This window comes from Phyllobates terribilis, unplaced genomic scaffold (assembly GCF_046119375.1).
Source record: "Phyllobates terribilis strain yellow unplaced genomic scaffold, ASM4611937v1 Scaffold_10__3_contigs__length_209671492, whole genome shotgun sequence".
In the NCBI taxonomy this organism is placed as follows: domain Eukaryota; kingdom Metazoa; phylum Chordata; class Amphibia; order Anura; family Dendrobatidae; genus Phyllobates; species Phyllobates terribilis.
The window spans coordinates 196,979,974-197,124,152 of record NW_027362770.1 but is presented as its reverse complement, the minus strand read 5'-3'; the positions used below and the strand labels follow the sequence as shown (position 1 = coordinate 197,124,152).

General features: G+C 47.3%; 1 protein-coding gene and 1 long non-coding RNA gene across 3 annotated transcripts; one reads left to right on the top strand and one right to left on the bottom strand.

Moving 5' to 3' along the window:
• Nucleotides 1-74,141: 74,141 nt before the first annotated feature.
• LOC141164096 (uncharacterized) lies at nt 74,142-141,142 on the top strand. The gene is made up of 4 exons (XM_073649250.1): nt 74,142-74,204; nt 74,423-74,563; nt 75,440-75,514; nt 135,354-141,142. The coding sequence occupies exons 1-4, from the start codon at nt 74,142-74,144 to the stop codon at nt 137,385-137,387; spliced, it is 2,313 nt and encodes a 770-aa protein (XP_073505351.1). The 3' UTR covers nt 137,388-141,142.
• On the bottom strand, nt 76,661-133,205 carry LOC141164865 (uncharacterized). Of its 2 annotated transcripts, XR_012250953.1 has the most exons (4): nt 133,088-133,199; nt 129,215-129,366; nt 81,037-81,148; nt 76,661-78,203 (listed from the first exon to the last, which is right to left on the bottom strand). It is a non-coding gene; the product is annotated as an uncharacterized lncRNA (long non-coding RNA). The 2 variants fall into 2 exon arrangements; XR_012250952.1 differs by lacking the exon at nt 129,215-129,366 and having other exon boundaries at nt 133,088-133,205.
• Nucleotides 141,143-144,179: the final 3,037 nt, after the last annotated feature.

Here is a 144,179-nt window from a genome sequence, read left to right as displayed (position 1 = left end):
GTTAAAAGACATATGTATACCTGCATGGTTTGCTAGCAAATTATGTACACCATTAGAAAAAAGTATCAAAAAATGTACATTAGATCATTCCAAAAAATTGAGACCATTGGGAATGCGAGAGTTAAGTTTAAGAATCCAGGAGGCTTCTCTGGCTAGGAGAAGCTTGCCTCTATCTCCTCCATGCATTTGTCTTTGCACCTTATGTATACCAATAACCTTAAGTGAGGAAAGAGAACCACAGTGAAAATCAGCAAAATGTTTTCTGAGACCTGACATGGAGGACTCCCTGCATTAGGATTCGGAGTCACTCCAGCAACATTCTCAGCGATGCGTCTTTTGAGCATGCGGCTAGTGCAACCCACATAAAAAATTTTGCAAGATGTGCACAATGCTTGATAAATGACATATGTACTAGAACAATTAATAAAATGCTTGATATTATAGATTTTGCCTGCACTGTCAGTAAATGTCTGGGTCTTAAACATAAATTTGCAAATGTTACACTTGGTGCCTCCACCTTTATAGGATCCATTAATATGAAGCCATGTGTCGGACCTTGGGCTTTTGGTGGACAAAAAACTTGGAGATAATAAATTTCCAATATTGGGGGATTTTTTAGCAACAAAATTAATGCCTTCCTTAAGGATGCTCTGAAGTGCTTTGTCCTGATGTAATATACAAACATATTTCCGAATTAAATCTGTAATAGTCTGATAGTCTGTACTATAAGCTGTGGAGAAAGTAACTTGTTGTTTATTTCTCTTACAAACCGTATTATTCTCCAGTAGAGATGTTTGTGTTTTGTGAAAGGCTAAATTATGGGCTCTGCAAATATGTGTATTTTAATAACCTCTATGTTTTAATCTGCGCTTCAATATGTCACATTCATGAAAATAGCTCTCATGGAGTATCGAGGGGCAAACTTGCCGAAAGGCACCTTCAGGTGAATATTTCGGGAAGATAACCAGACTTTATATCCAGGTTGGTAAGTAGACGGAGAACTCCTCTTCTTGTTTGCCTGAGATTTCACTTCATCGGGGACTCTGCCATAAAGAGGAACGCCCAAATCTGCTTCCAGATCTGGAAGAACTTGCCATATGATGAATCAGCTGCTGGTACTCTGGCAGAAGCAATCATAGGAGAGGGAACTTGAGGATGCTGGGAGTATACAATGAAAAGTGGAGATATTCCGAAATACTCCGGACGTGATTGTTGATGGAAAATTCTGCCCAGGGAAGCAGTTGCACCCAATCATCCTGACAGGTAGAGATAAAATGGAGCATGTAGTTCAAGAACCTGATTGACCTGTACCACTTGCCCATTGCTCTGAGGATGATGCATGGAGGAGAAATCCAGATGGATATTCAGCAGCTTAAAGAGAGCTCTCCAAAATTTTGACGTGAACTATACCCCATGATCAGAGACAATGTGGAGAGGAAGACCATGGAGATGAAACACATGCTTAAAAGAACTGTGTGGCAAGCTTGGGAGCGGAGGACAGACAGATCAGTCTGATGAAGTGAGCCATCTTGGAAAAATGATTCACCACAACCCAGATGGTGTTGTAATCCTCAGAGAGGGGCAGGTCCGTGATGGAATCCATAGCTATGTGTTGCCAGGGGATGGAAGCAACCGGCAGAGGCTGAAGAAGACCAGCAGGAATGTTCCTGGGAGACTTGTTTCTGGTGCACAGTGAACAGGTGGTTACAAAGTCCCGGACATCCTTGGCTAGTGAGGGCCACCAGAAGTGGCAAGCAATCATTCAGCAGACTTACGTATGCCCACATGACCAGCCAGCTTGGATTCGTGTCCTCAGGACAAGTTTCTGCTCCTCCTAGCAGTAGGAACAAAGGTCTTACCTAGCAGAATTTCTTTTGAAAGTACAGGAGCTGCTTTAACAATCCTCGCTGGGTTAATGATGTGCTGTGATTGCTCCTCGGAACCAGTCACATCAAAGGAATGAGACAAGGCATCCGGTTTAACATTCCTCTTCACTGGAAGGAAGTGCAACTCAAAGTCGAAACGAGCGAAGAAAAGTGACCACCTGGCCTGAGGAGGAATTAACCATTGGGTGGACTTCAGAAAGGTTAAATTCTTATTGTCTATGTATATTATTACCGGAGCGCTGGCGCCTTCCAGTAGATGTCACCATTCTTCAAGTGCCATCAATAGCCAGTGGTTCACGATCCCCAATAGTGTAGTTTTGCTCTGCAGGTGAAAACAGCTTAGAGAAAAAACCACAAGTGGCTGACTTCCCCGAGGAGGTCCTTTGCAGAAGGACTGCTCCAGCACCGATTGAGGAGGCATCCACTTCCAAGAGATCAGGGTGACGCAGCACCAGAGCTGTCAAGAAGGCCTCTTTCAAGTGCTGGAAAGACGACACGGCCGGCTCAGACCAGAACCTGGCATTAGCCCCATTCTTGGTTAAAGAGGACATGGGTGCCATGAGAGACGAGAAATGTGGAATAAATTGCCTGTAAAATTTGGAGAAACTCATAAACCGCTGGATGGCACCCAAGCCTTGAGGACGAGGCCAGGAAAGAACAGCAAAAACCTTATCAGGATCCATTTCGAGACACTGGCTGTAATCAATGTAGCTAAGCTGAGAAATGATAAGAAGGATTTTTCGAAGACACATTTGGACAACTTGGCAAACAAATTGTTCTCCAGTAGACGCTGCAGAACCTGGCGTACATGTCTTCTATGGATAGAAAGGTCAGGGGAGAATATTAGGATGTCATCCAAGTACACGACCATGGAAACATAGAGGAGGTCACAGAAGATGCCATTAATAAATTCCTGAAAAACAGCGGGCACATTGTGTAGTACCCCAGAGTTGGGTATTCCTAGAAAACTCAGTATAGGTTAAAATATTAATGTTATCATGAGCACTTATTATGCTAGTTGTAATAGAAATAATTAACATCCTCACCAAGGCAGGTTCCCAAGAGAACAGTTGGTGGATGGAGTTTTGCATATAAAAAGTAAGACACAATATAGTGTAGTAGTTATTGAATGAAGTGGGTTGTTGGAGGAAGAGCAAGAGAGAAGAGAGGGAGAGAATCCAAAATGGCAGTTTAAAAAGAGTTCAGTGAGCACCACAACAGCCACAGTCAAGCATATGAGGGGAACATCTCCCCTGTTCCTATCAGGCTGCAATGGAGCGGCTAACTCGAGGGAAAGCGTAAGGGAGCAAAAACGTCCGCCAATTGAGGTGAGTGATCGCCTGATTCTACAGCACTCACACGTCTATTGCAGCTGCAAGTGGGCCCAGAACGGAGGAGCAACATTCGGCTAGTCGGTGGTTACTCCTAGAAGACTATGGATATAATGCATTGCCCTTCATGCTATATGAAAGTTCGTGAGGTTGGGACAAGGTGGCCACACATGGATAGAGACCCTGAAAGGGTGGAATGGAAACTCTATAGCGTCAGTATTGGATACCAGACATTAGACACCTGGAGGGACTTATTGATATTGCTCCTCATTTGTTGCCCATCGCTCTGCCTCCGCAGCCAAACGCTGTCTGTAATGTGGAACTGTTTACCATCAGCACGTGTTTGCCTGTACTTTACCATCTTCAGCTGTAAACCCCTCTTGGACTGTGAATGAGTAAAAGCTTACCATCTGTTTTACCGTTACCAATGTCTCCTGGCTTCAATCTCTCTCCCTCCGACCTCTTCATAAACCACTGTCTTCCTCTGCACCAAAACACCTTGGGGAACGTCGAACACATCGCACACCACTTAGAGTGGACAGAAGAATGACGTTTAGCCCCTACAGCCTTGTGTCCCTATATCTGTGACCTCCGCAGCACCAGATGTTGGGCACGGCCACCACCAACCTTGTGACCAAGGACCACAGAGAGGATCCGACCCATGCCCGGCGTACTGGAGTGCCTCTACCCTGTGCACCGATGCCTGCCACGATTGCACAGACCAAAGGGCATGATGAGATACTCGTAATGACCGCCATAGGTATTAAAGGCAGTCTTTCATTCATCACCCTTGTGGATCAGGATCAAGTTATAAGTAGAGATGAGCGTTGTTCTACTCGAACTGTTCGCCAATCTCAAATTCGAGCTGTTTTGGGCGGTGTTCGAGCCGTTCGGCGAACACGAACAATTTGAGAAAAATTCGGCTGTTCGAGGTTATGTTCGATAACTGTTCGTGCACCAAAATCATAACTGGATTTTTTCTCAGTAATGATGAAAATTAATGTTAATACGCAGTTTGAGTGTACAGCGGGGTGGGGGGAGGGGCAGGGGATGGATCTCTGCAGGAACAATGAAGATCTCCATTTTTTTTTCTCTTTCCCGCATTTACAGTGGGGAGGTGCAATCTGTCAGCCTATCAGCAGCGCACACACGGAGCGAAGTGCTTTTTTTCATACAAGCAAGGGCATGTGTCATTGGCAGTGTATGTCACATGTCCTTGCCCTATAAGACCAAGCCATTTTCCCCGTCGCCACCATTTTCTCACTGCTGCAGCTGCGTGTTAGACGGCACCGCTGTTGCTGTGTGCGCTATACCTTGTTAATTTCAAGCCAATTTTCGCACAAATATACAGATAGCTTGGGAGTAGGGAATAGTTGTGATTGCAGTCCTTTTAAGGACTAGGTTACAGCATTTCCTACGACTTTTATCAGGCAGGTCTGTGCTCTTAAATAGATAGATTGTGGGAGTAAAGACTAATTGTAATTGCAGTCCTTTTCAGGACTAGGTTACATCAATTCCTATCAGTTTTTGCCAGGCAGGTCTGTGCCAGTGCTGTGCAAGTTTTTTTCACAGCATTTGGCTGAATCTAGCAAAGCTAATCCTTTTTGGCCTATTGCAGAGTGTGTTAGTCAGTGGAGTAGCCTATCTGTGTTGCAAGATATACCACCTGTGTATAGAATACCAATTTTTTTACTGCACCTAGTGAAGTAAAATCTTTTGGGCATAGCATCATTCTATTAGTCCATCTATACTGACCTCCATCAGGTTGCAAATTAAAACTAATTTTTATCTGCATCTACAGTACCTTTGAAAAAATATTTGGGCTTCTAGCAGTGTGTGGGACTTGTTCTATTAGTCCATCTATACTGACCTCCATCAGGTTGCAAACTGAATATATTTTTTTCTGCATCTACCTCTGAAAAAATATTGGGCTTCTAGCTGTGTGTGGGTCTTGTTCTATTAATCCATCTATACTGACCTCCATCAGGTTGCAAATTAAAACTAATTTTTATCTGCATCTACAGTACCTCTGAAAAAATATTTGGGCTTCTAGCAGTGTGTGGGACTTGTTCTATTAGTCCATCTATACTGACCTCCATCAGGTTGCAAATTAAAACTAATTTTTATCTGCATCTACAGTACCTCTGAAAAAAATATTTGGGCTTCTAGCAGTGTGTGGGACTTGTTCTATTAGTCCATCTATACTGACCTCCATCAGGTTGCAAACTGAATATATTTTTTTCTGCATCTACCTCTGAAAAAATATTGGGCTTCTAGCTGTGTGTGGGTCTTGTTCTATTAATCCATCTATACTGACCTCCATCAGGTTGCAAACTGAATATATTTTTTTCTGCATCTACCTCTGAAAAAATATTTGGCCTTCTAGTAGTGTGTCGGACTTTCTCTATTAGTCCATCTATACTGACCTCCATCAGGTTGCAAATTAAAACTAATTTTTATCTGCATCTACAGTACCTCTGAAAAAATATTTGGGCTTCTAGCAGTGTGTGGGACTTGTTCTATTAGTCCATCTATACTGACCTCCATCAGGTTGCAAACTGAATATATTTTTTTCTGCATCTACCTCTGAAAAAATATTGGGCTTCTAGCTGTGTGTGGGTCTTGTTCTATTAATCCATCTATACTGACCTCCATCAGGTTGCAAACTGAATATATTTTTTTCTGCATCTACCTCTGAAAAAATATTTGGCCTTCTAGTAGTGTGTCGGACTTTCTCTATTAGTCCATCTATACTGACCTCCATCAGGTTGCAAATTAAAACTAATTTTTATCTGCATCTACAGTACCTCTGAAAAAATATTTGGGCTTCTAGCAGTGTGTGGGACTTGTTCTATTAGTCCATCTATACTGACCTCCATCAGGTTGCAAATTAAAACTAATTTTTATCTGCATCTACAGTACCTCTGAAAAAATATTTGGGCTTCTAGCTGTGTGTGGGTCTTGTTCTATTAATCCATCTATACTGACCTCCAGCAGGTTGCAAACTGAATATATTTTTTTCTGCATCTACCTCTGAAAAAATATTTGGCCTTCTAGTAGTGTGTCGGACTTTCTCTATTACTCCATCTATACTGACCTCCATCAGGTTGCAAATTAAAACTAATTTTTATCTGCATCTACAGTACCTCTGAAAAAATATTTGGGCTTCTAGCAGTGTGTGGGACTTGTTCTATTAGTCAATCTATACTGACCTCCATCAGGTTGCAAACTGAATATATTTTTTTCTGCATCTACCTCTGAAAAAATATTGGGCTTCTAGCTGTGTGTGGGTCTTGTTCTATTAATCCATCTATACTGACCTCCATCAGGTTGCAAACTGAATATATTTTTTTCTGCATCTACCTCTGAAAAAATATTTGGCCTTCTAGTAGTGTGTCGGACTTTCTCTATTAGTCCATCTATACTGACCTCCATCAGGTTGCAAATAAAAAATAATTTTTATCTGCATCTACCTCTGAAAAAATATTTGGGCTTCTAGCTGTGTGTGGGACTTGTTCTATTAGTCCATCTATACTGACCTCCATCAGGTTGCAAATTAAAAATAATTTTTTTCTGCATCTAGCTCTGAAAAAATATTTGGGCTTCTGGCAGTGTGTGGGACTTGGTCTATTAGTCCATCTATACTGACCTCCATCAGGTTGCAAATTAAAAATAATTTTTTTCTTCATTTAGCTCTGAAAAAATATTTGGGCTTCTAGCAGTGTGTGGGACTTGTTCTATTAGTCCTTCTATACTGACGTCCAGCAGGTTGCAAATTGAATATAATTTTTTTCTGCATCTAGCTCTGAAAAAATATTTGGGCTTCTAGCGGTGTGTGGGACTTGGTCTATTAGTCCATCTATACTGACCTCCATCAGGTTGCAAATTAAAAATAATTTTTTTCTGCATCTAACCCAGCCAATAGTTTTGGCCTAATACCACAGTTTGGCCACTCAGCTCTGCTCGGTTACCATCCATTGTTTTTTTGTGCAAACAACTCCAGAGTTGTGAATTAGTTAACCACCAAAATGAGTGGAAAAAGGCCTGCTGCTGATGGAAAGGGGAATAGGCGTGTTGGGAAGGGGAAAAAAGGTTGTGTCCGTGGGGTAGGTGCAGAAGAAAGACCATCTTCCAGCCAAACTAAAATGTCTACTTCTTTTAGCGGACAATGTGATAAGATCCCTTTCTTACGGCCACGCCAATCGCTACAAATTCCAGATGAGGCACAAAAACAGCAGGTGCTTCAACGGATATCAAGTGCTCCTTTAAGTGGGCTCTCCTCCACATCAACTTCAACATCACAAATACTCCAGTCCTCAAAGGTGTCACCCAAATCGCACTTGCTTCCTCACAGCTCCCAAATCTCCAGCTGCCCGTCTGAGTATGAGGTAGAACAGATGGTTGAGTCTGCAGAGCTGTTTACTCATACTATAGCCTGGGAATCAGAGGTCGACTCCAGCGCTTCTGTGAATCCAGACGAGGAAATGATCTGCACTGATGCCCAGAATCTTTATGAGTCGGATCCAGGACCAGACGCAGAAGGTTCTGACCATAATGTAGACCCTCATTCCCAAACTGTAACTCCTGTTGGTGGAGACAATGAGGAAGACGATGATAAGACTCAAATACCTGATTGGAGCGACAACTTTAGTTTTTTGTCAGGGCAGGAACAGGTTGGCTCTGAGGACGACGGGTGTGATAACGCACAGGGTGATGATGATGAGGTCGGAGATCCCACTTACTGTCAACCCACAGTCAGCCAAGAGATGAGGTCAGCAGAGGAGGTGGAGGAAGATGCTAGTGACGACGAGGTCAGGTTGCGCTTTCCTGGACAGAGACGAAGTACTGGAAGCACGTCAACAACTGCATCCTCAAACACAACTCTGCCTCTCACCACAAGTCGTGGTGGCTCTTCAGGTCGCATGGGTGCTAAGCCTTGCATAGCCTGGGCATTTTTTCAGATCGATAAAGATGACCCAACTCGTGTTATCTGTAACATTTGTCAGCAAAAGCTAAGTAGAGGCCAAAAAATACATAGTTTGAGTACTTCATGCATGAACCGGCACATGGACATGAAGCATAAGTTGCAGTGGGAAGCTCAGTGTGCTACAATGCGGCCTAGCCGGCCGGGCCAACCACCGTCTGCCATATCTTGTGCATCCGCGGCCTCTTCATCCTCTGTGACTGGGGGGACAGCAGTCACACCTGTTTTGGGGCGCAGACCTGCCACCTCTTTACCCGCAACAGCCAGCGTGATTGGCAGGTCATCATTTTCTTTGGAGGTGGTAACACCAGCTGGTGTTGAGCGCTGTCCGACATCGATAGCACCACCTTTGGATGAAGGCAACCTAACATGTCCGCCTGCATCTTCCTCACAGACCGGCAGTTTGCCGGGGACACCCTTATCAACCCCGTCTAAGCACAATAGCCAGCCCTCGGTCCCTCAGATGTGGACAAGTAAAAGACCATTTCCTCCTAGCCATGAGAAAGCTAAGAGGTTGAATTTCACCATCTGCAAGCTCTTGGCTACAGAAATGCTGCCTTTCCGCCTGGTGGACACAGAGGATTTTCGAGACCTTATGTCCGTCGCAGTGCCCCAGTACCAGATGCCCAGTCGGCACTACTTCTCAAAGAAAGGTGTGCCTGCGCTCCACCAGCATGTCGCACACAACATCACCGCTTCTTTGAGAAACTCTGTGTGTGACAGGGTGCATTTCACCACAGACACTTGGACGAGTAGGCATGGACAGGGGCGTTACATGTCGCTGACTGGGCACTGGGTAACTATGGTGACAGCAGGACAAGGGGCTGCTGTCCAAGTCTTGCCGTCCCCACGAGTTGTGCGTCAATCCTCTTTATGTCAAAGTTCCTCCACTGCTTCTGCCTCCTCAACCTCCTCTCGGTCTTCCACCTGCACCCAAAGCCTGTCTGGTCATGCCACAAGCTTTCTAACTGCGCAGAAGGGATCCTGCACACCTCCTTACTATGCTGGCAGTAGGGCTCAACGTCATCAGGCGGTTTTTACATTGAAATGTCTGGGAAATGTGAGTCACACAGCTGAGGAGTTGTGGTCAGCTCTGGAGAACCAATTTCATGAATGGTTGTCTCCACTGGACCTGAAACCAGGGAAGGCCGTGTGCGACAATGCTGCAAACCTGGGTGCGGCCCTTCGCCGGGGTAATGTCACACACGTGCCTTGTATGGCTCACGTGTTGAACCTGGTTGTCCAGCAATTTTTAGCCCACTATCCCAGACTAGATGGCCTTCTGCAGAGGGCACGGTCGCTGTGTGCTCACTTCCGCCGTTCGCATCCCGCAGCTCAGCGACTTACATCTCTACAGAAGTCGTTGGGCCTGCCACTTCACCGGCTAAAATGCGATGTGCCTACCCGGTGGAATTCAACTCTGCACATGTTGCAGCGACTGTGGCAGCACCGACAAGCCCTGGTGCAATACGTTCTGACGTATAGCCTGGGCCAACGAGATTCAGAGGTGGGGCAAATCACGCTGGAGGAGTGGTCTCAGATCAGGGACCTATGCACCCTTCTGCACAGTTTTGAAATGGCGACGAAGATGTTTAGTGCTGACGATGCCATTATCAGCATGACTATTCCGGTGATTTACATGCTGGAGCACATGTTAAACAGAATTCGGAGTCAGGTGGTGGCACAAGAGGAGGTGGAGGAAGTAGAGGAGGAGGAGTTGTATGCGGAAGGGCTAACATCTGCAAGGTCCAGACGGTCGGCAGCACCAAGGCGGCAGGCATGTGAGGGTGGGGGAGATGGTTTTACCAGGGCGCATGGTAGCAGCCAAACTAGTGAGGAAGGTGCAGGAGCCCAGGAAGAAGTGGAGGACGAACTGATGGAAGACTCATCAGATGAGGGAGACCTTGATCACATTTCTGTTGTGCGAGGTTGGGGGGAGAGGACAGAGGAAGGAAGCATGATTGTTACCTCGCCACCAACACAACAGGGACTTGGTGCTCCTGGATGCGCAACACACATGAGTGCCTTCTTGCTGCACTACCTGCAACATGACCCTCGAATTGTGAGAATTAGAAATAATCCTGACTACTGGGTTGCCACACTGTTAGATCCCCGGTACAAAAGTAAATTTGCAGAAATTATTCCTGCCATAGAAAGGGATGCACGCATGCAGGAGTATCAGCAGAGACTGTTGCAGAATCTTACATGTGCTTTTCCACAAAATACCAGTGGTGCACGTAGTGAATCTCACAGTTCCAACTTGCCAACCGTGGGACCGTCAAGTGTTCAGCACTCAAACCGTAACAGAACCACAGTATCTGCTGGTAACATCAATTTTGCGGAATCATTTCACCACTTTTTTAGCCCATCCTTTGCAAGGCCACAGGAGACAAGAAGTCTGACACATAGTCAACGCCTAGAGACGATGGTACAGGAGTATCTCCAAGTAAACATTGAAGCCACGACTGTGTCACTGGACCCTTGCTCTTTTTGGGCTTCCAATCTGGATAAATGGCCGGAGCTAGCCACTTACGCCTTGGAGATCTTGTCATGCCCCGCAGCCAGCGTTCTGTCTGAACGTGTGTTCAGCGCTGCTGGTGGTGTGCTGACAGATAAGCGCACGCGGCTCTCCACTGATAATGTAGACAGACTCACGTTCATAAAGATGAACAAATCATGGATCCGAAACGACTTTTCTACCCCTGTGTCATCCTGGGGAGAGTAAAAGCTTGATGATTGGTTAAAATCACCCTACCAACCGTTTTAAGCTTTCAAATTACTAATCATGTTTATCTGTATCTTGGCTGGAAAATAATTTGGGCTTTGTAGCAGTGTGCAGCACTGATTCTATTAGGCCATCTATAATAAGCTCCACCAGATTTAAAATTACTAATCATGTTTATCTGTATCTTGGCTGGAAAATAATTTGGGCTTTGTAGCAGTGTGCAGCACTGATCCTATTAGGCCATCTATACTAAAGCTTCACCAGATTTAAAATTAATAATAATTTTTATCTGCATCTAGCCCGGAAAATAATTTTGGGGCTCCGAGATGCGCAAGACACATAAGTGCCTTCTTGCTGCACTACCTGCAGCATGACCCTCATATTGTCAGAATTCGAAGTAATCATGACTAGTGTTGAGCCACCCCCGTAGTGTTCGAGTTCGGTTCGGTTCGTCGAACACCCGTGTGTTCGCCGAACTGTTCGTCGAACTGTTCGTCGAACACCTTCGAACACCGTTAAAACCAATGGCAGGCAAACAAAAACACATAGAAACACATAGAAAACACCTTCAAAGGTGTCCAAAAGCTGACAAACTGCTCAGAAGACACAACTAACACATGGAAAAGTGACAAGTACATATAGTCATGCGAAAAGAAAAGAGGTGGAGGAGTAAAAGGAAGGGGAGACACAGATATAGGCATGTCATGCCCTTCTAAAATCCAAAAAGTGAGAAGCCGACACGTTCAGTCCGCTCCTGCCCGTGCCACCTCCGTGTCGCCGGGTTTGTGCCAGAGCCGCGGTGAACCCTGACGGCCAGCCCCCCTCTCCCAATACTGGTGCCTGTCCGCTGGTGGGTCGAGAGAGCCCCCCTGTGGTGGAGGCAGCTCTAAGCTTTTTAATTTAAATTGTCCCTCTAATTTGAATGAATACACTTTAAATCCATTTACAAGGATCTATTGGAGGGCAAGTCTCATGCCAGCAGCCGCGTAATTCCAGCTCCAGTAGCGTCCACTAAAGCTGCTGCAGTTAAAAAGCTTTTATAAGGATCGAGCTCGGCTGTCCACCGCAAGGCATCCTAGTGCCAGTCCCAGCCCCTATGCCTTGGGGTGCCTCCTGATGCTCTTCACTAAGTATCCCGTGGTCCCGAAGCATTTCCTTTGAAAAAATTAAGTGTCCAAACTACAGGTGGTGTAGCTTGCTTAACAGCCGGGATAATCCGCTGACTAGCAGACACTGCTACTAGGCACAAAGTATTTCCTGGGCTAGATGCAGTTAAAAATTTGTAAGTAGATACTCTCGTTGGATGCTGAGAAAGCATTCCATAGAGTCTCCTGGCACGCCATATATGATTCTCTTAAAAAGCTTGGGGTAGGGGTCTAGGGGACCCTTTTATAGCCAAAATCACGGCCCTGTATCACAATACGTCACCTAGGCTGAAGATAAATGGAACTGTAGCACCGAGGGCTCGGTTGCTACAGACGTATTGCACCTCATCCAGAGGTGTGATATCTCACTCTCAGATAAGGATGGAGTGTGGATCAGGACCCGACACCTGCATGCATTACACCACATTGCCGTGGGGCAGGGCGACCAATATGCCCCTGAGATGGGCACGACAGTCCCTGTCCCTGGCTGGAGTGGGGGGAGGGAACACTGAGGAAGGGGAACCCTGCAGTGCAGGAGCAGGGAGGAAGCAGTTCCTGGGTGCATTGAGAAGGGAGTATAAAAGGTGGGCACCATCTTAGTTCAGTGCAGAGAAGTCTGAGCAGAAGTGGCAGGGAGCAGGGGCTCTGCATGAGCTCTGCTCCGGAGGCGGGCCTAGTAACAGAGGCCCAGGCCTGGAAGAGGGAGAAGGAAGGAAGAGGAGCGGAGAAGGCTCCAGGAACGAGGAATGAAGGGATCCCAGGGGTGCGGACGGGCGAGTCGCCACCGCACGCCCGAATCCACCTGCGTGGAGGGGTCAGGCCAAAGGGGGAGACCGGTCCCCGAACTAGTGGAGGCAGGAAACGACCCTCAGCTAGAAACCGGAGGCTCTGACATTTTATGTGGCGCAGCCCCTTGCTCCACCCGCTAGGAAGGCACCACATAGGGTCAGGGAAACTGGCGCCAAGTTTACCAAGAGGAGGCCCGAGGCAGCCGGACAGAAGTGTTGGTAAGAAAGGCCAGACAAAGGACACACAAAGGGGGTCCTGTGAAGCGCTCCAAAGTTATCTGGGAGTTGTCTGAGCCCCTCACCTGGTGAGCACAGTACGACGTGGGCAGCCGTTACCTGCAGACGTGGTCTGGATAATAAGAACTGTGAGTAAAGGCCCTGAACTGCATCACTGACTCCGTGTCGTTACTGCTGCTGCCCTGCACCATCACCCCCCTCCTCCGCATACACTGCCCTGAGGCTATACTCCTCCCGTGGGGAGTTATGCTACGCTCTGCTGCACCCACAACACCAGCCTCAGCGGTCTGCCCTGTAGCGGCGGTTCACTCTGACCGCAATCCACGGGTGGCGTAGTCGGACATTTAAACATCAAAACCACATAAATAGTTCCGCCACTGGTTTGACCGCCCTGAGCCACGGAACCGGATCGCCGCCACGAAGACTACAACCACCAGCATCCACCAAAAAGGGTCCGGCTCCGGGTGTCCCAAGGCCCAGGGGGTGCGTCAGAACATTTTCATCACCTTTCACAATCACCAATGGGACAAGGCAGGGATGTCCTCTGTCCCCTCTCTTATACATCCTAGTGACGGAGCACCTGCTCTCATCAATTCGCCATAACCCCAATATTAGGTGGATTGAGGTGGGAGGCACCGAGTACAAGTGCTCTCTATTTGCTGATGATGTCCTAGTATATATCACTCAATCACATATATCCATCCATGCTGTTATGGCTGAAATAGATCACTTTGTTACATGGTCAAATTTTAAAATCAATGCAGCGAAGTCTGAGGCCCTCGATGTCTCCCTCCCTAAATCCATATAGGATTCCATCCAGTCCAACTTTCCCTTTGCCTGGCCCTCACAGGGTATCAAATACTTAGGAATTCCTATTCATAGAGACCTCTCCCATCTATGTTATCTTAATTTTGGGCCCTTTATTGAACAACTCCATACAGACCACGGTTGGCAAGTTAGAACTGTAAGATTCACTACGTGAACCACTGGTGTTTTGTGGAAAAGCAATGTACACCGCGTTCCAAATTATTATGCAAAAAGTGTTTAGGAGTGATAAGGGAAGAATTTGTTTGTTTGTCAGTTAAACTCATTGATGGTGATGTGTGTCAGGGCTCTTTATATCACTGTAAGCAATTGCAGACACCTGTGCTAATTAGTTTGGCAGGTGTGTCCAATGAAAGGCAAGACTACTTAAGAAGGCTCTCTCACATTATTAAGCAGCCTACATTTTCTGCCAAAATGGGAAAGAAAAAGGATGTGTCGGCTGCTGAGAAGCAACAAATTGTGGAGTGTTTAGGTCAAGGCATGACTACAATCAACATTGTGCGATGATCAGGATGAAGTGTCTTGGCAATCAAGAAGTATGTAGCTGATTCACAGTACACACGTGTGCGTGCTGATAAGGGCAAATTGAGGACTCTTTCCTACAGGCAATTACGTCAGGTTAAAAGAGCAGCGGCAAAAAAGCCTTGTCATAGCAGCAGACAAGTTTTTGAAGCTGCTTGTGCCTCCAACGTCCCCCGAACAACAAGATGCAGGGTCCTTCAGAGGTTTGCAGCTGTGCATATGCCATCCTGTCGACCTCCTCTATCCACTTCACACAAGCAGAAACGGCTCCAGTGGGCCAAACATTACATGAAGACTGATTTCAAAACTGTTTTGTTCACGGATGAGTGCCGTGCAGCGCTTGATGGTCCAGATGGATGGAGTGGAGGATGGCTGGTTGATGGACACCCCACGCAAACACGGCTACAGCGCCAACAAGGAGGAGTTGGAGTAATGTTTTGGGCTGGAATCATGGGGAGAGAGATTGTCGGCCCCTTTAGGATCCCTGAAGGCGCTAAAGATGAACTCCATAATGTATGTGGATTTTCTCAAACAGCACTTCCTGCCATGGTTCAAGAAGAAGAACCGTGTATTTCACAGCAAGATCATTTTTCTGCATGATAATGCACCATCTCATGCTGCACATAAAACATCTGCATCTCTGGCTGATATGGGCATAAAAGGGGACAAACTTATGGTGTGACCCCCATGCTCCCCTGACCTCTACCCCATTCAGAACCTTTGGAGCATCATTAAAAGGAGTGTCTATGATGGCGGGAGGCAGTTCACATCTAAGCAACAGCTCTGGGAGGGTATTCTGTCCTCATGCAAAACAATTGAAGCAGAAACCATCCAAAACCTGACAAATTCAATGGACGAGAGAGTTCAGAAGCTCCTTTCGAACAAGGGGTCCTATGTGAAAATGTAACATCACCTAGAATAAAGTTTTGAGTTGAAAACTGTTTGATTTCAGTTTCTAACAACCTGCTAATGCTTATAATTTCAAAAATGACCATTTTTTTGGTCTTTATTAAAATGAAAAGGTTGATCGAAAAGTTTGGGGGATCTAAGAGTGTGGCAACCCAGTAGTCATGATTACTTCGAATTCTGACAATATGAGGGTCATGCTGCAGGTAGTGCAGCAAGAAGGCACTTATGTGTCTTGCGCATCTCGGAGCCCCAAAATTATTTTCCGGGCTAGATGCAGCTAAAAATTATTTTTAATTTTAAATCTGGTGAAGCTTATTATAGATGGCCTAATAGGATCAGTGCTGCACACTGCTACAAAGCCCAAATTATTTTCCAGTCAAGATACAGATAAACATGATTAGTAATTTGAAAGCTTAAAACGGTTGGTAGGGTGATTTTAACCAATCATCAAGCTTTTACTCTCCCCAGGATGACACAGGGGTAGAAAAGTCGTTTCGGATCCATGATTTGTTCATCTTTATGAACGTGAGTCTGTCTACATTATCAGTGGAGAGCCGCGTGCGCTTATCTGTCAGCACACCACCAGCAGCGCTGAACACACGTTCAGACAGAACGCTGGCTGCGGGGCATGACAAGATCTCCAAGGCGTAAGTGGCTAGCTCCGGCCATTTATCCAGATTGGAAGCCCAAAAAGAGCAAGGGTCCAGTGACACAGTCGTGGCTTCAATGTTTACTTGGAGATACTCCTGTACCATCGTCTCTAGGCGTTGACTATGTGTCAGACTTCTTGTCTCCTGTGGCCTTGCAAAGGATGGGCTAAAAAAGTGGTGAAATGATTCCGCAAAATTGATGTTACCAGCAGATACTGTGGTTCTGTTACGGTTTGAGTGCTGAACACTTGACGGTCCCACGGTTGGCAAGTTGGAACTGTGAGATTCACTACGTGCACCACTGGTATTTTGTGGAAAAGCACATGTAAGATTCTGCAACAGTCTCTGCTGATACTCCTGCATGCGTGCATCCCTTTCTATGGCAGGAATAATTTCTGCAAATTTACTTTTGTACCGGGGATCTAACAGTGTGGCAACCCAGTAGTCAGGATTATTTCTAATTCTCACAATTCGAGGGTCATGTTGCAGGTAGTGCAGCAAGAAGGCACTCATGTGTGTTGCGCATCCAGGAGCACCAAGTCCCTGTTGTGTTGGTGGCGAGGTAGCAATCATGCTTCCTTCCTCTGTCCTCTCCCCCCAACCTCGCACAACAGAAATGTGATCAAGGTCTCCCTCATCTGATGAGTCTTCCATCAGTTCGTCCTCCACTTCTTCCTGGGCTCCTGCACCTTCCTCACTAGTTTGGCTGCTACCATGCGCCCTGGTAAAATCATCTCCCCCACCGTCACATGCCTGCCGCCTTGGTGCTGCCGACCGTCTGGACCTTGCAGATGTTAGCCCTTCCGCATACAACTCCTCCTCCTCTACTTCCTCCACCTCCTCTTGTGCCACCACCTGACTCCGAATTATGTTTAACATGTGCTCCAGCATGTAAATCACCGGAATAGTCATGCTGATAATGGCATCGTCAGCACTAAACATCTTCGTCGCCATTTCAAAACTGTGCAGAAGGGTGCATAGGTCCCTGATCTGAGACCACTCCTCCAGCGTGATTTGCCCCACCTCTGAATCTCGTTGGCCCAGGCTATACGTCAGAACGTATTGCACCAGGGCTTGTCGGTGCTGCCACAGTCGCTGCAACATGTGCAGAGTTGAATTCCACCGGGTAGGCACATCGCATTTTAGCCGGTGAAGTGGCAGGCCCAACGACTTCTGTAGAGATGTAAGTCGCTGAGCTGTGGGATGCGAACGGCGGAAGTGAGCACACAGCGACCGTGCCCTCTGCAGAAGGCCATCTAGTCTGGGATAGTGGGCTAAAAATTGCTGGACAACCAGGTTCAACACGTGAGCCATACAAGGCACGTGTGTGACATTGCCCCGGCGAAGGGCCGCACCCAGGTTTGCAGCATTGTCGCACACGGCCTTCCCTGGTTTCAGGTCCAGTGGAGACAACCATTCATGAAATTGGTTCTCCAGAGCTGACCACAACTCCTCAGCTGTGTGACTCACATTTCCCAGACATTTCAATGTAAAAACCGCCTGATGACGTTGAGCCCTACTGCCAGCATAGTAAGGAGGTGTGCAGGATCCCTTCTGCGCAGTTAGAAAGCTTGTGGCATGACCAGACAGGCTTTGGGTGCAGGTGGAAGACCGAGAGGAGGTTGAGGAGGCAGAAGCAGTGGAGGAAAAATGACATAAAGAGGATTGACGCACAACTCGTGGGGACGGCAAGACTTGGACAGCAGCCCCTTGTCCTGCTGTCACCATAGTTACCCAGTGCCCAGTCAGCGACATGTAACGCCCCTGTCCATGCCTACTCGTCCAAGTGTCTGTGGTGAAATGCACCCTGTCACACACAGAGTTTCTCAAAGAAGCGGTGATGTTGTGTGCGACATGCTGGTGGAGCGCAGGCACACCTTTCTTTGAGAAGTAGTGCCGACTGGGCATCTGGTACTGGGGCACTGCGACGGACATAAGGTCTCGAAAATCCTCTGTGTCCACCAGGCGGAAAGGCAGCATTTCTGTAGCCAAGAGCTTGCAGATGGTGAAATTCAACCTCTTAGCTTTCTCATGGCTAGAAGGAAATGGTCTTTTACTTGTCCACATCTGAGGGTCCGAGGGCTGGCTATTGTGCTTAGACGGGGTTGATAAGGGTGTCCCCGGCAAACTGCCGGTCTGTGAGGAAGATGCAGGCGGACATGTTAGGTTGCCTTGATCCAAAGGTGGTGCTATCGATGTCGGACAGCGCTCAAGACCAGCTGGTGTTACCACCTCCAAAGAAAATGATGACCTGCCAATCACGCTGGCTGTTGCGGGTAAAGAGGTGGCAGGTCTGCGCCCCAAAACAGGTGTGACTGCTGTCCCCCCAGTCACAGAGGATGAAGAGGCCGCGGATGCACAAGATATGGCAGACGGTGGTTGGCCCGGCCGGCTAGACCGCATTGTAGCACACTGAGCTTCCCACTGCAACTTATGCTTCATGTCCATGTGCCGGTTCATGCATGAAGTACTCAAACTATGTATTTTTTGGCCTCTACTTAGCTTTTGCTGACAAATGTTACAGATAACACGAGTTGGGTCATCTTTATCGATCTGAAAAAATGCCCAGGCTATGCAAGGCTTAGCACCCATGCGACCTGAAGAGCCACCACGACTTGTGGTGAGAGGCAGAGTTGTGTTTGAGGATGCAGTTGTTGACGTGCTTCCAGTACTACGTCTCTGTCCAGGAAGGCGCAACCTGACCTCGTCGTCACTAGCATCTTCCTCCACCTCCTCTGCTGACCTCATCTCTTGGCTGACTGTGGGTTGACAGTAAGTGGGATCTCCGACCTCATCATCATCACCCTGTGCGTTATCACACCCGTCGTCCTCAGAGCCAACCTGTTGCTGCCCTGACAAAAAACTAAAGTTGTCGCTCCAATCAGGTATTTGAGTCTTATCATCGTCTTCCTCATTGTCTCCACCAACAGGAGTTACAGTTTGGGAATGAGGGTCTACATTATGGTCAGAACCTTCTGCGTCTGGTCCTGGATCCGACTCATAAAGATTCTGGGCATCAGTGCAGATCATTTCCTCGTCTGGATTCACAGAAGCGCTGGAGTCGACCTCTGATTCCCAGGCTATAGTATGAGTAAACAGCTCTGCAGACTCAACCATCTGTTCTACCTCATACTCAGACGGGCAGCTGGAGATTTGGGAGCTGTGAGGAAGCAAGTGCGATTTGGGTGACACCTTTGAGGACTGGAGTATTTGTGATGTTGAAGTTGATGTGGAGGAGAGCCCACTTAAAGGAGCACTTGATATCCGTTGAAGCACCTGCTGTTTTTGTGCCTCATCTGGAATTTGTAGCGATTGGCGTGGCCGTAAGAAAGGGATCTTATCACATTGTCCGCTAAAAGAAGTAGACATTTTAGTTTGGCTGGAAGATGGTCTTTCTTCTGCACCTACCCCACGGACAAAACCTTTTTTCCCCTTCCCAACACGCCTATTCCCCTTTCCATCAGCAGCAGGCCTTTTTCCACTCATTTTGGTGGTTAACTAATTCACAACTCTGGAGTTGTTTGCACAAAAAAACAATGGATGGTAACCGAGCAGAGCTGAGTGGCCAAACTGTGGTATTAGGCCAAAACTATTGGCTGGGTTAGATGCAGAAAAAAATTATTTTTAATTTGCAACCTGATGGAGGTCAGTATAGATGGACTAATAGACCAAGTCCCACACACCGCTAGAAGCCCAAATATTTTTTCAGAGCTAGATGCAGAAAATTTTTTTATTCAATTTGCAACCTGATGGAGGTCAGTATAGATGGACTAATAGACCAAGTCCCACACACTGCTAGAAGCCCAAATATTTTTTCAGAGCTAGATGCAGAAAAAAATTATTTTTAATTTGCAACCTGTTGGAGGTCAGTATAGATGGACTAATAGAACAAGTCCCACACACTGCTAGAAGCCCAAATATTTTTTCAGAGCTAGATGCAGAAAAAAATTATATTCAGTTTGCAACCTGATGGAGGTCAGTATAGATGGACTAATAGACCAAGTCCCACACGCTGCTAGAAGCCCAAATATTTTTTCAGAGCTAAATGAAGAAAAAAATTATTTTTAATTTGCAACCTGATGGAGGTCAGTATAGATGGACTAATAGACCAAGTCCCACACACAGCTAGAAGCCCAAATATTTTTTCAGAGCTAGATGCAGAAAAAAATTATTTTTAATTTGCAACCTGTTGGAGGTCAGTATAGATGGACTAATAGACCAAGTCCCACACACTGCTAGAAGCCCAAATATTTTTTCAGAGCTAGATGCAGAAAAAAATTATATTCAGTTTGCAACCTGATGGAGGTCAGTATAGATGGACTAATAGAATGATGCTATGCCCAAAAGATTTTACTTCACTAGGTGCAGTAAAAAAATTGGTATTCTATACACAGGTGGTATATCTTGCAACACAGATAGGCTACTCCACTGACTAACACACTCTGCAATAGGCCAAAAAGGATTAGCTTTGCTAGATTCAGCCAAATGCTGTGAAAAAAACTTGCACAGCACTGGCACAGACCTGCCTGGCAAAAACTGATAGGAACTGATGTAACCTAGTCCTGAAAAGGACTCCAATTACAATTAGTCTTTACTCCCACAATCTATCTATTTAAGAGCACAGACCTGCCTGATAAAAGTCGTAGGAAATGCTGTAACCTAGTCCTTAAAAGGACTGCAATCACAACTATTCCCTACTCCCAAGCTATCTGTATATTTGTGCGAAAATTGGCTTGAAATTAACAAGGTATAGCGCACACAGCAACAGCGGTGCCGTCTAACACGCAGCTGCAGCAGTGAGAAAATGGTGGCGACGGGGAAAATGGCTTGGTCTTATAGGGCAAGGACATGTGACATACACTGCCAATGACACATGCCCTTGCTTGTGTGAAAAAAAGCACTTCGCTCCGTGTGTGCGCTGCTGATAGGCTGACAGATTGCACCTCCCCACTGTAAATGCGGGAAAGAGAAAAAAAAATGGAGATCTTCATTGTTCCTGCAGAGATCCATCCCCTGCCCCTCCCCCCGCCCCGCTGTACACTCAAACTGCGGATTAACATTAATTTTCATCATTACTGAGAAAAAATCCAGTTATGATTTTGGTGCACGAACAGTTATCGAACATAACCTCGAACAGCCGAATTTTTCTCAAATTGTTCGTGTTCGCCGACCGGCTCGAACACCGCCCAAAACAGCTCGAATTTGAGATTGGCGAACAGTTCGAGTAGAACAACGCTCATCTCTAATCATGACTACTGGGTTGCCACACTCTTAGATCCCCCAAACTTTTCGATCAACCTTTTCATTTTAATAAAGACCAAAAAAATGGTCATTTTTGAAATTATAAGCATTAGCAGGTTGTTAGAAACTGAAATCAAACAGTTTTCAACTCAAAACTTTATTCTAGGTGATGTTACATTTTCACATAGGACCCCTTGTTCGAAAGGAGCTTCTGAACTCTCTCGTCCATTGAATTTGTCAGGTTTTGGATGGTTTCTGCTTCAATTGTTTTGCATGAGGACAGAATACCCTCCCAGAGCTGTTGCTTAGATGTGAACTGCCTCCCGCCATCATAGACACTCCTTTTAATGATGCTCCAAAGGTTCTGAATGGGGTAGAGGTCAGGGGAGCATGGGGGTCACACCATAAGTTTGTCCCCTTTTATGCCCATATCAGCCAGAGATGCAGATGTTTTATGTGCAGCATGAGATGGGGCATTATCATGCATGAAATGATCTTGCTGCGGAATACACGGTTCTTCTTCTTGAACCATGGCAGGAAGTGCTGTTTGAGAAAATCCACATACATTATGGAGTTCATCTTTAGCGCCTTCAGGGATCCTAAAGGGGCCGACAATCTCTCTCCCCATGATTCCAGCCCAAAACATTACTCCAACTCCTCCTTGTTGGCGCTGTAGCCGTGTTTGCGTGGGGTGTCCATCAACCAGCCATCCTCCACTCCATCCATCTGGACCATCGAGCGCTGCACGGCACTCATCCGTGAACAAAACAGTTTTGAAATCAGTCTTCATGTAATGTTTGGCCCACTGGAGCCGTTTCTGCTTGTGTGAAGTGGATAGAGGAGGTCGACAGGATGGCGTATGCACAGCTGCAAACCTCTGAAGGACCCTGCATCTTGTTGTTCGGGGGACGTTGGAGGCACAAGCAGCTTCAAAAACTTGTCTGCTGCTATGACAAGGCTTTTTTGCCGCTGCTCTTTCAACCTGACGTAATTGCCTGTAGGAAAGAGTCCTCAATTTGCCCTTATCAGCACGCACACGTGTGTACTGTGAATCAGCTACATACTTCTTGATTGCCAAGACACTTCATCCTGATCATCGCACAATGTTGATTGTAGTCATGCCTTGACCTAAACACTCCACAATTTGTTGCTTCTCAGCAGCCGACACATCCTTTTTCTTTCCCATTTTGGCAGAAAATGTAGGCTGCTTAATAATGTGAGAGAGCCTTCTTAAGTAGTCTTGCCTTTCATTGGACACACCTGCCAAACTAATTAGCACAGGTGTCTGCAATTGCTTACAGTGATATAAAGAGCCCTGACACACATCACCATCAATGAGTTTAACTGACAAACAAACAAATTCTTCCCTTATCACTCCTAAACACTTTTTGCATAATAATTTGGAACGCGGTGTACATGTGCTTTTCCACAAAACACCAGCGGTTCACGTAGTGAATCTTACAGTTCTAACTTGCCAACCGTGGTCTGTATGGAGTTGTTCAATAAAGGGCCCAAAATTAAGATAACATAGATGGGAGAGGTCTCTATGAATAGGAATTCCTAAGTATTTGATACCCTGTGAGGGCCAGTCAAAGGGAAAGTTGGACTGGATGGAATCCTATATGGATTTAGGGAGGGAGACATCGAGGGCCTCAGACTTCGCTGCATTGATTTTAAAATTTGACCATGTAACAAAGTGATCTATTTCAGCCATAACAGCATGGATGGATATATGTGATTGAGTGATATATACTAGGACATCATCAGCAAATAGAGAGCACTTGTACTCGGTGCCTCCCACCTCAATCCACCTAATATTGGGGTTATGGCGAATTGATGAGAGCAGGTGCTCCGTCACTAGGATGTATAAGAGAGGGGACAGAGGACATCCCTGCCTTGTCCCATTGGTGATTGTGAAAGGTGATGAAAATGTTCTGACGCACCCCCTGGGCCTTGGGACACCCGGAGCCGGACCCTTTTTGGTGGATGCTGGTGGTTGTAGTCTTCGTGGCGGCGACCCAGTTCCGTGGCTCAGGGCGGTCAAACCAGTGGCGGAACTATTTATGTGGTTTTGATGTTTAAATGTCCGACTACGCCACCCGTGGATTGTGGTCAGAGTGAACCGCCGCTACAGGGCAGACCGCTAAGGCTGGTGTTGTGGGTGCAGCAGAGCGTAGCATAACTCCCCACGGGAGGAGTATAGCCTCAGGGCAGTGTATGCGGAGGATGGGGGTGATGGTGCAGGGCAGCAGCAGTAACGACACGGAGTCAGTGATGCAGTCCAGGGCCTTTACTCACAGTTCTTATTATCCAGACCACGTCTGCAGGTAACGGCTGCCCACGTCGTACTGTGCTCACCAGGTGAGGGGCTCAGACAACTCCCAGATAACTTTGGAGCACTTCACAGGACCCCCTTTGTGTGTCCTTTGTCTGGCCTTTCTTACCAACACTTCTGTCCAGCTGCCTCGGGCCTCCTCTTGGTAAACTTGGCGCCAGTTTCCCTGACCCTATGTGGTGCCTTCCTAGCGGGTGTAGCGAGGGGCTGCGCCACATAAAATGTCAGAGCCTCCGGTTTCTAGCTGAGGGTCGTTTCCTGCCTCCACTAGTTCGGGGACCGGTCTCCCCCTTTGGCCTGACCCCTCCACGCAGGTGGATTCGGGCGTGCGGTGGCGACTCGCCCGTCCGCACCCCTGGGATCCCTTCATTCCTCGTTCCTGGAGCCTTCTCCGCTCCTCTTCCTTCCTTCTCCCTCTTCCAGGCCTGGGCCTCTGTTACTAGGCCCGCCTCCGGAGCAGAGCTCATGCAGAGCCCCTGCTCCCTGCCACTTCTGCTCAGACTTCTCTGCACTGAACTAAGATGGTGCCCACCTTTTATACTCCCTTCTCAATGCACCCAGGAACTGCTTCCTCCCTGCTCCTGCACTACAGGGTTCCCCTTCCTCAGTGTTCCCTCCCCCCACTCCAGCCAGGGACAGGGACTGTCGTGCCCATCTCAGGGGCATATTGGTCGCCCTGCCCCACGGCAATGTGGTGTAATGCATGCAGGTGTCGGGTCCTGATCCACACTCCATCCTTACCTGAGAGTGAGATATCACACCTCTGGGTGAGGTGCAATACGTCTGTAGCAACCGAGCCCTCAGGGTGCTACAGTTCCATTTATCTTCAGCCTAGGTGACGTATTGCGATACAGGGCCGTGATTTTGGCTATAAAAGGGTCCCCTAGACCCCTACCCCAAGCTTTTTAAGAGAATCATATATGGCGTGCCAGGAGACTCTATGGAATGCTTTCTCAGCATCCAATGAGAGTATCTAATTACAAATTTTTAACTGCATCTAGCCCAGGAAATACTTTGTGCCTAGTAGCAGTGTCTGCTAGTCAGCGGATTATCCCGGCTGTTAAGCAAGCTACACCACCTGTAGTTTAGACACTTAATTTTTTCAAAGGAAATGCTTCGGGACCACGGGATACTCAGTGAAGAGCATCAGGAGGCACCCCAAGGCATAGGGGCTGGGACTGGCAGTAGGATGCCTTGCGGTGGACAGCCGAGCTCGATCCTTATAAAAGCTTTTTAACTGCAGCAGCTTTAGTGGACGCTACTGGAGCTGGAATTACGCGGCTGCTGGCATGAGACTTGCCCTCCAATAGATCCTTGTAAATGGATTTAAAGTGTATTCATTCAAATTAGAGAGACAATTTAAATTAAAAAGCTTAGAGCTGCCTCCACCACAGGGGGGCTCGCTCGACCCACCAGCGGACAGGCACCAGTATTGGGAGAGGGGGGCTGGCCATCAGGGTTCACCGCGGCTCTGGCACAAACCCGGCGACACGGAGGTGGCACGGGCAGGAGCGGACTGGCCGTGTCGGCTTCTCACTTTTTGGATTTTAGAAGGGCATGACATGCCTATATCTGTGTCTCCCCCTCCTTTTACTCCTCCACCTCTTTTATTTTCGCATGACTATATGTACTTGTCACTTTTCCATGTGTTAGTTGTGTCTTCTGAGCAGTTTGTCAGCTTTTGGACACCTTTGAAGGTGTTTTCTATGTGTTTCTATGTGTTTTTGTTTGCCTGCCATTGGTTTTAACGGTGTTCGAAGGTGTTCGACGAACAGTTCGACGAACAGTTTGGCGAACACACGGGTGTTCGACGAACCGAACCGAACTCGAACACTACGGGGGTGGCTCAACACTAGTTATAAGCCCCTCATAGATCCAATTTAATGAAAATCATTGCCCCACAGATTCTGTCAAATAGTCCTGAAATCAGGGGCAGGGGATACTTGTTCTTAATGGTGATGTTGTTAAGGCCCCGATAGTCAATACAGGGGAGTAGGGAACCCATGTATTGACCCCGTTTCGCGGCCGTCGTCCTTTTCTCCTCTCCCCCGCACACCCTCCGGGGTCTCAGTCTGATGCCGCACGCTGATATGTCCCGCATACAACAATAAAGGACGGACTTTTTTAGAAGACTTGGTGAGTGCTACCTCTGCTCTGTTTTTGTAAGTGTCTAATGGGTCTCCACTAGAGCCTGTGATGGTGAGGATAGGCACAGGTTCGATACACATAGCAGAGGTCAGGATCAAAGAGGTCAGACAGGACGGGTAAACAAGCCGAGTCGATAAAGGGAGACAGAATATGGAGGAATGCAAAAACAAGATGCTAGCAGGCTAGGAACCAACGTTCAGGTGAGGAATGGAAGGTGGAGTTGCCTGATATACCACCTGCTAGCAGGTGATAGGATGAGGAAGCAAATCTTTGCAAGACAGGGTGGATACAAATTCCTGCAGAGTTCGGCCGCGCCTCCTATGACTCACCAACCAGCACAAGGCAACTCAGAGTGATGGTAAGGTACTGAGCGGAGCAGAGCAAAACACACTGAGTAGAGTGGTGCTTAACAGGCGTGCGAGTGGCCAGCAAAACACCAGGATACAGCAATGGAATCTTTTAGCGGGTGATGTTTGGATTTCTTTGTTCTGCAACCGTGATAAAGATCTTATCCAATACTTCTTCATGGAGGGCGATTTTGTGGTATGCAACAACATCAATAGTTTAATGGAAGCTTTGAATATAAGTGTCAGGGTTCCACAGAGACAACACCAAGGGAGATCATGCAATATGTCACTGTTGCCGTCACGCTGTCAAATTTCATCAGGGATTCGCGAGCACATGATCCAGACTACTCACTACTTATGTATCGGCAAGCGACCAGTGAGCGTATGGCATCACACCTCCGGATTCCAACGCTTGGAATATGTGTATACGACCCGTACGGTTACTATCAGCTTCAATGATAGCCGAATTATTAATATTCGCTGCCACCACTGTCCAGTTTGAAATATAATATAGGCCTGGTCGGATGCCAGGGTTCTGGTAGTATATGGCTTCGGGGGAAAGAACGATTACAGAGCAAAAGAAACAGAGCTATTAAATTTTATATTTAATCCAAAAGGAAGGCAGCGTTTAGGAAAAATATACAAAGATTTTACAAATGGACATAAACAGTACAGAATAGACAGTTACATAAAATAAACAGGATTATAGAAGAACTTACTATAGAGTTCAGAGGAACGAATCAGTATAGCTGGAGGAGGGGCTCCCCGATTTGATTTGAGCGTTATCGAACGCGATCCGTTGCTTATAGTATCTATACCCCCCTGGCAAAGAATGCTCATCTCTCCTCCGTGGACTCTTTTATGCCTAAGGGAAGATCTGCCCACACGCCTCCCGTGCTGACATCACGGGGGCTGGACTCTAGCCTGCACATTTTATTTAAAATCTCTGTTTATTGGGATAACTTATCGCTGGTTGATCCTAGAAGCCCAAAAGTGATACCATATTTTCTATTATGATTTTACCACACATGGCGTGCTTGCAATCTGCTATTTTGTTACTTTTGCGCCACAGCCCCCCGGAGGGGCTTAAGGCTACAAAAAAATAAGCTTCTTGTTCCTTGGCTTACCCAGCCACTAAAAATATGGGTCCCATTATTAGCAGAGTTATGGAACTTCCAATATTCCATATTTTGTATCGGCTCCGGACATCCTGGAGTTTGTTTTAAACCCCTTTTCAGTCTAAATGAGCCATTTCCTCTTTCTTTCAATCTCTGTCCCTATGCAGGAATGTGTCAATCTATCCCAGGTCTGTGCTAAGAGGAGATGCATTCATATGCTAAGTAGGCTAGGCTAGTGAGCTTCTTGTACTGTTATTTGCATACAGTTGCCTGGATTGTCAGCTCTCCTCTTGGGACAAATGAAGGATAAGGGAGGGTTAGAGGGGTTTCAGGGACAGATAGAAATTGTTAATACTTTCTTGATACTTCTCTGACAATAAGTCATGATCCAGAACAATGGAGGCGCTTAATCGATTAGTCCAAAGTTGGTTATGCAGTTCACATGAAAGAAACTTATGACAACATGAAACAGCTGTTTAGGTGCCTGAACTGTGACCAACATTTGTTGCCCCTCTGTAGTGACTTAGAGATGGTTTTCCTCTTACTTGGTCTCCAGGATGGATACAGAAAGTACTGCTGCTTTCTGTGTGAGTGGGATAGTCATGCAAGAGAATATCACTACAATAAGAGACCGGCCTCTCTGACATTTACGTCAGCCAGGAAGGAAAAATGTCCGCCATCCAGCACTTGACCAACAGAAGATTTTGTTACCACCATTGCATATGAAGTTGGGCCCAATGAAGAACTTTGTAAAGGCAATGGATAAAAATGCAAAAGCATTCAAATATTTCATTGATAAATTTCCAATTTCCAAAGATAAAGGAAGGAGTCTTCATTGGACATCAGATTTGTAAGCTTCTTCAAGATGACAAGTTTCTCTGTTTGTTGTGGGGCAAGGAAAAGGCTGCATGGGCAGCATTCGCATTAGTGGTAACTAGTGTCGAGCGAGCACTAAAATGCTCGGGTGCTGGAAGCTCGGGCCGAGCTCACCGTGATACTCGGGTGCTCGACCCGAGCAACGAGCCCAATGTTAGTCTATGGGAGACCCGAACATTTTTGCGGCGGCTGTAGAAAGCCTAAAAAGTGCCCAAAACGATAGTGACAGTGCTCAAATGACATGGGGACAGCATGGGGATCGCCCCTGGAAGCATTTCTAACCCTCAGGTCACTGCTGTCAACAACGTGGTCAGAGGTATTAAGCCACTTTTACAGGCTCACAATAAAACGTTCAAAAACGAAAGTGAAACTGCTTTCCTGTGAAATATGTTAACCCCTTAACGACCATGGGTCTTTCTGTTTTTGTGTTTTCCTTTTTTGCTCCCCTTCTTCCCAGAGCCAGAACTTTTTTAATTTTCGTTCAATATGGCCATGTGAGGGCTTATTTTTTGCGGGACGAGTTGTACTTTTAAACACCATCACTGGTTTTACCATATCGTGTGCTGGAAAATGGGAAAAAAATTCCAAGTGCAGTGAAACTGCAAAAAAAATGCAATTCCACAGTTGTTTTTTGGGTCCTTTTCTTACCACGTTCACAGATTGCTAAAACTGACCTGCCATCATTATTTTCCAGGTCGTTACGAGTTCATAGACACCAAACATGTATAGGTTCTTTTTTATTTAAGTGGTGAAAAAAAAATCCAAAGCTTGCTAAAAAAAACAAAAAAAATGACGCCATTTTCCGAGACCCTTAGCTTCTACATTTTCCGGGATCTGGGGCCAGATGAGGGCTTATTTTTTGCGTGCCGGGCTGACGTTTTTATTGATACCATTTTCGGGTAGATCCGATGTTTTGATCGCCCGTTATTGCATTTATTGCAAAGTTGTAGCGACCAAAAAAACTTAATTCTGGCGTTTAAAATTTTTTTCTCGTTACGCCGTTTACTGATTGTATTAATTCTTCTTTTATATTGATAGATCGGGCGATTCTGAACGCGGCGATACCAAATATGTGTATGTGTTTTTTTTTATATATATATATTTTATTTTGAATGGGACGAAAGGGGGGTGACTTAAACTTTTATATGTTTTTTTTTTTTTTTTTTTTTTTTAAAAACTTTTTTTTACACTTTCTGCTTGCTTCTATAGTCTCCAGAGGAGACTAGAAGCAGCAGTTGTCTGATTGCTTCTACTGCATACAAGCGATGAGCAGATCGCTTGTATGCAGGAGAAATGCTCACTCGCTATGAGCGCTGACCACTAGGTGGCGCTCATAGCAATTGAGACATGACAACCACAGGCATCTGCTGCAGACCCTGAGTTGTCATGCCCACCCATTGGTGACCCGCGATCACGTGACGAGGTCACTGATGGGCGGGGCTTAGGACTCCCGGAAGCGCGAGTTAAATGCCACTGTCAGAGATTTAACATGTTAACAGCCGCGGGTGGATTGCGATTCCAATAATCAGCTGACATGTGCTCGCTTCAGTGCGGGCTCACCGCCGGAGCCCCCGCTGAACCGGCCTTCCCGACCTGGTGCGTACTATTACTTACCAGGTCGGACAGGGGTTAAGGAACATCCTTTCCAGGGTAAAGACTTGTGTATAAGGTAAAATAAATAACCAAAAACAAAAATACTCCTCCACACCTTGGGCTATGTTCACAAGTAGCATTTTTTATGCGTTTTTGCACTTTTGTATTGCTTTCACCCGTGACAAATGCATTCACCGGGAAATGTCATTTTAACATTTTACAACCTTATCTGGTCATGTGCTGTGTGACACATGCATACAGTGCTAAAAAGACATGGGAACAGCATGGGGAAGACCCCTGGAAGCAACTCTGACACCCAGGTCACTGCCTAAAAGTGTGCCCATCAGAAGTGATCCTTGCCGCATCAGAAGATGCAGACTTGCAACTATCCCCGTGCAAGTACTTGTCCCAGGGCAGTGTTCAATTGTACCTCCCCCATAACTTGCAATACAAGCGCAAGTATGCAGCCTGCCACCCACCCATCCCCAGGCTGCAATACCATAATGCTAGCTTGCTTGCACTTGAAATTGGGCCTTTTAGGCATGTGGAGGTGGAATCTGGCCACCACGTCATGGCTGCGTCGGGAGCCTGGTATTCATACTCAGTCCCCAGCTGCCCCGCGGCCGGGTGCCCACACACAGTCCCCAGCCGCGTGGGGATGGCCGGGTGTCCATAAACGGTCCCCAGTCGCCCCTATTTGTCCCGGTGCGCCTTATACACAAGCGCGCATACCAAAACATTGCCTGTGCCCTCCCCAGTGCATTTAGTGGGAAGGACAGCCTAACCACAAACACGTGGACAAGTGAATGTGGCCAGGAATGGTCCATCTCACTGACGCCTTCACACTGGGTTAATATTGTGGAAGCCGGGACACAGTTGGACACTGGGATGCAACACGTCCTCCAGACATAGAGGATTGCGGGTCCTGGGTCAATCAGGCTTCAACACAAAGATCAGAAGGTAGACAGCAGCAGTGGTCGGCCTCCTACACAACGAGTAAATTATTCATGATCATGAGGCCATCCACCTCCTTAGCTTTCTGTTCCTTGGAATGCAAGCGCATGTATGTAGTAGCAGCTAGGCCTGAGGTGGTCAGCGTTTTGGCGCATATCCTACCTCCTCCGAGGATTGCTGGATGTTTTCCTGCTACTATCCCCGTTCTATGACTCCCGTTAAAACAAAGCTTCAGGTGATGAATGATGGATGAGGTGGTGGCAAAGGAGAAAGAGCAGGAGGAACAGGGACCATTCACATCAATATCAGGCCAGCCAACCACACATGTCTTGTAGGATATGTTTCTGTACCAAAAGGAGCGGTTCAGCTACACAGTTATAAGGCATACAGTGAATGCAATGCCTACCAAAAATTTCGAGGCACTCCAATGCCCCTTGGAAGTGACATGGAGGTCAGAGGGCCTTAACTAAACCGTTTTTTCCATTTATAGCAACTGGGTCTCCTGTGCACTGTTGGCCTAAGCAGGGAATGGAAGGCTTTCCAAAAATTATTAGGCACTGCAATGCCCATTGAAACAGACGTGGATTACAGCGTATTAAAAACCTTCTACCCATTATTGGGGAGTGGGTCTCCCTTAGTGTTCGCCTATGCATTGAAAAGCAAAAGCTGACAAAAATTAGGAGGAAATGCAATGCCCGTTGCAAGAGTCGTGGAGGTTAGAGGTAATTAAAAACAACATGTCAATGCCCCTTGGAAGAGCTGTGGAGTTCAGAGTGGTTTAACAAGACGGTTTTAATGCCCCTTAGAAGAGACGTGGAGTTCAGAGTGGTTTAACAAGACAGTTTTATTGCCCCTTGGAAGAGATGCGGAGGTCACAGTAGCTTAACAAGATGGTTTTAATGCCCCTTGGAAGAGACGTGGAGTTCAGAGTGGTTTAACAAGACAGTTTTAATGCCCCTTGGAAGAGTGGTGGAGGTTACAGTGGAATAAAAAGACAATATCAATGCCCCGTGGAAGAGACGTGGAGGTCACAGTAGCTTAACAAGACGGTTTTAATGCCCCTTGGAAGAGTGGTGGAGGTCGCAGTGGAATAAAAAGACAATATCAATGCCCCTTGGAAGAGTGGTGGAGGTTACAGTGGAATAAAAAGACAATATCAACGCCCTGTGGAAGAGACGTGGAGGTCACAGTAGCTTAACAAGACGCTTTTAATGCCCCTTGGAAGAGTGGTGGAGGTCGCAGTGGAATAAAAAGACAATATTAACGACCCTTGGAAGAGACGTGGAGGTCACAGTAGCTTAACAAGACGATTTTAATGCCCCTTACAAGAGCCATGCAGTACAGCATATTAAAAACATTATTCCCATTATTGGGGAGTGGGTCTCCCATAGTCTTTGCCTATGCCTTCCAAGCAAAAGCTGGCAAAAATTAGGAAGGGGGAACTTGCAATGTCCCTTACAAGAGCCATGCAGTACAGCATATTAAAAACATTATTCCCATTATTGGGGAGTGGGTCTCCCATTGTCTTTGCCTATGCCTTCCAAGCAAAAGCTGCCAAAAATTAGGACAGAGGAACTTGCAATGCTGGCAACATGGACCACGGTCACCCTGGTGGTATAGTGGTCGTGGAGGCTGAGGATAAGGAGAAGAGCAAAAAACAGCGGAAATGAGGAAGAGTATACCCATGTGTGAGTGTGAAGCGATGCATGGGAATACACCTCCCGAAATAACACAGTGGATTTGACTTTATGTTACTCTGCTGTCATTTGGTGGTGATGAGAAGTCTGGCCCAATCCAGCCCTTGTTCATTTTGATAAGGGTCAGCTTGTCAGCATTGTCAGTTGACAGGCGAGTGCGCTTATCAATTATAATTCCCCCAGCGGCACTAAAAACAAGCTCCGATAAGACGCTAGCGGCAGGGCAGGCCAGGACCTCCAAGGCATACAGAGTGAGTTCATTCCAAGTGTCCAGCTTGGATACCCAATAATTAAAAGGCACAGAGGAATCACGGAGGACGCTGGTACTCCCTCACCATCTTTTGAAACTTTCCACTCCTTGTGAGAGTACCCTATGCCTCAGGGCCTGTAAGCTGGGCAGGTCTCAGAAAACTGTCCTAGAACATTGACAGTGTTCCTTTGCCTCTGCTGGATTGGAGTTGCGTCTCTCTCGCCTGTATGCCTTAGTTGGGCAGCGAACTGTGACCTCTGCCGCTACCGTGTTCAGATGGGAATTTTTTTAATAGTTCTGCAGCAAGGGCCTTCTGGTACTGCCCCATTTTTGTAGACCTCTCCAACTCAGGAATAAGAGAGTGAAAGTTCTCCTTGTAGAGGGGGTCTAAAAGTGTCATCAACCAGTAATGACTGTCACCCAACATTTTGACAATGCGAGGGTCACCGTTAAGGCAGCGTAACATAAAGTCAGCCATAGGTGCCAGACTGGTAATGGGCAAGACTTCCGTGTCCTCACCAAGATGACGACTGATAGTGTTGAGCGATCACTAAAATGCTCGGGTGCTCGAAGCTCGGGCCGAGCTTAACGTGATACTCGGGTGCTCGACCCGAGCAACGAGCCCAATGTTAGTCTATGAGAGACCCGAGCATTTTTGCGGCAGCACCCCCGGCAGTCTGTAGAAAGCCTAAAAAGTGCCCAAAACGATAGTGACAGTGCTCAAAAGACATGGGGGCAGCATGGGGATCGCCCCTGGAAGCATTTCTGACCCCCAGGTCACTGCTGTCAACAACGTGGTCAGAGGTATTAAGCCACTTTTACAGGCTCACAATAAAACGTTCAAAAACGAAACTGAAACGGTTTTCCTATGAAATATGTTAAGGAGTTTCCTTTCCAGGGTAAAAACTTGTGTATAAGGTAAAATAAATAACTAAAAACAAAAATACTCCTCCACACCTTGGGCTATGTTCACAAATAGCATTTTTCATGCGTTTTTGCACTTTTATATTGCTTTCAACCGTGACAAATGCGTTCACCGGGAAATGTCATTTTAACATTTTACAACCTTATCTGGCCATGTGCTGTGTGACACATGCATAGTGCTGAAAAGACAAGGGATCAGCATGGGGAAGACCCCTGGAAGCATCTCTGACCCCCAGGTCACTGTCTAAAAGTGTGCCCATCAGAAGTGATCCTTGCCACATCAGAAGATGCAGACTTGCAACTATCCCCGTGCAAGTCCTTGTCCCAGGGCAGTGTTCAATTGTACCTCCCCCATTCCTTGCAATGCAAGCGAAAATATGCAGCCAACCACCCACCCACCCGCAGGCTGCAATACCATACTGCTAGCTTTCACTTGAAATGGGGCCTTTTAGTTTGGAGGAGGCCGAAGCTGGCCACTACCTCATGGCCGCTTCAGCAGCGAGGTATCCATACTCTGTCCCCAGCCGCCCGGCGGCCGGGTGTCCACGCTCGGTCCCCAGCCGCCAGGTGGCGGCCAGGTGTCTATACTCGGTCCCCAGCTGCCCTGATTTCTCCTGTCACCTTCCCCCACACTTTTCTTAGCCTGGCCTGCTTTAGGGCAGCATTGGACGAGCCCACCAGAGAACCAGACTCCTCCGGTGGGCCCTGGCTTCTCCATCAGGGGAGTTGAGAGTGCATAGGTGAGGAGCATGATGATGATGATAGAAGTTAGCATCTGCTTTGTTTTCTTGGAATGCAAGCGCATGTATGTAGTAGCGGCTAGGCCTGAGGTGGTCCGCGTTTTGGCGCATATCCTACCTCCTCCGAGGATTGCTGGATGTTTTCCTGCTACTATCCCAGTTCTATGACTCCCGTTAAAACAAAGCTTCAGGTGATAAATGATGGATGAGGTGGTGGCAAAGGAGAAAGAGCAGGAGGAACAGGGACCATTCACATCAATATCAGGCCAGTCAACCAGATATGTCTTGTAGGATATGTTTCTGTAACAAAAGGAGCGGTTCGGCTACACAGTTATAGGGCATACAGTGAGTGTAATGCCTACCAAAAATTTTGAGCCACTCCAATGCCCGTTGGAAGTGACATGGAGGTCAGAGGGCGTTAACTAAACCTTTTTTTCGATTTATAGCAACTGGGTCTCCCGTGCACTGTTGGCCTAAGCAGTGAATGGAAGGCTTTCCAAAAATTATGAGGAACTGCAATGCCCCTTACAAGAGCCATGCAGTACAGCATATTACAAACATAAGTCCCATTATTGGGGAGTGGGTCTCCCATAGTATTTGCTTATGCTTTCCCAGCAAAAGCTGCCAAAAATTAGGATGGAGCAACTTGCAATGCCCCTTACAAGAGCCATGCAGTACAGCATATTACAAACATAAGTCCCATTATTGGGGAGTGGGTGTCCCATAGTATTTGCTTACGCCTTGCAAGCAAAAGCTGCCAAAAATTAGGACGGAGCAACTTGCAATGCCCCTTACAAGAGCCATGCAGTACAGCATATTACAAACATAAGTCCCATTATTGGGGAGTGGGTGTCCGATGGTATTTGCTTATGCTTTCCCAGCAAAAGCTGCCAAAAATTAGGACGGAGGAACTTGCAATGCTGGCACCCTGGTGGTATAGTGGTGGTGGAGGCTGAGGATAAGGAGAAGAAGATTAAACAGCCGAAACGAGGAAGCGTATACCCATGTGTGGGTGTGAAGCGGTGCATGTGAATACACCTCCCGAAATAACACAGTGGATTTGACTTTATGTTACTCTGCTGTCATTTGGTGGTGATGAGAAGTCTGGCCCAATCCAGCCCTTGTTCATTTTGATAAGGGTCAGCTTGTCAGCATTGTCAGTTGACAGGCGAGTGCGCTTATCAGTTATAATTCCCCCAGCGGCACTAAAAACACGCTCCGATAACACGCTAGCGGCAGGGCAGGCCAGGACCTCCAAGGCGTACAGAGCGAGTTCATTCCAAGTGTCCAGCTTGGATACCCAATAATTAAAAGGCACAGAGGAATCACGGAGGACGCTGGTACGATCGGCAAGGTACTCCCTCACCATCTTTTGAAACTTACCACTCCTTGTGAGAGTACCCCGCGCCTCAGGGCCTGTAAGCTGGGTGGGTGTCAGAAAACTGTCCCAGAACGTTGACAGTGTTCCCCTGCCTCTGCTGGATTGGAGTTGCATCCCTCTCGCCTGTACGCCTTGGTTGGGCAACGAACTGTGACCTCTGCCGCTAGCGTGTTCAGATGGGAATTTTTTTAAGAGTTCTGCAGCAAGGGCCTTCTGGTATTGCCCCATTTTTGTAGACCTCTCCACCTCAGGAATAAGAGAGTGAAAGTTCTCCTTGTAGCGGGGGTCTACAAGTGTCACCAACCAGTAATGACTGTCACCCAACATTTTGACAACGCGAGGGTCACGGTTAAGGCAGCGTAACATAAAGTCAGCCATGCGTGCCAGACTGGTAACGGGCAAGATTTCCGTGTCCTCACCAAGATGACGACTGACCATGCTCTCCTCCTCCTCCTCCTCTTCCTCCTCCCCCCCTGTCCTCAGGCCACCCACGCTGAACCGACGGTATGACACTTGTACAGGAACTACCGTCTACAACGCATGATACCAGCTCCTGTTCTTCCTCCTCCTCCTCCTTCTCCTCTCCCTCATTGTCCCCCAATGCACATTGGGATGAGATGAGGCTGGGCTGTGTGTAATCGCCCGCTACGGCTTCTTGATCCATCTCATCATACTCTGGCTGCAATGCCTCCTCTTTAATTCTCTGCAGAGAGCGTTGCAAAAGACAGACAAGTGGGATGCTGACACTAATGATGGCGTCATCGCCACTCACCATCTTGGTGGCCTCCTCAAAGTTTGTCAGGATGGTACATATGTCAGACATCCAGGTCCACTCCTGAGGTCTTATGTGTGGAGTCTGACCTGAATATCGACGGCCTTGTTGCAGCTGGTACTCCACAACTGCTCTATTCTGCTCACAAATCCTTTGCAACATGTGGAGGGTAGAGTTCCAACGTGTGGGGACATCACACACCAGTCGGTGTGCCGGAAGCTGCAAACGCTGCTGCAACACAGCAAGGGTGGCGGACGCTGTAGCCGACTTGCGAAAATGAGCTGACAGGCGGCGTACTTTCACGAGCAGATCTGGCAACTCGGGGTACGATTTAAGAAACCGCTGAACCACGAGGTTAAGCACATGAGCCAGGCATGGTACGTGTGTGATCTCACCTCGCCTCAGAGCCGCCACCAGGTTACGGCCATTGTCACACACGACCATGCCGGGATGTAGGTTCAGCGGTCTCAGCCACAGATCTGCCTGCTCTTGCACAGCTGTCCACAACTCACAAGCAGTGTGAGGTTTATCACCTAAGCTTATGAGTTTCAGCACAGCCTGTTGCCGCTTGGCGGAGGCAGTACTGCAATGCTTCCAGCTTGTAACTGATGTGGTGATATCTGAGATGGAGGCTGAACATGAGGAGGAGGAGGAGGAGGATGCGCAGGAGCTGTACACTGTGGGGGCAACTCTGACTGACATAGGGCCCGCAATCCTCGGTGTGGTGAGGATGTGTTCCGTCCCAAGGTCCAACTGGGTCCCGGCTTCCACTATGTTTACCCAGTGTGCCGTCAGAGAGATGTACCGTCCCTGGCCACAAGCACTTGTCCACGTGTCCGTTGTCAGGTGGACTCTCCCAGTAACTGCGTTGTTGAGGGCACGGCAGATGCTTGGGGACACGTGCTTGTGTAGTGCGGGGATGGCACACCGGGCAAAATAGTGTCGGCTGGGGACCGAGTACCGAGGGACGGCCACCGCCATAAGATTGCGGAAGGATTCCGTCTCCACCAGCCTAAAAGGCAGCATTTCCAATGCAAGCAGTCGTGAAATGTGCGAATTTAGGACTGTGGCCTGTGGGGCGTTAGCTGCGAATTTCCGCTTTCGTTCAAAGGTCTGGGATATGGACAATTGAACGCTGCGGTGGGACGTGGACGTGGACGTTGATGCTGTTTCTTGAGAAACTGCCATAACAAGTGAAGACTGAGAGGAGGGGGCATCTTTACATGCAGTATGGACAGGGGATTGCCTTGCACACACAACAGGGGGTTCTATTGCACGCACAACAGTGGAAGAAGCAGTGGTGACACCCGCTGACACTGGTCGTGGACCCTGGGTTTCGCCCCACAAAGTCGGGTGCTTTGCTGCCATGTGCCTGATCATGCTGGTGGTGGTCAGGCTGGTAGTTTTGTCACCCCTGCTGATGCTGGCATGGCAGGTGGAACATATGGCCTTTTTGGGGTTATCAGCAGAGTCTTTAAAAAATTCCAGACTCTGGAAGACCTACCGCTTGTACTGGCAACGTCCCTCGTGTTGGTGTTACGGGGAACGGTTGCCTGCCTTCTGTCTGCGGCCACCACACTGCTTCTTCCTGCCTGTTGGGGTACTCTGCCTCCCTCCCCCTGTGTGCTGCTCTCCTCACTCTGCATGTCCTCCTTCCACGTTGGGTCAGTTATTAGATCATCCACCACCTCCTCCTCTTCCACTTGCGCACCACGATCCTCCTCCTCACTTCCTGGCAATTGTGTCTCGTCATCGTCCACCTCTTGTGACAGATTGCCAACGTCGACTTCCTGTGGCCGTGGCTGTTCAAATATTTGGGCATCGCAACATGGGATCTCCTCTTCCACCTCTTCAAGCGTATCAGGCGAGGGGTCCAAATATGGAAATGGACCAGTGAACAGCTCTTCAGAGTGTCCAAGTGTGGGATCACTTGCTGTCTGACGACACTCGGCATGGCGGGAGGAAGGAGCATCAGGGTGAGGAGGAGTATGCGGTCGAGACTCACGGCTACTAAGAGTTGACCGTGTGGAAGACAGACCGGAGGTGGTGGTGCCCAGGTAACTGGAAGTATTGTCTGCTATCCAATTAATAACCTGTTCATACTGATCAGTTCTCAATACTGGTGTTGTTCTGTGCTTCCCTAGTAATTCGGTCAAGAAGTGGGAGCGAGAAGATGTGGCTGTTGGTTGTGGCACATTTTCACCTTGGCCACGGCCCCGTCCTCTGCACGAACCATCACCAGAACGTCCACTTCCACGTCCCTTGCCACGCGCCTTGCCCATTGTAAATGAAGTAAAATAGCTTACACTTGCACTATCAATGGAAAAAGGGTAATAAAGAGTAGATTAGAACCGTGGAAGAGGAAAACCACAGTTATTGTTTACTGGGGTATACCACACTTTTTTAAATAGAGATATTTGCGGCTGAACAGTGAGCGACACACTCAAACTGCTTTTTTTTTAGATACCAAAGGCCCAAAACTGGATAGTACAGCGATTTGACCCATGGAACTGCGAAACCACACTGGGATGTCGGGCCTACACAAGACTATTTTCAACAGATATATTTTTGTGTCACAACAGTCAGGAGACACTACTGTTTTTCTTTACGGAAAAAACTACCAAAACCTGAATAATAGAGATTTTTTTACCGTGGAACAGCAAAACCACAGTAATAATTTACTGGTGTATACCAGGCTTTTTAAAATATATATATATTTGCGGCTGAACAGTGAGCGACACACTCAAACTGTTTTTTTTAGATACAAATGGCCCAAAAGTGGATAATACAGAGGTTTGTACCGTGGAACTGCAAAACCACACTTGTATTTCTCGGGCCTACACCAGACTATTTTCAACAGATATATTTGTGTCTGAAAAATCAGGGAGACACTATTATTATTTTTATACAGCAAAAAATGCCAAAAACAGGATAATAGAGATGTTTTACCGTGGAACATCAAAACCACAGTAATAATTTACTGGTATATACCAGGCTTTTTAAAATATATATATATTTGCGGCTGAACAGTGAGCGACACACGCAAACAGTTTTTTTTAGATACAAATGGCCCAAAAGTGGATAATACAGAGGTTTGTACCGTGGAACTGCAAAACCACACTTGTATTTCTCGGGCCTACACCAGACTATTTTCAACAGATATATTTGTGTCTGAAAAATTAGGGAGACACTATTTTTTTTTTTTTTACAGCAAAAAATGCAAAAAATGCAAAAAGCAGGATAATAGAGATTTTTTACCGTGGAACAGCAAAAGCACACTTCTGTCTCTCTGGCCTACACCAGACTCTTTTCAACAGATATATTTGTGTCTGAAAAATCAGGGAGACACTTATTATTTTTATGCAGCAAAAAATGCCAAAAACAGGATAATAGAGATGTTTTACCGTGGAACATCAAAACCACAGTAATAATTTACTGGTGTATACCAGGCTTTTTAAAATATATATATATTTGCGGCTGAACAGTGAGCGACACACTCAAACTGTTTTTTTTAGATACAAATGGCCCAAAAGTGGATAATACAGAGGTTTGTACCATGGAACTGCAAAACCACACTTGTATTTCTTGGGCCTACACCAGACTATTTTAAACAGATATATTTGTGTCTGAAAAATTAGGGAGACACTATTTTTTTTTTTTTTTACAGCAAAAAATGCAAAAAATGCAAAAAGCAGGATAATAGAGATTTTTTACCGTGGAACAGCAAAAGCACACTTCTGTCTCTCTGGCCTACACCAGACTCTTTTCAACAGATATATTTGTGTCTGAAAAATCAGGGAGACACTTATTATTTTTATACAGCAAAAAATGCCAAAAACAGGATAATAGAGATGTTTTACCGTGGAACATCAAAACCACAGTAATAATTTACTGGTGTATACCAGGCTTTTTAAAATATATATATATTTGCGGCTGAACAGTGAGCGACACACTCAAACTGGTTTTTTTAGATACAAATGGCCCATAGAACTGCAAAACCACACTTCTATTTCTCTGGCCTACACCAGACTATTTTCAACAGATATATTTGTGTCTGAAAAATCAGAGGCACACTTTTTTTTTGGGGGGGGGGGGGCACCAAAAGGTTAATAAGATGGGTATTTGTACAGTGTGAAGGAGGAAAAAAAAAAGAGGATTTAGATAAAAAAAAAAGGATTTTTCCTGGCCCCCGACACCTGGAGCCAAGTCCAGCAATTTCAGCAACAGGAGCACACAGGACTGTAATGCAGCGTTTGCTGGTATAACCACTGCGTCTCCTATACAGCCTGCCTGCCTGCCTGCCTGATATACCTGGGATGGATATTAGTCCTGAGAAGGACTGTTTATTTGATCTGGCAGCATTTACTGAACCTACACTAACTATTTCGCAGTTTATATATCTCCCTAAATCAGCAGCGCTGTCCCTACACTGTCTGATCCGGAGCGACTGTGTCCAAGATGGCGGCGCCCGGTTTTAAATACTCGAGGTGACGCTGTCCGGCCAGCCAATCACTGTAATGCCCACAAACAACATGGCTGCGGCATTACAGTGACTGGCTGGCAATCCCTGCATGTTCATTGGCTCTGTAAAGAGCGCCAAACATGCAGGGCGGAGACCCGAGCTCCCGCCCGAGTAACCCGGAAATGCTCGGTGCTCGCCGAACGACCCGAGTAGCATGATGCTCGGGCGAGTACCGAGCAGTGTCGAGCATGTTCGCTCAACACTAGTGGTAACTAATAAATTGGGGAACTCAAGAGCTGATAACTATGATGAGTTGGTGGAAAATCTCCTCAAAACAGATAAGCATCTTGGCTGTAACATGTCCTTAAAGATTCATTTCTTACATTCGCTTCTAGATTTTTTTCCACCAAACTATGGAGCAGTGAGAGACTAGTGTGAAGACCCAGGGTCTACTACTCAGACAACACAGGGTGAGGGTAACACAGCGTGGCAATACTTTACTGACCCACAAAGCGGACAATAAACAGATAGAACAGCCCCAGCAAATACCCAAGATGGTGCAACATTACACAGTCTCACCCTTGCGCTGGCCCACCGAGAATAGAGCAGCTGCGACTTTGGGACTTCCATGGCCAGCTACTTCAACCAGTGGCCCCCCATTTTTGGTGAGCCCCCACAGAGAGGAGGTGGCGGCAAGCTTATGAAGCTGACAGTCCATCGAGGTACATTGCTAGGAGACCCAAGGGTCCCACCCTGGCCTCTCTGAGAGGTTCTGACGCGCCCCCTGGGACATATTCCTTTTTGAGGGGAATACCCGGCACCGGATCAGATGGGGGGGGGTTGTAGTCTCCGAGCGGCTGTGACCCAGTCCCGTGCCCAGGGCGTCAAGCTCAGTGTGATGTGGCAGTTCTACAGATGTTACTAAAGTTCTTTTGTGTCGACTACGCCACCCGTTGTATTGCGGTCACTATGGCCGCCGCTGCAGCAGGGTCCGCTGAGGCTGATGGTGTAGGTGCAGCTTTTGATGGTATAACCCCCAACGGGTGGGGTATAGCCTCAGGGGGTCAGGTGCAGAGGATGGGGGTTGTGGTGGTGCAGCATAGATGTTAAAGGAAGACAGAGTCGGGTTGTGCAGTTTAGGGTATTTACTCACTGCTGATGTTCCGGTCACTCCAGCTGCTAGTGACCACCCGAGCCGTGCTGCGTCCACCAGGTCCTGGATCCAGCCAACCCCCAAGCAAGTCCGGAGCGTGACCCTGAGCTCTCCTTCTGTCCTTTCTCTGGCCGTCCCCACTAGTGATCCACCCAGGTCCAGCTCCCTCGGGCCTTCTGTTGGGACACCCTTGGCCTTGGGTTCCCTGACCCTCCGTGTGGTATGCCTTCGTGGTGGATGTGGTGGGTGGCCGTGGCAGACGCTGCCCACGGCCTCCGGTCTCTGGCTGGGGTGTGTTTTTGCCCCCCCACCAGCTTGGGTTCCGGTACCCTGATGCCGGCTCTTCACCCGTTGTTTTAATTTGGGATCTTGGAGTCCTCTCTTCTGCTTCTCCCTCTGGGTCTCTCTTTCTCTGCTCCACTCTCTCTCTCTCCAGGGCTCTGCTCCTCTTCCTGATTCTGACAGACTGACCCTGATCTCAGTTGGTGCCCACCTTTTATACACCCTCTATGTGTGAGCTCAGGTGACCAGCACCCAATGAGCTCCTATCTTTACCCAGGCTGCTCCCCCTATCTGCCCCTACACTACATGGGATGTACCACCCCCCTCCCACTCCAGCCAGGAACAGACTCGGTCGTACCTGCACATTTCTAAGTGGGAGTACCGTCGGTCTGTTCCTCGGAAATGGGATGTATGTAGTGCATGCAGCCTACCGAGCTCAGTTCCACACTCCATCCTTACCCGGGAGTGGAATACCACACCTCTGGGTTGAGGTGCAATACCCCTGTAGCAGCCGAATCCTCAGGGTGCTACATTCCCCCCTGGTAAATCACAGCACGTCCTCGGGCTGTAAGAACAAAACACCAAAACATACAAATTTTTTTATAAACATAGAAAACATATAAAACATTATATATATATAAAACTTTTCATATAACATTCTCGTCGTCTCTTGTTTCTGGTTCCTCCTCCGGACACTGTGCAACGTGTGTCCGGGAAAAGTGCGACAGTCTCTTAGAAAAACAGGTTTTCTATAAAACCGGTAGGGGGCGCTTTAGGACGCGCAACTATTTACAGGGGAAGTTGGCCGCTCTCAGTCCTCGGCCAGGTAGAGGGAAGGGAATGGCTGCTCACAGTCCTCAGCCTGTAGGATGAAGGGGTTAACGGGTAAACAGTTCACTGGTCCCAACGGGGACTATTTTAGCAGCAACGGTTCACTGTGCCCCGACGGGCAACTATATACAGTCTCTACTCCCGTCCTCAACGACGGCTCCCTCCTGCTTTTTCTTGGTGATATGGTGTTGCTTCAGACCCGTCCGGGTCCTCTGGCTCCTCCTCCCCGTACCGCAACTCCTCCTCCGTCAAGCGGTGTACGTGGAGGGCGTATGGTCCTTTGGCACACTTGTGCCGGGTGAAAGTGACCTCGTCTCCTACGTAGAGGTCACGGCCTTTGTGACCTTCCGGCAGGTGGGACTCCACGTCTCTGCGCGTGACAAAGACGTCGCCGGGGGTGTTGTTGTCTCGAATGAAGCCCCACCCGTGCTGCTGGTTAAACTTTATTACAGTCCCGGTGGTACGGGGACTGTGCGCTGCACGGGGGTCCCTCCTGGTCCGGCTCTTCTGCTCGGCGCTCCTTATTTGGGCCTGTTGTTCCCGGACCCGCCTCTCTCTCCGCTCCCTCGCAAACTCCTCGAGCTGTTGGCGGCAGCACTCAGCGCGCTCTGCTGCAGCTGCCCTAGTTTCCTGAGTGAACCCCATTAGATCTTCTCCGGTGGGGTCCCACTCAAACTGTGCTTCCGCTAGCGGGGGCGAGATCCGTGCCACGGGCTTCGGAGCCGGAATCAGGGGTTCATCCAGGGGTCTTAGTTTCTGCTGCCGTTCCAGCTCATGGTATCCTTCGGGCCAGATGAAGGGCCGCCCGTCCGGCCATGTGAGCTGGCTGAACAAGTCCTCCCCCAGGTGTGGCACCCTTGGTTTTACGGGTGCGGGCGCGGTGGTGGTGGCGCCCGGGTTGCCCAGGCCTTGCGGCCAGGCCTGGGGCACCTGGAAGGTGAAGGGCACCGTTAGGACGGCGGCGCCCTGGGCTACCTGGCCTTGCGGCCAGGCCGGAGGTTCCGCGGAGGTAGGGGGCGCTGTTGGTGATGCGGGGCCCGGGAGTACCGGGCCTTGCGACCAGGCCGGAGGCTCTTCCTGCTTGGTCACGCTCCGGGTCGGTGCGTGTGACGTCACAGGGGTCGCGGCGGCGGCTTCTGGTCGGGGCCTAGTCATTAGCGGTGACATGGCGGTTACTGGCACGGACGGGGGACTTTCGGGCTCTGCGACGGGGAACCGGGGCAGGTGGGCGGTCTCTCGGTATGGGGTATAAGCGTCCCCTTTACCTGCCTTCATACGTTCGGCTCCCTTCTCAGCGCCGTCTCCGACCTTGGGTCCTCCCGCGTCATCCGTAGAGGCAGTTGGTGTCCTCTCCCAGGGGAGCATGCTCCGTGGACGGGTTCCAGCTTGCTGGGCCATCTCCCGGCTCCACTCCGCCAGTATCTCTCGCTGTACCCGGGCCATCCTCCTTGCGAGGCCCTCCAAGGCAGTTTGTGCACACTCCCGGTCTCGGGGGAGCTGCGCTAAGATCTCCGCTAGACCTAGCGGGGTTGTGGACTCTAGCAGGCTCCTGACCATCGGGTCGGTGCTGCTCTGCTCTCCTTCCTCGGTCTCTAGCAGACTCCTGGCCAGCGGGCCGGTGCTGTTCTGCTTTCTCTCCATCTCCGGGTGAGCTCCTCCGCTACTCCTCGTTAGACCTCTTGCCTCCGGGTCCGCTCGCTCCAGACTGCTCCAAGCGGCACCCATCTTTTCTCTTCTCTTTCGTCTCCTCCCACCTCGAGGGCGGTCCCGGGGCAACTCGGTGACTGTCAGCTCCAGGGGTAGTTCTTTCACGCTGACAGACACCTCCAGCATCACAGTCTCTGTTGGTGGGGGCGGTTTCCACTTTTGGCGCCATTTTCTGTCCCGGCCCACGATGGGAGGTGGCCTCTTGCCCTCCTTTGGCACGCCCATAATGGCGTCCGCTGCTCTTCCAAGGCGGGAAATCTGCGGTTTTGGCGGGAAGCGTCGCCCAGTGGCGGGAAACTCTGCAGATGGCGGGAACAAGTTGGAAATGGCGGACAATCGGCTGGAAACGACTGGTGATGGAGTCCGATGGCGTGGACCCTCCGGAACCGGCGGGAGACTTCTTTCTGAGGTAAACTTGCACTTTTCTTCAGGCACGCAGTACCCGGGTGTTGCGGGCACGTAATCCTGCCGACTACGCCAAAGTTGACGCGCCCCCTGGGACATATTCCTTTTTGAGGGGAATACCCGGCACCGGATCAGATGGGGGGGGGTTGTAGTCTCCGAGCGGCTGTGACCCAGTCCCGTGCCCAGGGCGTCAAGCTCAGTGTGATGTGGTAGTTCTACAGATGTTACTAAAGTTCTTTTGTGTCGACTACGCCACCCGTTGTATTGCGGTCACTATGGCCGCCGCTGCAGCAGGGTCCGCTGAGGCTGATGGTGTAGGTGCAGCTTTTGATGGTATAACCCCCAACGGGTGGGGTATAGCCTCAGGGGGTCAGGTGCAGAGGATGGGGGTTGTGGTGGTGCAGCATAGATGTTAAAGGAAGACAGAGTCGGGTTGTGCAGTTTAGGGTATTTACTCACTGCTGATGTTCCGGTCACTCCAGCTGCTAGTGACCACCCGAGCCGTGCTGCGTCCACCAGGTCCTGGATCCAGCCAACCCCCAAGCAAGTCCGGAGCGTGACCCTGAGCTCTCCTTCTGTCCTTTCTCTGGCCGTCCCCACTAGTGATCCACCCAGGTCCAGCTCCCTCGGGCCTTCTGTTGGGACACCCTTGGCCTTGGGTTCCCTGACCCTCCGTGTGGTATGCCTTCGTGGTGGATGTGGTGGGTGGCCGTGGCAGACGCTGCCCACGGCCTCCGGTCTCTGGCTGGGGTGTGTTTTTGCCCCCCCACCAGCTTGGGTTCCGGTACCCTGATGCCGGCTCTTCACCCGTTGTTTTAATTTGGGATCTTGGAGTCCTCTCTTCTGCTTCCCCCTCTGGGTCTCTCTTTCTCTGCTCCACTCTCTCTCTCTCCAGGGCTCTGCTCCTCTTCCTGATTCTGACAGACTGACCCTGATCTCAGTTGGTGCCCACCTTTTATACACCCTCTATGTGTGAGCTCAGGTGACCAGCACCCAATGAGCTCCTATCTTTACCCAGGCTGCTCCCCCTATCTGCCCCTACACTACATGGGATGTACCACCACCCTCCCACTCCAGCCAGGAACAGACTCGGTCGTACCTGCACATTTCTAAGTGGGAGTACCGTCGGTCTGTTCCTCGGAAATGGGATGTATGTAGTGCATGCAGCCTACCGAGCTCAGTTCCACACTCCATCCTTACCCGGGAGTGGAATACCACACCTCTGGGTTGAGGTGCAATACCCCTGTAGCAGCCGAATCCTCAGGGTGCTACAGTTCCATGGGGCCAGATGACCGGCTGGCCCCAATATGGCTTCTCTGAACGTCTCCATGGATTCCAGGCTACCGGCGGATCCCACCTGGCAACCCCATCAACATATCCATGGGTCAAGTGACCTCATTGTCCCAACCTGGTTTCTCCAAATGTATCCATAATTTTTTCCTCAGAATTGAATGAATCCAAGGGTTGTACTTCCCTAAACAGGATGGTCAACTCCCTTCAAAACAAATGGCCTTCTTGTTGGAAGCCAAACAGTGTATTTCAACTAATATAATAAGTAATATAATAATAACAATATTTATATACCACCAGACACATTGATAGCAACGGGGTCTCGATTCACCTCAAGTCATGGTGTTCTGACTCCCTCCACATTGTCCATCCCACAGTTTGGTAGGTATATTAAACATTATAAAAGATACATTGATTTGATTTGTTCTCCTTTGGGAGGAACAGTTTCTGGGGCATTAAACTTTGTGAATGTGCTTAACACCAACACCCGAGACTGAATTTTATACAGAATATCTCAGCAGAGGTAATTGTGTTTTTAGACGCTGAAATTTGAAACAATTAACAGCAATTCACTTGTTTTAACTTAGTTGATATTAATATTTATATCACATACAACAGTGCACATTACAAACCTTGGAGATCTAATATTTCTTCTAGTCATCACCCTGTATCTGGAAAAATTGTACAATTTTAGGAGACTTCAATAAAAAAGCAAAGATCCTTGAGAGGAGTTGTAAAAAAAAATATTCAAGAAACCTAATCAACTGCGACCAGCTTTCCTATCGCTCTCTTCCCACCACTGTTCTTCACTGCTGTCCCACAACACACACTACCTGTAGAATTTATCAATTGTTTTATGGCTTCTCTCCATATATCTATTGCTGAGCTCTGATGTCCTTTCTCTATCCATGTCTGCTGCATTCCCTTCCTTAGCTTTTACAGGGGTTATGAAATTCCGTCCTGATTTGTTGTGCCCTACCATGTGATGTGATAGCTGCAAGGCATTAAGGGGAAGCCTACCTGGTCGTGCCCAATGCCATGTGATCCTTCTTTGTCTGATGCAATCTTCTGCCATGTGTAAAATAACAATTTTAGGCAATTCATGCAAAACAAATCACGAAACGTTTGATTTCAGCAGGACAATTAAATTCCTACGAATTCAGCAAGAATTCAATTTGTATTGAATTGATTTGTTCATCTCTGTTAAATACAAAAAATAAGTTTTACATACATTACTTGGAAAATGTAGAACCTACAAAGAGCAAATAGGATATTAAAGATGTTACTGTAAAGATTTCTGAACTCTTCCTGTCTGAGTTTAATGTGGGTTTTGTTATTAAGGCTCAGGTTAACTGGGATTCTGAATTGAAGATGTATTTACAATGGAATCGCATTCTGAGTTCTACGCAAAAGGTTATTGCCAGATATGTAGGGGATAAAGCAACTCAATTTATGTTCGCGGATAAACTGCAGTGTTCTGCCTCTTCTCTATATCAAATTGGGAAAAAATGTAAGTAATGCCTTAAATACCCGGATCCCCATGCCAATTGGGACCATTTACCATGGAGATTTCAAGAGAGATAGGAGTATTTGCTTTTGAACGTGAACTTCCTGAGAGAAGAAATATCTGACCCCTAATGATGTTCAAAACTCTCTATTTGTGACTGTGGCACCCTGCTGTTCACAGGTACCACAGGACCCAGGGTGCATGGAAGGACTTCTCCACAAGAGGCCCTCATTACATACAAACACCTCCACCCTTCCACCTCATACCACCAGAGGGAGCCCGTTAGGGATATATATATGTGGAGGGTGGAGCCAGGCAGGTTAGTCAGAGTTTGTCAGTCAGACAGAGTCAGAGTCGGACGCTGAGAGCAGGGAAGACGCAGCACGTCTGCTGCTGAGTTCTGAGGGCCCCGAGTGTGGCTGACAGCGAGGAGGAGAGGAGAGAGGAGTTGAGGGGGCAGAGGAGCATCATAGGCTCACCCCGAATATACAAACCGGACACCGGGTCCGCGCCTACAGGGTCCTTTATACCCAGTAGGGATCACCGGCATACCAGGAGGACTACAAGTCCCTGGCCGACCTGAAGCTAAACCATTAACAGGATCAGGAACCACAAAGGCCCCAGCATTACTAGGGATAGTGGTTGCCAGAAAAGGGTCCTACTACCAAGCGACAGGTGAAGGAACAGCACGACACAGAAGCTAGGCCCAGTTGCAGGCTGGCCAGGAGCATATAGAGAGGCAGACACGGACCAGGAGGCCTTATACCCGCTCACTGGGGAGAAGTCCTGAAGTGCACCCTCCCTACCGAGTACCCTGGACCGTACCTGACATCCGCACCAGTAAAGGTATTGAAGCGAATCCCCTGTCTCTGTCAGTTACTCCTGCTGCGCCATCCCGCCTGCACTACAAGCCCCAGCATCACCAACCACCATCAAACTCTACACTGCCCTGAGGCCCGCTCCACCTGTGGGGAGCTGTTCCATCCCAGCTGTCCTATCAACTGCCTCAGAGGTCTGCAGCAGCGCTGGTACAAATTACCAGAAACCACAGGTGGAGTCACGATCGATCTATAAACCCCATATAAACTTTCCCCCCTTTTAGTTGACCGCCCTGGGCCACGGACCGGGCCAGCCACTGTGACATATCCCTTTCCCCCAGCATCTATCGGCCCGGACTCCGAGTACCCCATTGCCCTGGAGGCGCGACATGACTATTGATTTCAGCTGTTATTCAGTTTGTGATTGGAAGAATCCGGATTTTAGAGTGGATCAGCTCCCTAGTAATGTAGTTCACTATTATTTATGCTTAGCAGATAGGTACAATGGTTAATCATACATTGGTTGAGGGATTCTTTCAGGACCAGTCGTTGGAGAAACCCTAGTAGCTGAGTCTCGTCACCACATTTGATATTCAGGATATTTAAGGTGAACAAATGTTCTTTAACTAGGTTATGTTTAATAACAATAGGTTTCACAGGAAAATACACATGTAAATTCCACTTGTCCTTATAGTGCAGGAGACCTTGTATCTGCTGAGCCTCTGCAGTCTGACTGGAGCCTTCGGTTGTAAAATCCCACAATTATAATTCCACGTCACAGCTAAAACTGTGGGCAGCTTTCCTTTATTAAGTAAACATACCAGAAAAGTAGTCTGGTTCTCGATATTTAGAGTTATTTTTACCTCAGAAGAGACTTTGGTCTGCGTCTCCTCTGCTCCCAGCACTTGGAGTCTGTAGCTCTGAGGAATCCCTGAGATCTCCTCACTGCTGTCATCTGTGGAATCCCCTGATCTTGGCTCGGTGTCACTATGGTAGTTCAGAGACTCCTACTTTATCAATGCAGCCGCTTACATCACTTCTTCTGTCCTGGGAGTCTTGGTATCAGAGGAGTCCGGGCATCAGAGGAGTCCTGGTATCAGAGGAGTCCGGGCATCAGAGGAGTCCAGGCATCAGAGGAGTCCGGGCATCAGAGGAGTCCGGGCATCAGAGGAGTCCGGGCATCAGAGGAGTCCAGGCATCAGAGGAGTCCGGGCATCAGAGGAGTCCAGGCATCAGAGGAGTCCGGGCATCAGAGGAGTCTGGGCATCAGAGGAGTCCGGGCATCAGAGGAGTCCGGGCATCAGAGGAGTCCAGGCATCAGAGGAGTCCGGGCATCAGAGGAGTCCGGGCATCAAAGGAGTCCAGGCATCAGAGGAGTCCGGGCATCAGAGGAGTCCGGGCATCAGAGAAGTCCAGGCATCAGAGGAGTCCGGGTATCAGAGGAGTCCGGGTATCAGAGGAGTCCTGGTATCAGAGGAGTCCGGGCATCAGAGGAGTCTGGGTATCAGAGGAGTCTGGGTATCAGAGGAGTCCAGGCATCAGAGGAGTCCAGGCATCAGAGGAGTCCGGGCATCAGAGGAGTCCAGGCATCAGAGGAGTCCAGGCATCAGAGGAGTCCGGGTATCAGAGGAGTCCTGGTATCAGAGGAGTCCGGGCATCAGAGGAGTCCGGGCATCAGAGGAGTCCTGGTATCAGAGGAGTCCGAGCATCAGAGGAGTCTGGGCATCAGAGGAGTCCGGGCATCAGAGGAGTCCGGGCATCAGAGGAGCCTGGCCATCAGAGGAGTTCAGGCATCAGAGGAGTCCGGGCATCAGAGGAGTCTGGGCATCAGAGGAGTCCAGGCATCAGAGGAGTCCGGGTATCAGAGGAGTCCTGGTATCAGAGGAGTCCGGGCATCAGAGGAGCAAATTGGCTGATGTTAATCTGGAGTTCCAGATTTCCAGGATTGTAGATTCTCATCTCCAATATCATTCTCTACAATACTTGGTAAACTGGAATGGTTATGGTCCAGAGGAGAGGATGTGGGTTTCAGGGTCACAGGACAACGCTCCCATATTGGTACGCTCATTTCACACCTCTTTTCCTAAGAAACCCGGTCCTGAGTGTCCGGAGGCCACTCATAGAGGAGGGGGGTACTGTCACAGGTGTGTCAGAGGTGACAGACAGTCGCTCTGCAGTTGGTTGCAGGAGATCTCTACTTTTGACATTACAGACATCTTCTTAGAGGCTGGCTTTCTCTAGGACCCAGCAGCTGCCTCCCTCTGGCTAATTAGCTCCCTTGCCTGGATGTATAAATACCTGGTGTGTCTGAGAGGAAGGTGCCAGCGATATTCATTACTACTTGTGAGTCTTTAGCAAGAGCTGTACCTCATCCTTTCTGGAGCTTGAGGCCGTGTGCGCATTCATCAGGAGTCGTCTAAAGCTAAGCAGTTCCCCCTATTTGTCTACCATTGTTGTCTATAGAGTTTAGTGGAGATCGACTAGTGCTCATCTCCTCCCATCCCTAGCCTTAGACATATGCCAGGGAAAGTCAGGGCGAGGCACGCGTGCGGCGATTGGTGAAGAGCCAATATAGGGATGGTAGTTGAGACAGGGTGACACTAGACCAGACTAGGAGTTCTCCCCTTCTCCCTTTCCCTAGAGTCTGGGCTCCCTTTCCCTTTGTGTTGCACTAAGTCTTTCCCACACCAGGCGTGATAATAGAGTTAAGGTTGTGTTAGGGTTAGTGTTGTGTTAGGGTTAGTGTTGTGTTAGGGTTAGGACTAGGGTTGTGTTAGGGTTGCGTTAGGGTTAGGATTAGGGTTGTGTTAGGGTTAGTGTTGTGTTAGGGTTGCGTTAGGGTTAGGGTTGTGTTAGGGTTACGGTTGTGTTACGGTTGTGTTAGGATTAGGGTTGTGTTAGGGTTAGGGTTGTGTTAGGGTTAGGATTAGGGTTGTGTTAGAGTTATTTTAGGGTTAGGGTTGTGTTAGGGTTAGGGTTAGGGGTGTGTTAGGGTTAGGATTAGGGTAAGGGTTGTGTTATGGTTAGGATTAGGGTTGGTTTAGGATTAGGGTTAGGGTTGTGTTGGGGTTAGGGTTGTGTTAGGGTTAGGATTAGGATTACGGTTTGGATTAGGGTTGGGTTAGGGTAGGGGGTTCTGTTTTTTTTCAAAAGTAAAGAAAAAAAATGATGACGATATGGAGACTAGTGTTGAGCGCAAGTGCTCGCTACTTGAGTTTGCACCGGGTGATAGGGTATGCACTGAGTATCGTGGGTGCTCAAGTGACATGCTCGAGTCCCAGCCTCGCATGTTTTGCGGCTGTTGTACAGCCAAAAGAAACATGCGGGGATTGCCTGCCATACACGAGCAATCCCTGCATTGTGTATAGCAGGGAATCCCGCGTGTTTTTTATGGATATATAACAGCCGAGACTAATGACAACATATTCAATATGATGACCTAATGTTATCAAATTCTGTGTTGTACCTCTGGGTTCAAAATGTTCACTATACCCCTTGATAAAATCCTTCAGGAGTGTAGTTTCCAAAATGGGGTCACATGTGGGGGGTTTCCACTGTTTAGGCACATCAGGGGCTCTGCAAACGCGACATGGCGTCCACTCTCGATTCCAGCCAATTTTGCATTCAAAATGTCACACAGTGCTCCTTCCCTTCTGAACCCTGCCGTGCGCCCAAACAGTGTTTTTTTCCTCACAAATGGGGTTTCGGCATACTCAGAAGAAATTGCACAGCAATTTTTAGGGTCCATTTTCTCCTCTTACACTTGTGAAAATAAAAACATTGAGGTTCAAAGATCATTTTTGTGGAAATTTTTTATTTTTTTACTTTCACGGCTCTACGTTATAAGCTTCTGTAAAGCACCTGGGGGTTCAGGGTGCTCACCACACATCGACATAAGTTCCTTTAGGGGTCTAGTTTCCAAAATGGGGTCACTTGTGGGCGGTTTCCTCTGTTTAGGCACATCAGGGGCTTCCCAAACGCGATATTGCATCTGATAATTATTCAAGCAAATTTTACATTCAAAAAGTCAAATGTCGCTTCTTCCCTTTCGAACCCTGTCGTGCGCCCAAACAGTGGTTTTCCCCCACATATGGGGTATCGGCTTACTCAGGAGAAATTGCACAACAAATGGAATGTTGCAATTTCTTCTGTTACCCTTATAAAAATGCAAAATTCGGTGCTGAAACACGTTTTTGTGAGAAGCATGTGAAAATTTTATTTTTATGCCTCAATGTTATAAACTTCTGTGAAGCACCTGGGGGTTCAAGGTGCTCATGTTCACTACATATTTAGATAAGTTTCCTGTGGGGTCTAGATTCCAAAACGGTGTCACTTGTCGGTGGTGTCAATTGTTTAGGCCCATCAGGGGCTCCCCAAACGTGACATGGCTTTCGCTAATTATTCAAGCAAATTTTACATTCAAAAAGGTCAATGGTGCTACTTCCCTTCCGAGCCCTGCCGTGTGCCCAAACAGTGGTTTTCCATCACATATGGGGTATCGACATGCTCAGGAGAAATTGCACAACAAATTTTGTAGTCTATTTTTTCCTGTTACCCCTGCGCAAATAAAAAAAATTTGGGTCTAAAGTAACATTTTTGTGAAAAAAAGTTAAATGTTCATTGTTTTCTTCCACATTCCAAAAATTCCTGTGAAGCACCTGAAGGGTTAATAAAATTATCGAATGTGGTTTTGAGCACCTTGAGGGGTGCAGTTTTTAGAATGGTGTCACTTTTGGGTATTTTCTGTCATAAAGGCCCCTCAAAGTCACTCAAATGTGATGTGGTCACTAAAATAATGGTTTTGTAAATTTTGTTGGAAAAATGAGAAATCGCTGGTCAACTTTTAACCCTTATAACTTCCTAATAAAAAAAAATAGTTTAAAAAATTGTGCTTATGTAAAGTAGCCATGTGGGAAATTTTATTTATTAACTATTTTGGGTGACATATCTCTCTGATTTAAGGATGTGAAAATACAAAGTTTGAAAATTGCAAAATTTTCGAAGAAATTTCTGATTTTTTTCACAAAGTAACGCAAGTCATATCGAAGAAATTTTACTACTATAATGAAGTACAATATGTCACAAAAAACATTCTCAGAATCAGGGGGATCCGTTGAAGCTCCAGAGTTATTGCCTCATAAAGTGACAGTGGTCAGAATTGTAAAAATTGGCCTGGTCATTAACGTTCAAACCACCCGCGGGGGTAATGGGGTTAAGGCAATATGATCCAATTTACAAAGTAAATCCTTAGTCTTTGAGTTGGATACAAAATTTATCTGATGGCAATTTCAAAAACATATCTCCCCTCCACACTGTCAGAAGCCCCATGTGCACATTCACTACCTCAATGGCTGTAAATATATTATAATTCCCCATCTCGTTGACCAGCAACGTGACTGGACTTTTGCAGACACTTTACAGTCCATGGTGATTAGTGAGAACCGCCGATATGACCCTGGATTTACACTGTCTGTATCCAGTTTATTAATTATAGATTATACATTTTATTATAAAATTTGCTTGACATTTAATTTTTCACTACTCGAGAGATTAATTTATTCCCCTACTGTAAATCATATCAGACAAAATCCTAGTTTATTGCACTTTGGGTCTAAAATTTTTGGCCTTCTTTTATTGCCAGTTCCCCAAATTCTTTATGCTTCTCAAACCTTTACCATATACAGCCTCTATTTTCCCCATCGTCAGTGCCCGTTTATCTATGAAGCACCTTGCATCAGACAGCTTGTCTGTATCCCATAATATGATGCTGGTGTCAGTGAGAGCCCCAGACTGCTGCCCATGAGCCTGTGAAGTCACCCATTAGCTCCGAGTCCTGCTGACACCGAGCGTGGAGAACGTCTATTACTTTGGCAGACACCAGTGGTTGTGCTCCAATAACCAGTGCACTCCAGTCTGGCAATGATCATATGGTGAACAGAAACCAGCCAGCAAGTGCCAAAGGCCAATATATAAAACAACAAAACTACATTATATCTCCCTGCTGCCCAAAGAATTACTGTGGATTATCTACAGCTAAATAAATATATGTTCACGGACACATTGGCCAATAACACAACATTGACGGTAAATTGCCTCCTTATATCCAAACACAAACTAGTTAGCACCTGCCCTTATTATTATCCTATTATCCAGCTATTGTTCATATCTGTGTGGTCAGTAACAAATGAAGGATTCATAGCAACAATACCGGACGTTCGCTCTTCACACGCAGTGATGGCGCCCAACTCCAAGGAAAGTTACAGGGCAGCCGGTGGTAAGAGGCGCAGCGGTGCCAGAGAGACATTATACAGTCATATAATATACAACATAATATATATGTTACTGTAAAAGTCAGAAGACCGGTAAAACCTAGGATTTACCGGTCAATCTGGACATTTACCGAGGCCGTCGGTAAAAGCTCAAAATGAAAAGTAAAATTGGACTTTTACCGGTGAAGTCTTGGTAAATCTTAACATTTCTCAACAGCGTTGGTAAAAGTCAGATGTATTCCATATAAACGAACGATTTTGGACTTTTACTTGGGCGAATTGGTAAATCTTTACATTTACCAGCATGTGTTGGTAAAAGTAACTTTGAGTCACAGAATTCTGACTCTTACCAGCAGATGATGGTGGTAAAAGTTAACTAAACGCAATTTCCGACTCTGATGAAGGCCTTAATCGTTATTAGAAATATTTTTATTCTTCAAAATGCAAAAGAAAATGAACAAATACAAACATGAAAATGCAAATAGAAAACATTTATGTAGGAAAATACTTCTCAAAAATGACAAATTACCGCAAATACAAGAATAACGCAACTTCAAAACTATGTAATTCTGTAATTGTGACTAGGGATAAGAGGATAGATCCGTCCAGACCCGTTATCCGAGCGGATAACGGGCTGTACGGATACGGATAATCTCGATATCTGTCGGATATATCCATGCCTTCCGATAATGCATGTTTCATGCATCATCGGAAGGCCTGGATGGTGCGAGTGTGCAGGGCAGACAGGTATAAAGCTAAATTGCTACTTACCGGAGGTTTCCCAGGTCTCGTCGTCCGCGTTCTCCTTCCGGGTCACTTTTTATTACACCCTTCTCAGCTACATTTACCAACAGCGCTTGGTTAAAGTCAGATGTTCCATCTTCACACCTGATATTTCTGACTTTTACCACGCTTGATGGTAAATGTTAACATTTTACCAAGACTTCACAGGTTAAAGTCCAATTTTACTTTTCATTTTGAGCTTTTACCGACGGCCTCGGTAAATGTCCAGATTGACCGGTAAATCCTAGGTTTTACCGGTCTTCTGACTTTTACAGTAACAGTTATATTATACACCGCACATTATTAACAACTCACAACTTATTCATCATCCAATATAATAATCTGCAGCTCATGTATGATCTGTATCTGCGAGGGCTGTGTGGTAACAGACTGGTCTAGAAGGCTGGGGATTACACAGGAACCGTACAATTTGTGCATTTTTTACAGTTTTATACTTTTTCTATTATTTTTGCCTGTATTTTATAGGATTTAATGTCTACAAGGTTTTCATTTATTAATGAGGTATTACCTACTTACTGGTGCTATGAACAAGGATTTTTGTCTGATATTTGATATCGAGCACATTGGAATACTCGTGTCCTCGTCCAGAGCAACGAGCCCAATGTAAGTCTATGGGAAACTCCAGCATTTTTCAGGCGTCTCCCCCCGGCGGTCTGCAGAGGGCCTAAAAATTGCCCAAATCGATGTGAACAGTGCTCAAATGACATGGGAACAGCATGGGGAGGAACCCTCGAAGAATTTCTGACTCCCAGGTCACTGCTGTCAACAATGTGGTCAGAGGTATTATGCCACTTTAACGGACTCACAATAAAGCATACAAAAATGAAATCAAAATGGATTTTCCTGGGAAATATGTTAAGGAACATCCTTTCCAGGGTAATGACTTGTATAAAAGGCAAAATAAATAACCAAAACTACTCCTCCACACCTTGGACTATGTTCACACGTAGCGTTTTTGATGCGTTTTTGCACTTTTGTATTGCTTTCAACCAAGACGAATGCATTCACCGGGAAATGTCATTTTAACATTTTACAATCCTATCTGGCCATGTGGTGTGTGAGATATCATCAGACACATCCTGTTTCATTTATGAAGGAGGGACTCACAAAGCCTATTTTTATAGGGCCATCAGGCGGCCTTTATTATTCTTAAAGGGCCAGCAGTCGGCCTTCGCTATTCTTAGAGAGCCATCAGCCGGCTATGCTTTGTTGTTCCCATTGCTAAAGAGTGGGTCTCCTATACTGTTATTGTGTATGCAGTGAGTGGCAGGGCAGCCCAAAATTTGGACGCACCCCAATACCCCTTTGAAGAGACTTAGAGGAGGGCCTCCTGAAAACAATGTTCTCGTTATTAGGAAGTGGGTCTCCCATTGTGTTTGCCTATGCAGTGAATGCAAGGGTTGCCAAAAATTTGGAGGCACTCCAATCCCCTTGGAAGAGACGTGGAGGTCAGAGGGCCTCCTGAAAACAATGTTCCCATTATTAGGAAGTGGGTCTCCCATAGTGATGGCCTATGCAGTGAATGCAAGGGCTGACAAAAATTGACGTGGAGGAGGGCCTCATAAAAAAATGTTCCCATTAGAAAGGAGCGGGCTCCTATACTTGTAATGCCCATGCACTAAGTGTATGGGCTGACAAACATTTACCTCTGGGGGGTATACATGAACGTACTGTATAAAAAAATTTTTTTACGGGCATCATAAACACCCTTTAAAAAAATTATGTAGGTGTTGCATCACGGACCACGGTCCCCCTGGAGATATGGTGGTGGAGGATGAGGATGAGGAGAAGGAGGAGGACAAGAGCAAATAGCCAAAAAAAGACACTGTATTTGAGTTTATGTTACGATGTTATCATTCGCTGGTGTTGAGTAGTCTGGCCCAATCCAGCCCTTGTTCATTTTTATAAGAGTCAGCCTGTCAGCATTGTCAGTTGATAGGTGGATGCGCTTATCAGTTATAATTCCACCAGCGGCATTAAAAACCCGCTCTGATAAAACGCTGGCGGCAGGGCAGGCCAGGACCTCCAAGGCGTAGAGAGCCAGTTCATTCCACGTATCCAGCTTGGATACCCAATAATTAAAAGGCACAGAGGAATCACGGAGGACGTTGGTACGGTCAGCAAGGTACTCCCTCAGCATCTTCCCAAACTTTTCACTCCTTGTGAGAGTACCCCGCGCCTCGGGCCCTGTGCGATGGAAGGAGCTGAGAAAACTCTCCCAGAACTTTGACAGTGTTCCCCTGCCTCTGCTGGATTGGAGTTGTGTCTCTCTCGCCTGTACTCCTTGGTTGTCCAACAAACTGTGCCCTCTGCCGCCAGCGTTTTCAGATGGGAATTTTTTTAATAGATCCGCAACAAGGGCCTTCTGGTACTGCCCCATTTTTGTAGACCTGTCCGCCTGAGGAATCTATATATATAATCGTCTTATCCCGTCTGTCTGTCTGTTTGTCTGTCTGTCTGTCCAGGAAATCCCGCGTCGCTCATTGGTCCGGCAGCTGCCAATCAGCGCCGCGGGATTTCTGAAAAAGATGGCGGCCGTTAGCGGCTCATCTGCGGGACGGAGCTCAGCGGCGATGCAGCCGGGAGATGACCGGCGCGAGGCGCTTATCTCTCGGCCGGTACCAGCAGAAGGACCCCGACCGCCGGACCCATCTGCGGGACGGAGATGCAGCCGGGAGATGAGCGGCGTGAGGCGCTCATCTCCCGGCCGGTAGCAGCGGAAGGACCGCCGGCGTCGCTGACCTCCATGCGGAAGGGAGGACCGGGGAGCGGCGCTGCGGGTCGGGATACTTCTGCTGCGAGCGCCCGCTCATGTCCCGGGTTCTCGTAGCGGAAGTAACCGCACAGGCAGCGCCGCTCCCCGGTGCTCACCAAGACGATTCGATGATTGATCGCGGTCTTCGGACCCGACCAATCACTGATCTTACCGCAAAAGTTAAACACCGCTGTGCTGATTAGTCGCCGACGCTGCCCGCGACCAATCACCGATTTGGGCGCCACATTTAAATATCGGCCGCGACCAATCAGCACAGCGGTGTTTAAATGTGGAGCCAAGATCGGTGATTGGTCGCGGACGATATTTAAATTTGGCACCCAAATCGGTGATTGGTCGCGGGCAGCGTCCGCGACCAATCAGCACAGTAGTGTTTAACTTTGGCCGCAAGATCAGTGATTGGTCGCGGGCCAAGACCGCGACCTATCACCGATTTGTGCGGCACATTTAAATAGCGGCCGCGACCAATTGGATATCAGCGCCGCTCCCCGGTCCTCCCTTCACACCCTAGCCGCATGGATGTCAGCGGCGCTGCCTGTGTGGATACTTCCGCTGCGAGAACCAGGGAGAGGAGCGGGCGCTCGCAGCAGAAGTACCCCGACCCGCAGCGCCGCTCCCCGGTCCTCCCTTCACAGCCTAGCCGCATGGATGTCAGCGGCGCTGCCTGTGCGGATACTTCTGCTGCGAGAACCAGGGACATGAGCGGGCGCTCGCAGCAGAAGTATCCCGACCCGCAGCGCCGCTCCCCGGTCCTCCCTTCACACCCTAGCCGCTGATGTCCCCACTGTATCGGCATGGTGTTACAAAGGTCCGGACATTTGTGTTAAAAATCGCTGATTGGTCGCTGGCGCTGCCCGCGACCAATCACCGATTTGGCCGCCAAATTTAAATATCGGCCGCGACCAATCACCGATCTTGGCTCCACATTTAAACACCGCTGTACTGATTGGTCACGGACGCTAATTAAATGTGCCGCCAAAATCGGTGATTGGTCGCGCCCAGCGTCGGCGACCAATCAGCACAGCGGTGTTTAAATGTGGAGCCAAGATCGGTGATTGGTCGAGGCCGATATTTAAATTTGGCGGCCAAATCGGTGATTGGTCGCGGGAAGCGCCAGCGACCAATCAGCGATTTTTAACACAAATGTCCGGACCTTTGTAACACCATGCCGATACTGTGGGGACATCAGCGGCTAGGGTGTGAAGGGAGGACCGGGGAGCGGCGCTGCGGGTCGGGATACTTCTGCTGCGAACGCACGCTCATGTCCCTGGTTCTCGCAGCAGAAGTATCCGCACAGGCAGCGCCGCTGACATCCATGCGGCTAGGGTGTGAAGGGAGGACCGGGGAGCGGCGCTGACATCCAATTGGTCACAGCCGCTATTTAAATGTGCCGCACAAATCGGTGATTGGTCGCGGTCTTGGCCCGCGACCAATCACTGATCTTGCCGCAAAAGTTAAACACTACAGTGCTGATTGGTCGCGGACACAGCCCGCGACCAATCACCAATTTGGGCGCCACATTTAAATATCGGCCGCGACCAATCACCGATCTTGGCTCTACATTTAAACACCGCTGTGCTGATTGATCGCGGTTGATATTTAAATGTGGCGCCAAAATCGGTGATTGGTCGCGGGCAGCGCCAGCGACCAATCAGCGATTTTTAACACAAATGTCAGGACCTTAGTAACACCATGCCGATACTGTGGGGAGATCAGCGGCTAGGGTGTGAAGGGAGGACCGGGGAGCGGCGCTGCGGGTCCGGATACTTCTGCTGCGAGCGCCCGCTCATGTCCCTGGTTCTCGCAGCAGAAGTACCCACACAGGCAGCAGCGCTGACATCCATGCGGCTAGGGTGTGAAGGGAGGACCGGGGGGCGGCGCTGCGGGTCCGGATACTTCTTCTGCGAGCAGTCGCTCATGTCCCGGCTTCTCGGAGCGGAAGTAGCCGCACAGGCCGCCGCTCCCCGGTCCTCACCAATACGATTCGCTGATTGGTCGCGCCCTCCTGACGCGACCAATCAGAGATTTTAACGCTTAATTCAAACACACTGTCCGCTGCTTAGTAACTAGTGTTGAGCCACCCCCGTAGTGTTCGAGTTCGGTTCGGTTCGTCGAACACCCGTGTGTTCGCCGAACTGTTCGTCGAACTGTTCGTCGAACACCTTCGAACACCGTTAAAACCAATGGCAGGCAAACAAAAACACATAGAAACACATAGAAAACACCTTCAAAGGTGTCCAAAAGCTGACAAACTGCTCAGAAGACATAACTAACACATGGAAAAGTGACAAGTACATATAGTCATGCGAAAATAAAAGAGGTGGAGGAGTAAAAGGAGGGGGAGACACAGATATAGGCATGTCATGCCCTTCTAAAATCCAAAAAGTGAGAAGCCGACACGGCCAGTCCGCTCCTGCCCGTGCCACCTCCGTGTCGCCGGGTTTGTGCCAGAGCCGCGGTGAACCCTGATGGCCAGCCCCCCTCTCCCAATACTGGTGCCTGTCCGCTGGTGGGTCGAGCGAGCCCCCCTGTGGTGGAGGCAGCTCTAAGCTTTTTAATTTAAATTGACTCTCTAATTTGAATGAATACACTTTAAATCCATTTACAAGGATCTATTGGAGGGCAAGTCTCATGCCAGCAGCCGCGTAATTCCAGCTCCAGTAGCGTCCACTAAAGCTGCTGCAGTTAAAAAGCTTTTATAAGGATCGAGCTCGGCTGTCCACCGCAAGGCATCCTACTGCCAGTCCCAGCCCCTATGCCTTGGGGTGCCTCCTGATGCTCTTCACTAAGTATCCCATGGTCCCGAAGCATTTCCTTTGAAAAAATTAAGTGTCTAAACTACAGGTGGTGTAGCTTGCTTAACAGCCGGGATAATCCGCTGACTAGCAGACACTGCTACTAGGCACAAAGTATTTCCTGGGCTAGATGCAGTTAAAAATTTGTAATTAGATACTCTCGTTGGATGCTGAGAAAGCATTCCATAGAGTCTCCTGGCACGCCATATATGATTCTCTTAAAAAGCTTGGGGTAGGGGTCTAGGGGACCCTTTTATAGCCAAAATCACGGCCCTGTATCACAATACGTCACCTAGGCTGAAGATAGATGGAACTGTAGCACCCTGAGGGCTCGGTTGCTACAGACGTATTGTACCTCACCCAGAGGTGTGATATCTCACTCTCAGGTAAGGATGGAGTGTGGATCAGGACCCGACACCTGCATGCATTACACCACATTGCCGTGGGGCAGGGCGACCAATATGCCCCTGAGATGGGCACGACAGTCCCTGTCCCTGGCTGGAGTGGGGGGAGGGAACACTGAGGAAGGGGAACCCTGTAGTGCAGGAGCAGGGAGGAAGCAGTTCCTGGGTGCATTGAGAAGGGAGTATAAAAGGTGGGCACCATCTTAGTTCAGTGCAGAGAAGTCTGAGCAGAAGTGGCAGGGAGCAGGGGCTCTGCATGAGCTCTGCTCTGGAGGCGGGCCTAGTAACAGAGGCCCAGGCCTGGAAGAGGGAGAAGGAAGGAAGAGGAGCGGTGAAGGCTCCAGGAACGAGGAATGAAGGGATCCCAGGGGTGCGGACGGGCGAGTCGCCACCGCACGCCCGAATCCACCTGCGTGGAGGGGTCAGGCCAAAGGGGGAGACCGGTCCCCGAACTAGTGGAGGCAGGAAATGACCCTCAGCTAGAAACCGGAGGCTCTGACATTTTATGTGGCGCAGCCCCTCGCTACACCCGCTAGGAAGGCACCACATAGGGTCAGGGAAACTGGCGCCAAGTTTACCAAGAGGAGGCCCGAGGCAGCCGGACAGAAGTGTTGGTAAGAAAGGCCAGACAAAGGACACACAAAGGGGGTCCTGTGAAGTGCTCCAAAGTTATCTGGGAGTTGTCTGAGCCCCTCACCTGGTGAGCACAGTACGACGTGGGCAGCCGTTACCTGCAGACGTGGTCTGGATAATAAGAACTGTGAGTAAAGGCCCTGAACTGCATCACTGACTCCGTGTCGTTACTGCTGCTGCCCTGCACCATCACCCCCATCCTCCGCATACACTGCCCTGAGGCTATACTCCTCCCGTGGGGAGTTATGCTACGCTCTGCTGCACCCACAACACCAGCCTCAGCGGTCTGCCCTGCAGCGGAGGTTCACTCTGACCGCAATCCACGGGTGGCGTAGTCGGACATTTAAACATCAAAACCACATAAATAGTTCCGCCACTGGTTTGACCGCCCTGAGCCACGGAACCGGATCGCCGCCACGAAGACTACAACCACCAGCATCCACCAAAAAGGGTCCGGCTCCGGGTGTCCCAAGGCCCAGGGGGCGCGTCAGAACATTTTCATCACCTTTCACAATCACCAATGGGACAAGGCAGGGATGTCCTCTGTCCCCTCTCTTATACATCCTAGTGACGGAGCACCTGCTCTCATCAATTCGCCATAACCCCAATATTAGGTGGATTGAGGTGGGAGGCACCGAGTACAAGTGCTCTCTATTTGCTGATGATGTCCTAGTATATATCACTCAATCACATATATCCATCCCTGCTGTTATGGCTGAAATAGATCACTTTGTTACATGGTAAAATTTTAAAATCAATGCAGCGAAGTCTGAGGCCCTCGATGTCTCCCTCCCCAAATCCATACAGGATTCCATCCAGTCCAACTTTCCCTTTGCCTGGCCCTCACAGGGTATCAAATACTTAGGAATTCCTATTCATAGAGACCTCTCCCATCTATGTTATCTTAATTTTGGGCCCTTTATTGAACAATTCCATACAGACCACGGTTGGCAAGTTAGAACTGTAAGATTCACTACGTGAACCACTGGTGTTTTGTGGAAAAGCACATGTACACCGCGTTCCAAATTATTATGCAAAAAGTGTTTAGGAGTGATAAGGGAAGAATTTGTTTGTTTGTCAGTTAAACTCATTGATGGTGATGTGTGTCAGGGCTCTTTATATCACTGTAAGCAATTGCAGACACCTGTGCTAATTAGTTTGGCAGCTGTGTCCAATGAAAGGCAAGACTACTTAAGAAGGCTCTCTCACATTATTAAGCAGCCTACATTTTCTGCCAAAATGGGAAAGAAAAAGGATGTGTCGGCTGCTGAGAAGCAACAAATTGTGGAGTGTTTAGGTCAAGGCATGACTACAATCAACATTGTGCGATGATCAGGATGAAGTGTCTTGGCAATCAAGAAGTATGTAGCTGATTCACAGTACACACGTGTGCGTGCTGATAAGGGCAAATTGAGGACTCTTTCCTACAGGCAATTACGTCAGGTTGAAAGAGCAGCGGCAAAAAAGCCTTGTCATAGCAGCAGACAAGTTTTTGAAGCTGCTGGTGCCTCCAACGTCCCCCGAACAACAAGATGCAGGGTCCTTCAGAGGTTTGCAGCTGTGCATACGCCATCCTGTCGACCTCCTCTATCCACTTCACACAAGCAGAAACGGCTCCAGTGGGCCAAACATTACATGAAGACTGATTTCAAAACAGTTTTGTTCACGGATGAGTGCCGTGCAGCGCTCGATGGTCCAGATGGATGGAGTGGAGGATGGCTGGTTGATGGACACCCCACGCAAACACGGCTACAGCGCCAACAAGGAGGAGGTGGAGTAATGTTTTGGGCTGGAATCATGGGGAGAGAGATTGTCGGCCCCTTTAGGATCCCTGAAGGCGCTAAAGATGAACTCCATAATGTATGTGGATTTTCTCAAACAGCACTTCCTGCCATGATTCAAGAAGAAGAACCGTGTATTTCACAGCAAGATCATTTTTCTGCATGATAATGCACCATCTCATGCTGCACATAAAACATCTGCATCTCTGGCTGATATGGGCATAAAAGGGGACAAACTTATGGTGTGACCCCCATGCTCCCCTGACCTCTACCCCATTCAGAACCTCTGGAGCATCATCAAAAGGAGTGTCTATGATGGCGGGAGGCAGTTCACATCTAAGCAACACCTCTGGGAGGGTATTCTGTCCTCATGCAAAACAATTGAAGCAGAAACCATCCAAAACCTGACAAATTCAATGGACGAGAGAGTTCAGAAGCTCCTTTCGAACAAGGGGTCCTATGTGAAAATGTAACATCACCTAGAATAAAGTTTTGAGTTGAAAACTGTTTGATTTCAGTTTCTCACAACCTGCTAATGCTTATAATTTCAAAAATGACCATTTTTTTGGTCTTTATTAAAATGAAAAGGTTGATCGAAAAGTTTGGGGGATCTAAGAGTGTGGCAACCCAGTAGTCATGATTACTTCGAATTTTGACAATATGAGGGTCATGCTGCAGGTAGTGCAGCAAGAAGGCACTTATGTGTCTTGAGCATCTCGGAGCCCCAAAATTATTTTCCGGGCTAGATGCAGATAAAAATTATTATTAATTTTAAATCTGGTGAAGCTTTAGTATAGATGGCCTAATAGGATCAGTGCTGCACACTGCTACAAAGCCCAAATTATTTTCCAGCCAAGATACAGATAAACATGATTAGTAATTTTAAATCTGGTGGAGCTTATTATAGATGGCCTAATAGAATCAGTGCTGCACACTGCTACAAAGCCCAAATTATTTTCCAGCCAAGATACAGATAAACATGATTAGTAATTTGAAAGCTTAAAACGGTTGGTAGGGTGATTTTAACCAATCATCAAGCTTTTACTCTCCCCAGGATGACACAGGGGTAGAAAAGTTGTTTCGGATCCATGATTTGTTCATCTTTATGAACGTGAGTCTGTCTACATTATCAGTGGAGAGCGGCGTGCGCTTATCTGTCAGCACACCACCAGCAGCGCTGAACACACGTTCAGACAGAACGCTGGCTGCGGGGCATGACAAGATCTCCAAGGCGTAAGTGGCTAGCTCCGGCCATTTATCCAGATTGGAAGCCCAAAAAGAGCAAGGGTCCAGTGACACAGTCATGGCTTCAATGTTTACTTGGAGATACTCCTGTACCATCGTCTCTAGGCGTTGACTATGTGTCAGACTTCTTGTCTCCTGTGGCCTTGCAAAGGATGGGCTAAAAAAGTGGTGAAATGATTCCGCAAAATTGATGTTACCAGCAGATACTGTGGTTCTGTTACGGTTTGAGTGCTGAACACTTGACGGTCCCACGGTTGGCAAGTTGGAACTGTGAGATTCACTACGTGCACCACTGGTGTTTTGTGGAAAAGCACATGTAAGATTCTGCAACAGTCTCTGCTGATACTCCTGCATGCGTGCATCCCTTTCTATGGCAGGAATAATTTCGGCAAATTTACTTTTGTACCCGGGATCTAACAGTGTGGCAACCCAGTAGTCAGGATTATTTCTAATTCTCACAATTCGAGGGTCATGTTGCAGGTAGTGCAGCAAGAAGGCACTCATGTGTGTTGCGCATCCAGGAGCACCAAGTCCCTGTTGTGTTGGTGGCGAGGTAACAATCATGCTTCCTTCCTCTGTCCTCTCCCCCCAACCTCGCACAACAGAAATGTGATCAAGGTCTCCCTCATCTGATGAGTCTTCCATCAGTTCGTCCTCCACTTCTTCCTGGGCTCCTGCACCTTCCTCACTAGTTTGGCTGCTACCATGCGCCCTGGTAAAACCATCTCCCCCACCCTCACATGCCTGCCGCCTTGGTGCTGCCGACCGTCTGGACCTTGCAGATGTTAGCCCTTCCGCATACAACTCCTCCTCCTCTACTTCCTCCACCTCCTCTTGTGCCACCACCTGACTCCGAATTCTGTTTAACATGTGCTCCAGCATGTAAATGACCGGAATAGTCATGCTGATAATGGCATCGTCAGCACTAAATATCTTCGTCGCCATTTCAAAACTGTGCAGAAGGGTGCATAGGTCCCTGATCTGAGACCACTCCTCCAGCGTAATTTGCCCCACCTCTGGATCTCGTTGGCCCAGGCTATACGTCAGAACGTATTGCACCAGGGCTTGTCGGTGCTGCCACAGTCGCTGCAACATGTGCAGAGTTGAATTCCACCGGGTAGGCACATCGCATTTTAGCCGGTGAAGTGGCAGGCCCAACGACTTCTGTAGAGATGTAAGTCGCTGAGCTGCGGGATGCGAACGGCGGAAGTGAGCACACAGCGACCGTGGCCTCTGCAGAAGGCCATCTAGTCTGGGATAGTGGGCTAAAAATTGCTGGACAACCAGGTTCAACACGTGAGCCATAGAAGGCACGTGTGTGACATTGCCCCGGCGAAGGGCCGCACCCAGGTTTGCAGCATTGTCGCACACGGCCTTCCCTGGTTTCAGGTCCAGTGGAGACAACCATTCATGAAATTGGTTCTCCAGAGCTGACCACAACTCCTCAGCTGTGTGACTCACATTTCCCAGACATTTCAAAGTAAAAACCGCCTGATGACGTTGAGCCCTACTGCCAGCATAGTAAGGAGGTGTGCAGGATCCCTTCTGCGCAGTTAGAAAGCTTGTGGCATGACCAGACAGGCTTTGGGTGCAGGTGGAAGACCGAGAGGAGGTTGAGGAGGCAGAAGCAGTGGAGGAACTTTGACATAAAGAGGATTGACGCACAACTCGTGGGGACGGCAAGACTTGGACAGCAGCCCCTTGTCCTGCTGTCACCATAGTTACCCAGTGCCCAGTCAGCGACATGTAACGCCCCTGTCCATGCCTACTCGTCCAAGTGTCTGTGGTGAAATGCACCCTGTCACACACAGAGTTTCTCAAAGAAGCGGTGATGTTGTGTGCGACATGCTGGTGGAGCGCAGGCACACCTTTCTTTGAGAAGTAGTGCCGACTGGGCATCTGGTACTGGGGCACTGCGACGGACATAAGGTCTCGAAAATCCTCTGTGTCCACCAGGCGGAAAGGCAGCATTTCTGTAGCCAAGAGCTTGCAGATGGTGAAATTCAACCTCTTAGCTTTCTCATGGCTAGGAGGAAATGGTCTTTTACTTGTCCACATCTGAGGGACCGAGGGCTGGCTATTGTGCTTAGACGGGGTTGATAAGGGTGTCCCCAGCAAACTGCCGGTCTGTGAGGAAGATGCAGGCGGACATGTTAGGTTGCCTTGATCCAAAGGTGGTGCTATCGATGTCGGACAGCGCTCAACACCAGCTGGTGTTACCACCTCCAAAGAAAATGATGACCTGACAATCACGCTGGCTGTTGCGGGTAAAGAGGTGGCAGGTCTGCGCCCCAAAACAGGTGTGACTGCTGTCCCCCCAGTCACAGAGGATGAAGAGGCCGCAGATGCACAAGATATGGCAGACGGTGGTTGGCCCGGCCGGCTAGGCCGCATTGTAGCACACTGAGCTTCCCACTGCAACTTATGCTTCATGTCCATGTGCCGGTTCATGCATGAAGTACTCAAACTATGTATTTTTTGGCCTCTACTTAGCTTTTGCTGACAAATGTTACAGATAACACGAGTTGGGTCATCTTTATCGATCTGAAAAAATGCCCAGGCTATGCAAGGCTTAGCACCCATGCGACCTGAAGAGCCACCACGACTTGTGGTGAGAGGCAGAGTTGTGTTTGAGGATGCAGTTGTCGACGTGCTTCCAGTACTATATCTCTGTCCAGGAAGGCGCAACCTGACCTCGTCGTCACTAGCATCTTCCTCCACCTCCTCTGCTGACCTCATCTCTTGGCTGACTGTGGGTTGACAGTAAGTGGGATCTCCGACCTCATCATCATCACCCTGTGCGTTATCACACCCGTCGTCCTCAGAGCCAACCTGTTGCTGCCCTGACAAAAAACTAAAGTTGTCGCTCCAATCAGGTATTTAAGTCTTATCATCGTCTTCCTCATTGTCTCCACCAACAGGAGTTACAGTTTGGGAATGAGGGTCTACATTATGGTCAGAACCTTCTGCGTCTGGTCCTGGATCCGACTCATAAAGATTCTGGGCATCAGTGCAGATCATTTCCTCGTCTGGATTCACAGAAGCGCTGGAGTCGACCTCTGATTCCCAGGCTATAGTATGAGTAAACAGCTCTGCAGACTCAACCATCTGTTCTACCTCATACTCAGACGGGCAGCTGGAGATTTGGGAGCTGTGAGGAAGCAAGTGCGATTTGGGTGACACCTTTGAGGACTGGAGTATTTGTGATGTTGAAGTTGATGTGGAGGAGAGCCCACTTAAAGGAGCACTTGATATCCGTTGAAGCACCTGCTGTTTTTGTGCCTCATCTGGAATTTGTAGCGATTGGCGTGGCCGTAAGAAAGGGATCTTATCACATTGTCCGCTAAAAGAAGTAGACATTTTAGTTTGGCTGGAAGATGGTCTTTCTTCTGCACCTACCCCACGGACACAACCTTTTTTCCCCTTCCCAACACGCCTATTCCCCTTTCCACCAGCAGCAGGCCTTTTTCCACTCATTTTGGTGGTTAACTAATTCACAACTCTGGAGTTGTTTGCACAAAAAAACAATGGATGGAAACCGAGCAGAGCTGAGTGGCCAAACTGTGGTATTAGGCCAAAACTATTGGCTGGGTTAGATGCAGAAAAAAATTATTTTTAATTTGCAACCTGATGGAGGTCAGTATAGATGGACTAATAGACCAAGTCCCACACACCGCTAGAAGCCCAAATATTTTTTCAGAGCTAGATGCAGAAAATTTTTTTATTCAATTTGCAACCTGATGGAGGTCAGTATAGATGGACTAATAGACCAAGTCCCACACACTGCTAGAAGCCCAAATATTTTTTCAGAGCTAGATGCAGAAAAAAAATATTTTTAATTTGCAACCTGATGGAGGTCAGTATAGATGGACTAATAGAACAAGTCCCACACGCTGCTAGAAGCCCAAATATTTTTTCAGAGATAAATGAAGAAAAAAAATATTTTTAATTTGCAACCTGATGGAGGTCAGTATAGATGGACTAATAGACCAAGTCCCACACACTGCTAGAAGCCCAAATATTTTTTCAGAGCTAGATGCAGAAAAAAATTATTTTTAATTTGCAACCTGATGGAGGTCAGTATAGATGGACTAATAGACCAAGTCCCACAGACTGCTAGAAGCCCAAATATTTTTTCAGAGCTAGATGCAGAAAAAAATTATTTTTAATTTGCAACCTGATGGAGGTCAGTATAGATGGACTAATAGAACAAGTCCCACACACCGCTAGAAGCCCAAATATTTTTTCAGAGCTAGATGCAGAAAAAAATTATATTCAATTTGCAACCTGATGGAGGTCAGTATAGATGGATTAATAGAACAAGTCCCACACACCGCTAGAAGCCCAAATATTTTTTCAGAGCTAAATGAAGAAAAAAATTATTTTTAATTTGCAACCTGATGGAGGTCAGTATAGATGGACTAATAGACCAAGTCCCACACACTGCTAGAAGCCCAAATATTTTTTCAGAGCTAGATGCAGAAAAAAATTATATTCAGTTTGCAACCTGATGGAGGTCAGTATAGATGGACTAATAGAATGATGCTATGCCCAAAAGATTTTACTTCACTAGGTGCAGTAAAAAAATTGGTATTCTATACACAGGTGGTATATCTTGCAACACAGATCGGCTACTCCACTGACTAACACACTCTGCAATAGGCCAAAAAGGATTAGCTTTGCTAGATTCAGCCAAATGCTGTGAAAAAAACTTGCACAGCACTGGCACAGACCTGCCTGGCAAAAACTGATAGGAACTGATGTAACCTAGTCCTGAAAAGGACTGCAATTACAATTAGTCTTTAGTCCCACAACCGATCTATTTAAGAGCACAGACCTGCTTGATAAAAGTCGTAGGAAATGCTGTAACCTAGTCCTTAAAAGGACTGCAATCACAACTATTCCCTACTCCCAAGCTATCTGTAGATTTGTGCGAAAATTGGCTTGGAATTAACAAGGTATAGCGCACACAGCAACAGCGGTGCCGTCTAACACGCAGCTGCAGCAGTGAGAAAATGGTGGCGACGGGGAAAATGGCTTGGTCTTATAGGGCAAGGACATGTGACATACACTGCCAATCACACATGCCCTTGCTTGTGTGAAAAAAAGCAGCTCGCTCCGTGTGTGCGCTGCTGATAGGCTGACAGATTGCACCTCCCCACTGCAAATGCGGGAAAGAGAAAAAAAAATGGAGATCTTCATTGTTCCTGCAGAGATCCATCCCCTGCCCCTCCCCCCGCCCCGCTGTACACTCAAACTGCGTATTAACATTAATTTTCATCATTACTGAGAAAAAATCCAGTTATGATTTTGGTGCACGAACAGTTATCGAACATAACCTCGAACAGCCGAATTTTTCTCAAATTGTTCGTGTTCGCCGAACGGCTCGAACACCGCCCAAAACAGCTCGAATTTGAGATTGGCGAACAGTTCGAGTAGAACAACGCTCATCTCTAATTGTAAGCCCATGTACCTCTGTGTGCCGAGAACTGTGCGACAGGAGAAGGAATATATCTTCTCCTCAGCTGACTGTGCACAAAGGATATTTTCTCCAGCCTCAGTCCTACATGCGCAGTCAGCCGAGAAAATGATTTATTTCTTCTCTTGTCATTCACTTCTCCATCAGGCAGCGCTGGCATCGGTATGTGTGTGTACAATACTCCGTCAGTGAGACACAGGCTGCGTTTCTCTAGACTACAGTCCATCCTGACACATGAGTAGGACGGATTGCCGTTTGAATTGTGACAGGGGACATTTTATTACATTGTTGGAGAATCCCTTTAACATCTCCAACCTACGCCAGGTGTCTTGTAGATAACTCCCTATCGTTAAGTGCCTCCTTTTATAAGACCTTATCCAAGACATGGGTATTGTCATTGTAACGACACAGCTTCTAATCTTAATTAGCCAGACGTCTAGATTTGTTAGACCAAGAGAAATAGACTATTTTGTTCGTGTTGACTTTAGAATTTGTGGGTTTTTCTTTGGTGGGTCAAGAAAGACAGACTAGTATTTATATAACCCTGAATGTTCACTTCTCTTGGTCTGTGAACAATGATGTTTGTAATATGCTATTTACATATTGTACTAACCCAGCTAGTTGTTGATTTAAAGAGCAGGGTGATACAAACTATGCAAATTAATTAAATGCTTAAACAATGAAACCTGAGCCCTGCACTTTCCCCCTGACCTGTGAATGATGACCTTAGCCACATATGTAAATACTAGATGGTGGCCCGATTCTAACGCATCGGGTATTCTAGAATATGTATGCAGCTGACCGGGCGCAATCAGCAGAGCGGTGTTTAAATTTGGCGCCAAAATCGCTGATTGGTCGAGGCCGGCAACCATGACCAATCAGCAAAGCGGTGTTAAAATTTGGCGCCAATATCGCTGATTGGTCATGGCCAGTGGTCGCGACTAATCAGCTGAGCGGGGTTTAAATTTGGCGCCAATAATGCTGATTATTCTCGACCGGTTACCGCGACCAATCAGCAGAGCATTGTTTAAATTTGGCGCCAATATCGCTGATTGGTCGCGGCCGGCCACCACGACAAATCAGTAAAGCGTTGTTTAAATTTGGCGCCAATAATGCTGATTATTCACGGCCGGCAACCGCGACCAATCAGCAGAGCGGTGTTTAAATTTGGCGCCAATAATGCTGATTATTCGTGACCGGTAACCGCGACCAATCAGCAGAGCGTTGATTAAATTCGGCGCCAATATCGCTGATTGGTCACGGCCGGTGGTTGCGACTAATCAGCAGAGCGGGGATTAAATTTGGCAGCGTCCGCAACCAATTAGCACAGCAGTGTTTAAATGTGGTGCCAAGATCGGTGATTGGTCGCGGCCGCTATTTAAATGTGGCGCCCAAATCGGTGATTGATCGCGTGCAGCGGCCGCGACCAATCAGCACAGCGGTGTTTAACTTTTGCGTCAAGATCACTGATTGATCGTGGACGGAGACCGCGACCAATCAGCAAATCGTATTGGTGAGGACCGGTGAGCACCGCTGCCTGTGCGGCTACTTCCGCTGCGAGAAGCCGGGAGATCAGCGACTGCTCGCAGCAGAAGTATCCCGACCCGCAGCGCCGCTCCCCGGTCCTCCCTTGACACCCTAGCCGCATGGATGTCAGCGCCGCTGCCTGTACGGCTACTTCCGCTGCGAGCAGCTGGGAGATGAGCGGCCGCTCGCAGCAGAAGTATCCCGACCCGCAGCGCCGGCGGTCGGGGTCCTTCTGCTGCTACTGGCCGGGAGATGAGCCCCTCGCGCCGGTCATCTCCCGGCTGCATCTCCGTCCCGCAGATGAGCCGCTAATGGCCATCATCTTTTTTCAGAAATCCCACGGCGCTGATTGGCTGCTGCCGGACCAATGAGCGACGCGGGATTTCCAGGACAGAGAGACAGACAGACAGAAAGACAGACAGAAGGGATAAGACGATTATATATATAGATAAGAAGGGTTTTCTATCCTGCTGCAGGGGAATGAGAGAATCAAAGAGCCTCTTCAGGAGAGTAGTTTGGTAGCATGGCTCCATCCAGAGAGACACAGATTTGGATTCTACATGATTCTGGCCTAAGGGTACACAGCCCTGACTGGAAGGATACAGATCTGCTCCATTGACCATCAGAGAACTCATGGATACATTTGGGGAAACCAGGTTGGAACAATGAGGTCACTTGGTCCCATGGATATGTTGTTTTAGGTTGCCAGGTGGGACCCTCAGGTCGCCTCAAACCCATGGGACATTCAGAGAAGCCAGAGTGAGACCCTCGGGTCTCCTGGCCTTGTACCTCGATGGACTGCTAGCTTCCTAAGCTTGCCGCTACCATCTCTCTGTGGGGGCTCGCCAAAAGCGGGGGGCCACTGGTTGAGGTAGTTGGCCCTAGAAGTCCCAAAGTCGCATTTTTTCTATCCCAGGCGGGCCAGCGAAAGGGTGAGACTGTTTAATTTTGCACCATCTTGGGTATTTGCTGGAACTGTTCTATATGTTTATTGTCTGTTTGACGGTTCAATAAAATATTGCCATACTGTTTTACCGTCACTCTGTGTTGTCTGAGTAGTATTATGCCCACGGAAGACCCCGGGTCTTCATATGTTGGTGGCAGTGGTGGGATACTACTCAGCCCACCAGAACTCAGGGAGCTGCAGGGGACTGGTGTTCGCACACACCGTCCAAGGGCTTCACAACCAGGGAGACAGACCCAGCAGACCATAGGTGAGGCACATACAGTGGGTTTTGGATGCTATTATGTCCAACCCCACCAGCTCGGCTTTGGGAGGAGGACCGGAGGGGATATACAGCAGCAACAAGAAACGGTATGTACAGGAGCTGTGCCAGCTTCAACGGATTGAATACCGGACCACCGACACTTATCGGATTTAGTTCAGGAACCACAGAATGCGAAGGACGGCATGTGCGGACGCTGTAGGTACGAGTCGGTTCTTGTCAATTACGTGTGGAGTTTATTCGCAGGGAAAAAACAAATGATTTCTTAGGTCAATTGTGGCCATTATACGACCGCCGATCATCTACATATGAGCCGACCCGCGGACATTTAATAGGCTGTTTATACATGTTGATTGCACTGCTGAGCCCATGATGTGTGATCGCAATGTCCACCTAGAATATAATGCTCTCGGCAGCACGTTTACACCAGAGGATGTGCTGCCGAGAACTATTAAACAAGCTTAGAAATCATTTTACTTGAAGAACAAGTGTTTTGCTCATTTGTTTGGGTGATTTGTGGCCTATTTCCTCCCCAGGCTAATAGTCGGGAAACCATTGTTCTTAGGTCCCCAATTATCAGTCAGTGTAAATGCACGGGCGGAATCTTCTTTAGGACCCTGCGCTCAATTATCACATTTCTTGTCTTTCCATAGGAGAGTCAATCATCTAACTTGGCGGTAGCCACCCCAGAATCTACAAGAAAGGGGTCTGGATCGCTCGATGCTGGAAGAACAAATGCTTCAAATTGGTTAGCTGATTATGGAAAGAAGAGCGCAGAAAAAAAGAACGAAAAGGTGAAACTGCAGCATCTCCATGTAGAGAAGATGTATACTTTGTTGGAGCTCCGGGATGAATTCACTATATACAGCGACATTCAGGATGTGGAGAGAGATTCACTGCAGGCTACGACCACACGGTGACAGAAGTGCTCTGAAAAGCCGCGCGACAAAAGCTTCTGAGCAACCTGTCTGCACCTTGCTCTCATCTGACTACTTTATGGCTATAATTCTGCTGTAAATAATAGGGCCAAGTTGCAGATATGTTGCACACAGGCATTGAAGTCTATGGAAAATGTTGTGTAACTTGCGACAGTCAACAGAACATGTAACACATTTGGAAACATTGGCAACTCTGTGTCACAGGTTGCAACGGGACATCACAGCAAAACAGTAAACCCAAGGATACACAATGTTTCACCACGATTTCAGTCAAATTTACGCAGTGGATTTTCTCTGACGTGTGTGAAGTATGCTAGGGATTTTCCACATGCAAATCCACAGAAGAAAAATCCATGTATTCAGAGTAGGAACGCAATAAGAATTGTTTGGGTGAGACAATGAAGGGAGGTGGTTATGCATAATAAATCTGCTAATAATAAAGGCCCCCATGTCGGCCATCTTTGTACAAGGCCCTGCTGCAGGGCAAGGAGTGTCACAGGGACGCAACTACAAAGACTTATCTCACATGAAGCGCAGGAATAAGGTGTTAGAGATTTGTCACATTTCTCATACATACAGGGGGTTGTTTATTACCCTCATGATCTGTGTATTTGGTGTCTGCCCATTTTATATGATGACTAAACTGATAAAAATGGTGAATATCATCTTTGTTGGCTGACAGAGTAGAAATATTCGGCCACTCATATTCTCATGAATCATTTTTATCCGCAGAGTCAGAATGTGGAGAAAACCCCAGGAAGAAAAAAGCCGTCGGCTGCAGCACGAGGAGCAAAAGCTGCCGGAAAGGTAAAAAGTATAAACCTGGAAAAGAGCAAAAAGTCAGGAGAAGAGTCCGGTGCTCTGAAACAGTACTGGGTCACCTCTTCCCAACTTAATATTATTGTATGTTGGGTCCTCATCTATGGAGCGGGTTGATGGGCTGAGCTGGCAGGTAGCATCTGCCTGTTACTGCAGCGACCGGTGCAAGCTCTGATCTCTGCAGTGCAACCATTTAAATTCTGCTGTCACTGACTACGGCATTTAACCAAAGTCTGCCTGCTGCAGCTTGTCCTTGTCCTTCTGAGAAGGCCAGCTTGTGGCTTGTGGTTGGGCTTCATAGGAGACCATCATTTTCTCTACGCACTGCAATACATTGCATTAAGTTGCATTATACAGAACAAGCCTTTGTCTTGCTATAATACAAATTCTAACAGTCTATTCAGTAGGACTATCAGCTGTGTATCCACCAGACTTCTGCACAACACAACTGATGGTCCCAACCCCATTTATAAGGCAAGAAATCCCACTTATTAAACCTGACAGGGCACACCTGTGAAGTGAAGACCATTTCCGGTGACTACCTCTTGAAGCTCTTGAACAGATTGCAAGCTTTCGAGACTACTCAGGCCTCTTCATCAGGCATAGTATACCACAAAATCTGAAGAGTCACATATTTATACACAACAGGGCACAGGACTAATGCAATAGATGAGACAGGTAACGTTAAGCAGAGCAATTACTGTGGGATAAAGATAAACAGTTCTGGTTGTAAATATTGGATTGGTTCATAGATAAGGACTGTTATGATGACCCCACAGGTCTGATGAGCACATTCTTTAATTGATGTAGAATGGCATAAATCCATGCGACACATTCATTCCTGCTCTGAAGGTGTCAAAGGTCACCATGAGTTTATATTCACAAACCTTTAGGTCTCTCTGAGATCTGAAGTTACCTTTTTAATACCAATAATTCATGTCTGTGATATTGTGATCAGGGGAACAGAAATGCTTGGCTACAGGTAGATCTATTCTTTTATTGTGTGGCGATGATGATACATCCTTGTCCTAAGTTTTTGCCCTGTCACCCCTACATACAGACCCCCAGATGGACATTTGGTACATATAATTAAGTACACCCCATTAGATGTGATACAGCTGAACGTACCTGGGATCTTATAGTCCTGATGTGAGTTGGGGATCTTTATCTTGTCTGTGGTCGTTATACACGGACAGGTTTTACATTTTTTCTGGTTGCAGGGAAAGGTTCCTGTAGCTGGTGGAGATGACAGGGAGCTTCTGACAACGATGCTTCTTAAATTTGGGGGTTGCCTGAAACACAGAAGTGGGGGGTCTGGAAATATGGATTGTAATCGGGCATCTTTTTGTAGTAAGGGTTGTAGTTTCCGTGCAGCTCTCCTTAGCGCCTCCAGATTTGGATTGTAGGTGACTACTAGAGGCACCCGGTTGCTTTCTTGTTTGGTTGTAGGAGATGATTCCTTGATATTCTGGTGGCTCTTGTAATCTGGTTCTCAATTGTTCTTGGATGGTCGCCCTGATTCAAAAAGGTCTTTCTGAGGCCACCAAGTTGTTTGTCTCTATCCATAGGGTTGGAACATATCCGATTGTATCTGATGGCTTGGCTGTAGACAATAGAGTTTTTTATGTGTTTCGGATGGAAACTGTCCCATTTAAGGTTTGTTGGACGGTCGATTTGCTTCCGGTACAAGGATGTCTCTACTTCATTGTTCTGTAGCTTGATGATAGTGTCCAAAAAGTTAATTTCAGTCCAGGAGTAGTTGAATGTTAGGTTGATGGTGGGAGGAAATCGATTAAAGTGTTGATGGAACGTCTTCAGCTGTTGCTCAGACCCCGTCCAGATGATTAAAATATCGTCAATGAAACGATAGTAGGCCAGAGGCCCGATGGGACATGAGGACAAAAAGTCACTTTCAAGCTTGGCCATGAAAAGATTTGCGTACTGTGGGTGAGGATTAATTCTGTAAGTTTCACCACAGAATCAGCAACAATTCCTGTATTTTCCTTGAAGATTTTGCAGCATTTAATCCATCCTTGTGTGGGATATTAGAATACAAAGATTCCACATCCATGGTGGCCAGGATGGTTCCTTCTGGTAGAGGACCTATTGCTGCTAGTTTATTCAGTAGGTCTGTCGTGTCCTGAATGTAGCTGGGTATAATCTTTACCAGTGGTTTAAGAACACCCTCTACGCATCCAGAAACTTGCTCCACACATGAAATAATTGATCTTCCTGGATTACCAGATTTGTGGATTTTGGGAAGCATATAGAATGTCCCTATTCTTGGATTCCTGGTATCAGGTCATCGGCTCTTATGGATTGAAGAAATATGTTTTTAGGGCACGCTTAAAACTGTGGGTATTGGGGATTAATCGAAGAGTCCTGGGTAGTGCATTCCAAAGAATTGGTGCATCACGTGAGAAGTTTTGGAGGCAGGAATGGGAGGTCCACATTATTGAGGATGTTAATTTTAGGTCATTAGCAGAATGGAGGGCACAGGAAGGGTGGTAGACTGAGACGAGGGAGAAGATGTAGAGTGGTGCTGAAGCATGGAGCACTTTGTGGGTGAGAGTAATAAGTTTATATTGAACTCTGTATTGGATGGGTAACCAGTGTAACAACTGGCACAGGATGGAAGCATCGTTGTATCACTTGGTGAGGAATATGTTCCTGGCTGCTGCGTTCAGGATGGATTGGAGAGGGGAGAGATTAATAAGAGGGAGACCGATTAGTAGAGAGTTGCAGTAGTCCAGACAAGAGTGAATCAGTGCGACAGTAAGTATTTTTGCAGAGTCAAAGGTAAGAAAAGGTCGGATTCTAGAAAGGTTTTTGAGGTGTAGATGACATGAGCAAGCGAGTGATTGGATATGGGGAGAGAAGGAAAGATCAGAATCAAGTATGACCCCAAGACAGCTTGTTGCTGGGGAGTAATGGTGGAGCCACACACGGAGATGGCATTATCGGGCACAGGTAGGTTAGTGGAGGAGGAAACACAAGAAGTTCAGTTTTTGACGGGTTCAGTTTCAGATAGAGGGAGGACATAATGTTAGAGACGGCGGAAAGACAATCACTGGTGTTTTGTAATAATTCAGGGGTGATATCAGGAGACGATGTGTATAATTGGGTGTCATCAGCATAAAGATGGTACTGAAAACCAAATCTACTGATTGTTTGTCCAATAGGGGCAGTGTATAGAGAGAAGAGGAGGGGCCTAGGGCCGATCCTAGAGGAACCCTGACAGTAAAGGAAAAATGGGAGGTAGAGGGGTCGGCAAAAGACACAGAGAAGGAGCGGTCAGATAGGTAAGAGGAGAACCAGGAGAGAACAGTGTCCTTGAGCCCGATAGAGCGGAGCATAGTGAGGAGGAGCCGGTGATCCACAGTTTCGAATCCTGCTGAGAGATCCAGGAGAAACAGCAGGGAGCAGGGACCATTAGATTTAGCTGTTAGTAGATCATTAGAGACTTTAGTGAGGGCAGTTTCAGTGGAGTGTAAAGAGCGGAAACCGGATTGTAGAGGGTCAAGAAGAGAGTTATCTGAGAGATAGCAGATTAGACAGGAGTGGACCAAGCGTTCCAGGAGTTTAGAGATAAAGGGAAGATTGGAAACATGTCTGTAGTTAGCAGCACAGTTTTGGTTGAGGGATGTTTTTTTAAGTAATGGATGTATGCTGGCGTGTTTAAATGAAGAGGGAAAGATACCGGATGAGAGAGATTAAATATTTTAGTTAGGTGAGTGGTGACATCCGGGGAAGGGGACTGAAGGAGATGTGAGGGAATAGGGTCAATGTTGCAGGTGGTAGGGCGAGAAGATGCAAGGAGCCTGAGCACTTCTTCCGTGACTGGTTCAAAGACAGAGAGTGAACTAGATGCAATGAGAGAGGGATGACCGTGCATGGTATTAGCGGATTGGGAGAGAATTTCCTGTCTGATATGGTCAATTTTTTCTTTGAAATAATTAGCCAGATCATCAGCGCTGAGGTCGGTAGTCGGGCCTTTCACTCTTGGTTGGAGGAAGGAATGAAAAGTGTCAAAGAGGCGTTTAGGATTTTTGGAAAGTTAGGTGATGAGGGTATTGAAATAAGTTTGTTTGGAGAGATGAAGGGCAGAGTTGTATGTTTTAAGCATAAACTTATAATGGATGAAGCCTTCAGCCAGATTAGATTTTCTTCACAGACGTTCAGCGCACCTGAAGCACCGCTGTAGAAGACGTGTTTGTAGCGTGTGCCGGGGTTGTCGCCATCTGTGACGAGTTGTTCTAAGTGTAGGAGGTGCAGCTTCATCCTGGGCACTCTGCAATGTATCATCATTATAATGTTTCAGTGCAGAGTCAGGATATGAGAGGGAGGAGATCGGGGCCAAAGATGACTGCAATTTCTTGACAAGTTTCTGGGTGTTAATTGCACGTATATTTCTATAGGTGTGGTAAGTGGGGGTGCCCTGAGTAGAGCGACAGTTAATGATGGAGAATGACAGAAGGTTGTGGTCAAAGAGCAGGAGAGGGGAGTTAATAAAATAATGCACTGAGCAGAGATGGGAGAAGATCAGGTCCAGCATATTTCCATCTTTGTGAGTAGGAGAGTTAGTAAGCTGTGAAAGGCCGAAGGAGGAGGTTAGAGATAAAAGGTGGGAGGCAGACTGAGAGAGTGGATTACTGCTGGGGATGTTGAAGTCCCCCATGATGAGGGTTGGGATGTCACAGGATAGAAAATGAGGAAGCCAGGTGGCAAAGTGATCCAAGAATGGATGGGAGGTGCCCGGAGGATGATACACAACCGCCACTCACAGGGAGAAGGGCCGGTAGAGTCTGACAGTGTGGACCTCAAAAGAAGGGAAGATAAGTGAGGGTACTGGGGGGATAACCTGGAAAGTACATTTGGCTGATAGGAGCAGTTCCAACACCTCCACCTTGTCTGCTCTCAGGTCTGGGGGTATGTGAAACCTGTGGGCCACCATATGAAAGAGCAGCAAAGGTGGTGGTGTCCGACTGCTGGATCCAGGTTTCAGTAAGAGCCAGAAGGTTCAGGGAGCTTGAAAGGAAAAAGTCATGGATGAAAGAGAGTTTGTTACATACTGACCGAGCGTTCCAGAGGGCACAATTGAAGGAGAAAAAAAAGCATGCAGGGAATATTATTGAGATTAGCAGGGTTTCTGAGTGAAGCAGGGGAGGGGTTTGATTTACTAATAGAAGAAGGACCAGGGTTGAGAGAAATATCTCCTGCGACTAGGAGAAGGAGGATAGAAAGAGTGAGCAGATGGTTAAGTGTTTTGTGAGAGCGTTTTTTTGTGTTGTATGGTGGGAGTGAATGAATCTGTGCAGTTTAGGATAGTGAAAAGAGCATGAGTGCTATACATAGGAGAGGCAAGGAGAGGGGGGCCAATATGGATTGAGGACACAGAGTGTGTGTAAGGACGGTGGATGTGAGTGCATGCAGCAGCCAGAATATAAATGATACAAATACATACGGTGCTTATTTGTTGCAATGCAAGTGGTTTTCTTTGAATATCTTACCTGTCTCCTGCCCTGTCTAACTGCCATGATTAACTGCTGCAGGGACTTTGATACATGGACTTAGATAGCGTGGACATAAATGTCCACCCACTTTTGTTCAGAAACCTTGAATCTGTTGAAAGAAGTGACATGTTCATTCTTGGGACAGCTTCTGCTCTGTAGCACAGTAGTTCACAGCACAGAGGGAAAGTTGTCGCAAGAACTATGGCAAACCCGCTGATGAAGCCACTTCAGGAAAATGACCACCGCCATTGTGTAAAGGACACCTTGTGCACATGGCCTATGGTGTTATTACATAGCTCACGTCTAGGAAAACATCAGGATTTATGTGCCTTAAAATATTATAATAAAGCTTTAACATCACAGGATTTCCAGATTCTATACCTCCAATATTGTAAATTAGTTATTATTATTACTTTTATGTTAGGGTCATCAATCAAACTTGAGGAAAAGCACAGAACAAGGCCATCCTAGTCCTGGCGTAGTGGAAGAGACTGTGAATAAACAAGAATCCACGGAAAAGGTAGAGGCATTGTATTGTATAGTAACCGGGGCACACCAGACCTCCAAGCTAACTGGACTGAAGAAGATCCCACCCAGGCATCGGCAGAACAAAATTACTTTTAAGTCTATAGAGCAAAAGTAAAAGTTAGTGCTGCTGGTCTCCTTCACGGAAGCCACATGTATCAGAGCCAGGCACAATTGTTCTGACGTTTCCGATAAAATACACTATAAAGATCCGGCCCAGGGACCACAGCCGGAGACCAGACAAATCCGGCTCCACCCCTGACCGGCTTCTCCCAGCGCTCCTGCAGGTGATTATAGGTGTGTGTATGTTACGGATCCGGGTGGAGGAACCTCTGTGCTGCGGTGCAGGGAGGGACCAGAGGGGCGTGACTAAGTATCTACTCGGCCCGACCAAGGTCGCACGGCGGCTCAGTCGACTCCGTGAACCAAGGAGGGACCGAGCAGAGGGACCAGGTGCGACTCTGAGACCGACCTCGTGTGAGAGCAGGTGACTCCCACGGGTCAGAAGGCAGGAACTGACCGGTACAGCAGATGAGCACGGCAGGCAGGCTGATGGGTGGTCCGGGTAGACAAGCAGGCTGATTCGGCTGATAGCCAGACGAGTGCTCCGGGTAGGCAAGCAGGCGAGCACAACAGGTAACTGGCAGGTGCCTCCAGGTAAGCAGGCAGGCGGGCACAACGGGTAACTGGCAGGTGCCTCCAGGTAAGCAGGCAGGTGGGCACAACAGATAGCTGGCAGGTGCTTCTGACGCGCCCCCTGGGCCATATTCTTTAGGGGAATACCCGGAGCCGGATCAGATGGGGGTTGTAGTCTCCGAGTGGCTGTGACCCGGTCCGTGCCCAGGGTGTCAAGCTCAGTGTGTGGCAGTCCTTACTGATGTTACGAAAGTTCTTTATGTCTACTACGCCACCCGTTGAATTGCGGTCACTTCGGCCGCCGCTGCAGCAGGGTCCACTGAGGCTGATGGTGTTTGTGCAGCTTAGGTAGTATAACCCCCAACGGGAGGGGTATAGCCTCAGGGGGTCAGGTGCAGAGGATGGTGGTTGTGGAAGTGCAGGGATGATGGTAATGAGAGTCAGAGTCGGGTTGTGCAGTTCAGGGTTCTTTACTTACTGCAGATGTTCCGGTCACTCCGGCCTTGAGTGACCACCCGAGCCGTGCTGCGTCCACCAGGTCCTGGACTCGGCCAACCCCCAAGTAGTTCTGGAGCGTGGTTCTGAGCTCCCTTTCTGTCCTGTCCTCGTCTCTGGCCTTCCCCACCAGGGATCCACCTATGTCCGGCTCCCTCGGGCCTTCTGTTGGTAACCCTTGACTCTGGGTTCCCTGACCCTACGCGTGGTCTGCCTTCCGGGTGGATTTGGTGGGTGGCCGTGGCAGATGCTGCCCACGGCCTCCGGTCTCTGGCTGAGGTATGCTGTAGCCCCCACCAGTTTGGGATCCGGTACCCTGTTGCCAACTCTTCACCCTAGGGTTGTACTTGGGTTCTCAGAGTTCCTTCTGTCTCCCCCTCTGGGTCTTTCTTTCTCTCCTCTCTCACTCTTGCTCTGGGGCTGCTCTGCTCTTCTGCTTTCTTCCTCTGACTCTGCAAAAGACTGACTGACTGACCCTGATCTTAGATGGTGCCCACCTTAAATACTCCCTCTATGTGTGAGCTCAGGTGACCAGCACCCAATGAGCTCCTAACTTTACACAGGCTGCTCCCCCTATCTGCCCCTACACTACTGGGATGTACCACCCCCCTCCCACTCCAGCCAAGGACAGACTCGGTCGTACCTGCACATTATTAAGTGGGAGTACCATTGGTCTGTCCTCCGGAAATGGGATGTGTGTAGTGCATGCAGCCTTCTGAGCTCAGTTCCACACTCCATCCTTACCCGGGAGTGGAATACCACACCTCTGGGTTGAGGTGCAATACCCCTGTAGCAGCCGAATCCTCAGGGTGCTACATTCCCCCCTGGTAAATCACAGCACGTCCTCGGGCTGCAAGATATAAAAAACACCAAAACATACAATTTTTGCATAAACAACATAATAAAACATCATATTTATATCAGCATAAACTTTTCATATCAACTTTCTTATCTTCTGGTTCCTCCGGTCACGGTGCAACTTGTGACCGGGTAAAGTGCGACAGTCTCTTTTAGTAAAAACAACAGTTTCCTATAAAACCGGTAGGGGGCGCTTTAGGAAGCGCAACTATATACAAGGGATATGGCCGCTCTCAGTCCTCGGCCAGGTATTAGGAAAGGGATGACCGCTCTCAGTCCTCGGTCAGTGGGAATAGGGACACACGGGGTTAACAGTTCAATTCTCTGGTCCCAACGGGGACTATATTAGCAGCAACGGTTCACTGTGCCCCGACGGGCAACTATATACAGCTTCTACTCTGCTGTACTCAACGACGACGTCCTCCTGCTCTTTCTTTGTGGTTACCTTTAGCTTCAGACCCGTCCGGGTCCTCTTGCTCCTCTTCACACCGCAGCTCCTCCTCCGTCAGGCGATGCACATGGAGGGCGTAGGGTCCTTTGGCACACTTGTGCCGGGTGAAGGTGACCTCGTCCCCTACATACAGGTCACGTCCTCTGTGTCCCTCCGGTAGGTGGGACTCAACGTCTCTTCTTGTCACGAAGACGTCGCCTGGGGTGCGGTGATCTCGGATGAAGCCCCACCCGTGCTGCATATTAAACTTGATCACAGTCCCGGTGGAAGGGGGACCATGAGCTGCACGGGGACTCCTCCTGGCCCGGCTCTTCTGCTCCGCGCTCCTTATCTGCGCTTGTTGTTCTCGGACCCGCCTCTCTCTCCGCTCCCTCTCAAAGACCTCGAGCTGCTGCCGGCAGCACTCTGCACGCTCCGCTGCAGCTGCCCGGGTCTCCTGAGTGAACCCCATGAGATCTTCTCCGGTGGGGTCCCACTCAAACTGTGCCTCCTCTAGCGGGGGCGAGGTCCTTTTTACGGGCTTTGGAACCGGAATCAGGGGCTCGTCTAGGGGTCTCTCTTTCCGGAGTCGGGGATGGTGAAACTCCGGTGGCCATATAAAGGGCTGCCCATCCGGGCACGTATGTTGGGCGAACAGATCTTCTCCCAGATGCGGCACTCTTGGTTTTATGGGCGCGGTGGTGGTGGCGGCCGGGTTGCCCAGGCCTTGCGGCCAGGCCTGGGGCACCTGGAAAGTGAAGGGCACCGTAAGGACGGCGGCGCCCTGGGCTACTTGGCCCTGCGACCAGGCCGGTGGCTCCGCGGAGGTAGGGGGCGCTGTTGGTATTGCGGCGCCCGGGGGAACTAGGCCCTGCGACCAGGCTGGTAGTTCTTCCTGCTTGGTCACGCTCGGGGTCGAGGCGTGTGACGTCACAGGGGTCGCGGCTGCAGCTTCCGGTTGAGGCCTAGTCTGTGGCGGTGACGTTGCGGTTACGGGCACGGCAGGGGGTACTTCGGGCTCTGCGACGGGGAGCTGGGGCAGGTGCGCGGTTTCCCGGTTTGGGGTAGAGACGTCCCCTTTACCTGCCTCCTCTCGTTCGGCTCCCTTCTCGGCGCCGTCTCCGGCCTTCAGTCCTCCTGCGCCATCCTCAGAGGCGGTCTGTCTCCTCGTCTCGGGTGGCGTGCTCCGCTGACGGGTTCTTGTCTGCTGGGCCATCTCTCGGCTCCACTCCGCTAACGTCTCTCGCTGCACCCGGGCCATCCTCCGTGCGAGGCCCTCCAGCGCGGTCTGTGCACACTCCCGATCTCGGGGGAGCTGTGCCAAGACCTCCACTAAGCCTAGTGGGGTCGTTGCTTCTAGCAGGCTCCTGACCAACGGGTCGGTGCTGCTCTGCTCTCCTTCCGTTGTCTCCAGCAGGCCTTCTGGAGTGGCGACCGGCAACAGGCTCCTGACCACTGGGTCGGTGCTGCCTGGAGTGGCGGCCCGCATCAGGCTCCTGACCACTGGGTCGGTGCTGCCTGGCTCTCCCTCCATCTCCGGGTAGGCTCTTTCTGGACTCTGCTCCAGGCTTCTTGTCTCCGGGTGCGCTCTCTCCAGACTCCTCCAAGCGACACCCATCTTTGCTCTCTTCTTCTCAGTCCTCCCACTTCGAGGGCGGTCCCGGGGCCACTTGGTGATTGTCAGCTCCAGGGGCAGTTCTTTCACGCTGACAGACACCTCTAGCATCACAGTCTCTGTTGGTGGGGGCGGTTTCCACTTTTGGCGCCATTTTCGGTCCTGGCCCACGATGGGAGGCGGCCTCTTGCCATCCTCTGGCACGCCCATAATGGCGTCCGCTCTGACAAGGCGGGAAACCTTTGGAAATGGCGGGAATCGTCTCCCAGTGGCGGGAAACTCTGCAGATGGCGGGAAAAAGCTGTTAATGGCGGACAACCGGCGGGAATCGACCTGTGATGGAGTCCGATGGCGGGGACCCTCCGGAACCGGCAGGAGACTTCTTTTTGAGGTAAACTTGTTCTTTTCTTCAGGCACGCAGTACCCGGGTGTTGCGGGCACGTTATCCTGCCGACTACGCCAAAGTTGACGCGCCCCCTGGGCCATATTCTTTAGGGGAATACCCGGAGCCGGATCAGATGGGGGTTGTAGTCTCTGAGTGGCTGTGACCCGGTCCGTGCCCAGGGTGTCAAGCTCAGTGTGTGGCAGTCCTTACTGATGTTACGAAAGTTCTTTATGTCGACTACGCCACCCGTTGAATTGCGGTCACTTCGGCCGCCGCTGCAGCAGGGTCCACTGAGGCTGATGGTGTTTGTGCAGCTTAGGTAGTATAACCCCCAACGGGAGGGGTATAGCCTCAGGGGGTCAGGTGCAGAGGATGGTGGTTGTGGAAGTGCAGGGATGATGGTAATGAGAGTCAGAGTCGGGTTGTGCAGTTCAGGGTTCTTTACTTACTGCAGATGTTCCGGTCACTCCGGCCTTGAGTGACCACTCGAGCCGTGCTGCGTCCACCAGGTCCTGGACTCGGCCAACCCCCAAGTAGTTCTGGAGCGTGGTTCTGAGCTCCCTTTCTGTCCTGTCCTCGTCTCTGGCCTTCCCCACCAGGGATCCACCTATGTCCGGCTCCCTCGGGCCTTCTGTTGGTAACCCTTGACTCTGGGTTCCCTGACCCTACGCGTGGTCTGCCTTCCGGGTGGATTTGGTGGGTGGCCGTGGGAGATGCTGCCCACGGCCTCCGGTCTCTGGCTGAGGTATGCTGTAGCCCCCACCAGTTTGGGATCCGGTACCCTGTTGCCAACTCTTCACCCTAGGGTTGTACTTGGGTTCTCAGAGTTCCTTCTGTCTCCCCCTCTGGGTCTTTCTTTCTCTCCTCTCTCACTCTTGCTCTGGGGCTGCTCTGCTCTTCTGCTTTCTTCCTCTGACTCTGCAAAAGACTGACTGACTGACCCTGATCTTAGATGGTGCCCACCTTAAATACTCCCTCTATGTGTGAGCTCAGGTGACCAGCACCCAATGAGCTCCTAACTTTACCCAGGCTGCTCCCCCTATCTGCCCCTACACTACTGGGATGTACCACCCCCCTCCCACTCCAGCCAAGGACAGACTCGGTCGTACCTGCACATTATTAAGTGGGAGTACCATTGGTCTGTCCTCCGGAAATGGGATGTGTGTAGTGCATGCAGCCTTCTGAGCTCAGTTCCACACTCCATCCTTACCCGGGAGTGGAATACCACACCTCTGGGTTGAGGTGCAATACCCCTGTAGCAGCCGAATCCTCAGGGTGCTACACTTCCAGATAAGCAGGCTGGCGGGCATGGCAGGTAACAGACAGGTGCTTCTGACTCGCCCCCTGGGCCGTGGGGCACTCGGATCCGGGCAATAGGGAAACGGTGGGAGTAGTAGTGGCAACCCGGTTCCGTGGCTCAGGGTGGTCAGGCCAGTGGTAGTCTGTTATGTGCTGATGTTTATGTCCGACTACGCCACCCGTGGATTGCGGTTATTAGGAACCGCCGCTGCATGCAGACCGCTGGGGCTGATGAGGTGTGCAGCTAGGGTAGTGTGACTCCCCACGGGAAGAGTGCGGCCCCAGGGCAGTATAGTGGATGGTGGGAGTGATGGTAGTGAGAGTCCCAGTGCTGGTAGTGCTGGAGGCGCGAAGGAGCACACAGACAATAGGTTGCAGTCCAGGGTCTTTACTGAAACAGGTAAACTGACCCACAAACAGTCCCAGCTAGGAGGGGATCTGGATGTCTGAGAGCAACGGGGAAATTGGCGCTGGTCAGGGTGAGGGTGTAGGCCTACCGTGCTTTCTGCGCTCCTTCTGGCTATCTCCTCCTGATAGGGTAACAGCCCACGTTTCCGAGCTTTCCGTGTATTCTCGCCTGTATGGCCTGCGACGTGGGTTCCTTTCTGCTCCCAGCCTTGTACGGCTTTACTGGTCCCTTCGGTTGTGGCAGGGCCTCCAGGCTTCTTAGGCCAAGGAATGTACAGTCCCTTGCGAACTGGTTCTCTGCTGGGGGATGTGGAATCCTTCCAGCCTCAGACACCAAAGTCTGGTAAGATTAAGTCTTTTCTCTGCCAAGACAGGATCTCTTCGCCTCTTGTCTCTGGCTTGTGGCTCTCCTACTGCCACACTTCCTCTTAGGTGCAACACAACTTTCTGTCCCTGCTCTGGGACACCTCTCAGTGCTGAGGCAGGTCGTCCAGTTCTCTCTAACCCTGCGCTCAGTACCAGCTTTTATAGGGGCAGCCAGCTCCCCCTACTGGCCTGAGACAGGAGGCATTGCATGCTAATGTTCCCCTGACTAGAGAACCTCCCACTTGCTCTCAGACACAGCTTTAATTACACTTGTGGCATCCAGGTCAGGGTGACACACTTCCAGGTAAGCAGACAGGCGGGCACGGCAGGTAACAGACAGGTGCTTCCAGGTAAGCAGGCATGGCAGGTAACAGGCAGGTGCTTCCAGGTAAGCAGGCTGGCGGACACGGCAGGTAACAGGCAGGTGCTTCCAGGTAAGCAGGCAGGCGGGCACGGCAGGTAACAGGCAGGTGCTTCCAGGTAAGTGGGCTGGCGGGCACGGCAGGCAACAGGCAGGTGCTTCCAGGTAAGCGGGCTGGCGGGCACGGCAGGCAACAGGCAGGTGCTTCCAGGTAAGCGGGCTGGCGGGCACGGCAGGTAACAGGCAGGTGCTTCCAGGTAAGTGGGCTGGCGGGCACGGCAGGTAACAGGCAGGTGCTTCCAGGTAAGCGGGCTGGCGGGCACGGCAGGTAACAGGCAGGTGCTTCCAGGTAAGCAGGCAGGCGGGCACGGCAGGTAACCGGCAGGTGCTTCCAGGTAAGCGGGCTGGCGGGCACGGCAGGTAACAGGCAGGTGCTTCCAGGTAAGCGGGCTGGCGGGCAGCGCCCATAGACAGACTGGCGGACTGGAGTGTAGACAGACTGTCGGGCTGGAAAGTAGTCAGACTGGCGGACTGGACTGAAGATCAGACTGGCGGACAGGACTGACTTGCAGAGGACCTGAGAGCTGAAGCAAAGTAAGTATCACAGAGCAACAACCTTGCATGGGCACCTCCATATTGGAGGAGGTGCCTTTAATAGGGAAAGTTCTCCGGCCATTGGCCGGGGACTTTTTAGGACGGCGCGCACGGTCCCTTCAAGAGGGAGGGAGCGCGCGCTCCCTAAGCACAGAGCCAGGGAAGCTGCGTGCACCAGCAGCAGCTGCAGGGAGTCCGGAAGACGCCAGAGCAGGACCGCGGCGGTAAGGGGGGCGGCGTCTCTGCCTGGCAAGGGGCAGAGACGCTGATGCTACAGTGTATATTGTAACGGGTCTGGGAGGTGGAACCTCTGAGCAACTATACAAAGGGGCAGTCCTTGTAAGGAAGCGGGTGGCTCCCAGGCAAGGCGGGCAGGTAGTCACGGCAAGTGACACGGACAGTCTCTGTGTAGAAGGGCAGGAAGTCACGGCAAGTGACGGGGACAGTCTCTTGACAGGCGGATGGTCACGGCAAGTGACAGCAGGGTAAGAGTCTCTAGACGGGCAGGTGGTCACGGCAAGTGACAGCAGGGAAGAGTCTCTAGATTGGCTAGCAGGCAGGTAGCAGGTGAGCGCTCCCAGGTGAGCGGACAAGAGTCTCTGGACTGGCAGGTGGTCACGGCAAGTGATGGCAGAGCCTCCAGGTAGGCTAGCAGGCAGGTAGCAGGTGAGCGCTCCCAGGTGAGCGGGCAAGAGTCTCTGGACAGGCAGGTGGTCACAGCAAGTGACGGCAGAGCCTCCAGGTAGGCTAGCAGGCAGGTAGCAGGTGAGCGCTCCCAGGTGAGCGGACAAGAGTCTCTGGACTGGCAGGTGGTCACAGCACGTGACGGCATAGCCTCCAGGTAGGCTAGCAGGCAGGTAGCAGGTGAGCGCTCCCAGGTGAGCGGGCAAGAGTCTCTGGACTGGCAGGTGGTCACGGCAAGTGACGGCAGAGCCTCCAGGTAGGCTAGCAGGCAGGTAACTGGCAGGTACTTCCTGGTCCGCAGGCGGACTGATCCATAGACAGACTGGCAGGTGCTGGTAGGCAGACTGTCGGACCACAGGATAGCAAGCAGGTAAGCAGATATCAGGCAGGTATCAAGCAGGAATCTGGCAGGTGACTGGCAGGTAACTGGTAACGGGACCTGAGGGCTGAAGCAGAGTTGAAAGGCTTTGCAACAACATTGCTCGGGCACCTCCATTTTGGAGGAGGTGCCTTATATATGGTGAAGTCCTCCGGCCATTGGCCGGGGACTCCTTAGGACGGCGCGCGCGGCCCCTTTAAGAGAGGGGGAGTGCGGGCGCGCGCGCCCTAAGCACAGAGGCCGGGAAGCAGCGCGCGCTGCCAGCAGAGCGGAAGGAAGCCGCCGGGCACGGAGCGGAGAGGTGAGGGGAACGGCGTCCCTGCCTAGCAGGAGGCAGGGACGCCGACGCTACATATATCAGCATAGACCTGTCAATCAGCTATAGCAGTGCTGGAAGAAGCCGACCAAGGGTGGTATGGGCAACATAAATAAGGTTCCCTTTACATTTAATTTTTATTGAATTTCTCGGTAATGTTTTTTTTCATATTACAATTTTTATTAAAAATAAGTATTATTGTAGCTTGTGATCAGGGCCTTCACCCCTCTAGGTATTTGGTGAATTATGTGTTAGTCTGTAATGTCTTATCTTGTTTGTACAAGTTCCCCCTGAGTTGTAAAGTGCTGCGGAATTTGTCAGCACTATACAAATAAAAAGTATTATTATAATATTAGAAATCTTGCAGTTTCCACGCTGCCCACTGAGGCTTCTTTAGAGTCTTTACTTCCTGTTGTTTCAGTAAATGTAAACAGACTCTGACCCTAATTTTTATATTGAAGCATCTAACGATCGCGTGCAAAAGTCATTGTAGTAGGAGAGGAAAATGTGAGCTGTGACATCGCCTATTGTGAATGGTAGATTCCGTGTTATCAGCCACTGTACAGAAGGAGGAGGAGGAGGTGAGCTGTGATATCACCTATTCTGATTGATGGACCCTTGGTTTTCAGTTGTTAGCAGCTTTGTACAGTGGTGCTTGAAATTTTGTGAACCCTTCATAATTTTTCATATTTCTGCTCGTCCGAGTGAACTTTAGCAAACTGCAGATGGGCAGCAATGTCCTTTTTGAAGAGCAGTGTCTTTCATTATCTTACAATGTACACCATTGTTGTTCTGTATCGCCTGTTGGTGGACTCTTGAAAATTAACGTTAATGTGAGTGAGGCCTTTAGTTGTCTAGAGATTACCTTTGGTTTCTTTGTGTCCTCAGAAATGTCATCTTTTCTTGCCATGATACACTTCCACAAACATGTTCTGAAGATCAGACTTTCTTAGATCCCTGTTCTTATCCACTTTACCCCCTCCCCCAAGCCTGTTTTCACCTTCATGACCAGGCCAAATTTTACAATTCTGACCACTGTCACTTTATGAGATAATAATTCTGGAGCGTCAACGGATCCCACTAATTCTGAGACTGTTTTTTCGTGACATATTGTACTTCATGATTGTGGTAAAATTTATTCGATATCACTTCCGTTTATTTATGGGAAAAAAAGGAAATTTGACGAATAGTTTGAAAATCTTGTAATTTTTAAACTTTTAATTTTTATGCCCTTAAGTCAGAGAGATGTCTCACAAAATAGGTAATAAATAGTATTGATCGAGCACTAAAATGCTCGGGTGCTCGAAGCTCGGGCCGAGCTCACCGTGATACTCGGATGCTCGACCCGAACAATGAGCCCAATGTTAGTCTATGGGAGACCCGAGCATTTTTGCGGTGGCACCCCCGGCAGTCTATAGAAAGCCTAAAAAGTGCCCAAAACGATAGTGACAGTGCTCAAAAGACATGGGGACAGCATGGGGATCGCCCCAGGAAGCATTTCTGACCCCCAGGTGACTGCTGTCAACAACGTGGTCAGAGGTATTAAGCCACTTTTACGGGCTCACAATAAGACGTTCAAAAACGAAACTGAAACTGTTTTCCTGTGAAATATGTTAAGGAAGATACTTTCCAGGGTAAAGACTTGTGTATAAGGTAAAATAAATAACCAAAAACAAAAATACTCCTCCACACCTTGGGCTATGTTCACAAGTAGCATTTTTTATGTGTTTTTGCACTTTTGTATTGCTTTCAACCGTGAGAAATGCATTCACCGGGAAATGTCATTTTAACATTTTACAATCTTATCTGGCCATGTGCTGTGTGACACATGCATACAGAAAAGACATGGGAACAGCATGGCGAAGACCCCTGGAAGCATCTCTGACACCCAGGTCACTGCCTAAAAGTGTGCCCATCAGAAGTGATCCTTGCCGCATCAGAAGATGCAGACTTGCAACTATCCCCGTGCAAATCCTTCTCCCAGGGCAGTGTTCAATTGTACCTCCCCCAATCTTTGCAATACAAGCGCAAATATGCAGCCTGCCACCCACCCACCCCCAGGCTGCAATACCATACTGCTAGCTTGCACTTGAAATGGGGCCTTTAAGGCATGTGGAGGCGGAATCTGTCCACCACGTCATGGCTGCGTCGGCGGCCTGGTATCCATACTCAGTCCCCAGCCGCCCAGCGGCCGCGTGTCCATGCTTGGTCCCCAGCCGCCAGTCCCCAGCTGCCGCGCGGCCGGGTGTCCACACACGGTCCCCAGCCGCCCCTATTTGTCCCGATGCGCCTTATACACAAGCGCGCATACCAAAACATTACCTGTGCCCTCCCCAGTGCATTTAGTGGGAAGGACAGCCTAACCACAAACACGTGGACAAGTGAATGTGGCCAGGGATGGTCCATCTCACTGACGCCTTCACACTGGGTTAATATTGTGGAAGCCAGGACACAGTTGGACAGTGGGATGCAACACGTCCTCCCGACATAGAGGATTGCGGGTCCTGGGTCTCAATCAGGCTTCATCACAAAGTTCAGAAGGTAGACAGCAGCAGTGGTCGGCCTCCTACACAACGAGTAAATTATTCATGATCATGAGGCCATCCATCTCCTTAGCTTTCTGTTCCTTGGAATGCAAGTGCATGTATGTAGTAGCGGTTAGGCCTGAGGTGGTCAGCGTTTTGGCGCATATCCTACCTCCTCCGAGGATTGCTGGATGTTTTCCTGCTACTATCCCCGTTCTATGACTCCCGTTAAAACAAATCTTCAGGTGATGAATGATGAATGAGGTGGTGGCAAAGGAGAAAGAGCAGGAGGAACAGGGACCAATCACATCAATATCAGGCCAGTCAACCACACATGTCTTGTAGGATATGTTTCTGTACCAAAAGGAGCGGTTCGGCTACACAGTTATAGGGCATACAGTGAGTGCAATGCCTACCAAAAATTTCGAGGCACTCCAATGACCCTTGGAAGTGACATGGAGGTCAGAGGGCCTTAACTAAACCATTTTTTCCATTTATAGCAACTGGGTCTCCTGTGCACTGTTGGCCTAAGCAGTGAATGGAAGGCTTTCCAAAAATTATGAGGAACTGCAATGCCCTTTGAAACAGATGTGGATTACAGCGTACTAAAAACCTTCTACCCATTATTGGGGAGTGGGTCTCCCTTAGTGTTCGCCTATGCATTGAAAAGCAAAAGTTGACTAAAATTAGGAGGAAATGCAATGCCCGTTGGAAGAGTCGTGGAGGTTAGAGGTAATTAAAAACAACATTTCAATGCCCCTTGGAAGAGCTGTGGAGTTCAGAGTGGTTTAACAAGACAGTTTTTAATGCCCCTTGGAAGAGACGTGGAGGTCACAGTAGCTTAGCAAGACTGTTTTAATGCCCTTTGGAAGAGACGTGGAGTTCAGAGTGGTTTAACAAGACGGTTTTAATGCCCCTTGGAAGAGACGTGGAGGACCCAGTGGAATAAAAAGATAATATCATTGCCCCTTGGAAGAGTGGTGGAGGTCCCAGTGGAATAAAAAGACAATATCAATGCCCCTGGGAAGAGTGGTGGAGGTTACAGTGGAATAAAAAGACAATATCAATGACCCTTGGAAGAGACTTGGAGGTCACAGTAGCTTGACAAGATGGTTTTAATGCCCCTTGGAAGAGACATGGAGGTCACAGTAGCTTAACAAGACGGTTTTAATGTCCCTTGGAAGAGACGTGGAGGTCCCAGTGGAATAAAAAGACAATATCAATGCCCCCTGGAAGAGTGGTGGAGGTCGCAGTGGAATAAAAAGACAATATCAATGCCCCTTGGAAGAGTGGTGGAGGTCGCAGTGGAATAAAAAGACAATATCAATGCCCCTTGGAAGACTGGTGGAGGTCCCAGTGGAATAAAAAGACAATATCAATGAGCCTTGGAAGAGACGTGGAGGCCACAGTAGCTTGACAAGACAATTTTAATGCCCCTTGGAAGAGACGTGAAGTTCAGAGTGGTTTAACAAGACGGTTTTAATGCCCCTTGGAAGAGACGTAGAGGTCACAGTAGCTTAACAAGACGGTTTTAATACCCCTTGGAAGAGACGTGGAGGTCCCAGTGGAATATAAAGACAATATCAATGCCCCCTGGAAGAGTGGTGGAGGTCGCAGTGGAATAAAAAGACAATATCAATGCCCCTTGGAAGAGTGGTGGAGGTCGCAGTGGAATAAAAAGACAATATCAATGCCCCTTGGAAGAGTGGTGGAGGTCGCAGTGGAATAAAAAGAAAATATCAATGCCCCTTGGAAGAGACGTGGAAGTCACAGTAGCTTAACAAGACGATTTTAATGCCCCTTGTAAGAGACATGGAGGTCACAGTAGCTTAACAAGACGGTTTTAATGCCCCTTGGAAGAGACGTGGAGGTCACAGTGGAATAATAAGACAATATCAATGCCCCTTGTAAGAGACGTGGAGGTCCCAGTGGAATAAAAAGACAATATCAATGACCCTTGGAAGAGACGTGGAGGTCACAGTAGCTTAACAAGATGATTTTAATGCCCTTTACAAGAGCCATACAGTACAGCATATTAAAAACATTATTCCCATTATTGGGGAGTGGGTCTCCCATAGTCTTTGCCTATTCCTTCCAAGCTAAAGCTGCCAAAAATTAGGATGGAGGAACTTGCAATGCCCCTTACAAGAGCCATGCAGTACAGCATATTAAAAACATTATTCCCATCATTGGGGAGTGGGTCTCCCATAGTCTTTGCTTATGCCTTCCAAGCAAAAGCTGCCAAAAATTAGGACGGAGGAACTTGCAATGCTGGCAACACGGACCACGGTCACCCTGATGGTATAGTGGTGGTGGAGGCTGAGGATAAGGAGAAGAGCAAAAAACAGCTGAAATGAGGAAGCGTATACCCATGTGTGGGTGTGAAGAGGTGCATGTGAATACACCTCCCAAAATAACACAGTGGATTTGACTTTATCTTTATGTTACTCTGCTGTCATTTGGTGGTGATGAGAAGTCTGGCCCAATCCAGCCCTTGTTCATTTTGATAAGGGTCAGCTTGTCAGCATTGTCAGTTGACAGGCGAGGGCGCTTATCAGTTATAATTCCCCCAGCGGCACTAAAAATACGCTCCGATAACACGCTAGCGGCAGGGCAGGCCAGGACCTCCAAGGCGTACATAGCGAGCTCATTCCATGTGTCCAGCTTGGATACCCAATAATTAAAAGGCACAGAGGAATTACGGAGGACGCTGGTACGGTCGGCAAGGTACTCCCTCACCATCTTTTGAAACTTTCCACTCCTTGTGAGAGTACCCCGCGCCTCAAGGCCTGTAAGCTGGGCGGGTCTCAGAAAACTGTCCCAGAACGTTGACAGTGATCCCCTGCCTCTGCTGGATTGGAGTTGCGTCTCTCTCGCCTGTTCGCCTTGGTTGGGCAACGAATTGTGACCTCTGCCGCTAGCGTCTTCAGATGGGAATTTTTTTAACAGTTCTGCAGCAAGGGCCTTCTGGTACTGCCCCATTTTTGTAGACCTCTCCACCTCAGGAATAAGAGAGTGAAAGTTCTCCTTGTAGCGGGGGTCTAAAAGTGTCCCCAACCAGTATTGACTGTCACCCAACATTTTGACAACGCGAGGATCACGGTTAAGGCAGCGTAACATAAAGTCAGCCATGCGTGCCCAACTGGTAATGGGCAAGACTTCCATGTCCTCACCAAGATGACGACTGACCATGCTCTCCTCCTCCTTCTCCCCCCTGTCCTCAGGCCACCCACGCTGAACCGACGGTATGACAGTTGTACAGGTACTACCGTCTACAGCGCATGATACCAGCTCCTGTTCCTCCTCCTCCTCCTCTCACTGATTGTCCCCCAATGCACGTTGGGATGAGATGAGGCTGGGCTGTGTGTAATCGCCCACTACGGCTCCTTGATCCATCTCATCATACTCTGGCTGCAATGCCTCCTCTTTAATTCTCTGCAGAGAGCGTTGCAAAAGACAGACAAGTGGGATGCTGACACTAATGATGGCGTCATTGCCACTCACCATCTTGGTGGACTCCTCAAAGTTTGTCAGGATGGTACATACAGTGCCTACAAGTAGTATTCAACCCCCTGCAGATTTAGCTGGTTTGATAAGATGCAAATAAGTTAGAGCCTTCAAACTGCATTCGAGAGTAGGTTTTATGAACAGAAGTATAAATCTTACAAACCAAAAAGTTATGTTGCTCAGTTGAATTTTATTAAATTTTAAACATAAAAGTGTGGGTCAATTATTATTCAACCCCTATGTTTAATATTTTGTGGAATAACCCTTGTTTGCAATTACAGCTAATAATCGTCTTTTCTAAGACCTGATCAGGCCGGCACAGGTCTGTGGAGTTATCTTGGCCCACTCCTCCATGCAGATCTTCTCCAAGTTATCTAGGTTCTTTGGGTGTCTCATGTGGACTTTATTCTTGAGCTCCTTCCACAAGTTTTCAATTGGGTTAAGGTCAGGAGACTGACTAAGCCACTCCAACACCTTGACTTTTTCCCTCTTGAACCAGGCCTTGGTTTTCTTGGCTGTGTGCTTTGGGTCGTTGTCTTGTTGGAAGATGAAATTACGACCCATCTTAAGATCCTTGATGGAGGAGCGGAGGTTCTTGGCCAAAATCTCCATGTAGGCCGTGCTATCCATCTTCCAATGGATGCGGACCAGATGGCCAGGCCCCTTGGCTGAGAAACAGCCCCACAGCATGATGCTGCCACCACCATGCTTGACTGTAGGGATGGTATTCTTGGGGTCGTATGCAGTGCCATCCAGTCTCCAAACGTCACGTGTGTGGTTGGCACCAAAGATCTCGATCTTGGTCTCATCAGACCATAGAACCTTGAACCAGTCTGTCTCAGAGTCCTCCAAGTGATCATGAGCAAACTGTAGACGAGCCTTGACATGACGCTTTGAAAGTAAAGGTACCATACAGGCTCGTCTGGAACGGAGACCATTGTGGTGGAGTACGTTACTTATGGTATTGACTGAAACCAATGTCCCCACTGCCATGAGATCTTCCCGGAGCTCCTTCCTTGTTGTCCTTGGGTTAGCCTTGACTCTTCGGACAAGCCTGGCCTCGGCACGGGAGGACACTTTCAAAGGCTGTCCAGGCCGTGGAAGGCTAACAGTAGTTCCATAAGCCTTCCACTTACGGATGATGCTCCCAACAGTGGAGACAGGTAGGCCCAACTCCTTGGAAAGGGTTTTGTACCCCTTGCCAGCCTTGTGACCCTCCACGATCTTGTCTCTGATGGCCTTGGAATGCTCCTTTGTCTTTCCCATGTTGACCATGTCTGAGTGCTGTTCACAAGTTTGGGGAGGGTCTTAAATAGTCAGAAAAGGCTGGCAAAAGAGATCTTTAATCCACACATGTGAAGCTCATTATTCTTGGTGCCTGAACTACTTCTTAATACTTTAGGGGGACCAAACAGAATTCTTGTGGTTTGAGGGGTTGAATAATAAATGACACTCTGAATTAACTTTTAACGTTTTTAAAAAAAAAAATAAAAAAAAACCAAAAAAAAATTTGCTGCAGTGCATTTCCCACTTCCAGGCTGATCTACAGTACAAATGTCACAATGCCAAGTTAATTCCGCATGTGTCAACCAGCTAAATCTGCAGGGGGTTGAATACTACTTGTAGGCACTGTATGTCAGACATCCAGGTCCACTCCTGAGGTCTTATGTGTGGAGTCTGACCTGAATATCAACGGCCTTGTTGCAGCTGGTACTCCACAACTGCTCTCTTCCGCTCACAAATCCTTTGCAACACGTGGAGGGTAGAGTTCCAACGTGTGGGGACATCACACACCAGTCGGTGTGCCGGAAGCTGCAAACGTTGCTGCAACACAGCAAGTGCGGCGGAAGCTGTAGCTGACTTGTGAAAATGAGCTGACAGGCGGCGTACTTTGATGAGCAGATCTGGCAACTTGGAGTACGATTCTTTTTTCTGAAATCCCGAAATGTCTGAAATCCTGAAATGTCCAAGATGGCGGCGCCCGGTTTTAAATACTCAAGGTGACGCTGTGCGGCCAGCCAATCACTGTAATGCCCACAACCAACATGGCTGCAGCATTACAATGACTGACTGGCAATCCCTGCATGTTCATTGGCTCTGTAAAGAGCGCCAAACGTGCCGGGCGGAGACCCGAGCTCCCGCTCGAGTAACCCGGAAATGCTCGGTGCTCGCCGAACATCCCGAGTAGTGAGATGCTCGGGCGAGTACCGAGCAGTGTCGAGCATGCTCGCTCAACACTATTAATAAATAAAATTTCCCACATGTATACTTTACATCAGCACAATTTTTGAAACAACATTTTTTTTTGTTGGCAAGTTAGAAGGGTTAAAATTTGAACAGCGATTTTCTCATTTTTCCAACAACATCTACAAAACCATTTTCCTCAGTGATGTAAGCCCGCAAGGGCAGGGTCCTCTTCCCTTTGTATCAGTCTATCATTGTTAGTTCTTTACTGTAAATGGAATCTATGGCGCTATATAAATAAATAATAATTATAGGGACCACATGACATTTGAAGTGACTTTGAGGGGTCAGAACAGAAAATACCCAACAGAAAATGCCTAAAAGTGACACCATTCTAAAAACTGCACCCTTCAAGGTTCGTTAAAACCAAATTCAAGAAGTTTATTAACCCTTCAGGTGCTTCATAGGAATTAATGGAATGTGGAAGGAAAAAAATGAACATTTAACTTTTTTTTCACAAACATTTTACTTTACACCCAAATTTTTTTATTTTCACAAGGTAACAGGAGAAAATGGATCAAAAAATTTGTTGTGAAATTTCTCCTGAGTATGCTGATACCCCATATGTGGGGGAAAACTACTGTTTGGGCGCACGGCAGAGCTTGGAAGGGAAGGAGCTCCATTTGACTTTTTGAACCCACAATTTGTTGGAATAATTAGCAGACGCCATGTCGCGTTTGGAGAGCCCCTGATGTGCCTAAACAGTGGAAACCCCCTCAAATGACACCATTTTAGATACTAGACCACTCAAGGAACTTATCTAGATGTGTGGTGAGCACCTTGAACCCCCAGGTGCTTCACAGAAGTTTATAACGTAAAGCCGTGAAAATAAAAAAATCTAATTTTTCCCACAAAAATGTTATTTTCGCCCCAAATTTTGCATTTTCACAAAGGTAACAGGAGAAAATGGAACCCAAAATTTGTTGTGCAATTTCTCCTGAGCACGCAGATACCCCATATGTGGGGAAAACCACTGTTTGGGTGCACAGCAGGGCTCAGAAAGGAAGGATTGATGTTTTGGAACACAGACTGTGATGGAATGGTCTGCGGGTGTCATGTTGCATTTGGGGAGCCCTTGATGTGCCTAAACAGTGGAAACCCCCCCACAAGTGACCCCTTTTTGGAAACCAGGGCCCCTTAAGTAATTTATCTAGATGTGTGGTGAGCACGCACATTGAATGCACATGTGCTTCTCAGAATTTTACAACGTTGATCTGTAAAAATGAAAAAAATATATATTTTTCCCACAAGAATGTTGTTTTAGCCCCCAATTTTTGCATTTCATAAGGATAGCAGGACAAGATGGACCCCAAAATTTGTTGTGCAATTTCTCCTGAGTACATCAATACCCCATATGTGGTCAAAAATTACTTTTGAGGCACAGTCCAATACCCAGAAGGGAAGAAGCGCCATATTGGGGTTCAGATTTTGATGAACTGGTTTGAGGGTGCCATGTCACATTGGCAGATCCCCTGAGGTGCTAGAACAGCAGACCCCCCATGAATGACCCCATTTTACAAACTATACCTCTCAATGAATTCATCTAGCGGTGCAGTGATCATATTGATACCACAGGTAGGCCACAGAATTTTATACCATTGGGCAGTGAAGAAAAATAATTATATTTTTACCACCAAAATTTTGTTTTAGCCCAAGATTTTAAATTTTTACACTGGGAAATGGGTAAAAATGGCACCAAAATTTGACCCACAATTTCTTCTGAATGTAGAAATACCTTATATGTGGTTGTACAGTACTGCTTAGCCACATGGCAAGATTCGGGAGTGGAGGAGCGCTAGTTGCCTCCTGGAGCTCAGATTTTCCTAGAATAGCATGCGGTCTCCATATACAGAGCCCCTAAGTACCAGAAGAGCAGAATCCCCCCTCAAGTGATTCCATTTTGGAAATTATACCCCTTTGGGAATTTATCTACAGGTATAGTAACGATTTTGACTCCATGGGTCTTTTCCAGAAACAAGCAGTAGCGGATGTTGCTGAGTGAGAATTGTAAACTGTTGCTGTAGTGACTAGTACATTGTAGGGACCAGTACATTGTAGTGACCAGTACGTTGTAGTGACCAGTATGTTGTAGTGCCCGTAGATTGTAGTGACCAGTACATTGTAGTCACCAGTACATTGTAGTCACCAGTACTTTGTAGTCCCCAGTACGTTGTAGTGCCCATACATTGTAGTGCTTAGTATGTTGTAGTGCACAGCTTAGGCTTCACACATTTCAAATGACGAGGCCAGTTCTTGACTACATCATATGATGGGGAATCATCACCATAAACCTCTTTCATCTCATCGAACGTCTCCTCTAGTGTGCAGCTTTTCAAGTTGATGTTTTTATTGGTACCATTTTCGGGCACATGCCATTTCTTGATCCCTTTCTATTCAGATTTTTGTGAGGCAGAATGAACAAAAACCAGCAATTCATGGATACGTCCAAGGTTGTGAAAGGGTTAAAATTGCCAACTCACACCTTATTGTCATCCCTTTGATTGAAAACACCAGACTCTAAAGTCACCTTCAAATTATCTGCAAATCCTAAAGGTTCACATACTTTTGCCACTCTTACATGATGTTTGATTTTCCTCAATAAAAAATGATAAACTGTTATATTTTTTACTAATTTATTTGAGGTTGTTCTCTTTATGCATTAGAAAGACTTGTGTGACAATACAGTTTTAGATCAAATTTTATGCAGAAATATGGAAAATTCTGAAGGGTTCGAAAACTTTCAAACACCACAGTATAGAGGTGTTTATCAGTCATCGTAATCCAGTCTGTGCTAATAATGAGCCTATTGTAAACTCTTTCTGAAAGGACAGGAAGTATGAGTCTTAAAATAGAGGTCCAGCGTGAAAAGGCAAGATTACTAATTTTGTGTTTTAATAAATATTGTGATACGAAATAAAGACAAAAACGTTGCACAGATTTCCTACACAGTAACAATTATTCTGAGCAGTGATACACATATATATTATTTTTCTACATATATCAATAGAATACACACGCACACACCTCAATTGCAATTCTGGGTATCACATTTGGACAAATGCATCACTGATCTGCAAATTATAAAAAAATGGAAACAACATTTTCAAAACATCTTAATTTCTTCAGTCTGGAGTATGAGCCACCTCCAGCCTCGGCTGCTTTCACTGAGGTTATTAATGGGTATTGTCTGAGGAAGGTTCTGCCAAGCATAGGCCACGTGGTCTCCAGGTGGAGAATGGAGCTGGAATGGAGGTCTGTCCTTTTCAGTGATGAGTCCCGCTGTTGTCTTGGATGCAATGATAGCCAGAGATGAGTCTGGAGACAACATGGGCAATGCCATGAAGAGGTAACGTGACACTTCCTCTTGGGATTATGGTGTGAGGTGGGATGATTTACTTTAGCTGGACCCCCCTTATACCGTCCTCACACGATAGCATGGTGTGCACTGAGACATGTAGCTAAACCCCCTGTCTTCTTTAAGAAAAAGAGGCTGTGAACTTGTAACCTTCTTTTATTGATTGTACATGGACAGGAAAGGGTGAAACTATAGGGTGTAATAACAGGGGTATCTCATAACATGTAATTGTACAGTACATAGATATAGGTAATCTGCAATACAGACTTTAACATCAGGTAATGTACAAGCTGATGATTACCTAACTGTGACATGCAAAAGTAGTGCTGTTGCAGAGTGTGACATGCAGCAGTAGTGCGGTTGCAGAGTGTGACATGCAGAAGTAGTGCTGTTGCTTTAAAAGCATTCAGCACTATTAGCAATGACACAAGCACATGAGACAGGAAGTGTTGTGCTCCAGAAGCATCCAACAACTAAAGGGGTTAACACAGTCACAGGAGAAGGGGAGTGTTTTAGCAGAGCCCCAGGAGGATTGTGCGGAAGTTGTTTACTGTCTGGCTGGAGCTGAAGAGAAAGGTGGTGTGTGTGTTCTGCATCTGACAGAAGTGCCCCTGTAAGTGAAAAGGATTCAAGTCAGGAGTGAAGCTAAGCACAGGTCAGGTAGAGTTCCTGAACTAGCAGTGCAGAGTATTGTCAAGCAGAAAGTTAAGGACTGGAAGAAATGGTGTCACAGGGATCATCTCCTTCAGAACCCCCCCCCCTCCTCCATCTCACTGTGCTGTAAAGAATGCTGTGTTCATTATTGTGCCTTTGCATTAGAACTGTGCTGTCCTGTACTACTGGTAAGACTTTGAACTGCTGTGCTGCTAAGGAAACTGTACAATTTGTCACTGGAGCCTGTTGCTCATAAGACTTAACTTGCACTGGCGGTGTTCTACCGTACAGCCGTCTACCAGACCGAAATCCCTTTCATAGGCTAGGTGGAAGTGACTTTCCAACTGAGGGCCACGAAGAACAGCAACACCATTGAGCTTTTTCTCGTGACCAGTGATCAGAACATAGCAGAGGATCCTATCCTGGGTTATAATGCAATCAGTGAGGTCATCACGAAACACAAGTCAGGGACGCTGGTGGTGGATGCAATTGCCACATTACTTGCCATAGCCAACGCCGTGGCAGAAAATGTGATTCATAGAGTAAAGAAAGCACAGAATACAATGGACCTAAAAGAAGTCAAGGTAGGCTTGAGCCCAACCATCATCCCTGCAAACCAAATGGTGGGGGTGAGATGTGGAGTCTGGGTAGAACCGGGAAGAAAAGTCCAGAAAAGACTGTTCGTGCCAAAAGACTCCTCATAACTTCCGTAAAGTCTAGTTCAAGGTGAGATTGTGCTTACGATTCCTACTGGTGGGTTTGTCCGAGTGACAGTACCGGTGATGAATACTACGGAACACAAAATTAGACTGGATCCAAAGACTGTATTAGGTCACATTGAAACCGTTAAAACGGTATATCCAGCCGATGTGAGACCCACCCATGAGTCTACAGTGAATTCAGTCTCCCAATCGAGGAACAGGAGTTGCCCAGGGGAAGAAATTGCACAACCCATCTCGGAGTCCGGGGATCCCCAAGTACCCCTTGAACACTTGTGTGCTGAAGATCGAGTGGTAGCAAAACATGCTGAGAGAAGAGTGTCATGCATTCTCCAAATATGACTCTGATATAGACTGTATCCCATCGTTGCAGTTGAAAATCAATTTGAAGGACACGACCCCAGTAACCAGAAGTTCCATGTCTGTGCTGAAACCATTACACCGTGAAGTGAAAGAGTATTTACAAGACCTAATCAACAGAGGTTGGGTCCAAAAGTCAAAGTCATCTTATTCCTCTCCTATTGTTTGTGTTAAGAAGAAGGACGGTACGTTGAGACTCTGCTGTGATTACCGAGAACTAAACCGAAAGTCAGTATCTGATCGGCACCCAAAGATCCAAGATATGCTGGATAGCCTATCAGGAAGTACCGTATTTTTCGGACTATAAGACGCACTTTTTTCCTCCAAAATTTTGGAGGAAAATGGGGAGTGCGTCTTATAGTCCTAATGTTGGGGGTGGTGTATTTATATGTGGGGTGTGGGGGGAGCAGTAGCGGTGGAGGAGCGGGGCACAGGAGGCTGCAGCCGCCCGCTGCAGCCTACACTGTCCCCGCTGCTAAAGAAAATGGATACTCACTGCTCCCCACACCCATGAGGGGAGCAGTGACTTCCGGCAGCTGATCTCTCCTTGTGAGCCGCGCATGGCAGTGACGTCATGCGTGGCTCACATGGAGAGATCAGTGAGGGCAGACAAGATGCAGCGCTGGAGGAGAGAAGAAAGGTGAGTAGGAGTGTTTATTTTTTTATGTGCAGCATGATGGGGATTAGGGGGACCATGCATACTAGGATAAGTATGAGGGGGCCATACATACCAGGGTAAGGATGAGGGGGCCATACATACCAGCGTAAGGATGAGGGGGCCATACATACCAGGGTAACGCTGAGGGGGGCATACATAACAGGATAAAGATGAGGGGGCCATACATACCAGGATAATGCTGAGGGGGGAATACATACCAGGATAAAGATGAGGGGGTCATACATACCAGGATAACGCTGAGGGGGTCATACATAACAGGATAAAGATGAGGTGGCCATACATACCAGGATAAGGATGAGGGGCCATACATACCAGGATAAGGATGAGGGGTGCCATGCATACCAGGATAGGGATGAAGGGTGCCATGCATACCAGGACAGGGATGAGGGGTGCCATGCATATCAGGATAGGGATGAGGGGTGCCTTGCATACCAGGATGGGGATTGCTGTGCCATGCATACCAGGATAGGGATGAGGGCACCCATGCATACCAGGATGGGGAGTGCTGTGCCATGCATACCAGGATAGGGATGAGGGGTGCCATGCATACCAGGATAGGGATTAGGGGTGCCATGCATACCAGGATAGGGATTAGGGGTGCCATGCATACCAGGATAGGGAATAGGGGTGCCATGCATACCTGGACAGGAATGAGTGGTGCCATGTATACCAGGATATGGATGAGGTGTGCCATGCATACCAGGATAAGGATGAGGGGTGCCATGCATATCAGGATAGGGATGAGGGGTGCCTTGCATACCAGGATGGGGATTGCTGTGCCATGCATACCAGGATAGGGATGAGGGCACCCATGCATACCAGGATGGGGAGTGCTGTGCCATGCATACCAGGATAGGGATGAGGGGTGCCATGCATACCTGGACAGGAATGAGTGGTGCCATGTATACCAGGATATGGATGAGGTGTGCCATGCATACCAGGACAGGGATGAGGGGTGCCATGCATATCAGGATAGGGATGAGGGGTCCCTTGCATACCAGGATGGGGATTGCTGTGCCATGCATACCAGGATAGGGATGAGGGCACCCATGCATACCAGGATGGGGAGTGCTGTGCCATGCATACCAGGATAGGGATGAGGGGTGCCATGCATACCAGGATAGGGATTAGGGGTGCCATGCATACCAGGATAGGGAATAGGGGTGCCATGCATACCTGGACAGGAATGAGTGGTGCCATGTATACCAGGATATGGATGAGGTGTGCCATGCATACCAGGATAAGGATGAGGGGTGCCATGCATACCAGGATGGGGATTGCTGTGCCATGCATACCAGGATATGGATGAGGGGTGCCATGCATACCAGGATAAGGATGAGGGGTGCCATGCCTACCAGGATGGGGATTGCTGTGCCATGCATGCCAGGATAGGGATGAGGGGTGCCATGCATACCAGGATAGGGATTAGGGGTGCCATGCATACCAGGATAGGGATTAGGGGTGCCATGCATACCAGGATAAGGATGAGGGGTGCCATGCATACCAGGATAGGGATTAGGGGTGCCATGCATACCAGGATAGGGATTAGGGGTGCCATGCATACCAGGATATGGATGAGGGGTGCCATGCATACCAGGATAAGGATGAGGGGTGCCATGCATACCAGGATGGGGATTGCTGTGCCATGCATACCAGGATATGGATGAGGGGTGTCATGCATACCAGGATAAGGATGAGGGGTGCCATGCCTACCAGGATGGGGATTGCTGTGCCATGCATGCCAGGATAGGGATGAGGGGTGCCATGCATACCAGGATATGGATTAGGGGTGCCATGCATACCAGAATAGGGATTAGGGGTGTCATGCATACCAGGATAAGGATGAGGGGTGCCATGCATACCAGGATAGGGATTAAGGGTGCCATGCATACCAGGATAGGGATTAGGGGTGCCATGCATACTAGGACAGGGATGAGGGGTGCCATGCATATCAGGATAGGGATGAGGGGTGCCTTGCATACCAGGATGGGGATTGCTGTGCCATGCATACCATGATGGGGATTGCTGTGCCATGCATACCAGGATGGAGGGATGCCAGGCATACCAGGATGGGGATGGGGACCACATATAAAAGTAAGGGGGGCATATATACCAGGATGGTGGATATTGTCAGAATTGGGGGACATTACCCCTATACCAGTGTCAGCAGAAGACCCCTTCCCCCTTAAAAATGCATCATGAACACATTTTTTGCTTACATTTTTTTTTATTATTTTCCTCCTCTAAAACATAGGTGCGTCTTATAGTCCGAAAAATATAGTACCTGGTTCTCTGTCCTCGATCAGGGTAAGGCATACCACCAAGCGTTTGTTGAAGAGTCCAGTAGACCCTTGACAGCATTCATCACACCGTGGGGATTATATGAGTGGATCCGCATATCGTTTGGGCTCAGTTCAGCTCCAGCAGAATTCCAGAGGAGCGTGGAGACATGTTTAGACGAAATGAGGGACAATATCTGCCAGCCGTACTTGGATGACAATGTGGTACACAGCAAAACCTTCCGGGAGCATGTTGAACAAGTGAGGACCGTATTACAATAGTATCAACAACACGGAGTTAAGTTGACCAGAAAGAAGTGTGAACTGTTCAAAAGGCAAGTCCGATTTCTAGGGAAAATTGTGTTCAGAGAAGGATATACCATGGACCCAGCAGAAATCGCTCCGGCACTGGCCTTAAAAGACAAGCGGCCCGCTACCATTGGGGAGTTGAGGCAGATATTAGGATTCCTCTCCTACTATCATACTTACATTCGGAACTTCGCCAGGATTGCCGCCCCACTATACCTTCTCTTGGGGGGGCGACAGAGACAACATTTCTGTGCCTGCTGCGGGCACCAGTGACTCAGCATCCCCCAGTTTTACCAGGGAACAGTCCTTTATGCGCAGCTTTGTAGGAGCTAGCCGTACCCCACTGCTGCGCGAGGACCAAATTGAAGCCGTTGTCGGATGGATGGCAGCTAACGCATCGACTTCAATTAGTTCCAGATCCTCTCAGGTCCTGAGCACTGAAGAGCACCCATCTGTCTCTTCACCACCAGTAGTGTAGCAGCCCTATCTTTCGTCAAACTCAATTTGACAGGTGCCACGCCCCCCATCAAAGTGTATCAAAGTGTGTAGCCACACCCCTCCTCCCCCTCCCCTATCAGTTTGTGTGTTGTATCTTATTCATCATTTTATATGAATTTTATATGAGTTTGATGATGGTATCTGATTATTTACTCTTATTTGATAGTGTATGAGTTTATATGAATTCTATAGTTCCAGCAGAGTATTTGATAGTGTGATTCTTTGGTCATATATTTTATACGTTTTGTAAAAACCAGCAGTGCTAATCACCAAGCACTGATCACATTTCAGTGATGAAGATTCTCATTTTATATGAGTTTATAGCCTCAACATTTTATTCTCATTTTATATGAGTTTTATAGCCCAAGACTTTATTCTTATTTGATAGGCTGATACTTATTGCTTGGGCATATTATCTATATGGCCAAGTTACAACTACCCCCAAGTATATAAAGTGTGTGTTTTATACGGATGTAAAAAGCAAAGACACAGTAAAAGTATTAAAAGATTTTATTGTTTTAAAAAATAAATACATCTCAAAGACATTTCAATAATATAAAAATCCTTACAGAATATTATAAAAAGTATCACAAGTACAATTAATATACAGCATTACAATTCTTACAAAATAATATAAAAAGTGTTACATTCACATGTACCAAAATGCATGTAATAATAATAATATACATCATTACATTTCTTGCAGATTAATATAGAGCGTTACAATTCAGTCAGATCATTTATCCAATACATCACTTACATCGTGAGCCACATGGATCGTAGTAATGGTAGAGACCTTTTTTTTTTAGGCAGCAAAGTTCCTTGTGTGATACCTAATGATGGGGAGTGTAAAGAGTGAATTGTGCGGGTCGGTGTGGATGGCGTCCGGGGTGTAGATACATCGCTACCTTCACTGATGGAGATTTTTAATCCATCTAAAAGCTGTCTAGTAGCGGGATTGGCCACAACTGTAGATGGAATATTTAGCTCGGCCATTGCCTGCATAAATGAATCCCAACCCCGAGGCAGATTCCTGCTGGTCAGGGCATGGCTCTGTGTTGTACTACGTACCAAATCCAGCAGGATAGATCCTGGTGTTACAGATCCTTTGATAATAAATTCGCTTTTATCATTCCAGGATGTAACATTTTTATTCTGCAGCAGCCTGTTTAGTAAAAATTCAGCCTTCTTTTTATATCGTTGGTTTACATGGCTTACAATTTCAGTGACCTCTTGATTTTTATCAGGGCCTGAATTTGGCAATTGTTGCTGATCAGATTCCGGAGCTAACGAGATTTAAAGTTGTTACTTCTTTTGAGCTGTGCCTCGCATGTACCAAGTATCGTCGTAGCACGGAACTATACATTTTAATTTTCACATCATCGGGTATGTCACGACGTTGTAAAACTGCGCTAATTTCATCATCAAGACGACGAATAACACTCTCACGTATGTTATCTGTATTAGAGGGTCTTAGTTTGACTAGATCCTGTTTGGGAACTAGATACATTTTCTCTGTGTGCTCCATTATTTGCCTGTGAGCAGACTTGTTATTATCGGTATTGCAAATCCTAAAAGACCCCCTATAAACCCGCCGGTCTGCTTTAGTAGGCGCTTCTTTTTCTTTATGGGCTACGATCTATCACTCAGGGTTCTTATAGCTTTACGCCACTTCTTTAATATGTTTTTTTGTCGCTCTTTCAGGGGTATTCGGCCTTTTAAAATGTTTAAAGCAATTTCACCTATGGCTGTAATTAAATCTCTGCTTGCATTGTGCAAAATAGATTTTCTGACAGCGGGTGTTGCCTTCACCAGTGTTTTTAAGACCACCCAGTTACGCCGGAGTCTCTCAGACATCTTTACAACACTATGGCCGCAGTGTAGAACGCCTGATTCCATGTAAAATTCACTTTTTAGAACTATTTTTCTTCTGCACATAGACAGCGGGCAATGCTGGTGGAAACATCCCCGTCCTTAAGCGCAGATCCTCAGGGGTATTAGCTCTCAAGTCTAACAGCAAATACCCATAAGGTTCCCTCGTTGCATCCTCAAAAGCTTCCAAGAAAAAAACGTGTTTTTCCGGGGTACATCTGACGGGCTAGAGTTAAAATTTGTAATTTATCTCGTGGATTTTTAAAAAGCACCAAGTACTTTGTGTTTAAAGTTATTGTGCGGCTTTTCTTACCCTGACAACATATGTTTTGTACCAGGTAGAAAATGCTGAGATTTCTGTGGTGAACATACTTGGTAAATGCTTTTTTCTATCTCGCAGTTATCACTAGCGCTCTCCATGAGATCATCAACAATAGTCAAATTTACCTTGTCAGGCGGGAATAAACCATCATCTACGAATGTATGCGGCAGACCCTCCACTGTATGCGGCAGACCCTCCACTGTATGCGGCAGACCCTCCACTGTATGCTGCAGACCCTCCACTGTATGCTGCAGACCCTCCACTGTATGCGGCAGACCCTCCACTGTATGCTGCAGACCCTCCACTGTATGCTGCAGACCCTCCACTGTATGCTGCAGACCCTCCACAAATCTGATGTGGGGAAAAGAGAGAGAGATTTCATCTTATAGTTTTTGCCAGCATGAATAAAACCAAACAATATTATTGGGTTTGTGAGAAAAATGAGTTTCAATATTATGTAACAGCTGTTTTACAAAATAGCTCTTTCCAGAATTAGACGGGCCGGCTAGAATGCAGGAGAATGGGTGTTGTAGCCGCGGATCCATCACAATACTCAACTAATAGCCAAATGGCAGAGTGGTGAAGTCGTCTAATAGGCACTTTTGTGTTTTGCGCAGTGGCCTTGTTTCAATGTCCCAGTACTTTTTATTTCTCACAATGCCCGGCTGTTCTACGACAATTCGCTTCTGTGTTTCTGTGTCAGAATTACGCGGGTAGTCCAGAACTAAATCTTTCAGACTGCTAAAAATTAATAGATTGAGTGTTACCGACATTTAGTGTTATACCCTTAACTTTTAAGACAGTTTTACCAGTGTTGAGTTTGTATCCATAAGTTTTGGGACTCCGCAGATACAAACTCTGTGATGTGAGTGTCATCGGGTATCTCACTGGTCAGCTCACCCAGGTAATCGCCTAAAGTCGGCTGCCACTCACCTTCCCTCTGCACAAAAATAACCGAATCTGTGTCGTGATAAAGGCACCTCTCCTGCAACCGGTCCAGCAGAGAATAGAGCTCTAGCCGGGCATACGCGGTTGTAAAACACGCTATAAAAATGTTTGTGTTTTTGTTGACCGTGTGGTGTCCTTTTGCATATTTCCAGTTAATGGTCGCAGTTTCATCATCAATGAAATGTAACATTGAAATGTCGTAGTAAGGTAGAAACACATGCTGAAAAAGCTCATCGGGGTCGCTAACAATGCTGGTACATGGTAAATTAGATCTCTGTGCAAACTTTCCCCATAAAGAATTTAAGAAAAGTTTGGAGATCTGTCTCTTAGCCGGATTCATGCCTATATTTTCAGGCCGTAATTGTACACCTTCTTTTTCAAGAAAGGAGTCAATGTACTGTTTTTTCTTGACATCGTCACTGCACCAGCTGGGATAACCCGAAGCCTCTTGCTTATCCCGAAGATGTAATTTAATGTAAGGGGCAAACAGATCATCAGTGCTGTTAGGAAAATGCCATATTTCGTAGATGTGTGTGATCCTATACCCTTTTTCTATGGCCAGCTCAAGCTCTATAGTGCACCATGTACCGGTCAGGGAACGCTCTTCATCACTATGTGCACAAACATCCGTTTGTGAATTTACAGCGCATGTGTAGCAAAGGGGGAACATTAACTTTTTGTTGAGTTTTACAGGGAGAACTGGAAGGAATAAATCTCTTGGAGGGTAGACCTTGACTTTAGCAATGCCAAAGTATTTTTTAATGAAACCAAAAATCATCATAGATGATATCTGGGTGGCCTACAGGGTATGTTTTAGTTTTGTTTACAAAGGGATAAGGACTGCTGAAATCATAGTAATGTAATGTCTCCCCATCTCTCAGACTGTGATAGAGTTTAATGGCGTTAGTTCGCCCGCCATAAAGAGCATCGCGTGGGTCTAAAGGTGTTGGGAATTCCATTTGGAGAAGAAATGTTTGAAGGTTAGAATCTTTTTCAACCATTTCACTCCAGTCGTGCTCCCACATCACTCTTACGCTGTATCCGCAGCACTGCAAGTAACGCTTTTTAGCTAAAAAGGCGTAATATAACTGGCCATAAGATGTATTTGTGACCTTATTTGTGTCATTTTTCATTGTAACATACAGGACAGCCGTGATAAAAACAACCCTGAAATTCAAATGCTACATGCTGTTTGTTAACATAGGCGTAACCATCTAAAAAAATATCTCCCGTGGCTGTCATACCACTCCATGAACTCGCCTTTCTCACTAGCTGACATGTACTCCACACCATAATATTCTACAGCAGGTAGTGGCCCCAACATAGTTTTTGATTTTCTTCAGTGTTAAAAAAGTGTGGGAAGTGACCCTTTGAGCCTGAGAAGCCCATAGCTTGTGGTAGTTTACTAAGCTTCATGGGAATGAAATTTAGAGAGTCTATGAACCTCATTTCCAAAATCAGGCAGCGTCACACACAAGAGACGACCACCTTGAGTTATCAGCTGCACTTTTAGTTTTTCAAAAATCAGCTCCTTAACAATAAAGTAAGCGTCGTATCGGCCGGCGTTGTGGGCTATAAACGTATAGTGTGAAAATTTGCCGCAGGCAAAAGAACTGAACAAAGTCATGAGTGCAAGTTTTACCTTCAAATTCCCAGGAAAGGTTACCACACAGCGTTGTAGCATAAATGTAATTCGGGATGTGCGTGCCTGTCTCCTGCATGCATTCAAAGTCGTAAAAGATATAGAGATCTGACTCTTCCTTTGGTACATACCTCCGCATGTAACAAAGATGGTCATCGAATTTATTTAGACGAATGTGACAAACAGTGCAGCGCAGACCATTACATTTATGTTCAGTCTCACTATTTCGGGCTACAAAACGGTGACATTCATCACAGAATGTTTTAAGCCTACAGAATGTTGAATTTTCTGTGGCAAATTGTTTGTGATAATCTAAGCACTCGCTCGAGCGACAATACACACGACAGGTAGGACATCGGGGTTGTTGCGCGCCAGTGCTTTCCACACAACTCTCTCTTTGACAAGCTCTACAAAAAAAAAAAATACTGGCAAGAATGGTTGTACTTGTGATGAAACACCGAATTGCAGCGCTCACAAAAAGTGAAACTCACCGATAAAACCCTTCATATTCTTGATACCATAGTAGTGGTCATCATGATGCAATAAGAAAAAATGGTTTTACCGCTAGCTGTGTTGGTTGTTTCAAAGTAACGCCAATCACCCTGACTGTAGTACAGCACTTTAATGTTGACGTCCAGATGTTTCTCAAAAGCTGCAATATCGCTGAAGCTTACTAGTTGGCTATCAGGTATGCCCAAGTCTGTGTGTAGGCTGTTAGCGCGGCTCAGTAAAAACTGCATCACCAACATCGGTGTCTGCCAACAAGGCACACACACTAGCAGCAAAACACAGATTTGTGCTGTAATTGTTAAAGTCGTACAGCCACTGTCTCTTTTGTTTGATGATTTGACTGCTCGTTATAGATTTAAGTCGTCTTTTTACACCGCCTCGCCTGTTTTTTTTTTAATGATTGTAACGACTAATTTCAGGGAATTGGATGCTAAACATTCAGCATTACTTTGCAGTGTGCGAGCAACAGCGTTTAAAAATGATTCCGAACTAAAATCCTCCCGACTTTGTTTGGCAGCAAAAAATGGGATCTAAGGTGTCACCCCCTTCGAGTCTTAACTGTACAAAATCACCAGGATCGATGTCTTGGACGATTCTGTCCAGTAATGACTGGACGGCGGCATGCACAGCATTCATGGCATCTACAAAATGAATGTATTCGGTCTAAATTTTCAAAATCTGAAATGATCAGTATACATGTGCGCATTGAAATTGCGGAGATGTCTTTCATGGCGGTGAAAATGCTGTAAAAATACTGAATGATTTGTCCCCGCTACATAATCACCACCACCAATACCTGCAGCAACATCATCAGCAACATAATCCTCTACATTTTCAGCATGGGGTTCATTGGGAGAGTTGTTTTGTGAATTTTGAAACGCGCTGGTGGTAACATTTGCCGGGGCATCTTGACTGTGAAAATGTTGGTGGGCTTGTTGTATCAGCAACTGAGGCTCCTGATTAGTTGTTGTGACACGAGAGGCCTCTCGTCGCCTTCTAGCCGCTAGTGACCGCTTAGCGCTCACCAATAGTTTTAGAGCTCGTTTTATGACTCTGGCTCTGTTATACAGATGTATTGGGGTTTTAGCCATTTTCTGCAGCCCACAACCAATCTGTCTCAGTCACAAATTATTTGAATCTACAGATGTTAATGCTGTATCTGTATACAAGCGTCTGAATGTGTGCAGCTCATCAATATTTGCACGTGTTGGAAGTGCTGAAAATAATCTTTCATAAGTATCGCAGAAAAAAAAAAATTTATCTGGTTGCGCAAGTTTCTGTACTCTATGTAGCGCCAACCCAAGTCATGAAACACTTTTAATTCAGCTCCAACCCACCCAATATGGGTAGGGTATGGTGCCACATCATTAAAAAATACTTTGGCATTGCTAAAGTCAAGGTCTACCCACCAAGAGATTTATTCTTTCCAGTTCTCCCTGTAAAACTCAACAAAAAGTTAATGTTCCCCCTTTGCTACACATGCGCTGTAAATTCACAAACGGATGTTTGTGCACATAGTGATGAAGAGCGTTCCCTGACCGGTACATGGTGCACTATAGAGCTTGAGCTGGCCATAGAAAAAGGGTATAGGATCGCACACATCTACGAAATATGGCATTTTCCTAACAGCACTGATGATCTGTTTGCCCCCTACATTAAATTACATCTTCGGGATAAGCAGGAGGCTTCGGGTTATCCCAGCTGGTGCAGTGACGATGTCAAGAAAAAACAGTACATTGACTCCTTTCTTGAAAAAGAAGGTGTACAATTACGGCCTGAAAATATAGGCATGAATCCTGCAAAGAGACAGATCTCCAAACTTTTCTTAAATTCTTTATGGGGAAAGTTTGCACAGAGATCTAATTTACCATGTACCAGCATTGTTAGCGACCCCGATGAGCTTTTTCAGCATGTGTTTCTACCTTACTACGACATTTCAATGTTACATTTCATTGATGATGAAACTGCGACCATTAACTGGAAATATGCAAAAGGACACCACACGGTCAACAAAAACACAAACATTTTTATAGCGTGTAACCGCGTATGCCCGGCTAGAGCTCTATTCTCTGCTGGACCGGCTGCAGGAGAGGTGCCTTTATCACGACACAGATTCGGTTATTTTTGTGCAGAGGGAAGGTGAGTGGCAGCCGACTTTAGGCGATTACCTGGGTGAGCTGACCAGTGAGATACCCGATGACACTCACATCACAGAGTTTGTATCTGCGGGTCCCAAAACTTACGGATACAAACTCAACACTGGTAAAACTGTCTTAAAAGTTAAGGGTATAACACTAAATGTCGGTAACACTCAATCTATTAATTTTAGCAGTCTGAAAGATTTAGTTCTGGACTACCCGCGTAATTCTGACACAGAAACACAGAAGCGAATTGTCGTAGAACAGCCGGGCATTGTGAGAAATAAAAAGTACTGGGACATTGAAACAAGGCCACTGCGCAAAACACAAAAGTGCCTATTAGACGACTTCACCACTCTGCCATTTGGCTATTAGTTGAGTATTGTGATGGATCCGCGGCTACAACACCCATTCTCCTGCATTCTAGCCGGCCCGTCTAATTCTGGAAAGAGCTATTTTGTAAAACAGCTGTTACATAATATTGAAACTCATTTTTCTCACAAACCCAATAATATTGTTTGGTTTTATTCATGCTGGCAAAAACTATAAGATGAAATCTCTCTCTCTTTTCCCCACATCAGATTTGTGGAGGGTCTGCAGCATACAGTGGGGGGGTCCGCCGCATACAGTGGAGGGTCCGCCGCATACAGTGGAGGGTCCGCCGCATACAGTGGAGGGTCTGCAGCATACAGTGGAGGGTCTGCAGCATACAGTGGAGGGTCTGCCGCATACAGTGGAGGGTCTGCAGCATACAGTGGAGGGTCTGCAGCATACAGTGGAGGGTCTGCCGCATACAGTGGAGGGTCTGCAGCATACAGTGGAGGGTCTGCAGCATACAGTGGAGGGTCTGCAGCATACAGTGGAGGGTCTGCCGCATACAGTGGAGGGTCTGCAGCATACAGTGGGGGGGTCCGCCGCATACAGTGCAGGGTCCGCCGCATACAGTGGAGGGTCTGCAGCATACAGTGGAGGGTCTGCCGCATACAGTGGAGGGTCTGCAGCATACAGTGGAGGGTCTGCAGCATACAGTGGAGGGTCTGCAGCATACAGTGGAGGGTCTGCAGCATACAGTGGAGGGTCTGCAGCATACAGTGGAGGGTCTGCCGCATACAGTGGAGGGTCTGCAGCATACAGTGGAGGGTCTGCCGCATACAGTGGAGGGTCTGCAGCATACAGTGGAGGGTCTGCAGCATACAGTGGAGGGTCTGCCGCATACAGTGGAGGGTCTGCCGCATACAGTGGAGGGTCTGCCGCATACATTCGTAGATGATGGTTTATTCCCGCCTGACAAGGTAAATTTGACTATTGTTGATGATCTCATGGAGAGCGCTAGTGATAACTGCGAGATAGAAAAAAGCATTTACCAAGTATGTTCACCACAGAAATCTCAGCATTTTCTACCTGGTACAAAACATATGTTGTCAGGGTAAGAAAAGCCGCACAATAACTTTAAACACAAAGTACTTGGTGCTTTTTAAAAATCCACGAGATAAATTACAAATTTTAACTCTAGCCCGTCAGATGTACCCCGGAAAAACACGTTTTTTCTTGGAAGCTTTTGAGGATGCAACGAGGGAACCTTATGGGTATTTGCTGTTAGACTTGAGAGCTAATACCCCTGAGGATCTGCGCTTAAGGACGGGGATGTTTCCACCAGCATTGCCCGCTGTCTATGTGCAGAAGAAAAATAGTTCTAAAAAGTGAATTTTACATGGAATCAGGCGTTCTACACTGCGGCCATAGTGTTGTAAAGATGTCTGAGAGACTCCGGCGTAACTGGGTGGTCTTAAAAACACTGGTGAAGGCAACACCCGCTGTCAGAAAATCTATTTTGCACAATGCAAGCAGAGATTTAATTACAGCCATAGGTGAAATTGCTTTAAACATTTTAAAAGGCCGAATACCCCTGAAAGAGCGACAAAAAAACATATTAAAGAAGTGGCGTAAAGCTATAAGAACCCTGAGTGATAGATCGTAGCCCATAAAGAAAAAGAAGCGCCTACTAAAGCAGACCGGCGGGTTTATAGGGGGTCTTTCAGGATTTGCAATACCGATAATAACAAGTCTGCTCACAGGCAAATAATGGAGCACACAGAGAAAATGTATCTAGTTCTCAAACAGGATCTAGTCAAACTAAGACCCTCTAATACAGATAACATACGTGAGAGTGTTATTCGTCGTCTTGATGATGAAATTAGCGCAGTTTTACAACGTCGTGACATACCCGATGATGTGAAAATTAAAATGTATAGTTCCGTGCTACGACGATACTTGGTACATGCGAGGCACAGCTCAAAAGAAGTAACAACTTTAAATCTCGTTAGCTACGGAATTTGATCAGCAACAATTGCCAAATTCAGGCCCTGATAAAAATCAAGAGGTCACTGAAATTGTAAGCCATGTAAACCAACGATATAAAAAGAAGGCTGAATTTTTACTAAACAGGCTGCTGCAGAATAAAAATGTTACATCCTGGAATGATAAAAGCGAATTTATTATCAAAGGATCTGTAACACCAGGATCTATCCTGCTGGATTTGGTACGTAGTACAACACAGAGCCATGCCCTGACCAGCAGGAATCTGCCTCGGGGTTGGGATTCATTTATGCAGGCAATGGCCGAGCTAAATATTCCATCTACAGTTGTGGCCAATCCCGCTACTAGACAGCTTTTAGATGGATTAAAAATCTCCATCAGTGAAGGTAGCGATGTATCTACACCCCGGACGCCATCCACACCAACCCGCACAATTCACTCTTTACACTCCCCATCATTAGGTATCACACAAGGAACTTTGCTGCCTAAAAAAAAGGTCTCTACCATTACTACGATCCATGTGGCTCACGATGTAAGTGATGTATTGGATAAATGATCTGACTGAATTGTAACGCTCTATATTAATCTGCAAGAAATGTAATGATGTATATTATTATTATTACATGCATTTTGGTACATGTGAATGTAACACTTTTTATATTATTTTGTAAGAATTGTAATGCTGTATATTAATTGTACTTGTGATACTTTTTATAATATTCTGTAAGGATTTTTATATTATTGAAATGTCTTTGAGATGTATTTATTTTTTAAAACAATAAAATCTTTTAATACTTTTACTGTGTCTTTGCTTTTTACATCCGTATAAAACACACACTTTATATACTTGGGGGTAGTTGTAACTTGGCCATATAGATAATATGCCCAAGCAATAAGTATCAGCCTATCAAATAAGAATAAAGTCTTGGGCTATAAAACTCATATAAAATGAGAATAAAATGTTGAGGCTATAAACTCATATAAAATGAGAATCTTCATCACTGAAATGTGATCAGTGCTTGGTGATTAGCACTGCTGGTTTTTACAAAACGTATAAAATATATGACCAAAGAATCACACTATCAAATACTCTGCTGGAACTATAGAATTCATATAAACTCAGATCTGCTGGAACTATAGAATTCATATAAACTCATTCACTATCAAATAAGAGTAAATAATCAGATACCATCATCAAACTCATATAAAATTCATATAAAATGATGAATAAGATACAACACACAAACTGATAGGGGAGGGGGAGGAGGGGTGTGGCTACACACTTTGATACACTTTGATGGGGGGCGTGGCACCTGTCAAATTGAGTTTGACGAAAGATAGGGCTGCTACACTACTACCACCTGCCAAATTGCCCAGGCAGTCAGAGAGCCCTGGACAGGAGCCATCTCTACTTCTGTTCTCTGAATCTCTTGACTTGGAAAGAGGGGGCCAGCCAAGCAGAATTCGAGAATTTGAAGAAGAGGTAGTATGCAGTGATGCGCAACCGTTTTGTCTCTCTGAATCTGAAGAGGCGGGTGGGCCAGTGCCTATGGTCAGCAGCACACCTCAGTACGCATCTGATGATGAGACTCAGGTGCCACTTTCTGGTGCGTACTGTGCTGTCGAGACTACCCAGGAGAAGCAGTTGTTTGAAGAGGGTGGTGTAGATGATGAGGTCCTTGACCCATCATGGCGTGAGGGACAGGAAGGTGGTGGGAGCAACTCTGAGGAAGAGATTCCCCGAACAGCCCAAAAAGGAGGGAGAGGGAGGGGGTAGACTTGGTTGCCTGTAGCCTCCACTTCGGCACCCATTAGGAGCATGGCTCTTCCAAAATCCAAAGCGGGCGCTCCCAAGACTTGCAGTGCCTGGTCCTTTTTTGACACAGTTGCAGATGACATTTGCTTTGTCAAATGCAAGCTGTGTAATCAGAAGGTGAAAAGAGGGAAAAGTGTCTGCAACCTCAATACCACAAATATGTGGAAACATGTGCGGACCAAGCACGTGGTGGAGTTACAAAAACACACTGAAGACCTAGGCCAACCTACAGCGCCACCTACCACCTCTTCAGCTCGTGTTGTAGCCTCTTCCTCCAGCTCACACACAGCTGGTTCGGCTTCCTCACAGGATCGCCATGGAAGAATCTCTGGCACTGTTGTACAGAGACACAGTGTAATTCCACCCACAGCACCACTTTCCCAGTCATCCTCACACTCCCAGGCCAGTCTACAGCCATCGTTAGCACAGGCATGGGAGAAAAGGCGCCCATACTCGGCAAACCACCCCCGAGCACAGGCTCTGAATGCTGGCATTGCTAAACTACTGGCCCTTGAAATGCTATCATTCAGGCTGGTGGAGACTGACACATTCCGTAACTTTATGGCATTGGCAGTCCCACATTACAACGTGCCCAGCCGCTTTTATTTCAGCAGGCAAGCCGTCCCTGCCCTGCAACATCATGTGGAGGGAAAAATTAAACATGCGCTACAAAAACGCCGTCAGTAGCAAGGTCCACCTGACCACTGATGTGTGGACCAGTAAGCATGGACAGGGACGATACCTTTCCCTCACTGCCCATTGGGTAAATGCTGTGGAGCCGGGTACAAATCTTGAGAGTGGCGCTGTACGTGTTCTGCCAACTCCAAGGATTGCAGGAATCCAGTCTGTACACATTGACTCCTCCTCATACTCCAGTTCCTCTGAATCAGCGCTGCAGGAGCCGTCACGGTCTACCTCCACATCGACCCGTGAACGGTTACCTGTTATGGTGACCAATATGAGCACAGCCGTGGCCAAACGTCAACAGGCCGTATTAAAATTAATTTCTTTGGGGAATCGAAGCCACACAGCGCAGGAGCTCTGGAATGCCATCAAGCAGCAGAGTGACGTGTGGTTTGTGCCAGCGAATCTCCAGCCAGGCATGGTAGTGTGTGACAATGGCCGAAATCTGGTGGCAGCTCTGGGCCTAGGCAACCTCACTCACATCCCATGTCTGGCACATGTGCTCAACTTGGTCGTGCAGAGTTTTTTGAGGGACTATCCGGATCTTGATGCACTGCTTCACAAGGTCCGCATAGAGTGCGCTCACTTGCGGCGTTCCAGCAATGCAAGATCACGCATTGCAGCTCTGCAGCGCCGATTACGTCTTCCGGAACATCGCATCATATGTGACCTACCCACCAGGTGGAATTCAACGTTACATATGTTGGAGAGGTTGTGTGAGCAGCAGGCAGCAGTAATGGAGTACCAGCTGCAGCAGGCACAAACAAGTCGCAGTGCGCGCCGTTCACACTTCACCACCACTGAGTGGGCCTCTATGAAGGACATTTGCCACGTTTTGCGTGCCTTCGATTATTCCACGCGGATGGCGAGTGCAGATGATGCACTAGTCAGCATGACTATCCCCCTTATCTGCCTGCTTGAAAAAAACACTGCAAGCACTAAGGGACGAGGTTTTGGAAGAGGTGGAGGATGAGGAGTCACAAATGCCATCTGCTTCTCTACAGTCTGCGCAATGTGGTTCCTCACAAAGGCCTAGGCAGGGGACAGCGTTTCTTGGCCAGTTGGCAGTCTGCAGCACATGGTTGATTTCATGCTGCAGTGCCTGAGAAACGACCGCCGCATCGCCCACATTCTCAACACGGCTGATTATTGGGTGTCCACCCTCCTAGATCCTCGCTACCGGGACAACTTACAAAGCCTCATAACACCTTTGAACCGGGAGCGTAAAATGCGGCAGTACCAAGACGCACTGGTGCATTCCATCATGTTCTCCATTCCAACCGAGAGCAGTGCTGCTAGTGCTTTACAAAGCAGCTCAGTGCGTCGAGGCAGTGGAGGAAGCTCTGCACAAAGAGGGAGCAGAAGCAGCGCCTCAGCACAATGCAAGACCAGTATGGCCGAAATGTGGCAAAGTTTTGTGTCCCCGCCGCCACAAATGTCTACACCATCACAGACGGCTCCAGTCAGCAGGAGGCAACGTTTCCGTCAGATGGTGACAGACTACATGTCTTGCCCTCTTAGTGTACTCCCAGACGGCTCTTCTCCCTTCAAGTTTTGGGTCTGTAAGCTGGATACATGGCCAGAGCTTAGTCAGTATGCATTGGAGGTGCTAGCTTGCCCTGCTGCTAGTGTATTATCGGAACGCGTCTTTAGTGCCGCAGGTGGTGTACTAACAGACCGTCGCATACGACTATCCTACGATAACGTTGACCGGCTTACTTTTCTCAAAATGAACAAGGCCTGGATCTCTCATAAATTTGCCAGTCCTCTTCCAGAATAAATAATTGGTTGGCAACAGTATCCAGGTCTCCTGTTCTGTTCATGTTTCTACCACCTGAACTGTAATCCCTGAGCTTCAACACCGCCAGTTGGCGCTCGGAAGTGCCGTCTGCACAGTCAACACTTGCTGCCATGTTATTGGGGTTCAGTAACGTCAGCTGTTCCCCTGCTGTGCGGACGGCAATTTCTCCTGCTCTGTCCACATTCTCACTACTACAGATTTTAAAGTTGCTCCAATTACACCTCTGGCTCCTCTGTTTTCAGTATTATCCCTGAGCTCCAACACCGCCAGTTGGCGCTCGGAAGTGCCGTCTGCACAGTCAACACTTGCTGCCGTGTTATTGGGGTTCAGTAACGTCAGCTGTTCCCCTGCTGTGCGGACGGCAATTTCTCCTGCTCTGTCCACATTCTCACTACTACAGATTTTAAAGTTGCTCCAATTACACCTCTGGCTCCTCTGTTTTCAGTATTATCCCTGAGCTCCAACACCGCCAGTTGGCGCTCGGAAGTGCCGTCTGCACAGTCAACACTTGCTGCCGTGTTATTGGGGTTCAGTAACGTCAGCTGTTCCCCTGCTGTGCGGATGGCAATTTCTCCTGCTCTGTCCACATCCACTATACTACTGATTTAAAACCTCCTCCAAATACACCTCTGGCTCCTCTGTTTTCAGTATTATCCCTGAGCTCCAACACCGCCAGTTGGCGCTCGGAAGTGCCGTCTGCACAGTCAACAATTGCTGCCATGTTATTGGGGTTCAGTAACGTCAGCTGTTCCCCTGCTGTGCGGACGGCAATTTCTCCTGCTCTGTCCACATTCTCACTACTACAGATTTTAAAGTTGCTCCAATTACACCTCTGGCTCCTCTGTTTTCAGTATTATCCCTGAGCTCCAACACCGCCAGTTGGTGCTCGGAAGTGCCATCTGCACAGTCAACACTTGCTGCCATGTTATTGGGGTTCAGTTACGTCAGCTGTTCCCCTGCTGTGCGGACGGCAATTTCTCCTGCTCTGTCCACATCCACTGTACTACTGATTTAAAACCTCCTCCAAATACACCTCTGGCTCCCCTGTTTTCAGTATTATCCCTGAGCTCCAACACCGCCAGTTGGCGCTCAGAAGTGCCGTCTGCACATTCAACACTTGCTGCCGTGTTATTGGGGTTCAGTAACGTCAGCTGTTCCCCTGCTGTGCGGACGGCAATTTCTCCTGCTCTGTCCACATTCTCACTACTACAGATTTTAAAGTTGCTCCAATTACACCTCTGGCTCCTCTGTTTTCAGTATTATCCCTGAGCTCCAACACTGCCAGTTGGCGCTCGGAAGTGCCGTCTGCACAGTCAACACTTGCTGCCATGTTATTGGTGTTCAGTAACGTCAGCTGTTCCCCTGCTGTGCGGACGGCAATTTCTCCTGCTCTGTCCACATCCACTGTACTACTGATTTAAAACCTCCTCCAAATACACCTCTGGCTCCTCTGTTTTCAGTATTATCCCTGAGCTCCAACACCGCCAGTTGGCACTTGGAAGTGCCGTCTGCACAGTCAACACTTGCTGCCATGTTATTGGGGTTCAGTAACGTCAGCTGTTCCCCTGCTGTGCGGACGGCAATTTCTCCTGCTCTGTCCACATTCTCTCTACTACAGATTTTAAAGTTGCTCCAATTACACCTCTGGCTCCTCTGTTTTCAGTATTATCCCTGAGCTCCCACACCGCCAGTTGGCGCTCCGATGTGCCGTCTGCACAGTCAACACTTTCTGCCGTGTTATTGGGGTTCAGTAACGTCAGCTGTTCCCCTGCTGTGCGGACGGCAATTTCTCCTGCTCTGTCCACATTCTCACTACTACAGATTTTAAAGTTGCTCCAATTACACCGCTGGCTCCTCTGTTTTCAGTATTATCCCTGAGCTCCAACACCGCCAGTTGGCGCTCAGAAGTGCCGTCTGCACAGTCAACACTTGCTGCCGTGTTATTGGGGTTCAGTAACGTCAGCTGTTCCCCTGCTGTGCGGACGGCAATTTCTCCTGCTCTGTCCACATCCACTGTACTACTGATTTAAAAACCTCCTCCAAATACACCTCTGGCTCCTCTGTTTTCAGTATTATCCCTGAGCTCCAACACCGCCAGTTGGCGCTCGGAAGTGCCGTCTGCACAGTCAACACTTGCTGCCATGTTATTTGTGTTCAGTAACGTCAGCTGTTCCCCTGCTGTGCGGACGGCAATTTCTCCTGCTCTGTCCACATCCACTGTACTACTGATTTAAAACCTCCTCCAAATACACCTCTGGCTCCTCTGTTTTCAGTATTATCCCTGAGCTCCAACATCGCCAGTTGGCGCTCGGAAGTGCCGTCTGCACAGTCAACACTTGCTGCCATGTTATTGGGGTTCAGTAACGTCTGCTGTTTCCCTGTCCTTGCGGACGGCAATTTCTCCTGCTCTGTCCACATTCTCACTACTACAGATTTTAAAGTTGCTCCAATTACACCTCTGGCTCCTCTGTTTTCAGTATTATCCCTGAGCTCCAACACCGCCAGTTGGCGCTCGGAAGTGCCGTCTGCACAGTCAACACTTGCTGCCATGTTATTGGGGTTCAGTAACGTCAGCTGTTCCCCTGCTGTGCGGACGGCAATTTCTCCTGCTCTGTCCACATTCTCACTACTACAGATTTTAAAGTTGCTCCAATTACACCTCTGGCTCCTCTGTTTTCAGTATTATCCCTGAGCTCCAACACCGCTAGTTGTTGCTCGGAAGTGCCATTTGCACAGTCAACACTTGCTGGCGTGTTATTGGGGTTCAGTAACGTCAGCTGTTCCCCTGCTGTGTGTCCGGCAAATTCTCCTGCTTTGTCCACATCCACTGTACTACTGATTTAAAACTTGCTCCAATTACACCTCTGGCTCCTCTGTTTTTTAGTATTTACCCTGGGCTCCAATACCGCTAGTTGCTGCTCAGAAGTGCCGTCTGCACAGTCAACGCTTGCTCCAGTGTTATTGGGGTTCAGTAACGTCAGCTGATCCCCAGCTGTGTGTCCGGCAAATTCTCCTGCTTTGTCCACATCCACTGTACTACTGATTTAAAACCTCCTCCAAATACACTTCTGGCTCCTCTGTTTTTAGTATTTACCCTGGGCTCCAATACCGCTAGTTGCTGCTCAGAAGTGCCGTCTGCACAGTCAACGCTTGCTCCAGTGTTATTGGGGTTCAGTAACGTCAGCTGTTCCCCTGCTGTGTGTCCGGCAAATTCTCCTGCTTTGTCCACATCCACTGTACTACTGATTTAAAACTTGCTCCAATTACACCTCTGGCTCCTCTGTTTTTAGTATTTACCCTGGGCTCCAATACCGCTAGTTGCTGCTCAGAAGTGCCGTCTGCACAGTCAACGCTTGCTCCAGTGTTATTGGGGTTCAGTAACGTCAGCTGATCCCCAGCTGTGTGTCCGGCAAATTCTCCTGCTTTGTCCACATCCACTGTACTACTGATTTAAAACCTCCTCCAAATACACCTCTGGCTCCTCTGTTTTTAGTATTTACCCTGGGCTCCAATACCGCTAGTTGCTGCTCAGAAGTGGCGTCTGCACAGTCAACGCTTGCTCCAGTGTTATTGGGGTTCAGTAACGTCAGCTGTTCCCCTGCTGTGTGTCCGGCAAAATTCTCCTGCTTTGTCCACATCCACTGTACTACTGATTTAAAACTTGCTCCAATTACACCTCTGGCTCCTCTGTTTTTATTATTTACCCTGGGCTCCAATACCGCTAGTTGCTGCTCTGAAATGCCGTCTGCACAGTCAACGCTTGCTCCAGTGTTATTGGGGTTCAATAACATCAGCTGTTCCCCTGCTGTGTGTCCGGCAAATTCTCCTGCTTTGTCCACATCCACTGTACTACTGATTTAAAACTTTCTCCAATTACACCTCTGGCTCCACTCTGTTTTTAGTATTTACCCTGGGTTCCAGCACCGCCAGCTGGTTCTCGGTAGTTCCATTTGCTCTTGTACCTTCTACTACCCATCCGGGTTCCAGTACCGTCAGCTGGTTCTCGGCAGTGCCTTTGGATTAGGTGCCTCCTTCTCGGTATCCAAGTTCCACCAACGTCTGCTGATCCTTGGTAGTGCTTTCTGGCACAGGTACCTCCTGCTTAGTAACCGAGTTCCAGTACCGTCAGCTGGTCTTCGGCAGTTCCATTGGCTCTTGTACCTTCTGCTACCCATCCGGGTTCCAGTACCGTCAGCTGGTCCTCGGTAGTTCCATTTGCTCTTGTACCTTCTACTACCCATCCGGGTTCCAGTACCGTCAGCTGGTTCTCGGCAGTGACTTTGGCACGGGTACTCCCTCCTGCCCAGCCTGGTTCCAGCACGCCAGCTGTTTCCGGGTAGTGTCAACGTCACTTTGCCTCCAATGCGTTGTCCTGTCGTGTTGCGGTCGGGTTAGCCTCCTTCTCGGTATCCAAGTTCCACCAACGTCTGCTGGTCCTTGGTAGTGCTTTCTGGCACAGGTACCTCCTGCTTAGTAACCGAGTTCCAGTACCGTCAGCTGGTCTTCGGCAGTTCCATTGGCTCTTGTACCTTCTACTACCCAACCGGGTTCCAGTACCGTCAGCTGGTTCTCGGCAGTGTCTTTGGCATGGGTACCCCTGCTGCCCAGCCTGGTTCCAGCACGCCAGCTGTTTCCGGGTAGTGTCAACGTCACTTTGCCTCCAATGCGTTGTCCTGTCGTGTTGCGGTCGGGTTAGCCAACTCTATGGTGCCTGCAGTTTAGGTGACTCCTATGTGGGCTGCGGGATCTGGCAATGAAGGCTGGTTCCATAGTGCCAATAGGACAAGCACCCCCTGTAGGACTGTGGGTTTTGGTAACTGCGGCCGGCTCGCGGCCTTGAACTTTTTTTTTATATGGGTACCTTCTGCTACCCATCTGGGTTCCAGTACCGTCAGCTGGTTCTTGGCAGTGCCTTTGGATTAGGTGCCTCCTTCTCGGTATCCAAGTTCCACCAACGTCTGCTGGTCCTTGGTAGTGCTTTCTGGCACAGGTACCTCCTGCTTAGTAACCGAGTTCCAGTACCGTCAGCTGGTCTTCGGCAGTTCCATTGGCTCTTGTACCTTCTGCTACCCATCCGGGTTCCAGTACCGTCAGCTGGTCCTCGGTAGTTCCTCAGCTTTCTTGTATCTTCTGCTACATTTCCAAGTTCAAGCTTTTTGAAATGGTTCTTGGTAATCACTCTGGATCTCCCTGACGAGGACCCTGAAGACCAACCCGAAGAAGACGAGGACCCGAAGACGACGACCCTGAAGACGAGGACCCTGAAGACCACCCCGAAGAAGACGAGGACCCTGAAGACCACACCGAAGAAGACGAGGACCCTGAAGACCACCCCGAAGAAGACAAGGACCCCGAAGACGAGGACCCAGAAGACCAACCCGAAGAAGATGAGGACCCCGAAGACGAGGACCCCCGAAGACGACGACCCTGAAGACCACCCCGAAGAAGACCAAGAAGATGACCCTGAAGAAGTTGACCAAGAGGATAAAGAAGAGAAGACAAGCACCAAGATACAGAAGAACAAGAGACAGAAAACCAAGAAGCAGAAATACAAGAAGCTGCAGAACAAAAAGCGGAAGAACATTAAGCATAAGACTAAAAATCAGAGCAAAAGATAATATCTAAATTATAAGCAGAAGATGACTAAGCAGTGTATGGGGGTGAGTCCGTTCCTCCTCGTGGTGCCCCTGGAAAAGACCTGCTGCTGCAGGCCAAGCTGAACGCGGACAAAATCCTGTTGTAAATCTTTTGTGACGGGCAGAACGAAAGGTGTAATGTCCAACCTTTTATAGATAACAACTACAGGAATGCCTGCCACAAATAAGAATATGATGAAGAAGAAGAATATGAAGAAGATGAAGAAGTAGAATATGAAGAATGTAAAAAAAAAGAATAATACGAAGAAGATGAAGATGAAGAAGGTGAAGAAGAAGTGGATGAAAAAGATGCTGAGGATGATGAAGGAGAAAGTGTGGGAGAAGTAAAAAAGAAGGTGAAGAGCATGGAAGTAGTGAAACATAAATATCTGACAAAATATAAAAATACTTAACATAGTCAATATTTCCGTAACTCAGAACGTCTTAAAAAAAAAATATTAATTCCTGCTATTCCATTTGATTGGGCTAAACCTCTATGCCTTTATTGTCTCCCCCACCTCCCCCAATACATTCTACATTATTCTTAGTTGTTTTCCTTCATGTAGAATTAAGCTACAAGGAAAGAAAGGGTTTATTTTCATTCCGATATTTCTGTCCCATTGACTTGCATTGGTTTCCGGTATCGGAATCGGTGATATCCGATACTTTTTCGCTATCGGTCCGATCCAATCCGATCCGATATTTCCCGATATCGGAAGGTATCGCTCAACACTAATTGTGACGCTTCTCAAGTTGGACTGGGAGCTGCCCAGTATCGTCATTAAGATGGAAAATTGAGAGTCATCGATTACTGTTCTAGAACATTGACAGACGCCGAGAAGAATTACCATCTACATTCCGGAAAATTGGAGTTCCTGGCACTGAAATGGGCTATCTGTGAACGATTTAGAGATTATCTCTACTACAGCAAATAGTTTGAGGTATACACTGACAACAACCCTTTGACCTATATCCTTACTACAGCCAAACTGAATGCAACGGGTCAGAGATGGGTCGCTGAACTAGCTGACTTCCATTTCAGCATCAAGTACAGGCCAGGAAAATGCAATGCGGATGATGACGGATTGTCAAGAATGCCACTGGAGCCTGAGGAGTTCATGCAAGAATGCTCGGAGGAAGTCAGTCTGGAAGCAATGGAGAGCACTACCCAAGCAGTTCAAGCTTATCACAAGGAAGACACACCATTGTGGTGTCCTTTGACAGTGGAAACCACCATAAAAGCGAGAGAACAAGATCACCCCCGGTCTATTCAACATCTACCAAAGCGGAAAATCCGTAGAGCACAACGGGAAGATCAGAAAATTGGTAGAATACTACTTTATGTGGACTGTAATGAATGCCGGCCGGTGGGTGCAGCTCTCTGGCGCCCCCTTACCTCTCAGGTGAGTCAAAGTACTGCACCTAGAGTAAGTGGTGCCAGGAAGCTGCTACCTGTGGGGGAAAACACGGTGGTGTGTTGTCCCTTACACGTCACCAATCCGTGACGCCACGATACAGGCACAACTCTCTGGCGCCCCCTTGCCTCTCAGGTCAGTCAAGGTACTGCACCTAGAGGGAGTGGTCACCGGAGAGGCCGTCCTGTAGCCCTCTGGGTAATTGAGGCCCTCTGCAGTGAGGGCGGTATATATATTCCCCTGACTGCGCCAGTAATATATATCCACACCTCCGACAGTCACTGCCAGCCTTCCTCAAATCCCCCAGATGGTATGCTGCCACCAGTTCTCGTTTGATACAAGCCCGGTCCGTTAATAGACTTGTATCGGGTCAGGAACCAACCCAGTAGCGTTTCAGCCAAGCGTTTCCGGACCAATGGATTCGTATATGCAGAGTAAAGGGTACAGCCCACGATTAATTTATGATTTAATCGATTATAAGAATACACTAGATTACAAGGCTATACAATTAACTATATAACGGTATTTTGGCCAGAATAAGAAATATAACAATTAGAAATACAAAACACAGGAATAACAACGATAAATCAGTTACCGTTCTTGTGGTGCAAGGGAGGATTTGCGATCCCACAGGTTTATGCTTAGTTGCAGTCGTTCCGGCCTCAGTAGCACATGGCAAAGGTGCTCCTCCCACTCAGAGACCTGGACCCGACGTTAGGAGTTGTTCACATCATCTTCTGGGTTAAACTGAGGGGGTTTCTGGCTGTCAGCTATATTAAAGTCCTGTCACGCCCACTCTTGGTGATGTCAGTTTACTAAGCCCCGCCCCCCTACTAATGCTCATTTTAGCTTCATTTTAGAAAAGTACCCATAACTTTCCCTGGGGTGATCTCATCGTATCACCAGAGGTCTCGTGATCCTCCTCTTGTGGAGAAGCCATTGACTCTAAACATGCCTCCCCTGGGACCTTGTATATGGTTCTTCTAACTATCCAGCTTTCCAGGCCACTCATGGATTTATAAGTCCCATGATGGTGTCCGCGGGCACCTTCCTCACATGATACATTTTATTTGGGTTCCCTAACTTGTATCGTGTGGTTAGGAATTAATAGTGTATTTTGTAGCTTTTGGTGGCCATTTTCCACAAAGAAAGCACATGGTTTTCAGGCTTGCACAAATGGTATGCTTCTGGTTTCAAGTGACATCCAGGTGCTAATTACCCCCCCTGGGGCCTAGCTGACTCTGTCCTGCTTGGACACAGCAAAAACTGGCCCATCTATTTACCATATCAAAGCAGTTTCTGGAGACTGATCTCCAGAGGTGGGGGCGAATTGCTCTGTTTGCCAGGGGCTGCAGAATGTGACATGTTAGAAGCTGTGTGACAATAGGGAATATCTCCAGGTATGACGTATCAGACCTAAGATGGCGGCTAACTTTCATGACATGGACCAAAATCGGTTTCCAAGTAAATGAGAGAGAGATAATGAGTCACCAGCAGTATCTGTTTTAATTAAAGAATGGACGAAGCTCTACCTCAGTGAAGACGGTACATTGTATAGTAAAGGAGGACAAAACTGGCAGTTGGTACTACCCAGAGTATTCCGTAGGTTGGTCTTCAAAGAACTCCATGAAAACATGGGACACCTGGGAGTGGAAAGGACAACTATCTTGATCCGTGAACGTTTCTTCTGGCTGTACATGCAAAGAGATATTGAGAGGTATGTGACCAGGGAGCGTGGGTGTCTGAAAGATAAACGTCCCAACACATCAACCTGGGCACCTATGGGCAATATCCAAACTACGTATCCGTTTGAGATGGTCTTAATAGACTTTCTACATCTCGAGACGTGCAAGGGTGGTTACGAATACATCTTGGTGGTGATGGACCATTTCACTCGATTTGCTCAAGCATATGCCACCACCAATAAATCAGGTCGAACAGCGGCAGAGAAGATCTTCAATGAATTTGCTTTGAGGTTTGGGTTCCCTATGAGGTTACACCATGACCAAGGAAGAGAATTTGAGAACCAGCTCTTTGCCAAGCTAGGAAAGTACTGTAGAATTCAGAGATCCCACACAACGCCCTATCACCCAGAGGGTAATGGAAAAGTGGAACATTTTAACCTGACATTGTCGATGTTGCGCACTATAACAGCTAATGAGAAGAAAGACTGGAAGAGCTCTCTGTCAAAAGTGGTACATGCCTATAACTGTACAAAGAGTGATGCAATGGGTTACTCACCCTTTTTCCTATTGTATGGACGATCGCCAAGACTGTCAATCAACATCATGTTCGATACTCCAGTATCAGAGACTTACAGAACGTATGCTGAGTACGTACTGAAATGGAAGGAACGGATGGCAGAGGTACACAACATAGTGTCCAAAGTGGTTACGCAAGGACAGAGCAAGAGTAAGGAGTACTATGATCGAAAATGTTATGGAGCAGAATTGGCACCGGGAAGCTTGGTGCTAGTCAAGAACGTACGTGAGAAAGGCAGTCCAGGAAAACTTCGCTCGTACTGGGAAGACAAGGTGTATGTGGTCATAAGGGGGAAAGCTAATGACAGCCCAGTGTATGAAATCCGATTGTAAATGGGAGACAAGAAAACCAGAATAGTTCATCGGAATTTACTACTACCCTGTGATTATCTCCCTCCACAACAAGACTTCCCAGAAGTAAACAGGCATTGTCCGAGATCGACTAAGGGACCACCACAGACTGAAGCTCTGGAGGTGGATAGTGACCTTGAAAGTTCCGATGGAGAAGAACACACCGTTGTATTTCTTGGACCAGCAAAGAAAGGGATGTACCATCCTCAGGAGAGTGAACTAAGTCCTAAGGCTGCAGAGTTCGTACCAAGGAGTACAGATGAAGTCCAATTCAGATTTGATGATTGAACAGTGGCCCCTGAAGAGACCGATCGACACTCAGGAGGAGCGGAATTACCAGACCGTGCAGAAACAGGTGACTCAGGAGAAGTACATGAACTTACAGAGGCAGCTCCAAGAGCATTTGAGGAAGCACAGGAAATGAGTGCGGCGGAAGAAACTCCTGTGACTGAAGAACCAGTGGTATCTGAGGAACAACCCACCAGGAGGATGTCGACTTGAGAAGTGAGGAGGCCCGTGATGCTGACATATGAGACACTTGGTGAACCGAGTCAAGTGCCAAGGGCTATCGACTGGAAACCGGTATCTCTGCCTGCGGACCAGGTAAGCCCACTTGAGTGGTATTCACCACCGAGAGGCAGTATGGAAGATGTTGCTTACTGGAAAGAATTGCTTTCATGCTTGGATTTTTTCTTAAAAGACTTTGTAGAAACAAAGAACTGTTAAAGCATAGATAGAGAGAGCTGGTTGAAGACGTACGAAAAGCTCCAGCTGAAGAGCTGTTGATTGTTTTAATTGTGTTGTTTATTTCTTATAGGCGTCCTACAAGAAAAAGGTCGTAAGAATAGGTTGTTATCAATGTTTATGAGCGTCATACCAATTTGTCAATGCCAATTTGTATATAAAGCTATCCAGCTTTGACCACTGTCAGATTGACCAATTAAGATGAATGTCGAGGACGAAGAGTGTGACATGCAGAAGTAGTGCTGTTGCAGAGTGTGACATGCAGAAGTAGTGCTGTTGCTTTAAAAGCATTCAGCAACTATTAGCAGTGACACAAGCACATGAGACAGGAAGTGTTGTTCTCCAGAAGCATCCAGTAACTAGAGGGGTTAACACAGTCACAGGAGAAGGGGAGTGTTTTAGCAGAGCCCCAGGGGGATTGTGGGGAAGTTGTTTACTGTCTGGCTGGAGCTGAAGAGAAAGGTGGTGTGTGTGTGTGTTCTGCATCTGACAGAAGCGCCCCTGCAAGTGAAAAGGATTCAAGTCAGGAGTGAAGCTAAGCACAGGTCAGGTAGATTTCCTGAGCTAGCAGTGCAGAGTATTGTCAAGCAGAAAGATAATGACTGGAAGAAATGGTGTTACAGGGATCATCTCCCTCAGCAACCCCCCCCCCCATCTCAATGTGCTGTAAAGAATGCTGTGTTCATTAATGTGTCTTTGCATTAGAACTGTGCTGTCCTGTACTACTGGGAAGACTGTGAACTGCTGTGCTGCTAAGGAAACTGTACTGTTTGTCACTTGAGCTTGTTGCTCATAAGACCTAACTTGCACTGTCTGTGCGGCTTCTTATTAAATGCTACTGTTCTATCGTTTATGAGGACTCTTGTCAAGTGTGTCTGGTCAGCAAGTGAAGCAACCTACATGTCTGTGCCTGAGGGTCAATACCCCTGTGTGCCTGAGAGAAGCTGCAGCATATGGTCTATGGTCGTCCTGAGTAACGGTTCCCCCAGGATTCCAAAGAATTCATGTAACCTGTCTCGCCCCTATCTGAACCTAGCGGCGTGCGTGTAAAATAACTAATACATAAACATACTTCTAACATCACTGCACTAAACACATAGACAATAACTCACCAACTATGCTTAGGACAGGCTGTTTTGCAAGGAGCATAAGACAGAAAACGAGTGGTGTGGTTTCTCTCTTGGAGAATGCAGGAAATGGCTGCTGGTATTTTTCCACAGTGTCATAACAAGACCAGAATGCACCAGGAAAAACAATCCCACAATACATTGCAAACTGAAAATAAAATGTATACATAAAAATCGTCAGCAGATGGTGCTGTTACTAAACAATACAGAGTTCAATACATAAGAACTTGTAATAAACATGACTTAAGTTTCCTGACAGCAGATTGACTGTCAGGACAGGACACCTCTAGTCTTCGTTTCAGGTGCACTAAAGCTTCGTTGTCACATTGATTTGGGCATGGAACCAGTAGTGCAGCCATTTCTCCAGAGTGCCCCAGTAGCCGTCCCAACACAACAATTGTTGCTGGTGTTACTGTAAGCAGCCTGCGTGGCCTAAACCTGCCCCCGTGGCTGCAGCGTCTCCGAACCTGTCTCCTATCAGGGACGTCATTGGTTGGTGATTACACAGGAGCTGCCAGCAGAGGATCCTGATGATTTGACCAAGTGCATTCAGTGTGACATTAATAACCTCAGTGATAGAAGCCGAGGCTTAAAGTGCCGAGATTCCTGCACGGGGCTAAGACTCAAGATTCAAGAAATTTACTTTGCATATCATTAACATGTCTATTAATCTTTTGATTTCCATAATTACCCAACTTTTCCTTCTTGGAGTTGAAATTTAGCTATTTCAGTGTTGAACAGTGCAAACAGTGCATATATATATACACATGTATGTATATATTACTGTATATGTATATACAACCCCTGGCAAAAATTATGGAATCACCGGGCTCAGAGGATGTTCATTCAGTTGTTTAATGTTGTTGGAAAAAAGCAGATCACAGACATGGCACAAAACTAACGTAATTTCAAATGGCAACTTTATGGCTTTAAGAAACACTAAAAGAAATCAAGGAAAAAAATGTGGTACTCAGTAAGGGTAATTTTTTTCAGACTAAGCAGAGGGAAAAAAATTATGGAATCACTCAATTCTGAGGAAAAAATTATGGAATCACCCTGTAAATTTTCATTTCCAAAACTAACACCTGCATCAAATTAGATCTGCTTGTTAGTCTGCATCTAAAAAGGAGTGATCACACCTTGGAGAGCTGTTGCACCAAGTGGACTGACATGAATCATGGCTCCAACACGAGAGATGACAATTGAAACAAAGGAGAGGATTATCAAACTCTTAAAAGAAGGTAAATCATCACGCAATGTTGCAAAAGATGTTGGTTGTTCACAGTCAGCTGTGTCTAAAATATGGACCAAATACAAACAACATGGGAAGGTTGTTAAAGGCAAACATACTGGTAGACCAAGGAAGACATCAAAGCGTCAAGACCGGAAACTTAAAGCAATATGTCTCCAAAACAGGAAACGCACAACAAAACAAATGAGGAACAAATGGGAGGAAACTGGAGTCAATGTCTGTGACCGAACTGTAAGAAACCGCCTAAAGGAAATGGGATTTACATACAGAAAAGCTAAACATAAGCCATCATTAACACCTAAACATCAAAAAACAAGGTTACAATGGGCTAAGGAAAAGCAATCGTGGACTGTGGATGACTGGATGAAAGTCATATTCAGTGATGAATCGTGAATCTGCATTGGGCAAGGTGATGATGCTAGAACTTTTGTTTGGTGCCGTTCCAATGAGATGTATAAAGATGACGGCATGAAGAGAACATGCAAATTTCCACAGCCATTGATGATATGGGGCTGCATGTCAGGTAAAGGCACTGGGGAGATGGCTGTCATTACATCTTCAATAAATGCCCAAGGTTACATTGATATTTTGGACAGTTTTCTTATCCCATCAATTGAAAGGATGTTTTTCATGATTCCATAATTTTTTCCTCAGAATTGAATGATTCCATAATTTTTCCCTCTGCATTGGTCTGAAAAAAAATTACCCTTACTGAGTACCACATTTTTAATCTTGATTTCTTTTAGTGTTTCTTAAAGCCATAAAGTTGCCATTTTCAACAACATTAAACAACTGAATGAACATCCTCCGAGCCCGTTGATTCCATAATTTTTGCCAGGGGTTGTATATGACTGCAGCAGTGACGTGGCTTGAACACCACTTCATCAGATGTTTCTCAGACACGCTGTTCCGCTCACCTCACTCCTGCAGCCAATCACAGCCTGATGACAAGAGTAGACATCTGAATCACGATTTTATGTTCAATTTGTTTTTTTGCAGAAAGTGAAAACTGAACCTACGACAACAGAAGAGAAGGAAACATGTGTGTCCTACAAATGGGAAAACAATGCCAAGGAGCGCGACGCTACAGGTTTTAACACACCTATTATTGACTTTGTAAAAAAAACTCTTAAAACAAAATGTTCGAAAACCAAAAAGTCGGGTTACCTCTTTATCTATGCTCAGAAACTTAACGCAATTGTCAACCCTTGGGTACCTTGTGGAGCCTTGGAGAAAGAAGAGCTACTGGAGTTAAAGATCAAGAAAATAAAAGGTGCTGATGAGATTATAGGCTCGGAGACTTCTAAATACCCCACATTTCATAATGGTACATTTTTTAAAGTGAAACATCAAGGGAAGACATATGGGGGGCAAACAAAGAGAATTATCCATGATAAACTGTACTACTGTGACCACAATCCCATGGCTGTTTTTGGCTTCCGGGATCAGACAATCCATCAGGCTCTTCAAAATGATAAAAGGTTTACAATAAATGGTCAGTTCAGCCTTGAAGATTCACATTGCACCAGACATAGCAGTGATGTATTATTGTCTGACCTTACAACTGACATATTCACCATTGTCATGCCCAGACGTGATACATCTAGTGAGCCTAATAAGACATTGCCTAACAAAACCTTGGCAAAGAAAGATGTACAAAATAAGGAGGAGGGCAGCACATCAACCTTACCTGGCACGTCAGACCCTCGGTCTGAGCCCTGTGTGGACCCCACTGATCAACCTGTCTCTTCACGTCTCAGCTTCAAATTTTCAAATGATTTTCAAAAACTTGCTTCAACCATTGGGAAGCCGGCGCTGCAGTCTCAAATTGTAAATGACTACAGGAAAGATGTTCTGTACAAGGATCCAATGTCGGCGACAACCTTCCGACTGCTTCATCAGCATTTAGACAGTGTTGCATTACTCACATATGACACTGATGGTAGGAGAGAATCAGGCACCCTATTCCTCCTTACTGAGACCCTGGGTCTCACCTGTTACCATGTGGTGAAATTACTCATTAAGTCGCAAACTGCTAAAAATGTTCAAGTTATATTCAATTATGAAAGTGAAGAGAATCGGAATCTATACTATGGCAAATACAAGGAGGTTCTGTGGTCTGATGAGAAGCTTGACTGCGCTATTCTGCGTATTGAAATGTCCCCATCTCCTCCAGGCTTGTTAGGACACTTAGCTCCTCCACCACAGGAGGGCGCTGTCTGTATCATTGGTCACCCCAATGGCAAGCACAAAAAAATCGATCCGAACTGTTCAGTGATCGCCTTTTCTCATCGAGCTGAATCGATTATGGACACATTGTTGTCTGACCGATCCTACGTTCATGTACTGACACAACTCAACTTTACACGTATGTCTGACCAGACCTTGACGACCTACGATTCCTGCTTGTACGGGGGAGCTTCAGGCGCTCCAGTGTTCAATCATCATGGAGAGCTTGTAGCAGTGCACACGGGGGGGTATCTTGCTGAGACTTCTCTAAAAAAGAAGAGTGTGATAGAGTATGGAAGGAGTGCTGTGGACATCATTATCCACGGGGCAGTTAACGTACAAGAAATTTCTGACACTTTCAGAGAACTTGTTGAGAAAAAAGAAAATTTGTTAAAGTATCTGCAACCTGGAGGCCAACCAGTAAAGATGCAGCCGGTCATCAGACAGTTTATAGAGCTGTGGGATGAAAGTGACAAACACATGCAGCAGAATCCTGGAGGCCACCCAGTAAAGATGCATCCGGTCATCAGACAGCTGAAAAAGCTATGGGAAGAGAGGGTCAAGAAAAATGAGCAGAATCCCGGAGGGCACCCAGAAAACATACAGCCGGTCGTCACACAGCCCATGGAGCCGGGAGAAGAAAGTTACAACCAATTGGAGCAGGATCCCGGAGGGCACCCAGAAAACATGCAGCCGGTCGTCACACAACCCATAGAGCCGGGAGAAGAAAGTTACAACCAATTGGTGCAGAATCCTGGACTCAATGTCGGTGATATAGCTGACTCACCAATGGAAATCTCATGAATTAAGCATATACAGGACACATTAAGCCGACCTTCCAATAAGTATAACCTGCTAACTTGGCCTTGTTCTCACTTGCAAAGCTGCTACTTTTTTCCCCGTTGTGTTTTTTTCATGTTGGTGCCTGCACCAAAACACACAATAGCAATCTGCTCCGAATATTGCGTTTTTGCTGCCATTTCTTGATGCATTCCCCCCTCCTTTTTATGCATCTTTTGAAAGATAACTCCGCCTCCAGAGATTATTATACATGAAGGAGGAGTTACCAGTGTGATGTGTGATGGTTACCAATGTGAGACAAGTAACTAATACAGGACAGGAGAACTGAAATTTATCTTCTCGCCAACACATTTTTTGCTTTTCTCTCAACTCTGCTGTATTGCAACAATATCACAGCCCTGTCTGCCTGAGAGGTAGCAGCAGATGTGTCAGGTATAATCACACACAACTCTGCAGTAAGATCAGGAGAGCAGAGAGCGCCATCACACTGGTAATACTGGTATCATCATATGTCACACTGGTAACGCTGGTAACCATTAAACATCACACTGGTAACCATTACACAATCTTTACATTATTTTGCAGTATGTGGTATCAGCAATCCAATGATTGCAGGTTCAAATCCTCAAAAAGGATTAAGAAAATAGAATTAAAAAAGTTTTAAATATATATGTAAAAATTTGGTCTAACAAAATATAAAATTAATTAAAACATATGTTAAATTGCGTAAAGAGAAAAAAAAAAAATGAAATACCAGCATTGCATTTTTTCAAGCACCACACTTCTCTAAAAAAGAATACAAAGCGATCAAAATGACATATGTACCCAAAAATGGTGTCACTAGATATGTCAGCTTTCCAGGTAAAAAAACAAGTCCTAACACAGCTCCATCGGTGGAAACAAAAAAGGAATATGGGTTTTGGAAATTGGCAACAGAATTTTACAAACTTCTTATTTTTTTCACTATGTAAATAATAAAAAAAAAAAGTTCCATACATGTTTGGTATCGCTGTAATCAGGTTGACGTGGAGAATTACGTTCCCTGATCATTGTACCATACAAAGAACATTGTAAAAACAAAACTTAAAGGGAATCTGTCACCACCTTTGACCTATATAAACTATTAATATGGGCATACAGGTCATACACTGCTGAGGACGGTGATCCCTGTATGTCTGATATCAGATGCCTTGTTGTGGGCTACACAGAAATACCGAGATGGCAGTCATAGTTGCCTTCAGCAAGTGTGCGCTTATATGAATTACTATAGGAATTATACACGTGATTTTGTAATAAGTTAGTTGTGAATATAACTGATGTTAATAGTGATGTATGATTGTCCGTATACCCATATGTGTATTTCACACACTGTTTTGTATCACATTTTATATTACACTTATATGTTATAGTGGTTCTGCAATTCTTATATGTGGTGCATTAATATGAGCACCATCTGAAAGCTGAGATCTCAGGGGCCACAAGTGCCCGCTATCATAGCATTACTTCATATACATGGAGTCCTATGTATACAATATGTCCACGGAGACGGCAAAAGGGATGTAAAGGGATTTTCTGATCTCTCCTTAAATCTCTACAGTCACTCATTGTGATTGCAGGCAGCCGAGTCCTGCCAGTGTGCAATATGCACAATTTCCATATTCTGCTCTGTTTGCTGAATGATCGGTCGTCCCGTGACTGATCAAACGTGATTTGCATATTTACGGTCACTTTCTCATAAGATTCTCATCTGCTTCTTTCAATAGAAACTTGAGAAAGGAAAACTTGCAAGTCAGCGTCTGATCGTTCAAGCTGACAAAAGAGTGAAATCCTTAGGCTGCGTGCCCACTATGCGTTTTTGCGGCGGAATTTCCGCAGCAAAAACGCTTAAAAAACGCTTGGTAATCCGCGCCCCATGGTCCCCAATGATAATCTGCTGTGCTGTGCACATGCTGTGGAAATTTCCTCTGCGGATTATCATTGCGGAAAAATCCGCAGCATGTCCATTAATTTTGCGGAAGCGCTGCGTAATCGCCGCCATTGACTTGCATTGAATTGCTTAATATCCGCATGACTACATGTGCACACGCGGATATTAAGCGATTCTATGTGCGGATGGTACCTGGGTGTGGAGGACAGGAGACTCTCATCCACACCCGGGTACCATAGAACCTGTAAAAAAATGAATAAAATAAAAAATAAACATTATACTCACCTTCTGATGTCCTCCTGGTGTTTTCTCCGCTGCGTCCGGTCTCTTGTACGGCTCGCGGTGGTGTGAAAGGACCTTCCATGACGTCATGACCACCATGTATGTGGCCCCCACAGACACCTACACCATGAATGAGGCCCCCCACCACCATGTATGAGACCCCCTCAGCTGCCTACACTATGTATGAGGCTCCCACACTCTCATACACCATGTATGTGGCCCCCACAGACACCTACACCATGTATGAGGCCCCCACCACCATGTATGACGCCCCCACACCCTCATACACCATGTATGTGGCCCCCACAGACACCTACACCATGTATGAGGCCCCCACCACCATGTATGACGCCCCCACACCCTCATACACCATGTATGTGGCCCCCACAGACACCTACACCATGTATGAGGCCCCCACCACCATGTATGAGACCCCCTTGCCTGCCTACACCATGTATGAGGCCCCCACAGCTGCCTACACTATGTGTGACGCCCCCACACCCTCATACACCATGTATGAGGCTCCCACACTCTCATACACCATGTATGTGGCCCCCACAGACACCTACACCATGTATGAGGCCCCCACCACCATGTATGACGCCCCCACACCCTCATACACCATGTATGTGGCCCCCACAGACACCTACACCATGTATGAGGCCCCCACCACCATGTATGAGACCCCCTTGCCTGCCTACACCATGTATGAGGCCCCCACAGCTGCCTACACTATGTGTGACGCCCCCACACCCTCATACACCATGTATGAGGCTCCCACACTCTCATACACCATGTATGTGGCCCCCACAGACACCTACACCATGTATGAGGCCCCCACCACCATGTATGAGGCCCCCCACAGCTGCACATACCATATATGATGGACCCCACAGTTCCCCATGCATGCTGCACTGAGATGCACAGGGTGATGGCCGATGGCTCCCTATTTCATGATTGGATCAGAATGCCTGGCGTAAGGGGGTAGGGAACGGTGGTGCCACTTGGCATCAGTCCTCCCCAGGTCAGTGGCCCAATAGCTTCTGCGTAGTCTGCCGCACGGGCATTACGCCCCTGTTCACAGGGCTTACAAAATCTTTTGAGCAAGTGTCTTTAGGCAGTGTTTTGAAGCTGGCCAGGTTCACTGGCGCACTGTTACCTCTAATCACAGCTAGCCTGAGCGCGGTGCTTATAAGCTGCATATCAGCGGTGGTCGGTTCCCTAGGCAACGAGCTGTTAACAAAAGGAATGTCAATAAACAGTAAATTGCAAAATTGCTCGTTTTTACATGCACTGTCCGAAAATATCCATGTATGAAGATGGGATTAACCCTTTAAACTCCATTTACTAGAATCCCGAAAGCTCCTTTTACATAATTAGCAGAACTTCTTTAAATAAAACCTGTATATGTGATATCCGACTGGACTGGTGTGAATGGCTCTGCTCTACACAACGGAGATGTCTCTTGTTATAATCGGTGACTGTTTATTTTCTGATTGTATTTCTGATATTCTTATGCTACAATAAAAAATTTCATTTGCTTCCTTTACCTTCCCTGAGACATTGTATCTTCTCTTAAAACTCAATTAAAGATTTTTTACAATTTTTATTGAGGGATGGGGTAAAGTTAGGTAAATTTGATACAGATTCGCTTTAGGAAGGAACCTAGGTTTTAACCATTCAATTGTATGTCCTAAATGGTCCAAAACAAGACCATTGCTTAAATAAGAATCAAAGAGCAGACAGTGACATCAAGAATCCGCCCCATACACTGTAACGCTAGTGGGTGTGGAGCCAAAATGCCACGGGCCGGGCTTACCCTGAAGGGGCATGACAAAATGTACCAAGTCTTGAATAGGGCCTCTGATGGTGAGGATAGGCTGGGCTGCCGGTAGACACCAGGTACCACTCCAGGGCAGTCCTCGGGACTGCAGCAGCTGACCAGAGGGGTAAGAGGTGCGGGAACAGGAGGGCGAGATAGAGGTGTAGTCAGATGGCCCAAGGTTGGGGCAGGCAGCACAGGCTCAGAGTACATAGCTGAGGTCAGGAGCGAGAGGTCAGATAGGATGGATATAACAGGAGAATCGATATAAGCAAACACATAAACAGGACACTAGCAGATGACGTAACTGGGAACCAACTTTGGTGGTGGTAGGAGCTGCCTAATATAGACCCTACTGGCACGTCATAGGCCATGGAACCTAATCTCTGCAGGATACAGCAGGGGTAAAGACCGGCCATGCCCAATTAAAGGCAAATGGAAACCACCTGCAGCAGCTGCAGTGCTGAGGAGTGCGGCAAAAGGTAAACTCAGTGAGATGGCCTGACACGAGGAGAAGCTGTGCAGTGACCATGGTGAGTAGGGTGGCACTGAAGAGGCATGCGAGTTACCGCCGTGACAGTACCTCCTTCCCCCTCTTGTTTAGGCCGGCCCGATGGAGAAAATGCTCAAGAATAGTAGGCGCGTAGATGATGACCTCTCATCAGGACCAAAACCCTTCCAATCGACTAGAAAAAAGGTCCTCCCTGTTACGGGGGCTATTCCTTATATTAATTATTAATATCAGGCTTGACTATCACTATCACGCCTTAATGTTCTCTGGTTCCTTTGCAATATATTATATGAACGGTGAATAACTGAGACGAAAACCTGGTATTAATAAAGGATATTTATTACACAAGTCAAAAGTTATTTTACTACTAAATTACCACACTAACACGGTATACAATAATAGCATACAATACTAATAAACCCACAATTATCTAATTATATTTCCCACCCACATTACCTAAAAACACTCACAATAATTACAGCCCACCTGCCTATCACTCGCTATCCCTACAGAGATTAAGAGGTTAATAGCAGAGATACTTAGCTGAGGCTGCCAGGTACAGTGAGGCTGAAGATCCTGCTTGAGGGAGAAGAGGCACTTGAGTAGAGGAGACAAGAGCAGGACCCTGAGTGAGGTAGAGTGGGTAAAAGAGAAGGGGCAGAAGGCAGGACATTTGAGTACACTCGGAGTTGAAGGTGTGGGGAGCGAGGGTGAGGGCACTGACTATGGCTGAACAGAAGGGGGCAGAGGGACAGTGTAGGAGAGAGAAGGGACTGAGCAGACTGCGGGCTGAGATGAGAAAAAAACAAAGACAAGCAAAATACCCAAATAACTGGAAGTAAATGGATAAATTGCACAGTGCAAAAATAATAATAAATAATAAAGGGTATTTAATTAACATAATTTTGATCAAAATAATGTAAAAGCCATCCCACCACGTCACGGTAACCCTTATGGGACAGTCGTAACTCTAACATTAAAACCTTACCATTTGTCAAGTGACATACATATTGGTAAGGGCAGAGAGACTGAAACCCTAGTAGAAACATAGACCTGAGAGGCAGAATGAACCTTTCAGCTCAGACAAAGGGCGGCCACACCCTTATATGTACTAGAGCACACTAAACTACAAAGAAAAAACCTGGCAGTCTGAACTGAAACGTCAATTGATGTGCATGCAAAATGTAAATGCATGTTCACATGAGGCCACTAAACAGAGAAAAACCAAAGACAAGCAAAATACCCAAATAACTGGAAGTAAATGGATAAATCGCACGGTGCAAAAATAATAATAAATAATAAAGGGCATTTAGTTAACATAATTTTGATCAAAATAATGTAAAAGCCATCCCCCACGTCACGGTAACCCTTATGGCACAGTCTTAACTCTAATATTAAAACCTTACCATTTATCAAGTGACATACATATGGATAAGGGCAGAGAGACTGAACCCCTAGTAGAAACATAGACCTGAGAGGCAGAATGAACCTTTCATCTCAGGCAAAGGGCAGCCACATCCTTATATGTACTAAAGCACACTAAAACTACAAAGAAAAAACCTGGGAGTCTGAACTGAAACGTAAATTGATATGCATGCAAAATGTAAATGCATGTTCACATAAGGCCACTAGACAGAGAAAAACCAAAGACAAGCAAAATACCCAAATAACTGGAAGTAAATGGATAAATCGCACAGTGCAAAAATAATAATAAATAATAATGGGTATTTAGTTAACATAATTTTGATCAAAATAATGTAAAAGCCATCCAACCACGTCATGGTAACCCTTATGGGACAGTCCTAACTCTAATATTAAAATCTTACCATTTGTCAAGTGACATACATATGAATATATGGATAAGGGCAGAGAGACTGAATCCCAAGTAGAAACATAGACCTGAGAGGCAGCATGAACCTTTCAGCTCAGACAAAGGGTGGCCACACCCTTATATGTATTAAAGCACACTAAACTACAAAGAAAAAAACTGGGAGTCTGAACTGAAACGTAAATTGATATGCATGTTCACATAAGGCCACTAGACAGAGAAAAACCAAAGACAAGCAAAATACCCAAATAACTGGAAGTAAATGGATAAATCGCACAGTGCAAAAATAATAATAAATAGTAAAGGGTATTTAGTTAACAAAATTTTGATCAAAATAATGTAAAAGCCATCCAAACCACGTCACGGTAACCCTTATGGGATAGTCCTAACTCTAATATTAAAATCTTACCATTTGTCAAGTGACA

Bases quoted from the DNA above. Each gene is read 5' to 3' on its own strand.
- LOC141164096 (XM_073649250.1), top strand. From the start codon at position 74,142: ATGTGTGATCGCAATGTCCACCTAGAATATAATGCTCTCGGCAGCACG. The intron at 74,205-74,422 runs GTGCTGCCGAGA...GTCTTTCCATAG, and splicing joins GCACGTTTACACCAGAGGAT to GAGAGTCAATCATCTAACTT. The intron at 74,564-75,439 runs GTGAAACTGCAG...TTTTATCCGCAG, and splicing joins CAGAAAAAAAGAACGAAAAG to AGTCAGAATGTGGAGAAAAC.